A 136,913-nucleotide genomic window follows, 5' to 3' on the forward strand; every position below is an offset into this window, starting at 1 on the left:
TAGATTTTTTTAATTTAAAATTTCTCTAAAGCAAAACACACATTTGTTGGAGATAATTAAATTACCCTTTAAATAATGGTCAACTTCTAGGTGTCTAATTAATCTGTAAGTATCTTATGTAACCTATGATAATGTTGTGAAAAGTCAAGCAAAATGACACCTTTTATTGGCTAACTAAAAAGATTACAATATGCAAGCTTTCGAGGCAACTCAGGCCCTTTCTGCAGGTGAGATGTTGAAAGATTAGCAAGGAAATTTCATAAATGTATACATTTCAGTTAAAAAAAAAACAAAACAAGTTGGACAACTTAATATAATCACAATATGCAATGACATACTGTACATGTACAATGATTATCTTTAAACATTTACCCATAATTCCTACTTATTATATCCTCATGTATGCAAATTATGGAAAGTTTACTATCCAATTAATTCATAACTTCAGAGAGTTTCTTCCAGTAACAGATGGAAAATGGAGTACTTGTTATCATGCCAAGAGCAAATGTCATAGATGGTGGTTGTTTTAACCCACGTTTTAATGTACGCCCATTTCGAAGGTGATTACTAACTGAAATAAAGCAGCCTTTAGCAATGCATTCAAGAGCAGCATTCCTGTTTCTGTTTTGATTGCTTAATTTTATTTGCCATGTCTGTGTCTTCTTTGCTTACGCCAGTTTGAGGATTAACAGTATCATTATCGTTATCGTGATTGTTGTGGTTTGTGTTATTCTTGGATTATTTAATAAGTTGTAACTTCCCCAAACCCCCTGTCTTATGACAGTAAGGGGTCATGAAAACAAAATTAAAACTATGAACCAGCATCTGAAGAAAAGGAAGAAACATAAAGAAGCTGAGAACAGTGCATCTGGAATTTGGAAGACCACATGCAGCTCATAAAACGTTAAGACCAAATATCACTAGGATTCAAAAATAATATAAAACAATATAATCAGACTATTAATTCAGAGTGCTTGTACGATTTTGTTCTTTTCCCTTACATGTCATGACCAAGACGTGCAAACGGCAGATGATTTAGATAGTGGAGCATCCAAAAGGGAAGAGGTGAATTAAGACAAGTCTTTATGCCATTCTAAAAAGGGAAAATCACTGAGTGGTTCAGAGTTCTCAGAGTTTACCAGGCCCCTAAAAGACCCCTGTAACTGCAATATTGCCCAGGGGCCCTAAAACTTTTACCACAGTGTCTGAGTTCAGCTTCCAAGTCTCAGTTAGTTTAATTTTCACAAAGACCCTTCGATCTTTAGGCCGCAGCTCTTTGTCAGACAAGCCTATTTGGGGTTCCATGCCTGCCTGTGGGGATCTGAATAGCTTACATTGTTAACAAGAATCTGCGTTGGTGAGAACAACATGTGTTGAATAGTAAAGAAAAAAAAATATCCTTCTATATAAAAGCGGTCGGGATTGTCCTTATGTCCCGTGAGTGCTACGTAGGCGCAGAGTTTCACACACGCCCCGTCCATTTTGCAATGCACGATGGGATTTGTAGTTTTGTTTTTCCAGGTAAAAGATGATTTTCTACTCCAGACTGTGCGATATCTTCTTCTTCTTTCTTACTATAAAAAAGCGGTCGGGATTGTCCTTCCGTCCCGTGAGTGGAAAGCGTAGCGGTATTCCGCTTATCACAGACTTACTACTTGCAGCTTGCGGTACGAAGCGGCATGATGTGAGCAGAGTTCTGGTGCTCCCATCATTCCCTTGCTTTTGTGCGCGATGCGCTGAAAAAATAGACAAAATTGTGTCTCTGGAAAGAATTCATGTTGATGGAGTACAAATGCCACACTGCGTAGTAAATATCAGGGGGGGTTAAAAGGGCGACCTCAATATAGAAAAAAAGTTTAAATTTCATCACAAAAATAACAGAAACTATGAGTATTAAAGTAATACCGCTCAAATGCAATATAACCAAATCAATGAGTTTGTATAAAATACCAAAATGATCTACATATTGAATTGCCTTAAGAAGTGGTCAACTTAAAAGTCGGTCGCCTTAAAAGGCAGGTCAGCCTAGTATATTAATAATAAGTAATAATGTTTCAATCATCTGTTTAATAAGGACAATCTCAAGCTGCTCTCCAGAGATGAATTTCAGCTTGAACAAGCCTTGATAACCATCAAAGCATTTAGTTATGACAGCAGAAGGGAGTTTGCCTTGGATAGTTTTGTCACTGCCGTCTTCAAACTTATCAACACCTGAAACATCCAGCTGGACAACAAGAGCATGGACCAGAAAGACAGCTATAAGCATTTGGGAGATACCAAAAGCAGTGGTATTCAGTACACTAAGATGAAAGGGAAGATAAGAGAGACACACTATCAATGACTATGACTGGTCTGCCAGTGTGAGTTCAACTTGAAGAGCAAGATTTCACCCATCAACAGCAGTCCTCAGTACTGGAAGACATCTGAGATTGACAGGATGGACAACAAGATGAGGAGGATCCTGACCATGCATGCACTTTACCATACAAAACCAGGTAGTGAGTGACTCTATATCAAAAAACGGAATGGTGTACAACAGTCTCATCGCTGGCTTGAGCAACTATATCGAGTTCATTACAGGTAAGTCCAAGAAGCTCATGAAGATTAGGTTGGTAGAGCAAAAAAAAAAAAATTCATAGCAACAACTAAAGAAATCTAGAGCAAGTGCTTGTCAGCATAGCCTGTTGACCAACCTATGATGAAGCTGAAACTCAAGACCAATACTAAAGCCAAAAAGATCCAACTGCTGAGAAAAAAGCCACTGCAGACTGAAAATGGGGCATGACTGAAGAGCCTGAATCTCAACCTAAATCATTGCAGCTCATGACCAGGCACTCAACACCAGGTACCACCATTGGAACAACTTGAAGCAGCACGTTGACTCAGCTGCATGGCTGCAGCCATATCGTTGCCAAATACACAAAACTGACTTGTACTGAACACATGAACAAACACAACAAGGTTGTCAGCTATCTGCACTAGGTGGGCAAATGCCTGAGAAATTTAAACAGCACACGGTGTTGCCAGCCTCTGAGACACTAGTGTCATGTGGGTCATAGCATTGCAAAGTGACCATATACCATTTCAGCTACCCATTCTGATATGATAGACTGTTACAAGAATGAGAAGGATTGCCTGCTGATTGATGTAGTGGTGCCAGATGACAGCAACATCATGTTCAAAGAATGTGAATAGCAGAGCAGATATAAAGACCTGGCTATTAGTATCAGCAGGATGTGGGGCACCAAGATTAGAGTTGTGCCTGTAGTACTTGTGGCTCTTGGTATTATAAAGAAAGTAGTCAACAAGAAACTGCAGGAGCTGCCAGTACACCATACATCTGAAGAAGTACAGAAGATCGCACTGATGGGAACTTCTCAAATACTCTGCAAAGTGCTGGGTTAAACCTTAAGTCTTTAGTCAGGACATGGGCACCTCAGCATCTGCCCACAAATTGCCATAATACTTAGGAAACTAAACAGAGGCAGTATTGATGGCTATAACATTATTAGTAGCTCTACAGAATTATTTAGGTATACCTCACTGCCAGCAAAGCACTGGATGTTTAGAAGGCAGCTTTTGAGTATCAGCAGCTGTATGTTGCATGTCAGCAAAATCCTGCACCACACTGTTCATTTGGCTTCAGCAAGGACAGTCTGAGACTGCGTTCAAGCAAACCAGCTACTGTGATTTTGTGATTGCTTATAGAGAAGGAAGGCTGCCAAATGATGAATGTGTTATTTCACAATTTGTGCTATTACAGAACTTGTTGTCACAGGGTTTTGCTGTATTTGAGCTTTATTATTGAATGCAAAATAGGTTGATGCAAACAAGCTTTACATTTCTTGGAGTATCAATTTATTAATGAATTGAAGTTGGCGCACACATTTTTGGCTATTTTTAAGAAAGCTCACCAACGCCTCTACTTCCTCAGATGTGCAGAAAGATTGGATTTCTCCATCTGTTCTCACTAACTTCTACAAGTGAACAGTCAAGTTTGTCCTCACTCGTTGCAAGGCATTCTGGTATTAAAGCTCAAGATCATAAAGTACTGCAGAGAGTAGTGAAGGTGGCTCAGAAACAGAATATTACCAGATTCCAGTTGCCTTCTGTTCAGGATAAATATAAAAAAAAACTCCCTGCCCTAGAAAGACTATCATTATTATACTAGTATTGTATTAATAAAGGCGGCACGGTGGCGCAGTGGGAAGCACTGCTGCCTCGCAGTTAGGATACCTGGGTTCACTTCCCGGGGTCCTCCCTGCATGGAGTTTGCATGTTCTCCCTGTGTCTGCGTGGGTTTCCTCCCACAGTCCAAAGACATGCAGGTTAGGTGCATTGGCGATTCTAAATTGTGCTTGGTGTGTGTGTCTACCCTGTGGTTGGCTGGCGCCCTGCCCAGGGTTTGTTTCCAGCCTTGCACCCTGTGTTGGCTGGGATTGGCTCCAGCGTGACCCTGTGGTTAGGATTTAGTGAGTTGGATGGATGGATGTCATCACCCAATGCATGTGCATTGTCACTTTTCTCATTCCTCCTTTCTGGTAAACTGTACAAGACCATTGGCATTCACACCAGTAGATTCAAAGGTTGTAAGGTTAATGAGCATCCAGTCATAGAAACAAATACGTTGTGCATATGAACTCTATATATACTGTATATACATATAACATACATATGTATATATTGTCACAAATATCACACCGAGACATCAAGAAGGTTTGGGGCAGCCACCCGTATATTATCTCCTGGCTGCAAAAGGTTGAAAATAAATCACAGATCTTTACAGATCGGAGTCCACGACTAAACTGATTCTTGTCAGCAAAGATGACATCTTTATATGCCAGCATTGGAAGCGACGTCATCTGAGGCACTGGAGCTTGCAGAGGATTGAGAAAGAGAGTCAGTTTTCCCTGCAAGTTGAAGGACCTGCTTGTAGGGTGGCATGCAGATTAGCCATTTGCTAGTTATCTAAGTAATTATAAATGTTTGCCTATATATTAGTGCATAGTCTATGGGAGGTTCTTATAACCCCCACAAGTTGGATTAAATTGGAATATTCTAACCATTTCTTGTCCCTCTGACCATAAATTTGTCTCAGATAGTGACCTGCCTTATCGTAGGTAAGGCATGGAAGGCACATGGTTTCAAAGCGCGCCTTAACGTGCTAAGTTGTATGTGCAGAGCCGTATGTTTAGAACGTACTGAATGTGAAGTAAAGCATAAAGAAATAACTCCGCCTTAAGTATAGAAACAATTGAAGTTGAACAAGAAGAAACATTTTCCTGTTTTTTGCTTTTTATTCTACGTGTATAACAACTCTTCTCTACTTTTGTGTGGACTGTTTACTTGAATTTTCACTCAACCCTGTTTTAAACAAACCTTTTTGAACTGAGAGATTTCTTATGGCATGCATCTGACCCATGCTTGATCCTGCCTTACTTACCAGCAGCTACACCCAGGACAAAGCGATTGCAGGCTAAGGGCATTGCTCTAGGGCCCGATGGAGTAGTGAGCTTCTGGCAATCTCGGAATTCAAACCAGCAACCTTCAGATTGCCAGCTCAGTTCCCTAGCCTCAGAGCCTCCAGTCTGCTATACCACTCGGGGAACCACCCAAAAAATACAAGGAGCAGCATTGAATTAGCATAGACACATAGAATCTAAATACAGTAATACACAAAAACAATAATAACACATAATCACATAAATAATGTAAATAGCAATGTTAACATTAACAAAAGAACCAAACATAAACCAAAAAGACATAAAAAGGGAATCTGAACACAACATGGGGAGACCCTGGCTGAAACAAAGACAGAATGAGGCTGCCCTGCTATCAGGTCACATTACTTCACATTCCATTTTAAAAGACTGTCAGGAATTCTTCTACATAGTTAATAAGAATAGCGAACAGTTAGCTATAGAGACAGCTAGTGGAAATCACAGAGCCAATGGATGTGATCATATCTAGAAAAGGAAGTCAATGCACGGGTAGTTCCAAAACTCCATGTTGAGAAGACTGACACGCATTGTTAGTCAGTGGTCATTCATTTATCAGGATGAAATAGCACCACGTCATCACTTGAATCAGATATTTTTGTGTATCCAAGACCAGGAAGTGAAAGGCAACTATTACGCATCCTTAAATAACAAGGGGAAGACCGTGTGTTAAAACATGCATTGAGACATTCCACCACATCATCAGTGCTTGTGAAACAGTGGGCAAGATGTCTTATCTATAATGTCATCATGACTTTGTGAAATAAATCTGTTGAACTCTTCCTAAGGACATTCATTCTAATGTGCCAATGCAATGGTATCAGTAAATTTCAGGGGTAGCATAAATCCTGGAAAATGCTTCTAGTATACTCTGGGAATGTCATGTGCAAACTGATGTCACAGTTAAAGGGAGCCAACCACCCAGTCGCAAATTGTGCACATCTGCCTGCCAATAAAACTTAATATGTATCTTAATGCCATAAGTCATTAACATCGGTTGTGTAAAACTAAATAAATTAGAGCACCACAATCATCTCCAGAACCAAACTTTTAAACTGTTGAAATAATCCACAATAACTACTGTTGGGGTTATCGCTAAATCCATCAGATGAAAGCCTAAAAGAAGCTCAGGCCTAGCATTAACATAACTGTTCTGCAAAACCAAGTAGTGATATGCCTTATGTTTACTATCAGGAGGTTCTGCTGAATCTTTATGGGTAAATTAATGGAAGGAATTAATAATAGAATAGAATTGAATAGACTAGAATAGAATAATAGAAAACTGAGCAATCAGCATGGGCTCAGACACGGAAGGACATCCTTTGCTAATATGGTGGAATTGTTTGAGGAAGCAATAAAAGTATACAATCAAAAAATGATATTTTTTTTTTATTGATTTTCAGAAAGCTTTTTATAAGGTCCCATATGAAAGGTTGGGCATCAGACAAAAAAAGATGGAATTCTGGTTTCAGTGGGTAGATGGGTGAAGAACTGGCTTAAGGAAGCAGATGGTAATGATGAGAAGAACTTTATCAGAATTGGGTGATGTTAAGAGTGGTGTGGCTCAGGGGTCAATGCTGGATTGATACTCTTTTGAAAAGCACATAAACAATCTGAATAGGAATATAAATAAGAAGCTGATTAATTAAATGTAAAATATTAGCCAACAGGACATAGAAATATTTGAAATGAATACACAATGGGAAGTCTGGCATTTCAAAGTACACCTTATTTGGAGTCATAGTGGACTTGTCACTATCTAAATCCATACAGTGTTCAGAAGTCATTAAGAAGGCTAACAGAATGTCAGGTTATATAGCACGAAGTGTGCAGTACAAGTCCAAGGAGGTCATGCTTAGGCTTCTCAACACACTGGTGAGGCCTTGCCTCAAGTGTTGTATGGAGGTTTGGTCTCCATATTACCAAAAAGACATAAAAGCACTAGAGAAAGTCCAGAAACAAGCTAGTAGTCTGAGTGCAGGACTAAGAGATATGAGTTATGAAGAGAGTGTGGCGAGTGCCTGGGGGTGGTACCCAACCGGGACGCCCAAGAGGACCGGAGAAGGGCTTACGCCTCCTCCAGACCACGACGGTGTGGCCGCCCTGGTTGCTTTGGGTACCACGGGTTGGGAGCTTGGACCCTGTAGGGGCCCGTGGTCACTGCCAGGGGGTGCCCCAATGCCTACAGAGCCCTGGACCTCAGCACTTCCAAGTGCTGGGGGAAGAGGATCGGGGACACTCGGAGTGCTTCCGGGTGCGCAGCCGGCACTTCCACCACACTGGGGAGTGCCAGTGGAAGATTGCTGGGAAACACCTGGAGCACATCCGGGTAAATATAAAAGGGGCCTGCCTCCCTTCATTCAAGACTGGAGTCGGGAGTGCAGAGGAGGCAAGGAGGTGGCCTGAGGAGAAGTGAAGGCATTTTGTTGTGGCCAGGACTTTGGGGACTTTGGGGGTTTTGAGGTGCACTTTAACTTGTAAATATGTATATATGTCTGTGTCCGGGCCGGCTTCCACAAGAGATAGTTGCGGTTGAACCTTTTCAGTTTAAGCAAATGGAGAATTCAAAGGTGACATGATTAATATTTTTAAAACTATGAAGGAAATTATTGTTGCGGATCGAGGCTGTCAATTTGAAATGAGTTCTTTAACAAGAATACAGGGGCACAAGTGGAAACTTGTTAATGGTAAATATTTCATTAAAATGTTGGAAAGCTTTTCTTAAGAACGTACGAAATGTTACAAACAGGAGAAAACCATTCAGTCCATTAAGCTTGCTTGTTTAGTTAATGGCTAAGCTGTCCTAATATCTCATCCAGGTTCTTCTTAAAGGTTGTTAAGGATTCTGCTATAACTGCATGTCTCGGTAGTTTGTTCCAAATTCTATCAACTCTTTGCACAAAGTGCTTCCTGGCTTCAGTCTTAGACGCACTGCGACCACAGACATGTGAAATACATTTCCAAGTTGTGTGGTAGAAATAATAGGATTGTCAAAACTTGCTCTTATTTTGGATAAATTAATTGGAAATGTTTGGCAACTTTTGTTGGGCCGAATGGCCTGATCTTTCCTGTTTCTAATGTTCTCATTAGTGGTACTTTTTTGATCTAGTTCAACAGCACATAACCTTAATTAGACCTAAATAAAAGGTTTCAAATAACTCTACATTTCTTGAGAGTGTGTTAAGTCAATACCAGTTGAAAAAGCAGTGTAAGTCAAAGAACTGGAAAAAGTAATAACTACCTGAAGATGAATCACAACTTCAGAAGACTGAGTTTCAAAGTGTATCATGAAATTTACCCATTTGGCCCATGTGGATTGTTCTGCTGGGTTTTTGACTTTCACCAACATGTTAGGGATGTGAAGGTTATGTTGAGCAAGGAATTTAATTTGGCACATTAATATTATTTGAATGACAACTTTACCGACACATTGGGTTACAGGTCATTTGCTTGCCCAATTGAAGTGACTTGTTCAGGATAACACACTAACAGCAGTGGGATTTGAACCCACAACCTCAGGGTTTGAAGTCTAAAGCCTTAACCACGACACCACACTGCCTGCTGCTTTACATCTCCGTGTAAGAATCCCCTGTGGTGGACTGGTAGCCCATCTAGGCTTGGTTCCTGACTTGTGTCTGATTCTGTTGCAATAGACTTTGCCTCCATATAATTCTCAAACAGAATTACATGGGTCAGAAAATGGACAGATTAATAAGCATGTCTGTGACCAAGAACAGGCTGGACTCCTGCCCAGGGATGATTCCTTCCTTGTGTTTTATTCTGCCAAGATAAGCTTTGGCTCTCCACAACCCTGAAATTGGATTAAATAGTTTCATTAAATGAATGTCTAATAATAATAACAGTAAAAATAATAACACGTAAAAGCCCATTGTTATGTTTGTTACTAATTTGATGGTCCCTTGTGAATAACTTTAAGGAGGAGGGGATCTAACAAGGATAAAATATTTTAGTTTTCTTCCGCTGGCTCTGATTTAATAACTGAGATTCCACGCACACACATTCACGCGCCATATCCTGACGCCCTAGCCCAGATTTTGATGCCGCACTGGGACGCCAACTTGACAGAGATTTTGCTATTTTTACACAAGGATAAAGCACGGACTTTCATAAAAATAGTCAGTGCGTTTTCACACAACGGTGTCATTCGCATCTTGAAATATCCTTCTAACTAGGACTGCTTGCATCTGGCTTTTTATGTATCTCTAATAGAACAGAAGCTTATTTAAAACTGCTTGTGCTACAGTTCAACAAATAAAATATTCAATCCCTTTGAATGTGTTGTTGATGAAGAACTTGCTTAGATATTTCTGTGGGTCCTGGTTGGTAAAAAGACAAGTAAACTAGGTAAACAGAAACCCAAAGGTTTCTACTTTTTCAATTATCTTGGTGTGCATGACTGATTAATGTACAGTATAGGACCAGTTTCAAGCAAACTTTCTAAATATTAGTTTTAATGACCCAGTATACTGTAATTCAGTGTTACAAGGAGCATTGGGCACAGGCAGGAACTAAGTCCACAATGGACTCCAATTCATCACAAGATACATTTTCATATCCTCATCCTTCTTCTTCTTTTTCTTCTTTACTTCTATGTCGGTCGATGTGCCTGATCAACATTCTCCAGACAGCTCAGTCCTGCACCTCTTCCTCAGTCAGGCCCTTTTCTTTCAGATCTTCTTTTATTTTATCCATCCACTTTGTCTTCCCACACTTTCTCTTTCCCTGTATTTCCATTCCCATCACTCTTTTGCTCACACATTCATTGTCTCTCCTCATCACACGTCCATACTACTTCAACCTATGTCCCTGTCTTTTCTTATGTATCTCTCACATTTTTATTGTACCTCTGATTGTCTCATTCCTTATTCTGTATTTTTTTGTAACTCCACACATCCATCTGAATATTCTCATTTCTGCAACACCCAACATTTTCACCTGCTCTCGCTTTACTGCCCATATCTCAGCTCCATACATCATTACTGGTCTCACCGCTGTCTTAAAAAACATATCTTTAACCTTCACCTTGATTCTTTAATCACACAATACTCCTGATACCTTCTTCCGATTGTTCCATGAACATTGCGCTCTATGGGGTATCTGTGTATCTAATTCTCCATCTCTGCCTATCACTGATTCTAGATACTGTATTTTAATTTATTTACTCGTTTCAATAGCTCTCCCTGCAAACTAACTGAATCATACTTAAATCTAATATATTCTGTCTTCTTCCTAATTATATTCAACCCTCTCTCTTCCAAAGTCCTTTTCCATTCTTCCAACTTCCTTTCCACTTTCTCGTTTCTGGTGATACACTGATCACAATGTCATCAGCAAAAAGCCTGCACCAGAGTCTCATTCTCTCAGAGCTAATTTAGAGCCAATGATCAACCAATCCAGCACATAGATATTAGAAGGCAACTTGAGTACCTGGATAAAAAGCACACAAGCATGAGGAGAACATGCAAGCTTCACAAAGACAGTGACCAGGCTGAGTCTTGGACCCAATCCTGGAGCTGCAAGTCAGCAGCACTAGCCACTGTTCCACAGTGCTATCCTTCATCAGACTAACAAAACCGATAAACAGGACAAGTTGTGCAAATAGTTTAGTAAAATGATTTGATAAAGCTATGCTGTATTTGCAGTAAATGTAACAAACTCTAACAAACTCTGATTCTGAGCAGTTTGGAAAATTAAACCTACATCCAGGAGAAACATCCTGACTGTAAAACAGTGGTGCAACTCTATACCCTTGCATTGATATCTAAAGGGTCATGTGAACTTTCCCATCCTACCTACCTGTGTTTTATGGAATTAGACAAAAAGCTTATAACCTTATAGTATATTACAGAATATGCTAAAGATGTTCATTCCAAAAGAACCATTTAAATGAAGGATTCAGAAAGAACATTGTATTTAGATTTGTAACAGATTCTATTAATTACCATAAAATGGTGATAGTAAATTTGTGAAATACTAATGGATTCCTGATTTTAACTCTATTCAATAACACAGGCTCAGTTCAAATTTTCTCGATCTGTTTGTATTCTGCTAAGTAGTTTATTAAACACTAAAGATTCCTGCCCTGTTCCCATATTAAGACCCTTTTCAATCCTCAAAGAACCAATTTCATAAGCACAGAATCCTTCCAAGAAACTGTTCATTCTACCAGGAACAATACAACCCAGCAAAGTGCTACTGAAGAACCAAAGTTTTTAAGGGTGTGTAGGAAATCTGATCGGCCGCAATGTGCTATTCTTTCCCCATATTTCCACAGTTAAGTTGTTCACATACTTCGTATTAATTCACGTCCACCCAATATGGGTGTTGGACTCCACCAAACGTGGTTCTTGATTTTGTTTCACCTTCTTGATTCCTCTCATGCTTATGATTTCATCAAGGAACATGGCTTGGAGTGCATCCAGTTTGGAATTCTAAGGACGTGTCTGCTATTTGTAGATGACAACAAATTTTGATTTGTTGTTTTTTTGGCCCCATCAAAATTTGATCTCTGGTGCGCACTGGAACAATTTGCAGCTGTGTGTGATGTGGTTGTGCAGTGGTGATGAGAATCAGCACCTCTAAATCTGAGTTTGTGGTACACTGTTCTGTTCATGTAAGGGGTAAGGAGCTGTCTCTAGTGCCTCAGGATCTTGCTAACAAGTGAAGGTAAAGGAGACTGTGAGTTTGACCTACAAATTGGTATAACAGCAGCAGCTTTACAAAGGTTGTACCAGGCCATGAACATCAAATGGAATTTAAGCCCTCGGATGATACTTTCCATTTACCACTCATTGTATATCCACATCCTCACCTATGGTCATAAGCTATGGGTAATAATCAAAAGAATGACACTGCAAGTATAAGTAGCTGACATGAGCTTCTGTGAGGGATTCTTGAGCTTGTATTCTGTTACAGGATGAAGAGCTTGGCAATATGGGAGAACATATAAGTAACTCTGTTCATTCTTCAGATCAGCAAGACTCAGTTGAGTTGGCTTAGGCATCTAGGTAGAATATTGGCATATTGGTGCTCTGGGCACAGTAAACTGTAAGAAAACCTGTGGCAGACTAGAAAATGATGGAGGGATTGTATCTGTCAACAATCTTGGAAGTGTCTTAAAATTCTCTAGGAAGTGTTAGACGAAGATATTAAGAATGGGGAGGCCTGGTCAAACCAGCTCAGTATATAACTACTACTAACAACATCAGGAGAAGTGGAGTGAAGATGATGATGATGAAGATGATGTTGATGATAAGCCATTAAAGTTTTCCACACACATTTCTGAGCATGTCCTTTTCTGATTAAACAATGTTCCTAAAGATCTTGAGAAAAAAATAAATCTGGAAGTCATTACAAAACTCTTGAGAAAGCTCTGAAACTTCATGAAATTACAGATAGAACAAAATGGAGACGATTTGGGACAATTGTGGCCATCTGACCACAGCATTCTTTTTATGAAGCTAAGCATTTTGTTTCTCCTAAGTCATATTTAAATGAAAGACCTGTGTATGTGCGAATGGTGCTAATGACAAAGATGAGAGACACAACTTCGAAAGGAAGCAAATGCCGCAGCTCAACAATATGTAAGTGAAACACCTCAGCAACGAATGGCAAGGCTTGAAGTTTTACCTAAAAACATTGTCTGTCTGGAGGGATTTTCTTGAGACAAAGATTAATAGGACTCAGATAAAATATGATATTGCCAGTGTCTTCTCATGAAAGCCAGTGGGGCAGCAAGCACAGGTGGGTCCTCTGAACTGGGTAATTCTTAAGAGTTAGCTGACACTTCTCTAAGTTCACAAACATAGTAAAACTGCTAGGACATCTTTGAGTTGTTCTTTGTCCCAAAGATCACATGCAGCTAGTTTCTATTATGAATAACCTTTTATAAATAACTGTTGTTTAGGTTTTCACTTTGTTTTTGTATTTGTGAATAGTCCTTATTATAAAAAAAGCACTTAAGTTTTATTTATGAAAATACGCTATATAAACAAATGTTGTTGATGATGGTGTTGGTCCATGTTGGGCCCAGTGTGTCCCATAGTTGCTACTCTCCTCCCAGTAGCTCATTCCATCTTACTTTAAATTTAAATGTTGTTATTGTTGTTGTTAATTAAGATCTGCTGACTGGAGGCCCACTAGGATTTTTTGGAGCCTTGTGTTTTGGATTAATGTACATCCTACGGAAAAAGCTCACTTGGAGACAGGCCCACTGTTGTCATAAATGGGTGCACCTGACTGACATTGCTTTTCAAATAATGTGGGTCATAAAACACTTTCCACACCTTTACACCATTAATACCAACCTGCACTCGCCCAAATTAGAAAAGATCCCTGGACCTCATCCTGATGCTCAGGACAACATGATTAGTGTTCACCAGACCAGGCAGTGTATTTCCAGCAGTCCAACAAGCAGCACTTAAGTTCCCACAGCCCCATGCAGCCTCATGTTGAAAGGAATGGCTCTTGTTTGGTGTGTCAACTGTCACAGGTCATCTGTACTCAGCTGTCAGCTGACTGATTGTAGCCTGCCTGTTAACTCTGCACAAGTCACACCAGTCTCCATCTGACCCTTTCATCAATGGTTTCATCCATTGGTAGCAGCCTGGCTGCCTTAAATAGAATTGTTTGCACATGTGATGTGAAGCAATCACTTCCAAGGGGGGATTCTATTAGGGTGGTCATTCAGTGCATGTGGATTCAGTCACATGTTTAGACAGCGTAACATTATTTATAGTACCTTACTTGAACAATAGGTCAATTCACACAACAAAATAATTGATGGTGGTGTTAACATAACATTCATGTCTGAATTGAGCACAGGCCACTTAACAATAAATGACATGATATCAAATATTATATTGTCACTCATCTGTGTCAGTGGATCACACTCAGGGAGGCTCATCCAGGGTATGTGGCACCATGTGGTACGTGGGTGAGAGTGGACGCTGGCACTAATCATGTCCTCACCTATTCCCTCCACAGTACTGAGAAGATGGCCAGTGAGGGCACCTGACTACACCCCTCCTGGTCTCCTGCATATCACGGGGTTGACAGAATGAGACATTAAACTGTGAGCAGGGAACACCGCAAGATGAAGCTTCTGCATATCTCACGTTCCAGAAAGATATCCTCTTCTGAAGCCCAAATGTGGCTGTAGTTTGCTTTATGTTTGGTTTGTTTTGGTCAAGTAAATGGGGACCGCCGGGTTGCCACCCCAACTTTTGTGTTTTCCACCCTCAAACACAATATATATTGTACAGTATATGTTGCATGCTATGTATACTCTTTATTTTTTTTCTATTAATTTATTTATTTATATTTTCTATTTATTTTCTATTATGCATACCAGGAGAAGGTGGGAGCAGAGCATGCCATCATCTATATGCTACACCGATCCCTCTCCCACTTGGACAGAAGCAGTGGTGCTATAAGAATTATGTTTCTGGACTTCTCTAGCGCCTTCAACACCATCCAACCTCTGCTCCTTAGAGACAAGCTGGGAGTAGATTCATACCTGGTGGCATAGATCGTGGACTATCTTACAGACAGACCTCAGTATGTGCGTCTCGGGAACTGCAGGTCTGACATTGTGGTCAGCAACATAGGACCTCCGCAGGGGACTGTACTTTCATACATCGGACTTCCAATATGACTCAGAGTCCTGCCACGTGCAAAAGTTCACTGACAACACTGCTATCGTGGGCTGTATCAGGAGTGGGCAGGAGGAAAAGTATAGGAACCTTATCAAGGACTTTGTTAAATGGTGCGACTCAAACTACTTACACCTGAACACCAGCAAAACCAAGCAGCTGATGGTGGATTTTAGGAGGCCCAGGCCCCTCATGGACCCCGTGATCATCAGAGGTGACTGTGTGTAGAGGGTACAGACCTATAAATACCTGGGAGTGCAGCTGGATGATAAATTGGACTGGACTGCCAATCCTGATGCTCTGTGCAAGAGAGGACAGAGCCGACTATACTTCCTTAGAAGACTGGCGTCCTTCAACATCTGCAATAAGATGCTGTATATGTTCTATCAGAAGGTTGTGGCAAATGCCCTCTTCTACGCGGTGGTGTGCTGGGGAAGCAGCATAAAGAAGAGGGACGCCTCACGTCTGGACAAACTGGTGAGGAAGGCAGACTCTATTGTAGGCACAGAGCTGGACAGTTTGACATCCGTGGCAGAGCGACGGGCGCTGATCAGGCTCCTGTCAATCATGGAGAATCCACTGCAGCCACTGTACAGGATCATCTCCAGACAGAGGAGCAGCCATCTGTTGTATTTTTGTCAACTGTTCTATGAAAACAGACAATTAAGAATTTCATTGTACTGGGCACATGTGACAATAAACGTAACTTGACTTGAATTGCATTGTGTGCTTTGCTCACTGCAATAAAATGTTATCTTGATACTTCATTTTCTGTTTTTTTTCTTGCTATTTTAGTCTATTGCTTGACTGTCTGTGCTTCTCATAATGTATGACATTCATAATGTAATAAACCAGTCTTAAACTGATGAATCCAGTACAGGGTAATGGAGACTTGGAGCTTATCCTATCACCATTGAGCACAAGGTGGAGACCAAAATTGGATGTTGTGCCTCTCCATAATAGGGTACACTACACACTCAGGTATGACTGATTTAGTCACTAATTTACCTAACACTCATGTGGAAGGAAAACCAGAATACCAGAGAAAAGCCCATGCAGACATTGAAAGAACAAGTAAGCTCACAGGGGATGTCCTGGCTGGGATATGTCAAGTCAATAAGGGACTCTAAAGTGGGACTATATGTGTGAGTATACCCAGCAATGGACTTGCCATTCATCTAGGAATGGTTTCTGCACTTTGCTCTAACTTCCAGAGACTCTAACACTGACACAACATGTTTAAATAGATAGATGAATTCTAGCAGGTTTCACTCCTTCAGCCCAAACAAATCTCATTACAGTGGGTTGTTCAATAATGATGGAATCCCACAGCATGGATCATCCATGTTCATTTGACATTGATTTTAACTAGACTAATGGCAGAGTGCTGTGCTGTATGCGTTCAAACTACCTGTAAGCCATTGTCAACGTGTTATATTTTGTCAGCTTCTATCCATTAGTTACTGTGTAATTTTTAAACTGCTTTTACTTTTTGATTTATAGTTTTGTATATTTATATATATATATATATACTGTATATATAGAATATATAGTATATAGTATACAGTATATATATATATATATCCATCCATCCATTTTCCAACCCGCTGAATCCGAATACAGGGTCATGGGGGTCTGCTGGAGCCAATCCCAGCCAACACAGGGCACAAGGCAGGAACCAATCCTGGGCAGGGTGCCAACCCACTGCAGGACACACACAAACACACCCACACACCAAGCACACACTTGGGCCAATTTAGAATCGACAATCCACCTAACATGCATGTCTTTGGATTGTGGGAGGAAACTGGAGCACCGGAGGAAACCCACGAGACACGGGAGAACATGCAAACTCCACGCAGGGAGGACCCGGGAAGCGAATGCGGGTCTCCTAACTGCGAGGCAGCAGCACTACCACTGCGCCACAGTGCCGCCCTATATATATATATATAATATATATATAATATAAAAAACATCCTGGGACGAGATGAGACTTTTTATCCTGGAATAATTTCAAGTCCCACAAGAAAAGACTTTGTGCCAAGAGATTTAACCATGCCCAGGGCTGGAAATAAAAGACAAAGAGTAGACAACAAAGTATAATTTTGCAAAGAGGTTAAAAAATGTTGCCGCAAAACACATGCAGAGCAGGATAGAGTTTATGAAAGTACTAAAAAATCAAAAGTCTCAAAAAACTGGTGGTAATGATCACATTAGCGCAAACAAATTGAAATTATTACTCGGTGAAATAACAGAATAGCGAAAAGAGATTGAATATATGGACATAGGAGATATGACTGAAGTATATAGAAATTGTAAGGCTTTAAACTTTAAGTTGGAAACTTGTAGACCATCTAGTTAATGTTGCCATCAGGGAAAAGTAGTGTTTCTTCCCAATGAAGAGGCGTTTCCACGAGAAATAAAAGATTTGTTATTTGGTGAAAGTGAAATCCACAAACACTAAAGGCATAATATCTGAATCTACAATAATCTGTTCACGTTTGCATCAATCAATGCTCAAAATGTAGATTTACATAATTCAGGGCCATATGCTATGAGAATCTGTGGTCCCACAACAATTAAAGCTACTACAAGTTTAATTTCAAAGAAACCACAATTCAGTCAGGTTTATATTTATGATCACGGAGAAGTGATGCAACATCACATCAAAAGAGTTAAATGATCAGATGTAATTGAAATTCTAAAGCCAATAATGAATACAAATCCGTAGTCCAAAAGTATCGCACTTTACATGAAATTTATCTGAAAAACACGGACAAAGAAGTTTTTTTGAATTTCTATATGAATCTGAAAGATCACGCTCGCATATATAATAAACCAACATGTGACGAATTGTCAGCGATAATAGTTTCAAAAGATGGAGATATCAAAGACAGAGCTGATACTTGTGTTCATCCTAAAGCACAGCACAATTCATTGCAAGTGAAATAACTAGCGCATAGGTGGGTTGGTGAGCAAAGTGAGCAGGGGGCAGAGCCCCCTAGTATATACTGTGTATATATATATATATATATATATATATATATATATATATATATATATATATATATAGTGGCAGATTGCCCATGTTGAATTCTTACACAGCTGAGAGGCCAGGGTGAAGCAGCTTACTCATGCTGGTTCCTTCCCCAATACAACAGATGGGCATGCTCGGCACTGAAGTCCCAGGGGACAGCCTTGATGAGTTCCATGGGTCCATCAGAGGGAGCTGAGGGGTTATTGGAGGCCCTATTCTGTCGGGCTTCAAACTCATCCGGAAGTGCTTCAGACCCACAGCTTTATACTACCAGAAGCTCTCCCAGGGTGAGATAAAAGAAGCAGCCTCACTTCAGTCTGGAAGCCAGAGTTGGGAGGAGGTGAAGAAAGCCTGCTGGAGGACCGGAGTCGAGAAGGTGGAGAGATGACAGAGTAAGAAAGTCTGTGTACTGCTTAGTGGCACTGTAACAGTGGTTGTGGTGTGGGAAACCCTTGCCAGTAAAGAGTTTCCCATGAATAAAAACTCCACTTGTTTACTGCACTTGTGTCCAAGCCTGTGTGTATCCAGTGTTTAGGGAACTGGAGCGCCCCTGGTGCCCAATATATATAGCCTCTACTTTTTTTATTTACCCATACAGTATATTTAGGAAAGTGCAGGAATGACAGATCACAAACAACAGAGAATAGTTAGGACACCAACCAGGTTGCCTCATTTAATACAACTGTGCAACTGAAATAAACACCTTTCTGGCCACAATATGTAGCCCTTTTGGGGCAAAAACAAAAGAAACATTTGGCTCTTTGCTGATGGGTCCTTCATAGGAGCTCCATCCAGAGGTCTGCTTAGCTTGTAAAAGACGCCTCCATCTGGGCGGCCGGGCTTCTTATATTACACGGACCAGAAGAGGTTGGGCTAAGTGCCATCACTGGATAGTTTCTTGGAGCTGAGGGAGAACAGGAAAAGAAACCATTAGGAACAGAGCCCCCTCTTGCCCAAGGTAGCTTATCACATACTTTGAATGAGATCATGGTGATGTTTATGTGTGGGAAATATTTATATAGATGTTATTTTTTAATTATAATATTCTCTGTCTGTCTTTTCAGATTTTTGTTTATTTTTGACATTATTTATGTTTTGCTGGCTAAAGACCTCATTTTATTCCTCAGATCTCTTTGAGTCAGTTTGTTGTCTCTTTGTTTGTTTCTCAATCACACAAAAATGGTTGAATACATTCTCATGAAATTCTGCATGTATTTTGCAATAGCTCAAACTTGTCCATATCCTATTATGCAGTTGTGCATTTGAGCTTTTCCTTTCTTTTCCTGTTTTGGTTAGTTCCTGTTTGATGACTTCTCTCAAGATAATAATAGAGACCTTTGTTTAAAATCTTCAGTTCCTTGACAATCGGTCACATGGAATAAACTTCAATCTACAATGAAAAAAACAAAAAAAAAAAGAAAAGAACTTTGTAAAGTCAGTACCTTACAACTTAAGTGAACATAATAGCAGTTTCAGCAGTGCTAATACAACTGCAAAGGTTTCTTTAATAACCAATTCACATGTAAACATAATTAATAAAGAATAAACTGAGCTTTAGGACACTGAAGGAAAGGCTTCTGAAAATTGGGTTTTGCAGTTCTGTGTGAATAATAAATTAAAAATCAGTCATTTCAATTAGAAATAGCCATTACACTGGTATTATAAGGCGATGGACTGGTGAAATGCCCAGGGTTTGCTCCTGCCTTGTGCTCCACCCACCAAGTCCCTGTTTAGGACTAATTAGACAATGAGTGGCTTGTACTGTATATAGATATATATACAGTCAAAGTAAAAAGTATGTGAACCCTTTGGAATTATCTGGTTTACTTCATGAATTGGTTATAAAAAGTGATCTGATCTTCTTCTAAGTCACAGGTACTGATATACACAATGAGCTTAAGCCAATGACACACAAAAATTCTACTCTTCTATGTCTTTATTTTACAAACGCATTCAACGTTCACAGTGGTAATAGAAAAAGTAAGCGAACCTTGGGATTTAATAACTGGTTGACCCTCCTTTGCCAGCAATGACCTCAACCAGGCACTTCCTGTAACTGCAGATCAGACCTGCACATCGTACGGGGGGAATTTGAGCCCATTCTTCCCTGTAGACCTGCCTTAACTCTTCCATATTCTTTGGTTGTCTTCTGTGTATGGCCCTCTTCAAGTCATTCCACAGCATCTCAATAGGATTGAGGTCTGGGCTCTGACTGGGCCACTCCAAAAGGTGCAGTTTGTTCTTCTGAAGCCATTGTGCTTTGGATTTGTTGTGATGTTTAGGGTCTTTGTCCTGTTGCATACCCAGCCTCTTCTGAGCTTAAGTTGACGGACAGACACCCTCACATTATCCTGGAGAATTTGTCAATCAACTTGTGAATTCATTTTCCCCTCAATGATGGCAGGCTGTCCAGGCCCTGATGTAGCAAAGCAGGCCCAAATCCTGATGTTTCCTCCACTATACTTTACTGTAGGGATGATGTTTAGATGTTGATATGCAGTGCCCTTTTTACGCCAAATGAAGTTCTGCTTGTCCCTCCCAAATAGTTCAATTTTGGTTTCATCAATCCACAAAACATTTTCCCAGTACTATTGTGGAGTGTCCAAGTGCTCTTTCGCAAACTTCAGGCGTTCAGCCATGTTCTTTTTTGATAGCAGTGGCTTCCATCTTGGGGTCCTGCCATGGACTCATTTCTTGTTTAATGTTTTGAACAGAGATGTTAGCCAGTTCTAATGACTTCTTCAAGTTCTTTGTTGTCACTCTGAGGTTCTTCTTTATCTCATTGCTGACTTTGCGTTATGCTCTTGGGGTCACCCACTTCTAGGCAGAGTAGCCACAATACCAAATTGTCTCCATTTATAGACAACTTGCCTAACAGTAGACTGATGAATATCTAAAATCTTTGAGATGACTTTGTAACCCTTTCCAGCCTTATGTAGATTAACAAGTCTCCATCGTAGCTCTTCAGACAGCTCTTTTGTGTGAGGCATGATTACCATCTGGATGTACTTCTTGTCAAAAGCTCCAACTCAAACTTTATAGTGTTTTTGATCAATCAAAGTAATTCTAGGCCACACCTCTGAACTTGTTTCATTAAATGGACTCCAGGTGTGCTAAATTCTCACTGCAATGAGCTTTTTAAAAAGTCATTAGCTTAGGGTTCATTTACTTTTTCCAACCTTGAGTTTCGCAGTTTGGTTTTTTCAAACATTCTCTGTAAAACTGTGTATTTTTAATTATAGGCGACTGTGTTTGTTCATTATTGTGACTGACATGAAGATACGACCATGTTTTATATGGGAATTAGACATAAATATAGATAATTCCTGGGGGTTCACATACTTTTTACTTTGACTGTATTGTAACGTACCAGCCAGGTTGAAGGCCATCTGGAGTGGCTGTTGGGTCCGATTGAGGGAGGGCGGACTACAGCGCAGAGGACAGACAGCTGGGATATGATTGACGCGGAAAGGGGGCTTGTTGGAAAAGGGGCTATAGAAGGAAGGTGTTGTGGGGTTACGAAGTCGCCGTTTTTCTTATTCTGTTTTTATTTTCTTTTTAACGGCGTCGCTCATGGCCACAACTATGAAAGAAATACAGGAGATTGCGAATAGTTCAAAGACAAAGAAGTTCGTTTTTTTTTTTTTTGCTGTTACAATCCTTTTTTTTTTTTTTTTCTTCTTTACTATTCAAGTAAACTGTTTTGTGAGCCTTACTTCGTCCGTCTGTTTTGTTCTTCTTTTCGAACCTAACGCGGAGGTCGCTACAATATTCAAAGTGTCTTAGTACCTTGAGCCTTGATAAATTCGGTTGACTGAAATTTTGCTCAAATGATATTTTACTCCAAAGCACTGAAACTCAAAATTATTTATTTTTATTTTGCCATTTTAACCTAAAAAGAATAAAAATATTTTGAAGAGCCACCTCCACACGTAGGCCTACTTGCATTATCTAATCCAGCAAATATACCAACTAGTGCAAGAGTGCCAAGAAAAACTTTACGGGTTCCCAAAAGAATACATGCTTCTCCCTGTTGTTAAATTTGTCTTCAGGGTTGATGATCCAGTTTCCATCTGCGTGGGTTTCAGGGAAAGAATTTCAAAGGGGAGGAGCCTAAAACCAGCCCCTGAGCTACGCCATTAGCCACATTATTTCACACATACTACACAAGTGTCCAGCCCCCGCTGTCTCTGCATTCTTTCGATTTGTCAGCATCGTTATCAGCCCGGGGTCAGCCTCATGTTGGTCTGGGCAGAGCGCATGGGTTAACAGAGTCTTTGATCTCGGTATCCCTCGGGCCATACTAGATTCTAGTCTACTGCTTTTTAAATTCCTGTGCACAATGCGCTTTTCAGGATCTCGATGGATGGATGGCCTGTTGCTGCTGCTTTCTCCGTCGTGACTTATTTGTTCTTACGCACGGCGCCAGAGGTGCTCTGATGACAACGGCGTGTGTTGGGGCGGAGGGTATGCTGTTTACAACCAATTTTGCTGACATCCTGAGTGTTTTAAGTCATCTACACAACCATTATTGCAGCTGAGCAGAAGTTTCCCTTTTTTTACCTTTTGTGCATATCATCATAGCCGGTTCATGTGTCTTTCCAACTCATTCTGAATGACTCACACTCCTTCTGTGGTATTTTATTTTCGAACGTTGAGGCGGGGGAAATCAGGTGTTTCTGTCTGTTGTGGAGGTGTTGGATAATTAATCCCAAACTTGTGATTTCACTGAAAATTTAGCTGCAGTTCTGTATTGAATTTGCAATCGATACGGGTTGTCTGGTAAGAACAGTTAATGACGAGATCCACAAATAATTGTCAGTTAAAAATACACATCCAAGCTACTCGCAGGAGTAATTAAATTAACAGTTTCAAACGCCCGTGTATACACGAATTTAACTATGTCCATGTGGTTTCCTTTAGCAAAGCATAAAGAAAGGAAAGAAAACGTTAATTTAACAATACCAACACTAAGAACTATGTATAATAATATGGCAATAACAGAAAGCGCAAATTGCAATGGGTTCTTTGATTTTCTGGAAAAGTACAGAGGTGACGTTTCAAAAAGGGGTGTGGCTAATAATACGTGGGTTTTGTAACCTGAAGCGGGCACTCACGATGATAGAATAAGATAAGGTCTGATGATGACCTTTTGAACACTGTCTATCAATCTTATAGTGCCATTCATATCTATATCTATCTATCTATCTATCTATCTATCTATCTATCCTTCAATTTTACAACCTGTTGAACCCAAACACAGGGTCACGGAGTCTGCTGGAGCCAATCCCAGCCAACACAGGGCACAAAGCAGGAACCAATCCCGGGCAGGGCGCCAACCCACCGCAGGACAATCTATCTATCTATCTATCTATCTATCTATCTATCTATCTATCTATCTATCTATCTATCATATAGTGTCTTTCATAACTATTTAGTGCAATTCATATCTATCTATCTATTATATAGTTTCATCTATCTATCTATCTATCTATCAGTCTATCGATTTGGGGTGTAGTGCTGGTGCCTGATCTGAACTGTCAGATTTCCAAAGATTTAGCTTTAAGAATTTTGAGTCCTTGATGCTACCTGCATGGAGTTTGAATGTTCTCCCCATGTCTGAAAAGGTTTCCTCCGAATGTTTTCTTCTGTAGTCCAAAGGCATGTATGTTATGTTAATTAGAATTGATAAATTAGCCCCTGATGTGTGTGTGCTTACCCTGTGAGGGTCTGGCGCCCTGTGCTTACTGCAATAGGCCCCAGCTGCCTCACAACCCTACCCTGGTTAAGCAGGTTTATAAAAATGGATGGATGGATGGGTTCAGAAAATGGACGTTAGAATGGTTATTTTTTCTAGGACCCCAATTTCCCCTCAGGGATTAATAGAATGTAGCAAATATCTAATCCTTTGTTATGTTATGCCATGGTCTGATGAACAGAACAGAGACATTACTACATTTTCGGAAGATGTATTATGTTAATTTTACATAGTGACTTTCAAAGAAATAGTTGTTACAAGAGTACAGAGTGTATCTAAAAATATTGAAATAAACAGAATATCAGATTTAAACACAGGATCATTCTATTAAAACACTCACTAACAGGAAATGAATTCTGTGAAGGGCCTACAAAAATAGAACATGAAAAGAAGAGGCACCATTCCCCAGTGATCCAACACGTTTCATTTGCCAGTTTTCTCCGGATTTTTATGAATGAACGAATGAGCTAAAGATGACTAACAACAGATGAGGGAGTGAGAAGTGATGAAACAAAGACTCGCAAAACATTTCCTAACAATTTACAGCTCTTCTACAGAGCTTGAGGAAGCTGATTTCTTAACGATTTAGATGTTAAAATTAACATTTTGAGATGTTCCGCCTCTGTCGTAATAACAGTATTCCAGTGTCATGATATTTTGATTACATTTATAAACCCTATTGAAAATACTTCAGTAAAAGAGTGTCTTCTTGGATTTGAAAAGAGTCATTCATCCGGTGAGGAGTGTGAGAACAACGGGCACGGTTTGTGTCAGCACTCGACACTGAGTCATCCTCATAATTATGCCTGTGAGCGAGAGCGTTCAGTCCCGGGATAGTCCCGCTGCGGCAGGCGTATCAGTCAGCTCTTTGTGATCCAAAGTGGATACAGAAAACGGAAGTTACAATTTTTTCTAGGACCCCCTATGTCCAATAGGTCCTTTTTCCCAGACCCATAGGCCGGACTTTGTTCAGTGCTCTGCCACTTTAATCAATAAAACGATGTCGCTTATCCTACCTTTTTCTGTGATTGTCAGATAGAATTAAAGGTGTGTCGGTGGTGGTGACTGAGTCAGAGACACAGAGCAAGGCAGACATATGCCAAGGGTTTGGATAAAGTGGTCTTATAAAAATTGTCTTCAGTGTATAATGCATTAACTTTGTAAATTAGGGTTAATTCTTAGACACCATTTTTAACGCGTTACGCTCAGAGTGAGGTTAACTTGCAATCAGCGTAACATTAGCCTGTGGTTTGCGCAGCTTCAGAATTCGAGGTGTAAATCCCGACCACCTCACGATTTGAGCGCACGTTCTTCAGTTTACTTCTTGACAGTCACTTTATGCCACTTCTAGTCATTGAGTATATTAGATTTACTCGACTGCAATTGCTGATGTCGTCATTCCAGAATTAAAGGCATTCGTGTTTGAATAAGGAGGTCGGGAAAATTATTGAAGGTTTTAATACGCCACACTGCCACCTACTGTTCGCTTAAGAAAGAGCGGGGTTGATAGTATTTTTTCAGAGCAACGTCGATTTGTGTTAAACAAAATCACCACACTAACGTTCCATGGAAGAGAGGGAGAGGCTGGGAACCATGGAAAAGAAATAAATATGATAATACGTTACATTTATTGTGGTAAATCATGCCCTAATCAGGTCCTAATTGTGAACAAATGTCGTTTTCAACAACAGAAAGGGGGTTTTCAGATTGATTAATATCAATATTACATGTACTGTAGAAATGCTGTCTTGGAATATCTATCTATCTATCTATCTATCTATCTATCTATCTATCTATCTATCTATCTATCTATCTAAGTATCTATCTATCTATCTATCTATCTATCTATCTATCTATCTATCTGTCTGTCTGTCATTGAGTGCTCTTTTCCTATCTATCTATCTATTTTTGATTCAACATTTATTGTTGACAAGTTTCTGTCAGGTTTTAGAGCAAATCATTATATAGAAACTCAAACTGGTTAATGCATTTAATGATTTGCGGGTTAATGCTGACAGAGTCCACCTATCTGTTCTTGTACTCTTAGACTTGAGGTCAGCATTAGACCATAGACCACAGTATTCTTATTAATTGCCTTAGATAATAGGTCGGCCTTCTCAGAGCATCTTAACTTGGTTTCACTCTTACTTAACAGGTAGAAAATTATTTGTTAGTTGTGGTGATTGTACTTTGGAGACCCAAAATATTATATATGGTGTACCACAAGGATCTATTCTGGGTCCACTGCTCTTTACAGTCTACATGCTTCAGTCAGGTCAGATTATCCCAAAGCGCAAGGTGAGCTACCACAGCTATGCAGACGACATGCAGCTTTATTAATCGCTAGCACCCGATGATTATGAATTGTTCTGCTGCTCAGATTTCTAGAACTTTATGTTCTCCAAATGTAAAAATCACTGTTTACCTGGACAGGACAGAATTAGGGTTAAATCACCTGTGAGGTGTTTTGTTGTCCCTTGTTATGTGAGAGCTAATAAAAGGGGAATCAGTTTTTTTTTTTTTTTAAGCAGAAATAAATATTTTTTGTTGCCACCCTTTGGAATTTGAGTTCAGGGAAAGCTAATAGAGTACTGCCCTACCCACCAGAATCTAATAAAACAACAATGACATATTAAGTAAATGTTCCAGTTTTGTGTGCAATGGTGAACTTTAAGTATGTATTTTGTCTTAGTAAGTTATTAAGTAATCACTGCACATTTTGTTGTTGTGTCTTCCACTAAATTGTACAGTGTGTGATATTTATTTTCTGTTCTTTCATTAGTCCTATACCTAATTCAGGAAAAAAAACATTTCAATTTATCAGAATTGACCCAGGTTCAGGGCATTCATTGGTAGAATACTGGCTCTCAGATTGGTGATTACAAATTAATTTAGTTGTATTAAAGTTGAATTATTGTAATGTACTATTAAAGCACATTGGTTTAATTCTTATATGTGTGGGTAAATATTATTCTATAGAATCTGAATTGTCTGTAGGAGTGCATTAAAATTTGAATTTATATTATGAGACATCTAACTGGTATACATCTGGCCACGCTGAAGAGCTAATAGCATGCCAAGAGTTTATTTGGGGTTAATTCTACAGTTTATATGATTGCCTAAAGGTAAAAGTGCCTACCAAACTGAACACAGGGAACCACAGTTTCTTAAGATAATTCATATTAAAGATAAGCAGCAATTCTGAAATTGTTGTATTACTAATTGCTGTTTCAAAATCCGTCTTAACTTCAGTGAAGTAAAATAAAACTAATTTGTATTGATTTTCACTCAGTTTTTTGTATTGTGTATCTGTTTAAGAGATAACGTTTTTAGCTGTTCACTTACTTTTTTATTCTTATTTTTGTATTTTATTGTATTATTCCTCTCTCTGGACTAGAAGTGCCTCATCTGCTGCTGCCGGGTATTCCAGTTTGGGAGGCACACAGTTTAAGTCCTGTTCACACTCATGAGTACCACAGTTCACATCATCACCATGACATGGACTGAAGTTAGCTATTGAGGCAGGACTGCATGTACGTCATATATTATTCTGCAGTGCACTTCTGTAGAAAAAGTATTGTGTTCGTGTTGTTTAAGAATAAAATAAACGTATTCTGTTCACTAGACAAAGCCATGCACCTTCTCATAATCTTGAGAAGGAGAATCACAAAGTAAAGGCAACGTGTGCTCTAATACAGGTAACTGTGAGCAGAAATATGAACATAACAGTTTGATCACATCTCCACACAATTTACCTGCAGGTCGATGCTCTTCTTGTATCGTTACACTAACTCCTTCATGCCAATGGGAGAAGAAGTTTTTTAGTGGCTCCCAAATCCAAGTCTGCACTACTTCCTTAATCTCACCATCAGAGATGAACCTGCAACCGCACAGAGCCTCTTTAAGCCTCTTTGGTCACATGATGCTAGATCAGGGCTATAAGGGGGTGTGGAAGACATTGAAACCCAGCTGTTCCATTGCCTCCACCATTGCGGCAACTGCATGGAGATGTGCTTTGTCATGGAGCAGCAAGACTGTTTGTGACAGCATTCCTCTTCTTTTGCTGTGAAATGCAGGTTTCAGTTTATCTCTCAGCATGGCACAGTACATTGTACTGGTCACTGATTGCCCAAGTTCCTAAAAATGTGTGCTTGAATTGGATCCTTCATGTCCCAAAAGAAAATCATCATGATCTTCTTGGCAGAGGGCTGTCGTTTGAATTTCTTCTTTACTGGAGAAGACGGGGTTTTCCACTGCATGCTTTGTCTCTTGCCTTACAGCTCACAGAGATGTACCCATGTGTCATCTCTGTCCACTCCAAGACACTCAGATCTTCTTCATAATGTTTCAGGAATTCCACCCACTATTGGTTTGTGGGGATTTGTAAGCGGTTTGGGTACCCTTCTTTCACAAACTTTACAGAACCCAAAGTCATCATTCACTGTGGCACCTGCAGATCCATAGCTGATATCCAAATGTGCAGCAACAGCAGACAATATAATCCATCAGTCTTCTCTGATGAAGACATTCGCCATATCAATGTGGGCTTGTGTGCATGATATTGATGCTCGACCATATCGAGGTTCATTGGTAACACTTGTTCTTCAAACTTTAATCCTTTCTACCCATTCATAAACTTTTTATTGAGTCCTGCTGTCTTCACTTTCATACTGAGATATCATCCTTCAGTACATTTCAACTGATTTCACTCCTAGTGCCCAAGGAAATCTCACCAGGGTGCGTTGTTCAACAGGGGCACTCATTTGAGCTTGGCTTCAACTGTGGCTGTACATGTTCAAACTACCCATAAGCCATCGCAAATGTGTTTGATTGCATCAGCTTCTATTCGCAAATGGCCTTTACTTTTTGATTTATCCTCGTAACACATGCTTTTACTTTTGGTACTTAAGTACTTTTGAAATAAGATACTTTTTCACTGTTACTCAATTATTTTTTAACTTAAATACTTCTTATTTACTTCTACAATGAAGGTAAAAATCTGGTGAAGTACTTTCGGGACGTTAATTCTGGTAACATTACTGAGTTCTTTTTGCAACTCTTATCGTGAGTATCTTCCGGTTTAGATACTGCAGTGCTGAGACAACACACTGTGCTAGTCATGTGAAGTCACAGTCTGTACACTGGTCCTGTTCTTGTGTTACAGATAAGACGTGTGGATTTGGCCACTACAAGATAACGCAGTGTGTTGGCAAGCCGCACTGCAGCTCCAACAGGACCAATGTGTGTGCTTCAATGTCTGATGAATGGTTCGATGTGGTGAAGCAAATCATCAAACTTAAATGCTGAGATACTAGGGTGTTGTACCATGTTAGCCATTATGATTGTAGTGAGAAGTCAAGCAAGATGACACCTTTTATTGGCTAACTAAAAAGATTACAATATGCAAGCTTTCGAGGCAACTTGGGCCCCTTCTTACATCTTGCCTGAAGAAGGGGCCTGAGTTGCCTCGAAAGCTTTCATATTGTAATCTTTTTAGTTAGCCAATAAAAGGTGTCATTTTGCTTGACGTCTCACAACATGCTGAGATCCGAAAGTGTTCATGGTGCTTTTCTTCACCCATTTCTCGCATAAGCAATACAAGCGTTGCATATTCCCCAGCGTAATGACGCAATACATTTAAAGGTCTCCTATACAATATTCTGTACTGTTGTTGCCATCGTTTTTGGAACCTTCGCAACAGCATCTCGCACTGCCACCTGGTGAAATCCTCCAGATTTACATAAACAAAGCGTGCAAGTATAGTCAGTATACTGCTTGAAATGCAGGTGTGTCCGCAAATGTACACGTTGCATAGCGTCAAATGTATGCCAGCCCTAATACAACTAACACACAAGGGGAAAATACAAAATAAATGTGCAAATGGATTTTCGCCATTAAGCATCCTCACCAAACACTGCCGTGTGCCATCAGACCCATACTAGAAAGCCAATCTAAAATTAGAGGAGACACGCAAACCTCGTTTACAAGGTGACCTAGTTTAAATGTGAGCCTGACCCCAGCATGCTAATGGCTATGATGTGTTTTGACAATTACATAATCAAGATATATTTTTGTGAGGAAAAAAAAACAACTCTTCAAGCTTGTGCAAAAATACCCAGATTATCATGCAGAACGGAGGGGAAATTTCCATCTTCCTGCTGTACTGTCTGTGGCCTCTCAACAAGCTGTAATAATAGACATAAAATCACACATGAGCTCCAGCAGCTTTGCTGACACCCACAACACAGAAATGACTCATCCAGCCACACATGCTGCCAGCAGGTGACCATCTGGTGATATGGCATTCAAAGCACCCCAAAACCTCATTCTGGGGACTAGTCACAAGTTACTAAGACATTTTATTCACCCTGCATCATCTGATTAATACGAGGACACAACAATGAACATCAATAAAGCTGTCATGAGACAAGACAGCTTGAAACAAGAGATGCCTCTTAGACCCATCGTGGTTAATGAATTCATCAATCTTTTTTTCTGAACTTACTGGGACACTGGACCTTTGATAACCAGGCAGAAGGGAAGAACCAACCCTGGACATGACCCTAGTCTATTTCAAGGTACTTGCTCACATCCACGCCAGGACGCTTCAGACTTGCCAATAAACTAAACCCAAATGTCATTGGGAAGTCGACGTGAAATGGAGCACCAGGACAAAAGCATCGCAGACCCGGTTAGAATGTGACAGGACCATTAATCAAGCCTGTGTCCCTGAGGTGATGCACTATTTGTTAACTGTTGTGCCACTTTCAGGTACTAAAGCTCTACTGAATCCCAGCCTTCTTTATCCTGATTGCATAGGTACAGTAAAATTTCTGGAAATCATACAGATTTTATTTGTTTGATTTTTGTAGCACTTTTCCAATTTCTTATTTATATTAGCATATGAATTGTGCTAAGGAGTTCAGATTCACATTTTATGTTGTCTTTGTCCATTTTTGGTTCTGTTCTATTTTGTTACATGTGTGTGCATAAGGGGCAGCTTAAGGGCTCTCATGATTGTAATTCACTGCCACTCCAGGGATTGGCGCTGTGTTCTAATGCCTCTTGTCTTCCTCCCTCACCAAAACCAGAAGACTGACAGCTAAAACACTTCTGGTGTCCATCAATCTGGACCACCTCTTCCTGCCAGAAGGACTTCAGATTGGAAGATTCAATAGAGTCTAGCTGTGGACCTCCAATCAATCAATCAATCAACACTTATTTATATAGCACGTTTTCATACAAAAAAATGTAGCTCAAAGTGCTTTACAAAATGAATAGAAAAATAGAAGACACAATAGAAAATAAACATAGGTCAACATTAATTAACATAGAATAAGTAAGGTCCGATGGCCAGGGTGGACAGAAAAAACAAAAAAAAAAACTCCAAAAGCTGGAGAAAAAAAAAAAAACTGTAGGGGTTCCAGACCACGAGACCGCCCAGTCCCCTCTGGGCAATCTACCTAACATAAATCAAACAGTCCTCTTTGTATTTAGGGTTTTCATGGAAGGACCTGATGATGATGGTCACGTAGACTTCTGGCTTTCAGTCCATCAATGTTGGAGCATCATGATGCTTTGAGTAGGTGGTGGTGGCGCAGGCCGCCACCACAAAGAAACCGGAAAAAGAAACAGAAGAGAGAGTAGGGGTCAGTACGGATTTTAGAGCCACTGTGAATAGTTATTATGATGAATTGAACATACAGAGTATCAGGATTAAGTTAAAGTGAAGTTAGGAGAAGGCCATGTTAAAGTAATGTGTTTTCAGCTCCATAGAGCTGCTCCAGAGCTCCATTGAGAAGGATGTCACTTTATATTATATGTAAGTGATAACACCTGGTTGCACCATTTTTAACATGGGGGTGGAGATATACAATGCAATACAATGCAATTTATTTTGTATAGCCCAAAATCACACAAGAAGTGCCATAATGGGCTTTAACAGGCCCTGACTCTTGACAGCCCCCCAGCCTTGACTCTCTGATAAGACAAGGAAAAACTCCCCCCAAAAAAAACCTTGTAGGGAAAAATGGAAGAGACCTTGGGAAAGGCAGTACAAAGAGAGACCCCTTTCCAGGTAGGTTGGGTGTGTAGTGGGTGTCAAAAACAAGGGGGTCAATACAATACAATACACAGAACAGAACAAATCCTCAATACAGTATAAAAATAAAAATAAAAATTTTAGAACTACAGAGTAGAATTTAACAGTAGATGATATCCCATAATATGATTTGGATTTGTTTAGAGTCCTGGAGACCTCAGCCATCAAGCTGCCTCCCCTTATTGGCCATTCCATGGCTGAAACAGCACTGGGCCAGCCAATCCGATGAAAGGACCCCTCTTTCCCATGATTCCTGCGATCCTCCATCAGGGATGACTTTACCTTAGGCAGGCAAAACAACTTGGCAGGTGGGCCGTGGCACCAAGTGCCACATTTGAGTACCGAGAAGAGAAACAGAATAGGTGAGGGTTAGTATCCAATTATAACTGTCACGTTACTTATGTTTAAGTGCTAATGACTAACACTTGACTCAGGTCAAGTAAACCAAGTGACAGGAACCTGCAATCCAATTGGCTGTCCAGCGGAGCAACTGGATCACGGAGCTGCAGAGTTCTGCTGTTGGACCCATTTTGGAAGGTTGGTCACCCTAAAGCAGTTCAATTAAGAACTTGTACCTGGACAGACATCTATGCAAGTATGGCAGGTTTTCTTTGTTTTTTTTTTTAAACTTTAATTATATGGGGTAACCATGGTGGTGCCCCAACTCTTTATTATGGTCTGTCTGATATCTTACAGTGTTTACTTGCCATTGCTTGTGTTTAAATGTTTACATGATGGTCCTCCAGGGATCAAGGCTACCTGCCAATCACTACAAGGAACTGCCCCCCACCTCATAAACTAGAGGGTCTTTAATAGTTCTTGGTGGTTCATTTCAAGCACACTGGGGAGTTTTTTTGTAGTTTTCCTTTGCTTGTGCTCCAAGGAGTTTAACTGTGTGACAGATTATTTTTGTGAAAAATAAAACCTTTTTATTTTTACTTTCTCATATACGTAGCAGAAAAAATTTGACCTCAAGATTGTGATGAACCTCCACGTTTCGTGCGCGCCTGAACATGACCATTTTTGCAATTATGTCTGTGTGTGTGTAGAGAAACACAATAACTTGAGAACACTTTGTAGCTAAATAAATGTAATTTGGCATAAGCGTGTGTCACAAAAACCACAAAGAGCAATAGCAAGGTTTGGGGCAGCCACCCGTATAGTTTGTTTCCTGGCTGCAAATTGTAGTTTAAATGTGCTGTGCACAAAACCAAGTCCAAATCTGAACTGAGGGAATAGGGAAAAGGTGGAGGCTTTTAAAGGGGAAAACAGGAAGTGAGATCAAAGGGGCCGGAGCTGGCAAGGTCTCCTTCCATAGGCTCAGTCCTGGAAGTGACGTCAAGAGGACCAGGTGGAATATCCTGGAAATGGTCAGCAGGAAAGGGAGAAAAAGAGTCAGTGCACTGTGACACATCCCGGTATGACTCGGAACTGTCCTTACTCAAGCCCTTTAGCTGCCTCCCATGCACACGTGTGTGACAGGGTGTTATATCAAAATGTTAGTAACTATTGGGCAACATATTCAAACCAAAAGTGGTACTTAACCTGAATACATTTAAAAGAAATTTCAAATAAATTGGTACATAGTTTAAATAAACAGTTAATTAAAATTCTTTATAGTAGTTGTTCATGTGAAATTGCATTATAAGAAGAGAAAACTAATTGAATTTTGATATCGTCATTAGTTAGGGTAAGAAACGCATAGATAGAGAATCGCATAACCAGAAAAGATATCTTAACAGGTATCAGCACTATTACATATGCATTCCTGCCATTATATAAATAGAGATAAATAATTTCAATTTTGTATGATCATTACTTATCGTTAGATATAAAATTTGAACTTGATCAGGTGACTGGAACTGGCATATTACTGACCACAAAAAATAATCAGATTTGAAATTTCTGTTTGATCGGATTACCAGAAGTACTTCTTTGCCATATATACCTGCATTATAAACAAAGATAAGTGATTGAAATTCTGTTAGAAACACACAGATATGAAGTTTCATTATAATCAGACAACCAGAAGTGGTAACTAATTTACCTGAACAGGTATAAGGAAAATTGAGTGGAGAATAATGCTTCATATGTGGAGCTTTACCAAAGACTGGCAAATTGGCACTCATCAATGGCCTTAACAAAATAACTAACTAGAGTTAGTATACCGACCTTTGGTGTGGATCATTGTGACACATCTGATATAATAAAAGTTTATTTCCTCGTAGGACTGGAGTTTTTATGGACATCTAAATACTGTGTCTCCCTTTTTTACCCAGAACTGGGGATTTTCTAGAATTGACCCAGCAATCCGCCCCAAACACACTTTGACTGACTGACAACATTTCAATAAGCTTTCTTGACGGTCGATTTGGTGATATTGGTGAAGCAGGTTTATCTGTTAACAAATTATCACACAGCATTTCGACATTTGGGCACTTGTTACTGTCTTTCTTAAGGTGCGTTGTGTTCCACAATTGTTTTGAGTTTTGGTTTTTTGAAATTTACTTTTTACTTTTTTTGGTTTTGTGCTTAAAATACTGTACTTTAAGTGATTTAACAGTGTTTGTGAAATGTTCTTCATTGTGCTGGTTCTGAATTTCTACATAATGTTATTAATTCACTGGTGAAACTACACAACTTAATGTTAGTATTTGTGTTCAGTACTTACCAAGTATGATTGGCTACATATGAACATTAACGGCTGGTAAGCTTGTTTTTCATTATTACACTTTATTTTGTCAATGAAAGAAATTTGCTTTATCGATAATTACGGCGGTTGTTTGAACTAATTTAATAAATTATATTACGATCAAGGAATTCATTGCTTTATCATTTTTCTGGTAAGAGATCATTCTTGGGCGGCACGGTGGCGCAGTGGGTAGCGTGAAGTTTGCATGTTCTCCCCGTGTCTGCGTGGGTTTCCTCCCACAGTCCAAAGACATGCAGGTTAGGTGCATTGGCGATCCTAAATTGTCCCTATTGTGTGTGTTTGGTGTTTGTGTGTGTGTGTGTGTGCCCTGCAATGGACTGGCACCCTACCCAGGATTTGTTTCCTGCCTTGCGCCCTGTGTTGGCTGAGATTGACTCCAGCAGACCCCTGTGACCCTGTAGTTAGGAAATCACATTGGATAATGGATGGATGGAGATCATTCTTAATTAAAGTATAGATATTCTTTAAAATTTGAAATTTTAAAATTTACACACCATACCTTTCTGATTTGCGCTGCACATTTACTTCTTTGTCCTTATGTTTAATTCCACAAATTGTATTTCATATACTGTATATGTTTTGATTTTTCATCAGTTTTGTACTGTTTGTGAATTAATTGACATTTCTCCTCGTTTTCCATATTTTTTGGATTGCCTGAACTTTTTTTATTACCTACATCCATCCATCCATCCATTTTCTAACCCGCTGAATCCGAATAGGGTCACGGGGGTCTGCTGGAGCCAATCCCAGCCAACACAGGGCACAAGGCAGGAACCAATCCTGGGCAGGGTGCCAACCCACCGCAGTATTACCTACATTCAATTTTTAATTTGAAAATGAAGCAAACAGCATCACAAAGGCAGAAGAAAATCAATCAGTTGCATACACATTTATGCTCTTATTTTTCATATAAACAGAATGAAAGCGTTAAAGACAGGTCTGAAATAATATATAATTTTGGGAATATCTAATTATTCATCTTATTTAAGTTTACTAACTATGTTGCACATATTATTAATTTTTACCATTATTTATCTTAATAACAGTGTAAAGAAATGACCTTGTACAAACACAAAATAACACAGTAATTGGACATTTATTTAATCAGGTAAAAGAACTATCAAGTAAACTTGAAATCTGAACAGGTACATGTTTTGTTTCACAAACTAACATATTAATACAATTATTATATACTGTAATGTCTACATATACTAGAAAGTCAAGTGCGGAGCACTCCAGATTTTAATGAAATTTCTGTCTGCCCATGTACTGTATATTCCCCTCTAGTGGACATTATTGGAAGTGTTTTTACTACTTTTTGGAACTTACATGTCTTGGAACTCTTAGTTCACAACAGTACTTTAGTCTGCCCACATCATGGCAGTCAAAGCTGTAGACATGAATACACTTGACCAATTGTTGCATTTGTTCAATGACTGAACCCAACGTAAGCTCTTAAAAACGAAGGTGCCAGAGTGTTACTTCAGAGCGATGCCATATATGAACCGTTTTTGGTCCCTGAAAGACCCATTTGCATTAAGGCTCCGGAAAGAATCTTTTATGTATTTAGATCCACAACAGGCCCCAACCAGTAAATAACCATAAATAGATAGTAAAAAAGGATTGGCTCCAGCAGACCCCCGTGACCCTGTAGTTAGGATATTGCGGGTTGGATAATGGATGGATGGAAAATTCAGGTTTTTCAGGTCCATCTAACCTTCACATAAGGGGCAAACTCGAGACACCAGCTTGCACACTATGCTCCAAACATGGAACCTTGCAGCACATTTTGAGTAGTTACTTCAATGCATTAAGTGAAGGAAGATACCAGTGGCAGCACATTGAGGTTTTGAAGGCCATGACAGATGCCATCATGGAGAGGGATTAACTGCAGCTAGCAGGTTTCTCCTTCTAAAAAGGCCATCAGCTTCATTAGAGCTGCTGAGCTACCGAAATCCCCAAGTAAGACATCTGCAGGAATATGGGCCTCTGCAAGTGACTGGCAGCTAATGGTGGACCCGGAGAGACAGACGACGTTCCCCAGGTATATTGTAGTTACTATTTTGAGGCCAAATATAGTCCTCACTTCAGAAGCCACCAAACAATTTGTTCTGCTGGGGGTGATGGTCCCAAAACAAAGGGCCGGTCCGTGAATGCAGACAAGGTGCTTTTGAATGCCCTCGTCATGCAGTTGCTCAGTGTGTTCATTTGTCTTCATTGTGTACTGCTTGTTAGGCCACCATACTGACTGACACAAGTTGGCCCTTTCACATTCCAAAGAAAGTTTATGACACTCAGTGGAAACCCCAGACAGGTGACTTCTAAACCAAATTACCTGCACCAGTGATGATTTAGGTGTATCATATTAAAGGGAGTGAATACTTGTGCAAGCAACTATTTTGTCTTTTATATTTGTAATTAACTGCGGTGCCCGGGATTTGTTTCCTGCCTTGCGCCCTGTGTTGGCTGGGATTGGCTCCAGCAGACCCCCGTGACCCTGTAGTTGGGATATAGCAGGTTGGATAATGGATGGATATTTGTTAATTAATTTAGACCACTTTGCAGAGATTTGTTTCACTTTGTCCATTAAATCTTTTTCTTTATTGAGTCTTCTTTTTTGATCAGCACCAAAATAGCCAATTTAAATCCTCTGTGATTCCATGTTGTACAGTTGTGGCCAAAACTATTGGCACTGATGCAGTTTTTTCCAATAATGCTTCGATTCTTACAGAAAGTGTATGACATTGCAAAATGATTTATGTTAACATAAGAAAAAAGTAAAATCTAACCTCATTTTAATCACTACCCCAAAAATACTATTGACAAAAAGTTGTAAGAAATATATGGATTTCTGGTAGGTAATCCTGCTGTAATTGGTATTTCAAATCACAAGTGACAGGTGCTGCCAATAATACAGTCAATCAGATTAAACAGTATAACCACCAGGGGGTGCCAGGCCATGTCTTCCAGGAAGCACTTCCAGGCCATAAAGAAAGTAGGGAGGTTTCTTTATTTGATACCTGTCAGACACAAAGTCATTTTCTTGTCCCACCAGCCAATCCATTTGTCCTTCTGCTCTGGCCTCCCGTTTTGGGTATGAAATCATCCTCCTTCCTGGTTGGGATGCTTATGATCTTCCTATAATAGACAAAAGGCGGTTTGACTTGTGTTTTGTCTGCCTGCATGTACTACACTGTATGTTTACGAGACTTACCAGGAACGTTTATTGGGTTCATCGAAGCTCAGCCTTGAAGATTAACACACACACACACACACACACAGATACATACACATAGAAATCCTATCCAGACAAAGGCTGGAGTGATGCCAGTTGCCAGTCTCTCCACAATATTCTACACAGGACACAGCTACACTCACATACATATAGAAATCTGAGCAATACAAAGTCTTAGATGGTGCCATTTGCCAGCCACTCCTCAATATTTGACATAAGATTTGGAATATAGGGATTCACAATCATTAGCTCTAACAACCAATGCCGATGTCGTCACAACACACATAAAAGCACAACTCTTTTGGTTAAATGCTGCTTACTAACCAGATTATGTCTTACTTTTACTGCAGTTGTTCTATTTATTGAGAAGCAACAACAATAGACTTGATATGCCCTTGATAACACTTTGATAACACTTGGCACCCTTTTATTATTTCAGCCACTCTAGATATAAGGCAACGTATAGAAAATATAAAAGCAACAAGGTATTTATTACAGTGACATATAACAATACCAAAAAGAAGAAAATATAATAAAAAATAAAATAGTCTGGATGTACAGTAAACAGTCTTAGAAAAGCTTACTGAAATCAGACATGTCAAGGGGTGACATCCTAGGCAGCTTTTGATTTTTGAAAGGTTTACTTACCATTCATGTCTCTGGTGACTCTTCCTAGTCAGCAGACGGATTGGGAGAGCTTGGGGGGGTCATGAGGTCGCTGGAAAGGGGTGTGTGGCGCTCCTGATATCTATGCAAAAGGACGAAGGTCCAAGTCTGTAGAGTCCTGGTGTTTGCTGTCTTGCTTTACGGTTGCGAGACATGGACGCTATCCAGTGACCTGAGATGAAGACTGGACTCCTTCGGTACTGTGTCCCTTCAGAGAATCCTTGGGTACGGCTGGTTTGACTTTGTGTTGCTCATGGACTCCCGAATGACGCACATTACCTGAACTGTGAGGGAACATTAGTTATGGCACTACTGCCATGTGGCACGATTCCCCGAGGGTAAACCGGCTCATAAGATTCTCACTGTTGGGGACCCGAGTGGCTGGACCAGGCCAAGGGGTTGCCCATGTAACACCTGGCTGTGGCAGATAGAAGGTCATTTCCGGAGAGTGGGACTGGATTGCGTGTCTGCCTGGGGGTTACCAACTGGGATCCCAAGCTGTTTTGTCGTGTGGTGGGTGTAGCAATGCGCTGTACCAGTGCATGCTCCCCAACTTGACTTGACTTAACCTTTCATTTAGCAATCTATGTCATTCAAAGGTTACATTTTCTGACATCCGAATCAGATGGTTTCAAGTCTCTTGATCTCTGGCATTCGCTTCCTATCTCACTCTTCTGTCATTGTTTTCTTCTTCAACATTTTGGTCTTTTTAACAGCTGAATATCTTTTCCCAAAAACAGTTTTCTGAAAAGCACACAAAGCAATGGTTTCCCACATAAATCAACATAAAACATCTGTGCCTATGTACTGTGTCTGCTGTTTGCAAATGTTCGGCATCTCTGGTGGCAGTGGCTGTGTGGGGGCACCTCAGTGGTCAGCAGGAATGCACAGTGAGCCAGCTGCTTGGCTGTCTTCGCACAGCAGGTGGGTGGCGGTGGCGGTCTCAGTGTAACGTAATATGGTTTGTACCTCTGTCATCATAAGTGGTGCTCCTCCCAGGCAAATGCTGTTGTAGGTGCATCAGCTACACAAAAGTGTTCAGCCCCACGATCAGCTGCTGACCTATCAGATGATGCTGGTACCTCACTTTCGTTTTCGATATCCATCTCCAGATCACTTGCATCAAACTCGGAGTCCGACAAGTCAGAATCCTGTTCACCAAAATTACGTAAAACATTCATGGAGTATTTGGCTTTGCACATTTGCTTTGGTTTCTCACCAGATGTCGGTGCCATTTAAGAGGTTGTTTGCTTTTCGCTACTCAGGCACGTGTAGGGAATTGAAGTTCAATCAACAAAGCTGTGTAACTTTATTTCTAGCAAAGAGAGTCAAACTAAAATGTAACGGTGAGTTTCGTTGCAGTTTACAGCTGATTACCATCCTCTACTCCTGAATTTTGACAAAAGTCAACATCAGCCCTGAAAGAGTTAATCTGACAGCCACATTTATGTTAAAATGCACATGTGGGGTTTCAGGACATGTGATATTGCACACATTTAATTGGCTATCTTGTCCTGTTGATGAATGACTCTGATCAAAATGTTTCATCTTTTAAGTACCTCCGCACTCCTTCCTTTATCAAGGTTTAAAGTAATTTTGCATTTCCAAGCCCTACAGGACATAAATGAACTAAAATGGATTATGTGTCATCTGCGCTTATTTCCCATTCCCGTGTCATAATCTAATTGGAAAAGAAACTGACTGGAACAAATGCATCAATTACTACAATACAAAAGACCCGTAATTAAAGTCATGTAAATTCAGTTCATTCTGGTTCATTTGAGCAAATTAAATGAAAAATGTATTTTAAGCAGCAGTTCGAAAACTGAAGATTTTCCACACCAGGGGCCTCATGTATAAATGGTGAGTATACACAAAAATGTTGCGTAAGAACGTTTCCACGTTCAAATCGCGATTTATAAAACCTAAACTTGGCATAAAGCCATGTACATTTCCGTGGTACCTCATACCCTGGCGTACGCAAGTTCTGCGCTCGGTTTTGCAGACTGGTGGCACCGAGCGTCAAAGCAGTGCTACTGTTCCAGTGTGGTTTCTTTTTTAGATTCACATCCCTGACGCGGCTTTATAAATACACTAATATTAACCATTAGTTTAATGCACCTGATTGTAATTAACTTCTAACAATATAATGACCCACAGAATGGTCAAACTATTCTAAATATCATAACTGTACTCTCACTTCACCTTCTTCTTCTTCTTCTTCTTCTTCTTTCGGCCCCTCTGGTTAGGGGTTGCCACAGTGGATTATCTTTTTCCATATTACTCTCACTGCACCACTCGGAGTATTTATATCACTGTATCTGAGTGTGAAATCACAGCTCTACAGCTGCTGATCAGAAAGAGAATTATTGGTATACAGCATCAAGCACATGCTGCCTATTTGAACTGTTGTCACATGGCAAACGCTTCAGAGCCTTTCCTGTTCGGACCTCACGGTTCAGAAACAGTTTCATCCCAAGAACTATAAACGCACTCAATCAGTCCATCAAGTGCTCCTTGTAGAACTGTTTGTACTTATTAGTATAAGCACAAACTTGCGATTTTACAGTTATAACATTGTACAATCTGAGCCACTTTATAAAGTGCGTATTTACATATGATGATGATATCATTTTTAAGATGAAATGAAGCAAAATATGTTTATTATATTATACAGATAAAATTTTTATTTCATTTAAATAATCTATATTGTTAATATTTGGCACGGTGGCGCTGCTGCCTCATAGTTAGGAGACCTCCCTGCGTAGAGTTTGCATGTTCTCCCCGTGTCTGTGTGGGTTTCCTCCAACAGTCCAAAGACATGCAGGTTTGGTGGACTGGTGATTTTAAATTTCCCATAGTGTGTGGATGTGTGTGTCCTGCGGTGGGTTGGTGCCCTGCCCAGGATTGGTTCCTGCCTTGTGCCCTGTATTGGCTTGGATTGGCTCCAGCAGACCCCTGTGCTTGGATTCAACGGGTTGGAAAATGGATGGATGGATATTTTTAATAATTAAATATGTAAGGACACGGTGCCACAACGCTAGTGAGGCGTTGGTGCTCCGTTCACGGATTGTTCTTGCCTCTTGCTGAGGCTGGCGCGACACTGGAAGGATAGATGGATAGAGTAATTAAACATGTACTACAAAGATATTTCAATGTTCCTTAAAAGTTTTGAAGAATCGAATCGTTATAAATCGTTATAAGCTTACAGATGGCTTAACGTCTATTACAGAGCTGATGGTGTGGCGATTGGGTATTTGGAGAAAGAAAAGTAAGGACAGGAATTGGGGATTAGTACGTTTGAAAGAGACAGTACTGCTGCATTAAATTATTTCATCAAAGGTCGCGCATGGCACAGCAAGCATCTTACGTGAGACATGAACGATCACTGCGCCACTGTGTTCCCATGTTTAATAACATGCTTTAACGCCTATCATCATGAAAATATCAAATATACATCTCAGTATTTTAATTATTCAGAAAGTTGTAATATTACAAATGTAATGGATTCTGTGTCCTGTCGGAGGAAGAGAAAGCGGAAGCACGTAGTGATTCACACACATAGAGCAAAAGATCAAATACAAAACAAAGCACTTAACGTGCTACTTTAGTTACGATGTGATTTGAGAAACTAGTAAACTAAACGATTTTAAGATGAAGTTTATGATGTTCTACTTTAATGACAAAATAAACTACGTAATTAAAGTGGAAATTTAGAGATTAAAATTAACATTTTGTGCTTTTTTCTCACTGTGTCCCTATTTTTTTTTTCTCTGTACCCCAATAAGCTTTCATATGACACTCAGGACGGTGGGTTACGACTTGCCTTTTCACTGTGTAACTTTGTGAACTTGAGCTTTCGAGTTTCTTCAACACGCTATGTCACGCAATCAACTTCCTTTTGTTGTTTATCCCACTGTTTAAACCAACAAATTTATTTGCCTCCACTTGGTATTTGCTGAAATTCTTCTATTTTCCCTCGTGCTTTTGCCATTGTCTTTTCACAGAAGGCTGAGCTTAAGGGCTATTTATATTGATTTGCATATTCAAAGAGGCGTAATTCTGGGAGGAGACGGGGCGGGACAGCAGGTGTAAGCACGTGCTTTACTTTTTACGCTGACCGGGATTTGTGGAGCGAAAGAACGTGGAAGTTAGCGTTCACACAGATTTATGCATCTGGATTTTTTTGTGCGTAAGCACATTTCCGCTTTTGTCTGCATGCCATGTTACAGTGTAAATTCTACACACAGCGTTATGCATGAGGCCCCAGGACACTCACTCAGTGTAAGAGCCAATCTAAGAAAGTTAATGCTTTAAGGTACATTCATACTGTATGTTGTTTGCTTGATTCCTATAGAACATTAGTTTCTTATTGCTACCTAGAATTATGGTATAGCCTTTTACCCCCTGTAAGTTAGCATGAGATAGATTTTTCTTACTATATCTGTAATACAGTGTGTTAATTAAGTCCGTTTTGAAATAGGCACATTTCTAACATGGACATGCAGTTTGTAAATGAGCAAGCGTACAGTTTTCTGACTGTCTAGAAATGGTTCGACTGTATGAGCAAACTTAAAAGAATAAAACAAAATGTGTAAGTTTTAAACAGAACTTTTCTTAAATAAGAACTTTACTTTGCAGTACCAACTTTTTCTCTATTTTGTGTGAACTGTTTTACCTTGAATTTTTACTAAAACTTTTAAAAACAAAGATATTTTGTCTGTGGAATCATTTCAACAAGTCAAGCTAATGCCAGAATCCCATGAAGCTTATCTAAAGCTGCAGGTAAACGCAGCTACACTCAGCATGAAGAAAATGTCTGAAGAGGTAACAAACAAAATTGTACAAAAGCAAAAACAATTGCACAGCTACACGTTCGTCTCCAGAGACGTTCATGTTTCTGAGTCTACTGTATGCAACATTATCTACAGCAGGGGTCCCCAACTCCAGTCCTGGTGGCCCCCCAGGGGCTGCAGGTTTTCATTCTAACCATTTTCTTAATGAGTGACCTGTTGTTGCTGCTAATTAACTTCCTTTGAATTCATTTTATTTGACTTACTCTTAAAGACTCAGACCCCTTAATTGTTTTTTTTTCCTTAATTAGCAGCCAAACAATAATGAGATACAAAATGAGCCAAAACGTGACCAGCAAACTGTGTTCATCATACAATATCTGAAAATAAAGAAAGATGAAGGTCTCAGGAATTCTGATCTGCTCAGGTCCACAAAACATTTGACCAGAGCCCTTAGAAAAGAGAAAATCAATAATTTCAGAAATGTCTGCTATTGCACAATGAGAGCAGCAACAAGCCATGGAATTAAAGAACGAGTTTAATTAACAACAAGAATCAGCGCCTAATGAAGCAACTGGTTGGAGTGAAACTCATTGGAGTTTGAGGCCCTGACTTGGCTGGTCTTCTGTTGGTTCACTCACACTCACATTTCATTTCTGTTTGGGTGCCATTTAAGGAAAGAAATGAAGCAATTCAGAGGAACGATGAAGAAATTCAGGGGAACAAATCTTGAAGAACAAGTCAATTAAAATTAATTCAAAAGAAGTTAATTAGCAGGAAAAAATGGTCACCAATTAAGAAAAGGGTTAGAATGAAAACCTGCAGCCACTGGGGCCTTCCAGGACTACAGTTGGGAACCCCTCATCTACGGTAGAAGCTTAAGGCACTGTAGCCAACCTCCCTGGACGTGGACGAAAGTGAAACACTAATAAATGATTGCAAGGATGATGGAGGAGGAACCTCGATCAACTGCCAACCAGATCCAGGTTGACCTTCAAACACAAGGTACACCATTTTCTATTTGCACTGTCCATCATTGTCTCCATGAAAGGTGACTCTGTGGTAGGAAAATCCCACTTCTGACACAGCAGTATGAAAAAGCCACACTGGAGTTTGCCAAAACACACTTGAAGAGATTTTTGCTAAAGCATGTCATCTTTATGTTTACAGGAAAAAAATGAAGCCTTCAAAGGAAACAACAGTATCCCTGATGTGTTGGAGCCGTTTTGTGCATGGAATCATGAAATCCAAAGAAAGACATCCCCATATGGGCTCTTTGTGGATAAGTTTGGGCATACATGCCAGCGTGTGCACTGGCAGCCTGTCTAGGGTTTGTTCCTGCATTATGCTTAACCCTGCCAAGATTAGCTCAGGTCTCCACTGAAACCCTAAATTCAAACAAGTACTGTAAGTTAAAAATGCATCAATGTAGTTGCTCAGGTAACTATCATCCATTTTTCCATCATCCATCCTTCTAATGAGGAGAAGGAGGGGAGGTTGGAAGCATGCACTGATACAGCACGTTCTTGCATCCACCGCATGACGAACTACATCAGGATCTCAAATTAGGACCAAGTGCAGTTGTGCAATGGGTGGCACCTCAGCACCACACTATTTCGGATGAGACATATGTAAAACTGACCCTCTGTGCTCATAAAAGATCTCTGGGCATCTTCTGGGAAGAGCAGGCTGTCCTTGATGTTCTGGCCATACTGCCTACCATGTTCTGACATTCCCTGTCTCTTACAGTCCCTTACTTGACTGTCTTTCTCACCCTTTCACCACCTAATAGCTAATGTGTGGTGAATGTACTGACACAAGAACAGTTGCTAAGTCCAGGCGGATACTGCACATTGTTGGTGGGTGAAGTGGCTCCCCACTGTCTATGTAAAGTGCTTTAAGTAGCTAGAAAAGTGCTATTAAAATGTAATTAATTAATTAATTAATATCCACCTAACAAATTACTCGTAACTTTGATGAGCTTTTTCTGTAGGTCCATTTTGGCCTGATGCATTTACAAGTAAAAACTATTGCATATCCCAGTATATGTCCTAGATTGATGTTTGAAATATAATAAATTTATAGTATGAGAAACATCAATTCACCTATTTTCAAACCCACTTCTAATCTAATTTTGGATCTCTTAGGGCTGTCAGCAGTTGGTGCAAGGCAGCAACCTGACCCTGGACAGGTCACCAGCCCATATTTTCTGATCAGATGAAAGGAAATAATATCTGATCCTCTTAGTAACACAGTGCAAATCAAATCAGCATAAAAACCGAGTACCTTTTGAATATTTCTAGGATGTGTTTATTTGCTGGTTGACATTAAACTGTTCCAGCAAAAACATTGTGAGTCAAGTCAGCAGTACTTCCTACCCAAACTTCTTAATTATTCATAGAAAACTAACCTTATGAGTCACCGGAGGAAATGGAGGCACAGTCTGTTCAGTGATGCTGTACCCTCAAACCAAGGAAGGCAAATGAAAACACCAGCAGAAAAATAAGAAAGAAAAAGAAAGAAAGAAAGAAAGAAAGAAAGAAAGAAAGAAAGAAAGGTCTGCTGTAGTGTTTGTGCAGTTCGCCCTCTTGTGGCCTTGACAAATAAGTACAGGTCAGAGATGGTTAATGACAAACATCAGTATGAGTTTTCAGGTCTCACTGATTGCTGTGTTGCCAACTTCCATTCTGATTAAGTTATTAATCAGATTATATATTTACTGGGTCATTATTGTCAAATTTACAGAATACAGGTTGGCTGGCAACTCTAAATTTTGTCAGTGTGAGTGCCTTCAATGAACTACTGTCTCATCCACCCATCCACAGTGCAAATCCCATCCTCGTCACCAAATGAATTGCCATGGACTCTCACCACAAAACATCTCATTTCAAAGATTTGCACTGTGGATGGGTGGAGTGTACAGTAGTGGTGACATTATGCAGAAAAGGTCGAGGCCGTCACTGAGAGATCAGCTGATGTCACCAAGAAGTGCTCCGCTCACAGTGTTCAGAAATGGTCTCTGTTCTGTCAATGCATTGACTGATAAACGTTAGAGCACAAAAGAAAGATACAATTAAATAAATAAAAGGGTGGAGAACAAAATGAAACCGAAGTTTAAAATGAGAACTTAGAACTGAAGTCAAAGGAACAAAAGGGTATGAAAAAGTAAGGTAACCTGCGAGAAGGGTTTATTTAAACAAGGTCGTTATTTTCTTTTTTCTTTTATAGTTTTAGAATCCGCTGTAGTTTTCTGAGGGAATAACTGCCATGAAAGAAAGAGAATTTTTGGGGCACCAACCCGGACATCCCCATATACTTCTTAGTCTAAACAAAACAAACACATGATGACATAAAAGGAAACAAAACTATCACCATGAGAATAAAGTGGCTACAATCAGTTAGGTAGTCACAGAGCTCCTTAACTCTGTCATTCTGGGTACAAGTGAGGCCTCCTTCTGGGTAGCTAAATTTTTATAGCCTGATGGCAGAATCAGTTGCCCTCACTGGGCAGTTTCTTCATAGTGTGGAGAATGAAAGAGACAAGACAGTTATCAGCAGCACCCCCTTCCAGCTTGGGGTGGTATTACATACCTTGGAAGAACTTGGAGGGTGTTCCTCTGAAGCTGTGTGTGACACTGCAGATTGGACAAGAACATTAACTCAAAGTTATCCTTCATCACGTCGCATTCATAATCACAGGTCAAGATCTAAGAGGCCGTACATCTAGAACCGCGGGAAGCAGACATACAGTAACAACGAGAATTCAAAATGGTGACGATTAAGGACTCAAAAAGCCAAACAAAACAAAATGATAACAAGTAACATAATCATGACAGTCTCTGAACAGTTGACTAAAGGAAATTTCCATTTAGCTCACACTACAATGAGTCTGATTCAAAGCCTGACGGTGTAGGTTCTCGGCTAAACACCAGCAGTTCCCCATTTCGAACTGAGATTCTTTGTGATATGAATCCATAGCAATACACTTCATATGCAGATTTTTTAAATGTCGTACCAGATGTCATTACTGAACTTTTGATACTTACCTGTAATTAGCACAGCCATGATGAAAACACTGGCTATTAGGTCCCAGTCAGTCAGACTTTAATTCACACTGTGCTACTGTTTCGCTATTATACTTTATTTAGCAGGTGCCTTATAAAATAAACCTATAAAACATACAATATTGAGTAATTAAACCATACAAAGGTCATAAACAACAGAGAATAAAATTAAAATTACTGTACAGCACACAAGTAAGTCTCCAGAATATATATAAAACAAAAAAAATACTATATAAGAAAATCAATACTTTGCAGTTGCTTAGGTCAGCAGAGATGTGAAACGTCTAAGCAGTCCCAAGATGGCTTGCAGGTATGGTGCATTTTCAAGTGGCAAATATCCTCAGGTTAGACGCATTACGGCCAGCTGTGGGAAGTGTAATGAATAGTTTGGGAGTGACAACTAGAAAGCACATCGGGAGGAAGAAGGAAAGGTCAGGAGAAAGGCTGAAGCAGAACCTAGACATCTTGAAAGGGACACAAGGAGAGACTGGAGGTACTGAAGAGCAGAGTCCTGCAGGAATCTGTAAGCCAAGAGTTTTGAATTGGACCCTTCTGTTTGTTTTCTCTATGTCATTGCTAAATCATCGGACATTGCAATATATAAGAAATGTATCAATTGAATGTTTGAACGAGATTAGACAGGTACAAAAGTGAATGGACGGATTTACAGATCAGTGTCTCGCTGAGGGTGTCATCAAAGTAAGTGGTGTGCTTTCCTAATTGGTCATTGGTGTGTACCGCCATGTAGTGGTGTTTTTTCTGCTATGGGGGGCTAGAGTATCCTCCACCTCTTGTTGCTAGCAAAAAATAAGAATCATAAACTGACATGAATGTGAAAACTTATTTTTTATTAAATAAATACATTTTGAATGTTTTAAATTATGTTTAATGGTGTGTTTGTTAGATTTTAGCTTGTTTTGCAAAAAAGAATCCAAATTTATACATTAACGATGCAGTGAAAAATTGTAGAAGGTTATCTGTGCTACTGAGGCATCGGCTGACAGAGTCCTGTGGGCAGCCATTTTGTGTCACATGATTTTACTTCAGCCAATCAACAGCACAGAAAATGTTTAGGTTAAAGAGGAGGTGATGTGGCCAGAGGTTTGTATTAGTAGCAGTGGGAAAGTGGGCAAGCCAGCCCACCAGAATAAGCAGGATTACCTGAATCGATATAGCTAGGCCAAGGGCAGTAGCCAGGGTCTGTTTTCTGTTTGCTTTGTTATATTTTTCAGCTTCTGATCACTCTCCCTCATGCGTTTTCATTTAATAAACCTCTTATTTAATTAATACTTGGACTTTGCCATTCTGTGCTTCATGTAGACGAAACAAGTCAAATCATATATCAGTATTCACTTTTTTGTGAGATTTTCTTGTACCTTTATTTTAGTTCTTTATAAAAGCGTACAGCCTTCTGCACTCAGTGTGCTTATCAGTCCCTCATCCAATTCCAGTGCTGTATAGAAGGTGGACCTTTCTAGAGAATAATGAGCCACATTTGAGAACACATTGGAGATACGGTGACCCTAAAAAACGAATCATTCAGAAGTGCAATTAGAAATTAGAAAACTGCAACCCATTTGGTGCCGGCTCAAGTCTTCCTCCACTCTACAGAACAGCAGAAAGTTTGGGGCAATGTGTGCTGCACACCTCAGACTGAGGATGGAAATAGATTATAAAATTAAGTTATGCATTATATTACATTTTTGTTTATCATGGTGCCGGAACGTGTTTAATGTTGGTCAGACATGCTAGTAAGCATTTCACGTACACATTACAATACTACTATTACTGAAACTTTCCTTTACACCAGGGGTGTCAAACTCCGGTCTTGGTGGGCTAAAGTGGCTGCAGGTTTTCATTGTAACCATATTCTTAATTAGTGAGCTGTTTTTGCTGCTGATTAACTTGTTTTGCGTTAGTTTTAATTGACATAACTCAGACTCCTTAGTTGTTTCTTTTTCCTTTTTTTCCTTAATGAGCAGCCAAACAATAATGAGACATAAAACAAGTCGCTACATGACCAGCTAACCTGAAAATAAAGAAAGGTGAAGGTCTCAGTCATGTTTGTCTGCTCAGATCACCAAAACATCTTGGCGGTGGTCTTAGAAAAAACAGAAAATCAACAGTCTGCTGTGACAGAATGAGAGAAGCAACATGTCCTGCTATTCAATAATGGCTGCTCATTAAGAATCCGGTTGGAATGAAATTGGCTGGAGTTTGACATTCCAATTCCGCTGTTGGCTCGTTTCACAACTCATTTCTGAAACATTATCAATTCAGAGGATTGAATCCTTAAAACAGGGCTATTACAATGAAGGGAAAGGGAATTAATTAACAATGAAAACTGCTTGCTGATTATTAAAAGGGTCAGAATGAAAACCTGCAGCCACTGTGGCCCACCAGGACTGGAGGGAGACACCCTTGCTTTACACTAACTGCTCTATGTTGTGTGATAATAACTCTGGCCACTAGGGTGCAGCATTAGCTAAAATTGTAAGGATCAGCAGTGTACGAAACTGGCAGCCTTCTGCTGCCTGTTATACACAGTAATGGCTAAAATGTTCTGTGGAGATATGCTACAGAGGGACAGCCTGCCATAAGGGGCTTGGCTGTTCTGCAGAAACCTGGACAAAAGTTAACCAATGCATTGAAATGAATGTCTGGGGTATAGGCGTCACAGTATTATGGCAAGCCACCTGTATCTCTCCAATGTTGTCACACAGAATGTCCTCTCAAGATTTGAGACAATCATCCCTAGCTGCTGATACCAGTAAGACCACCTTATGAAGTGCAGTCCATTACTCACAGAATGGCCTCTAAATGCTGACTAAAGAGTTAGCAGGAGGTCACTTGAGGAAAGTGTCAATGCTTTGACCTATGGAGTGTGTTAGCCACATGAGCAGAGGTTCAAAGTTTTCTACTCATCTACTGCCCTAACCGCTTGATGCACTTGGTCTTCTTTTGCGTTTAAATTTTTCTGCTTTCTGGACAGAATTGGCACATGACCAGTCACTCCATCCCACTTACTCACAGGGGTTACAATCATTGCAGCAATGGGCACAATGCAGTTGACCTTTGTAGGGAACTCACACTCACAAACATGGGGCTAACAGGGATGTAACTGAAATTTGAGAGGAAACATACATACAGAGAAAACAAATAAACTCCACATAGGTGCTGGATTTAAAGCCAGGACCCTAATACACCAGTGCTGTTCACTGTGTAACCATGCGTTGCCTTCAAGAAAGCCAAAAGGAATAAAACAAAGATATAAAAGAGCATATTGGTGCTTCACACAGTTATAACTGACAGATAATTCGCATTCCACGTGAAGGTGGAAGTAACAAGGTTTGCCAGTTCAGCCCCACCAGTGACTCGTTGTGTGTCCAGATAAAATTTGCTGGTGCGTCAATTGCAGAAATATTGGGACAACAGTAGCACTATAATCTGGAAGTCACTCCACACTAAAGTGTCAGCAAAATAAATAAATGTGAAGAAATTGTAATTAAAGAGCAGAATTTAAGAGGGCCATGTAGAGTAAAGCACATAAAACAGCAAAACAAGTCTTTGATCCTGTGCACAAGCCACTGAAATGAACATTAGGTGGAAGCAAAGCCACAATTGCACAGAAGATCTGGCCACCAAACGGTACATGAGCTGGCTTCATCTTGCTGTCTCACTCGGACTTCTGAGGACGCCGTCACCGGCACTAGACATCCACCTAGCTTCCGGTTACTCTTGACTCACGTTAGATGCTGCTCCTCCTTTTGGTGCATGGAGAGGAAATTCTTCATACAAATCTGCTGTCTTCTGTTAAAATTTCAGAACATAATTGCGTCAGAGCATCACAAGAGGAAGTATGATCAAAGATAAAGAAATGGGGACTGAGAAGAAAGGCCTGCATTCTCAATTGGAGTCTCACAGGCATTAATGTTCTGAGATAACACAATATATCCCCAATGCAACTCCATAGTAAATGACATTAAAATACAAGTTAGACTGCAGGCCCTGCAGACAGGACTATTTTAAAAAAATTGTTTAATCCTTTATTTGCCAAATACAATTTCATGTAATAGGAATTTGTCATTTTTCACACACCCAAACTTACGCTCCAGAGACACACACAGAGTTTTCAGGTCAGAGTGCGTGGTCCGCTATTTGTACAATGCCCCTGGAGCAATTGCAGGTTAAGGGCCTTGCTTGAATTGGCAGCCTTCGAGTTACCAGCCCAGATCCTTTAGCTGTATTAAGGTGAGAGTCACAACTATGACCCTGAAATGCACTTCTGAATAGGAGTATTACAGATTTGGGGGGGAATTCTGTCCAATGGGCTGCAATTCAAGACTACTGTACTGTGCCTTTAGAAAGTTTTCCGACTCCTTCACTTTTATTACATTTTATTATACATTATATATTAACATAATATTATTATTATACATTATATAATTATTATATATTATTTTATTACATTTTATTATACCATACCATACCATATTTATTTGTTGAGCGCTTATAAACATAATTATGTTGAAGGCTTGTGCTAAAATTACTTCATTTTCCCTTGTACTCCAGAACGACAAAGCAAAAGCACGTTTTTAGAAATTTATGCAAGTTTACTAAAAACAAAAAAACTTAAATCTCACATTGACACAAGTATTCAGACCCTTTGCTGTGATAATTGAAACTTGTCTCAAGGGGCATCCCATTCTACTGATCATCGTTGAGATGTTCCTGCACCTTGTTTGGAGTCCACTTACTGTATATATGGTCAATTCAATTGATTGAACTGATTAGGAATGGCACACATCTGTCCTGCTGTTGAGCACAAACCAAGCCATGAAGTCAAAGGAGTTGCTTACAGATAATTGTGCTGAGACAACACATTTTAAAACATTTTTTTGTTGCTATATTGAAGATTCCCAAGAGCACAGTGGCCTCCATAATTCCTCTATATGGAAGAAGTTTAAAACAAACAAACATGGCTCTTCCTAGAGGTGGCTTCCAGGCCAAACAAAGCAATCAGGAAAAGGGTCCTAGTAAGAAAGGTGACCAAGAACTCAATGCTCTTTTTAGTTGAGCTCCTGAGAACCTTTATGGAAACTAAACAAACTTCCAAAAAGGACAACCACCACTGCAACGCTCAATGGCGTATCTTTGGGGGCCGAGGGGGCACATTTTTGGGGGCAGCATTATTGGCCACAAGGCTCAGTACAATTCGTGAGTAAGCAGCAGGGTTCGGAAAAATATCACTCATGTATGAAAAAAGGTGGTAGCCAAGAGTTAGGGGACCCGGTTCGCTTCCGGGTCCTCCCTGTGTGGAGTTTGCATGTTCTCCCCGTGTCTGCGTGGGTTTCCTCCGGGCGCTCCGGTTTCCTCCCACAATCCAAAGACATGCAGGTTAGGTGGATTGGTGACTCTAAATTGGCCCTAGTGTGTGCTTGGTGTTTGTGTGTGTCCTGCGGTGGGTTGGCACCCTGCCCAGGATTGGTTCCTGCCTTGTGCCCTGTGTTGGCTGGGATTGGCTCCAGCAGACCCCCGTGACCCTGTATTCGGATTCAGCGGGTTAGAAAATGGATTAATGGATGTATGAAAAAAGTCAAATTCTCTGATTTTTAACTACAAATGCTTGAAAAATAATGTTCAGACTGTCCTTCTGCATCAGACACAGCCGTTGAAATGTATGAGGCAATGACAAAAATAAACATAAACGTTACACTGATAATAATTTCTAGGAAGATAAACAACTAATTTACAATTTATAATTTCGTTTCATTATTAATCCAAATGCGTTCTTGCTCTGCGCAGAAAACATCCCCACCTATTACTTTGGTTCTGGTTTTCGTAGCGTAATTATATTAAACTAATAATTAGAACACGGCTTATCATTGCGTCTATACTATATTCTTGTCTAGTTGATGCTTATAAATGTATATAAAAAATTATTGCTGTTTCTTTATATATAAATAAATCTATGCAAAATGTATCTTAATTTTTCTCTATACGTCATTTTAATTTTCTATTTAAATAGTTTAACATATTCAGATATGTTGGAGGGTGGCAAATTGAAGCCCCGCCCCGCCCCGAGCGGCACGGACTCGAGCTACGCCACTGGCAACGCTCCAGTTTATTGCAGAGTGGCCAGACAAAACATGAAAGCCCACTTGGAGCCTGCAAAGGCACTATGAAAAACAAGAATGTGAGGAAACCAAGATTGATCTGTTTGGCCTCAGTTCTAAGCATCAAGTCTGAAGGAAACCAGCACCCCAGCACCTTTTCAGCAATGAAGTATGGAGGTAGCAGTATCATGTTGTGGGTCTGGGGCTGAAAGACTAGTCAGGGTCAAAGGCAAACTGAACAGAGCAAAGTAGAGAGATATTCTTAATGAAAACCTGCTCCAGAGCACTCTGGACATTAGACCGGGCCCAAAGGTTCAACCTACTGCAGGTCAATGATCCGAAGGACAAAACAAAAACAACACATTAGTGGTTTAGGGAATGTTCTAGACTGGCCCAGGCAGAGCCCAGATTTGAACCCAATCGAACATCTCTGGAGAAACCTGAAGACAGCCGTCCACTGATGGTCTCTATCCAACCTAACAGAGCTTGAGAGAAATAGCAGAGACGAATGACAGAAAATTCCAAAATCCAAGTGTGTGTGAAGCTTTTCATTCAGACCCAAGAAGACTCCAGGCTGCAATTACTGCCAAGAGGGGCTTCGACTAAGTGCTGAGTAAAGGGTCTGAATGTTTGTGTCAGTGGGATATGTAAGTTTTTTTTTATTTGCAATAAATTAGCAGAAATTCTAAAAATCCTGTTTTTGCTTTCTCGTTCTGGGGTATTCAGTGTTAAAATTAATTTTAACGATTTTAGCAAAAGGGTGCAACGTAAAGATGTATGAAAAGTGAAGGGGTCTGAATACCTTCTGAAGGCATTATATATTGGGGTCTCATTTGTATTAGTATGGCATTCAAGTACAAGACTATATTGAGGTCTTTAGAATATTACAGTGGGATTCAGTACTTGTAGTGCACTTTTATACAAGGGGTTCACAGCGTCAGAGAAGGATGTGCCCTCTTGTCCTGTGGGGTATCAGGTTTATTTGAGAAAGATTTGTCCCCTGAAACACAAACTATATTGGAGTCTCTGGTGTATTAGAGTGAGAGTCAGGTCTCTGGCCCTGCAGCACACTTCCATTCAGGGGTTTCACGGTGTCAGAGAAGGATCTGTCCTCTGGCCCTGCAGTGCAGGACTATATTGAGGTCTCAGGAGTATAAGAGTGCAAGTCAGGCCTCTGGCCTTGCAAATAAGCCCCACAGAAGTGTTGTATGGTGTCAGGTATCTATCCTCATGATGTAAAGGTAACCTAGATGGTAAATCAAGCCTTTGTGCTTTCAGAATATTTCTTTACTGAGGACCTTGGTACAAAAAAAAATGTCAGACTGGCCTCTTTACTACCAGTGCAAGTCAGTATTGGGGTCTTGGGTGCACCAGAATGTCAGTCATATCTCTGCCCTTTAACATCTTTTGTATACTAGCATTTCAAGTGCTGCCCATGATAGTCTGATTGAGTCAGTTAGAGATAGGGCATGATTAGGGGGCCAGAACGACTATGCCGTGGCGGGCAATTTAGCCAGGAGGACATTGAGATACACCCTACTCTTTATGAGGAATTCACAGGGATCTTTTATGAACACAGAGATTCAGGTCCTCGGTTTAACATCTTATCTGAAGGATGTTTATGTTTATTTCAGGTTCTTCCAGTAAACGTTATACCTATGGTACTTTTGTCATTGGCCATTTAGTTGTATGTGGGTTGCTATATGTTAGCTTTTTTGAAATGAAAAAGGTGAAAATAAGCATGACAACGGCAATAGCCGATGTACAATGCACACTTGCTGTGGTTGCTGCACAATTTTGGGAAATTTGATGGCAACATCAAAAAATCGACCTGTGAGACAGCTCACACCACACGACAGCCGATTGAGATGTGTGACATGGCAGAAATTCTTCTGATCATACAACCCCATTTCCAGAAAAGTTGGGATTTTGTTTTAAATGTAAATTGTAAACAAAAACAATTGGGGATCTCCGCTAGACTTTCTCGTATACTCTGATATGGGGATGGATATCTGTGGAGTAAACCGCAAGACAATGATTATATTTTTATATTATGTACATTAAAAAACCAACAACAAATCAAATCAAATTAATAATATATTGAAAAAGTAAAGTTGAATAAATCGGAAATAGCATAAAAGTTGACAGAAATCTACATTTTGTACCTAATATTTGTATGTAAAATTTGGTTCACCTAAGTGAAAGCATACTCAAGTTATCGTGTTTACACATACACACAGACAGACAGACACGCAGACATAATTCCAAAAATGGTATTTTTGAACTCAGGGGAGGCCTAAAATGTCGAGATCTATCAAAATCTCGAAAACTGAATTTTTGGAGGATTCATTACTTTCCCTGCACTTCGTATACGAGAATGTCAGGGAGGCCTAAAATGTTGAGATTCATCAAAATCTCAAAATTGAATTTTTGAACGATTACAATCCTTTCCCTACACTTCATGTATGAGAAAGTAAACAGAATAAAATGATTTATAAATCAGGTAAATCCTATATTTAATTGAAAGTAGTACAAAGGCAACATATCAAATGTTGAAAGTGAAAAATGTTATTGTTTTTTTGAAAAATATGTTTATTTTGAATTTGATGCCAGCAGCATGTTTTAAAAAAAGTTGGGACAGGGGCCTGCATTACAGTACCATTGTGTTGCATTACCTCTTCCTTTAACGACATTCTGTAAATGTCTGACTACTGAGCAGACCAGTAGTTATAGTTTTGAAAGTGAAATATTGTCCCATTTTTGCCTGACACAGGATTTCAGCTGCTCAACAGTTCAGAGTCTCTTTTGTCGGATTTTTCGTTTCATAATTCACCAAATGTTTTCATTGGGTTATAAATCTGGACTACAGGCAGGCCAGCTTAGCACCTGGACTCTTTTACTACAGAGCCATGCTCTTGTTAATATGTGCAGAATGTGGTTTGGCATTTTCTTGCTGAAATAAACAATGCCTTCCGTGAAAAAGACATCATCTGGATGGCAGCATATGTTTCTCTAAAACCTGTGTACTTGTATGTCGCTCTGCATTAATGGTGCCTTCCCATGCCATGTGCATTAATGCACCCCCATACGATTACGAATTCTAGCATGAATGACAGTTTTCACTTTGCCTCAGTCCATCTTAAATGAGCTAGGCCCAGGGAAGGCAGCAGTGTTTCTGAATCATGTTTATATATGGCTTCTTCCTTCCATGGTAGAGTTTTAACTTGCATTCATGGATGCAACAACAAACTGTGCTCATGGACAATGGAAGTGTTCTTAATTTCCACTACCAAATCATCTCTGTTATTAATGCAGTGCCCCGTGAGGGCCTGTGAAGATCATGACCATTCAATATCAGTCTTCAGTCTGGTCCCTTGTGTTTCTCCAGATTCTACAGTACTGAAAACTGTTTCTGTATTACATCTTGCCTGAAGAAGGGGCCTGAGTTGCCTCAAAAGCTTGCATATTGTAATCTTCTAAGTTAGCCAATAAAAGGTGTCATTTTGCTTGGCTTTTCTCTACATTGAGATTCTACATAATATTATGTACCACAGATGATTAAATTCGTTCCAATTTTACATCAAGGGACATTATTCTTAAATTTTTTGCACTACAGTATTTGTCCATGCAGCTTTTCACAGAGTGGTGGACCCGTCCCCATCTTTACTTCTGAAAGACTCTGCCTCTCTGGGATGCTCATTTTATACCCAATCATGCCACTCATCTGTTGCCAATTAACCTCATTAGGTGTTCCTCCAGGTGTTTCTTTTAGCATTACACAACTTTTCCAGACATTTGTTGCCTCGTCCCAACATTTTTTGAATATGTTGCTGGTGTCAAATTCAAAATGAGCATATATTTTTCATAAACACAATACAATTTCTCAGTTTCAACATTTGACATGTTGACTTCTATTTTCAATTAAATATGGAATTAAATGATTTGCAAATCATCACATTCTGTTTTTATTAACATAAAATGCGGCATCTCAACAGTTTTGGATGAATGTTGTAAGATGAAATCGGGCATCACAGCTCCTTCCCATACTGCACGTGAAACGACAGTCGATGAAATTCAAGCCAGCTCGGAAAAACCAGTCGACAGCTTCATATCAGGAACATATTGGCCCATGATGTTTCTGACACCTATGTACGTTTCTGTTTTTCTGTTAACACAGGGGCCCTGGCACATTACTTTTCCCAGGGGGCCCATGATGCTGGTAAGACGGCCCTGAGTTTTAGGGCCTGAATACTTTCTGAATCCACTGTACATAAACTGCAAATCGGGCAGCACTTGTGTCTTCAATGCCCACATGCTTAATAAATGTGATTAAATGGGTCTGAATGACAGATTTCAATTTTTAATTAAAAAAAAAATTAAAACCTTTTTGAAAATATGTTTTCACTTTGTTATTATGGGTTATTGAGTGTAGACCAGGGATGGGCAAAGTCATTCTTGCTTAATAAGAAGCACTTATTGCTCTAGAAACACTTCTGCTTCATTTTAGTTATCTCCCTCATTAAGATTTTGAACCCTTATTGCTTATTTAAGTCTTAAACAGCTGCATTCTCGGTTTTTAATTGCTCCTTATTAGCAATAAGATGCAAATGAGAAAAGAACCCAGCAGCTATCCATTTTGCATGTTACCCTTTACACCTGTGTGTATTTATCATGCACTATTTGGTTTGAATAAATACTTGGAAGGAAAGAGAAGAGAAAAAAGTGAAGGATTGAGAATTACCCATCCATTTTACACTTCAAAGTATTTGGATGATATCCTTAGAATGGAAAAAAATCTAGAATATGAGAATGACTTGACATAGCAGAGTTAAAGCACTAATAAGCCATGAAATGTAATTATTGGCAAGGATTGTTTTCTAATGAAGCAACTGGGTTGGAACAAAAAGCCACTGCGGCCCTCCAGGACTGACTTTGCCCACCCCTGGTGTAGACTGATGGGCATCACAGCTCCTCTCATACTGCACATGAAATGATGGTTGATGAACCTGAAATTCGAGCCAGCTCAGAAAACCAGTCGACAGCTTCATATCAGGCACCGTGTATGCATGGCATTAGTTAGTCTGTTTCAGTCTCCAGATGGCTCAGTTGCGCTTCACACAGCAACCATTTCAAGAGAACCAGAATGGACTCGTGGACACTTTCCAGTTGGCACAAACAATTATTTCCCCTGGAAAATCATCTTGGAGGGTCAACAACAGCTGCAATTTGTTCAGCAATAAGTAAGTTGTTTGTTCATCAAACACAGCTCTTGAACAGAAAGCCCATTATCTAATAACTAGAAGAGTACATAAAGTTGTACACTACTACTACTGTGCAGGCAATAGAAACAATGCGTTTCATCAAGGCGACTCATCAGAAGATGGCAAGCTCCGGTGAGAGTATCCAGTGGTGCACTTCAGTTTCGTTTAGATGGTAGATGTATCAGGTGAATTTCATTTCACTTTACAATGTTGAATATATTTACTCTTGAAGAGTGTAACTAGCTTATCTCGAAACAAATGTCTAGGCTTTTACGTATTTCTTAGTAAGTTAATTTTGGAATATTTTATTAAAACTTTCATTTTGCATTTACAAAGTAAATAGTCAAAGTTAAAGAACGCCCAATGTCTGCATCGTGACCAAAAAGTGACTGCATTGAAAGAATGCCCCCTCTGCGCATGTCACTTTCGTGGTGACATTTACTGGCACAACTCAGGGGACTGCTACTTGTTTCCTGCCACCTCTATATGTGGTCTGATGAATTTAAATCTCTAAATGTGGTTTGATCATAAAAGAAAGACAGACCCTGAGTCCTGAATCAGGGGTAGATGCTCTATTTGCTCAGCACTTGTGTGAGCTGCTTTATGCCATTTGTATGCACTGTACAACCACAATTTCAAAACAGTTGGTACGATACAAAAATGCTATTAAAAACAAAAAGTGATTTGTAAATTTAAATTGACCTGCATTCATACAGAAATAGTATAACGACGAGGAATTTCATGTTTAACTTAATAAACAGAATAGAGTTTTAAAGATATTCTTTTATTCTTAAACTGAAACCAGCAATACATTCGAAAAGTTGGCATGGGGTAGTTCAGGACTAATAACAAGGTAACTAGTTAAAATAAAAAGATGGGGTTAAACAAGTTAGACGATCACGTTCTAGTACATGAAGTGCCTGCCAAACAGGCCTAGTCCTTGAAGAACAAAGATGGGTCAAAATTCGCCAATTTGCCAAAAGATGTGTAAGCTTTTTGAGAACAACTTTGCCCAAACACAAATCAGTAGGATTGCCCTGCCTGGGGATTTGTTCCTGTATTGCGCCCTGTGTTGGCTGGGATTTTCTCCAGCAGACCCCCATGACCCTGTGTTAGGATGTGTCGGGTTAGATAATGACTGACTGACATATATATAAAAAAGCCAAAACTAGATCCAAACACGGAGTGACAGCATGCATGTCAAAATGATTTTGGAGTCAAGTAATGCAAGATAACGCTTTACCCTCTTACAGATTTATTGAGTGTACAGCTCAGTGTTTTGCTGTTAATAGTGCTGCACATATGAAAAGATTTTTACAGAGACAAATGATGTTAAGGGAGGAATTTGCAGCTTTTCTTGCCAACTACAATTCACATTCATGTGTAAGGTGAGAATAAAAGCTTGTTTTTAACTCAAAACATATTGAATGAAATGAGAATTGCACTTGTCGCATTATTTCCGTGCTCGGGCACGTTTAGCAATCACACTGTTCCCAAATGCTACTGAACCGTGCTCAAGCCCACCTCTTCCAAGAGGGGCAGTGCATGGTACAGTTGGTCCACCATGGGGCAATCACACTAGTCAATTGAATTAGACTACATGCAGACAAACTTGCTTGGGCACGGAATATTTTGCCAGTGTGAGTACACCCTTACTCTATACACAGATCTCAGGTTCACAAGTGTGGTGACAGGAATTTGCCACCGCTGTGCAGTTCTCTATGTGATTCAACCACCATATTATGAGGTAAACCTCAACTACTCTTCAGAAGTGATTGCAGGTCCTCTGCCAAGTCTACTGTACATAATATTGCTGAAGACAAGATGGCTCCACTTACCTCCTCTACTCTGTTTTTTCCTGCAATAAAGAAAGCACATTGATTTTATAATCAAATTAGAATTTCCAAATTGCATGCTATTTATGGCTAGCACTCAACTGTCAAAGCGTGGAGCTTCCTGACCACAAGGAAATACAGTCTGACACACTATGTGTCTGTTGCACATATACTGCTCACTGGTAACATCAACATTTTGACCTTTTCAACACTAAAGGCTACATACATAACCAACACTTTTATAGCGTCATCTGGACATACAAATTTTTCATTCTTGTGACTTTCATGCTGCCTTTTACTAGGACTGCTTCATCCTACTGAAAGGTGTTTACATCTGACCAGTTTTTTTTCCTCACCATGGACAGCAAATGTCTATATCAGCAAATGAGGATTATTTGTGCAAATTTTGTACACATAAAATAGATCAACATGATACTCACTGCTTGTCCAGATTGTGACAGTGAATGTGACAACCAGCATAATAGACATGAGGATCCAGCGCAGAATATCCCAGATGTTTCCTGTAAAAAGACAATAAAACAGCCTAGTCACTATTTGAAGGAAAAAAATGCAGGAGTCATCTACAAAAGAAAGCAAAAGATATGGTGTCCGTAGTGGGCTTTATTTCATTAAGGGTATCTGCCATTCATTGGTCATCTTACTTATTATACAGTTCCTCATCACCACCAAAGATTTGTTAATGACAGCTCTGAATGGCTTGTCCATCCTCACATATCTGAGGTACAGAATTTGCAGCCTTCATGCTGGGCCTCAGCACAGCTTCTGCATTTGCTCTCTTTTCCTTGCCTTTGCTGTTTTTGGTAGCTATGTAAAGAAAATTAGCTGTAAGTGGTTTAAGCTATCAAACAGAACATTGCATGTGTCGGAGGGGGTGTTCATGTGGATGATGTCCAGAAGATCAGGAGAAAAGATTAAAGTTTATGTAGAGAATCAAGGGGAGGATACAGAATTTCCATCAAGACATATACATTAGTATGCCTAGGAACTGCACTGTAGCTGAAAAAAGTCACACATGCAAAAAAATAAATAAAAAACAAGTGCTAAGCAACATGAAATATCTGCATTGGCGGACAGGTTGGTGACGTAGGTTGGGTGACAAAATTGTGCTTTTCACAGTTTGTAAATGTAATATTTCAAGATCACTGGTTTACAAGGTTTTTGTTTCCTTCAGATAGATTTTGTGATACTGATCAAAAAAATAACAAATATGATGCTATTGTTATTTCTGACCATGCACCTATGATCTTGGAGCTAAAATTACTAAGCCCCATACACTCACCCTGCAGATAGCGCCTCGACCCGCTTCTATTAGCTGACGAGAATTGTACTGAATTTATATCCAAACAAATCAAATTCTTTCTAGAGACAAATACATCCGCCGAGATCTCTGCAGGAATACTCTGGGAAACTCTTAAGGCCTTCTTAAGAGGACAGATTATCTCATATCTTTCCCACAGAAATAAATCCGAGGCCAAGAAAGTAGCAGAGATAAAAAGCGAAATTATAGACTATTAAAATAAACATAGGAGAAGGCAGGCTTTACATTCGGAATTAAACCTCTTGACAAATAAAGAAACTGAACATCTAATCTACAAATCCAGACATCATTGTTATTAACATGGGGAGAAAGCTAATAAGCTTTTAGCTCAACAAATTCACAAGCAAGAAGTGCGAACGCAATCTCGGTAATCACTAGCACGAACAGAGATAAAATCGAACACAAAAATATAATGCACACTTTCAGAGACTACTATAAATCCCTATATACTACTGAGTTTAAGGAAGACAATACACAATCTAATGCATTTCTGGATACATTACAGATACCACAAATAGACGCTTCTAGTGTGGAGGAACTTGATAAACCTCTGGCGTTATCAGAATTACTAGATGCTATAAAGTCACTCCAAGGTGGAAAGCAGCAGGCCCTGATGGCTACCCTGCAGAGTTTTACAAGAAATTCTCCGCTCAGCTAGCTCCCTCCTATTAGCAACATTTACAGAAGCCAGAGATAACCAATCTCTTCCACAAACCTTTCGCCAAGCACTAATCACTGTCTTTCCAAAACAAAATAAGGACTTATTACAATGTGCATCATACAGACCAATTTCACTTCTGAATAACGACGTTAAAATACTCTCTAAAATCATAGCTAGAAGGATGGAGAAAGTGCTCCCCTTGGTAATATCACAAGACCAAACTGGATTTATTAGGGGCCGCACTTATCTTCAAATCTTCGACGCCTGTTTAATGTAATATACTCACCAACTAAATCAAACACCCCAGAAATATTATTATCATTGGATGCAGAAAAGCATTCACATGATTGAATGGAAATACCTTTTACTACATTGGAGAAGTTTGGGTTTGGCCCAACATTTGTGCATGGATTAAATTACTGTATACTAACCCAGAAGCTTCAGTTTGCATCAACAACATTTGCTCAGACTACTTTAAACTAGAACGTGGCACTAGACAAGGATGCCCTTTGTCACCGCTGCTGTTTGTGATTGCCATTGAACCACTGGCAATACATTGTCGAAATACTGATCAGATAAAGGGGATTAGCAGAGAAGGACTGGAACAGAAAATCTCATTATATGCAGATGACATGGTACTGTATATATCGGACCCAGAAAATTCTGTGCCTGCAGTCTTAGCAGCACTCACAGAATTTCAAAAGCTCTCTGGTCTCAGAATTAATCTGAATAAAAGTGTACTCTTTCCAGTGAATTCTCAAGCATATAATATTAGATTAGACACCCTACCTTTTATCATTGCAGAACAGTTTAAATACCTCGGGGTAAACATCACAAGTAAACATAAAGCTCTTTATCAACAAAATTTCACTGTCTGCATGGAAAAAATTAAACAAGACTTGCATAGATGGTCAACCCTTCATCTCACACTAGCTGGAAGAATTAACACTGTTAAGATGAATATTCTTCCTAAGCTCCTTTTTATTTCAAAACATCCCAATATACATTAATAAATCATTCTTTAAGCAATTAGATTCAACAATAACCTCATTTATTTGGAATTCAAAACATCCACGCATCAAAAGAGCGACCCTACAAAGACAAAAGGCAGAAGGCGGCATGGCTCTACCTAACTTCCAGTTTTATTACTGGGCAGCAAATATACAGGCGATAAGAACCTGGACACAAATAGAAGAACATACACAGGCATGGACCGCAATAGAAGTAAAATCCTGCAGTACTTCTTTGTATTCCTTGCTCTGTGCTCCAATAAACACACGCTATCGGCAATACACTAATAACCCAATTGTGCTCCACTCACTTAGAATCTGGAACCAATGTAGAAAGCATTTTAAGACGTAGAGAAGCTTCTATCTGTGGCACCCTGCAAGAGAACCACCTCTTTCAACCTTCACAAACATATGCAGTTTTAATATCTGGAAAAATTTGGAATTAACTTGCTTAGAGATCTTTATATAGACAACGTCTTTGCATCCTATGAACAATTACATTCCAAATTTAACATTCCAGCTACACATTTCTTTCACTATCTTCAAATCAGGAACTTTGTTAAACAGAACCTTCCAGATTTTCCTCATCTTGCACCCTCATCCATGCTGGGAAAAATATTGCTCAATCTCAAGGACTTAGACTCCATCTCTACAATATATAAAATCATTTTACAATCCCTCCTTTCAAAGATCCAAGAGGACACTGGGAAAAGATCTCTCAATTAATATATCAGAAAAGGAGTGGAAAGTAGCAATGCAGAGAATTCACTCGAGCTCCATATGTGCAAAGCATACAATTATACAACTCAAAATTATATATCGAGCACATCTGTCTGACTAAAACTCTCAAAATGTTTCCAGGGCATGATCCAACCTGCGAACGTTGCAACCAAGCCCCAGCCTCACTAGGTCACATGTTCTGGGCCTGCACCAAATTAACATTATTCTGGACAAAAATTTTAATTACCTTCAGACAGCCTTGGACTCACAATCCCTCCTAACCCATTAACAGCTGTGTTTGGGGTTCTTCCAGAGGGGTTTAAAGAGGAGAAAGACAAACAAATTGTGATTGCATTCACTACACTCTTGGCATGCAGACTTATTCTGATAAACTGGAAGAACCCAAACTCTCCTCTTTAAGTCAGTGGGAAACCATGTGTTATATTATTTGAAATTGGAAAAATCAAATACTCAGTTAGAGGATCCGTACAGACTTTTTCAAAACATGGCAGGATCTAATCAGTAATATTTTAAAATAAGTTCATAAAGCACAGAGAATTTATTAATCTAGGTATGCTTAGAAGCCTTAAATTTAACGCTGTTTGGCTTGCTCTCTCTCTCAGGGTGGGGTTTGATCTGTCCTTAACTTAATTTTTCTTTTTGTAAAAACTTGATTGCTTTGTATGGATTGTAATAAAATTAATAAAAAAAAAAAAATATTAAAACTTTCCCATGATACAAGGGTTTTGATAAATGGCTAATTTTGTAATATGAAGGAAATATGAGAACATGCAGTTGCTGCTGAAACACATTCAGCACTCGAGGTGCAGCTGGAATATATATTGCAATCTGAAAGTGACTGCAGTTTAATTCCATCTGCAGCTTGGATACACCAAGTACTGTTGTTTTCTTTGCGAGTTGGAGAGCCGAGCAAGAGATTCACAATACGTGATAAAGGACTGGCCACTTCGCAGGAAATTGATTGCAGGAAGAATGTTGCACATTAATCCAAAGAACACTTTTCTTCCATATTTGCACATCAAACCTGAACTAATGAAAAACTTTGTTAAGGTTATGAACAAGCAAAGTGTAGCCTTTACATACTTGCGATATAAGATTCCAATTATCAGTGATGCCAAGATAAACGAAGGTGTTTTTATTAGCCCAAAGATCCGAAAGGTGATGAAGGATAGTCATGTTGATGGCCTTCTGCAGGGCATGGAATGTGTCGCATGGACCGCCTTCAAGAATGTCGTAACTTTCTGGGCAACTACAAGGGAACAAACTACGTCAAACAGGTTGAAAGTCTGCTTCAGGCATACAAGTCAATGAACTGCAACATTTCACTAAAGATACATTTTCTCCATTCCCACTTGAACTTCTTTCCAGTCAACTTTGGTACCATCAGTGACGAACATGGTGAAAGGTTTTATCAAGAGATTGCCAACATGGTGAAATGCTACCGGGGAAAGTGGTAGACTATTGTTGGACACTGATATGCAAAGCATTGGACAGTGACTATAAACAAAAATCTGCAGTAAAACATTTCTAGGTTTCCCTCATGCTGCTTACGTTGCAATATCTTAGCATAAGCCTATGCCACTGGAGACATTACAATGTTAAAGTGTTCACTTGCAGTTTTCTTTTGAACCCTACGTGATACAGAAATTACAAATACATGCAGTATTTCTGCTAGGTATGTAAAAATCTGTTGCATTCACAAAACATTGCAGAATAAATAACATTTTCCATAAAATTTGTTGGCCAGTGTAATACATCTAATAATTAATTTGTGTGAATATCACAATTAATATAGAAATTTTTAGATAAGATTCAGCATTAAGTGAATAACCTGGGAAGTCTTAAATTATTTTTGATAGTGTATATTTAAACAGGAGTTTAGCAGGCAGGTGTCCTTTTTGACAGAAGACAACACATGACAATGATATAAGTGGTCGAGTAGGGTAATGTAAGCCCCACAGATAAATGTTGTGGCACCAACGAAAAAGGCCGCTATGCACACCAGTATTAAAAAAAATGGAAAGCCATAAGGCTAGAATAATGAAAATTTTATTTCTCTCTCTCTCTCTCATTTCTCTCTCATCCTATGGTGCAGTTTGTTCACAACTGACCACCACCTTCCGGCAGTAGTGGGCTTTACAGATGAGGAACTGGAAGTGGCAAAGTTACTTGCCCTCACTGGGCATCTCCGTGGTACTATAGAGAGAAATAAAAGAGGATAAGGTTAGTGTGAGTGCCCCCTCTAAATCCGAGATTGTAGTACCTGCTTTACCTGGAGGGTGGTTCACAGATGCACATGCATGACAGACTCATAAGGTGCCTTTCAGGAGAGAGAGAGAGCATACTGGGATGTCAAGTCAAGTCAAGTTGTGAAGCATGCACTGGTACATTGTGTTGCCACACTCACCACATGACGAAACAGGTCGGGATCCCGGTTGGCAACCCCCCAGGCAGACACGCGGTCCAGTACCACCCACCGGAAACGACCTTCTATCTGCCACAGCCAGGTGTTAAGCGAGTGACCCCTTGGCCTGGCCCAGCTACTGGAGTTCCTAAAAATGAGGATCCTGTGAGCTAGATCACCCTCTGGGAATCGCGCCACAGGGCCATAGTGCCATAACTCACCCTCCCTCAAGCCAGCGCTATTGACTGGCGTTAAAAAGCCCAGAGGGAGGACCTTCTCTTCATTCTATGCTCTCACTTTAGGGAGGAGTGATGACTCTGAGGCGGAGGATCTGTGTTGGTATCTAAAAGGTTGACAGATCAAATCCCATTACAGCCAAAAGAGATCCTACTCCACTGGCTCCTTGAGAAAGGCCCTTAAACTAAAAATTGCTCCAGGGGTGTTGTACAATCGCTGATCCTGCACTATCACCTCCAAAGGTCATGCAAAAAGATTTTCCCTTCTGGATTGATACAATGTCCTGAACAAAAGCAAAGAAGTCCAGTAAAGGGTCTGTGTTAAATTTACATCAGACTACTACTGCCTTAGTAAGTAAGCAAAGCAGACTGGTTCATACTTAATCAATCCATCCATCCATTATCCAACCCGCAATATCCTAACTACAGGGTCACGGGGGTCTGCTAGAGCCAATCCCAGCCAACACAGGGCGCAAGGCAGGAAACAAACCCTAGGGCAGGGCACCAGCCCATCACAGTCATACTTTGTGCTTAATCCTTCCAGTTTACATGTGTGATCAAGTTTCATTTCACATCTGAAAACATATAGCACATAAAATTCTCAAACACTCTTAGTCCAATTCAGGATAATGGAGACCAGTCTATGTTCTGAAAACAGTAAGTGCAATTCAGGAAACAACCCGAATGGGGTGCTGCTTCATTACAGAGGCAATTCTTGCCAGTTATGATCTCCAGCATGTCTTTGAAGATATGACAGGACAAGTGGAGTATTTGGAGAAAAACCCAACAGATGTGGAGGGAACAAGCAAATTCCAAACTGGCAAAAAGTGGAATTTGGGTTCAAACCCAGGACGCTGGATCAGATCAATTCTACTGCTAAACACATCACCATCCACTTTAAAAAAAAATTCTAGTTCTCAACCAAATTTAAAATGCTACCTACTAGCTTCCAACTTTTATCCATCCACTTGTTCTTTTACATGATTATCAATACTTACTACTTTAGACTATAGAAGGATCTTCAACACAATAATGAGCTTAGGAGTTTTACTGACATTGATGCTCGCCAATATTTGGTCTGAGAAAAAAGTCTCTTCTCACAAGACTCTGTTGTCAGTGACCAGTGCGTAAACTGTGGTAAGAAGTGATTTGCATACAGTTCCATAAAACAGATGCTAAAATTAATTCTGAAGATGATTTCACAACACAAAACTTACAAGTTTTGTGAAGTTTTAAGAGTTTTTTTGGGAGGTGGACACACTTCTTTTTTTATTTCTGCAGCCATGCAATGTATGTAATTTGTTACACAGCAGTAAAATCAATTTGATTTATGCCTCTTGTTTATGTCAAGGAGGAGTATAGTGCATTGGTGGATATAGATAACAATACAATTTATTTTTGTATTGCCCACAATCACACAAGTAGTGCTGCAATGGGCTTTAATAGGATGCCCTAACCCCCAATAAACCCACACTGACTCTCTATAAGACAAGAAAAAACTTGCAAACAGACCTTAGTAGGGAAAAAATGGAAACAATCTTGGAATAGGTAATTCAGAGAGATGCCCCTTTCCAGATAGGTTGGGTGTGCAATGGGTATCAAAAAATGGGATAAATACAATATAATACACAGAACAGAATACAAGTAATCCTCAGTATGATACAATAGTACAATAGTAATAATTAGGGCCCACGATTTACAGCGGCAAGAAATGGTAAATTCCGCGGCGTGTTTGTTTAAATTCTATGTGACAGAAAAGGCAAATGCAGTACCATAACTCCATAAGACTAATTCGTAACAGAAGCAAAATACATGCAATTTTTCTTATTCTTAATCCTTAATAATAATCAATCATAATTCCTAATACTACTCAAATAGGTATATCAAAGCGTTCACATCCGCACATTTTAATCCAACAGATTTGCTTTAGGCAAACAATCCTGAAACATATGTAGGCACAATATTATTCTCAACAAACTATCGAATAATGTTTCTAAAGTTATTGTTTATTTATTATTGAAGAAAACAGCACTGTAAGCTTGTAGGTTTTCTTGTGACAGAGAATATCGCAGTGGTGACAACACCAACCCATATTTTGAGAACGAACGTTCCACATCAACAGAAAGAGATCGGCAACGCAATGTAGGCCTAAACTTTAACAAGAGCTGCTAAACGAGGCAGTCTGTCCTCTAAGGCACGCCAAAAAGCAGTGATATCAGCTGGAATTACTTCACGAGATGTTATGTCCAGATAAGTTTGCCATTCATCTGCTGCAGCCATCATTGTTGGCACTAATTGTGCATGATCAGCAAAATTCTTCGATAAGAGTGGTAGCTGTCGTGGATCAAATATTCTCACAGATCTGAATAGGTCTATTGCCGGCTGTTTGGTTCCCACAAACTATTCTTCAAGTTTAGCAGCAGCATTGTGCTTTGCATCTTCACAGCTGCTGGTTGCAATTGGAAATCCAGACGATTTTAGACAAGACAGTAAGTCAGACACTTTGTTGTAGACATCGACAGCCATGAATGACTGTGCCTCAAAAGAAGTCAGAGTGTGCATAATTGGCTGGCAGTGAACAGATACAAATTCATGTTCAGCTCTCAGCTCGTTACGTTTATCAGTAGGCTTACTTTGCAGCAACGTCGACAGCTTCTTTAACTGGACTGTAGCTCCATTGTGTTCGATTTCAGTAGCAACGAACGAGATATTAATGTGATGATGCAATAGGCTAATCAAAACTAATCTTACTAATATCAATATGCCTCAAATGGTGAGATTTCATTCAGATTTGGTATTTTCTACGGCAGTTAGGTTAATTCCCCGGCGTGGCGTTTTACCACTGCAAAACCCTAAATTCCGCGGCGTGGCGTTAAATCCCGCGGGCTGCGGTAAATTGTGGGCCCTAGTAATAGTACAAGTACAGAGCAAATTGCAAGAGTAGATGATATCACATAACAGGACTCAGATTTGTTCAGAGTCCAGGAGACCTCGGCCAACAAGCCGCCTCACACTACTGGCCATTCCAGGGCTGCGTCAGTGTTGGGCCAGCCATTCTGATGAAAGGACCCTTCTACCAGATGATTCCAGTGCTCCTCTATCTGAGATGATTTTTTTGTTAGTCGGGCAAACAACTTGGCATTAGGGCAGTAGCACCAAATGCCATATTTGAGTTCCAAGAAGAGAAACAGAATAGGTGAGGGTTAGTAATAAATTATAAATATGCTATTACTTATGTTTTAGTACTAATGACTAACAACAGAGATGCAATATGCACAGTTAATCAGCAGCTCTAGTCTGGGTATACTAAACTGAATTAGTGCATCTTCAGCCGGTATTTGAAAGTGGAGACTGAAGGGGCATTTCTTATAGTAGCAGGCAGACCATTCCACAGTTTAGGGGCCCTGTAACTAAAAGCTCGACCTCCCACTGTTATTTTATTAATCCTTGGAATCATAAGCAGAACAGCATCTTGAGATCTTAATGTACACTCTGGTTTGTAAGTCATGATAAGTTCATATAAGTAAGCCAGACCTCGGCCATTTAAGGCTTTAATATGTTAAAAGTAGGATTATGAAGTCTGCCCTAAACTTAACCAGGAGACAGTGTAAGGATTTATGAACTGGAGTTATGTGTTTATATTTTCTTGTTCTTGTAATATTTCTTGCAGCAGCATTTTGGATTACCTGGAGGCTGTATCGAGAACAGTTTGAACATCACCGCATTGCAGTAGTCAATCCTACTAGAAATAAATGCATGAACTAATTTCTCAATATCCTGTATATTTAGAAAACACCTTAATTTCCCAACATTTATAAGATGGAACAAGCATGTTTTGGGCAATTTTATAATCTGCACTTTAAATGAAATGCTAGAGTCAAAGATAACACCTAGACTGTGGCCTGATTCAGTAAAACTATGGTGATTCCAAATGAGTTAAATGATGATAAAATATTGTAGTGATCAGAATCACCCCTTAATTATTTAACATCTCTGCTCTATCTGTTTTTAAAGACACATAGTTCTCATCTATCAATTCCTTAAATTAACTAACACATCTAATGTAGCCAAGAAAAAGCCATGAAAAGCCAAGCAAAATGACACATTTTATTGGCTAACTAGTTAGCCATTTAGCCAATAAAAGGTGTCATTTTGCTTGGCTTTTCTCTACATTCATAATGGCTAACACGATACAACACCCTAGTACTACTAACACATCTAACTAAAGACAAAATCGAAGAAACTTCATTTGGTTTAGCTGAAATGTATAACTGGGTGTCATTTGCTCACAAGTGAACATTAATGTTATGTTTTCTAATGATAGATCCCAGTGTAAGCATGTAAAGTGAAAACACTAAAGGTCCCAGTACTGAGCGCTGCGGGACGCCATATCTCACTTCTGTGTATAATGATGGAGTACTGTCAGCACATTTCTGTACGTACTGGAATCGATTTGATAAAAAAGAACTAAACCAGGCAAGGACATTTCCTATGAGCCCAATGTCATTTTCCAGCCTTTGTAGTAAAATAGAATGGTCGATGGTGTCAAATGCTGCACTTCAGTCTAACAACATAATTATAATGGAGTTTCCTTCATCAGAGGATATCAGAATGTCATTTCTGTACTATGACCGGTGTGGAAGCCAGACTGGAATCTCTCAAATAAATTATGATGCATAAGGTGTGACTGAAGCCGATTGGCGACTGCTTTTTTAGATAGACAGATAGACAGATAGATAGATAGATAGATAGATAGATAGATAGATAGATAGATAGATAGATAGATAGATAGATAGATAGATAGATAGATAGATAGATAGATAGATAGATATTGTGTTTTTCTAGATAATCATAGCATTTTACATAGACAACAGGGAGCCACTTCAACCACCACCAATGCACAGCATCCACCTGGAGGATAAGACAGCAGCCATTTATGCGCCAGTACAGTCACTACGCATTAGCTATTAGGTAGTGAAAGGGTGAGAGAGACATTAAGCCAATTAAAGTTGAGATGATTAAGTTGGCAGAATAGGGATCTTTTATAACCACATAGAGCCATGCCGCTGCCTTGAATTTAGTAGAATGCATTTTGTAACACTTAGCAGGGTAAACTGTTAATTTTCTGGACTGATCATGTTTAATGTAAGGGGGGATGATTACCAAAATTGTATGAATAAAGCAGTTATCCTTGCAGTTACACAAAAGGTTGAGGTCGAGTAGCAAACAAGGACCGAGTCTCTACATTGTCAGTATCCAGAGTGGGAACTGTGGTAACAACTGATTTGCATACAGTCCAAATTTATGAAGAAATCTTGGGGTGCCAGCCAGGTTATCCTGTTTAATACTGTCGTAACTAAGGAATAAAACAAGCATAAAATGGTGCAGAAAATTAAAACAAAATGTAAGAACAGTCATCCAGGGTCTGTGGGAATAGCTCAGTCAGGCTTGGTGGAGCTCTGTCTTGCAGTCATCTCACAACCTCCTTCTGTAGCAGCCCGGGCTTTATGGGGCACTGACCGGAAGGGGCCGGGTCAGTTGCCCTCACTAGGCATCTTCTCAGTGTTGTGGAGGAGGAGGATGGAGGCGATACCATTAGTGACAGTGCCCCCTCTCATCCCGGAGTGATATTACATACCTCTGATTAGCCTCCTACAAGTTTTAGACAAGGATGAATGTCACAGTTTGATTTTTGCTTAAAGATACAAGGAACATTGACCAGCAGTAGCCAAGTAACACATTTCTTTTGCTGGAACAGTTTCTGAGACCAATTAATTATTTGGACAATGCACTTAAATCATTCATGATGGCAGATTTCCACAAACTAGATTAGATTTTAAACTGAGAAATTACTGAGGTAATTTTCTCTGGATATTAAACTCAGGTTTTATTCACACATGCCCATAATCTGTTCAGAGTTAAATTCCAGTGACAAACACCAGTGGTGTTTCTTCATTATGGGCCAGTTGGTCATTGCTCTACCTGATGTTCTGCAAAATAAGTAATGTGCGTCCCTCATTAATTAAAATGTTTATAACAACCCTCAGCTCTGTCTTGTTAAGAATATTTATCTAATCTTCTCTTCTATGCTCAATGTCGTTTCTTATTGCTTCTTGTAATATCTGAAGATGACTTCTTCCTGGGTGCTACAAACCTGTTTCCAGCTGTGGGACTGGACCAATTGGTCCTGCAGTGTCCTCTATACCCTTGAGTGTGTGGCTTGAAGGTCTTCATCTGAATTAAAATGAGGACTGTTTGTTTGTTTGCTTAATTTATCATTCAATAATTTATCAGTCAAGACCACACCAGTGAAGAGTTACAAAAAGTCCAGTACCATTTCCTCCCTTAAACGTAGCCATAATTTGAAAAAAAGAAAGGAGATCAATGTCAGGAATGCATTGTTCATAAGATGTTCACAGATATTTTCATCCACCACTAAGAAGGACTTTGATAAACTTGAAAAGGCCATTTTTGTGATAAAATGTGGTAGCAGTGTGGTGGTCCTTTTTATAGAAGCACAGAATCCTGGTGTAGATAAAGTTAGGTGTTTAGGTTGAAAACCATTTTGTCAGTTGTTTTCTGGCCTTGTGCTGACCAGCAAATATCTGACTGCAAAATATTTAGCACTGCTACCTGATGTGCAGTGACTGTGTGTTCTTTCCATGTAGTGGTGGTTGTCTTATTAACCTCAAAGCCTTTGGATTCTAAACTTGAGGTGGTTGCAAAGCTCTCACATCACTTAGTGCTTAAATTTTGATGGCTATTGTGTGGAATTTTCTTTAAATAAACGTAAAATGATGTCACCCTGGAATGGGTTCAGTATATATACTGTATATATATTGTGATGGATGTCCAGCAAGAGTTGCCGGCCCTCACCCCCAGGCCGCCAAGAGGAGCTCTCCTGACAGCATGGACGTGCCCCAAGTTCCAGCAGGGCCTCATGGACTTTGTAGTTTTTATACACAGTCCTGCTGGATACCTTGGGGACCACAAGGAGTCGCTGTAGCGAGGCTCGTAGACTCTTATGTGCCCTATAACCTGGAAGTGCGTCCTGGTCACGTGAACGGGAGGAATGACGTACTTCCAGGTTGAAGAGAGAGACTTTTAGCCTGACCCGGAAGTGGTAAGGACTTGTGGACTGTGGGGCAGGAACACCTCCGGGTCATAGGGTACTCTCTCACTACTCATGGGGGACTCTGGGAAAGCCCAGACACGGAGCTGAGTTGGGAGGCAGGGTGGCTAAGCGTCTGGAGGATTGGTTATTGTGATTATTGTTTATTGAGAATTGTGGAGAGGTGTGTGCTTTGTGCACTTATTTCTAATAATAAATCAATTATTTGGACTTTTATCTGGTGTCTGACGTGTGGTCTGAGGGTACAAGGGGTGAGAGAAGCCATAATCTGTCACTATATATATATATATATATATATATATATATATATATAGTGACAGATTATGGCTTCTCTTTATATAATTATAAAATATACATTATATTAATATATAGTATATAGCATGTATTATATTAAACTGCATATCAAAATCATCTCATTCTTAATACAGCATATTCAGAAAGAAACTTCAGTTTTTAATTTTTAATAAATTGGCAAAACTTTCTGAAAACAGGTTTTCACTTTGTCATTATGGGTTACTGAGTATAGACTAATGGGCAAAACTGGCAAATGTATCCATTTCAAATTAAATCTACAGCACAATATAGTTTGTAGAAAGTGAAAGAGCCCGAGTCCTTTCTGAATCCATTGTAATTTATATTTGTTTCTTATATTAATCCATTCAATGTAAAAACCAGCTTATTTAGTACATTAAATTAAAATGTTCCTTACTATTCATGCAAATGTGTCCTTTTGGAAGCACTGTCATACATATTTATTCTTTCTACAGTATAATTTTCAGCACTAATGTTACCATTCTTGCATTCCTCAATTCAAGGTTGCGAGCTATGGGTGGAAGCACAGGGTATAAGGCAGGGGCCATTATTGGAGTGGTGCCAGTCCACATCTCCATACTTACTTGTATGAGGATAACCTAGAGATGCATATCCAAGAATTCCCATTGACTCATTATTTGGTGCTAGGTATGTCATTTAACCTGTCCATTTTCCAACTGACTATTACTGACACAACTGTAATATGTACAGTGGGGGAAAGAAGTATGCAACATGTTAACATTTTTCTCATTATACATAGTTCCAAAGCAGCTATGCACATGACATTTTGATCAGACGTGTTATTTGTTTGAGTTAATACCAACAGCCAAAGAAATTGCAACCTTCCAATCCATAAAAAGTGATGTGCAATAAAGTGGAATGTCACAGTAAAAAAAGAAGAATCAAACACAGTAAGTTAGTTGTCTTACTTGTGCTAATAAAAATCCGCTGGATTAGTGCATGTCGGTCAATTATCACTTTACCTCTGTGAAAAGGATTGCTCACCTGTGGATGCAAGTTAACAAATCATTTTTGACCAAGCTATCACACAAGAAACATGATGGGTAGAGGCAAAGATCACTCCCAAGACTTTCACAACAAGATTGTTTAGCAACATAGCAATGACACATGTTACAGACGGATTTCTCCACTCCTAAATGTTACTATAAGCACCACTGGGGTCATTATCGGCAAATGAATGGAACATCTCTTAACCATCATCAGTAAACACAAAGAAACTCCTCATAAGATTTCTCACCAGGCAGTCAGACATTTAGTCAGAAGCATATCGCAAGAGCCAAGGACTACTTGAGAAGAGCTCCAGAAAGAACTAGAAGCATCAGGGACAGTCATCACACATAAAATAATGGGCAGCATTCTTTACCACCATTGTCTCCCTGCACCATCACCCCAGAAGATTCCATCATTGAAAAAGCAATATGTTTAAAGCACCTTTTGAAGTTTGCTACATAGCATTAGGAGAAACCTGTACATTAATGTAGCATGGTCGGTTGAGACAAAAAAATCGAACATTTCAGCAACAATACAAAACGCTATGTTTGGAGGAGAAGTGACTCTGCCTGTAACCCTAAAAAACATTCCTACAGTGAAGTTCAGAAGTGAAAGCATCATGGTATGGGGCTGTTTCTCTTTTCATGGTACCAATGAATTCCAATTTATCAAAAGGAAGATGAATGAAGCCGTATACTGGGGAATTCTTGAGAAGAATCAATTGCCATCCACCAGAACAAAGAGGATTGTCAAGTATTGAACACATTTCTGGTAGCATGTAAGTTCTCATTTCCTGTGTCGTTCTTTATAGCACATAACTTTATACTTTCTTGTATATGAAGTATAGGGAAAGTATTGTAATCGTCCATAAATTCAATATCGAGATTTTTTGAAGACCTCCTGACTTTCTTGTACAGTATTTAGAATCCTCCAAAAATTCATTTCAAGATTTTGATAAATCTCGATATTTTAGTCCTCCCTAACTCGTATGCAAAGTATTGGGAAAGTATTGGAATCCTCCAAAAATTCCATTTCGACATTTTGATTAATCTCGATGTTTTAGACCTCCCTGAGTCCGAAAATACCATTTTTGGATTTACGTCTGTGTGTCTGTCTGTGTGTCTGTCTGTGTGTATGTAGACGTGGTAACCTAAATACGTTTTCACTTACGTCAACCAAAGTTTGCATACAAATGTTAGGTACAAAATGTAGATTTTGATTAACTTTTGGGCTATTTCCACTAAACAGAAGTGGTACTTTACCTTTTATTCATGCAGCTGCAGAGTCTGATTTATTCAACTTTACTATTATAATAATTGTTCAATATATTATTAATTTGATTTGATTTGTTGTTGATTCTTTATTGTACATAATATTAAAATATAATCATTGTCTTGTGGTTTACTCCTCAAATATCCATCCCCATATCTGAGTATATGAGATAATCTAGGGGAGACTACTCCCGATTTTTTATGAATTGGAATGCTACGATTTCTTTGGCCATATCATTTTATTGAGTCATTACTAATGTCTAGTCTAAATTTCATGTTCATAGCTGCATTAAAAGTAAGCTTAATGAGAAAAAATGCTGACGATTTGAATATTTATTTCCTTCACTGTTATCTGTAAGCCAATATATATTCTTTAATGTCATAGCATTACATTAGATAAAATCTCCTGAAAATATTAAATTAAAAACTCACTTGGTGGTTTTGTGCTGATTGTAAATTCAGACAACTTCTCTATGACTTGGTCGTTTTCTAGTACTCCACACCAGTAGATGCCTTCATCCTCCGTGGCCATCGTTTTCACTGTCACGCTGAACTTTTTCAAGTCTTTCTGATCGTGCAGGATCCACTGGCCCCTATTCAGCTCAGCTACACTTATGTTTTCAACAGCATAGCCATCACAGCAGTCATTGTCGTTAGCATTCTGCTTGCACCACACTTTTACTTTGCTATTGTGCTCTTCTTTATAATTACACTCAAAGACTTGGGGGAAGATGGCATGCAGCCCTGGAGAGATAAATAATAAAATATTTTAAATTCTGCACAAAAAAAAACTTAAAGACTTAAAGAAATTGAAAGGTAAGTCAATGAGAGAATAAGGTCAGCAAAGACATGGCCAGTAAGCTTAAGATCTCACAGCTGTTTCTGAGTTTGATAAGCATCAGAACACACACATGCAGCACAGTTACTATGACCGCAAACGTCCCAGCAGTATTTCAGTAGTTTAGTTACTGATAAGCCACAACTTGTTGTTCTTTAGATGTTTTTTAAAGTTTAAAATAACAGTTCATCCTTGACAGCAGAGTTCACTATGATTCAATGTTGATTTCTCTGCTGTGCTCAAGAGTGCTAGATACTCATCTAAGTGCATGGTTAACCCATGTGTGTCACGCATAGGTTTTTCATGTGATATTCAGCAACTTGTTTGTCTATGACTTTGTGTTCAAATAAAGATCTCAAATGGAAAAAAGGGGCAAAACACTGTATTTCATTCTTATGTATTTTGCTGATGTGTGTCATGAGGTTCCAGTACTCTGGCAAACATGGTTGACTGCACTCCTGAAGAAGCAATAATGACAGAGGCAACGCTGCATACCTCCATTAGCAAAGAATGTGCACATATGTTTCACCACATATAAGAATATCACAAATTTGACAAACGAGAGGAGAACAGGCAGTCCTTCAAGGTTGTTTGTTTAACTAATAGTTAAGCTGTCTTAATATCACATCCAGATCCTTCTTAAAGGTTGTCAAGGTTTCTTCTCCAACTGCATTTCTCTGTAGTTTATTCAAGACCCTCATAACTCTTTACGTAAAGAAATTCTTCCTGGCTTCAATCCTAAATGTGCCTCCTCTTAATTTCCACTGATGTACTAAAGTATGTGATTCATGCTTAAGCTGAAAGAATTCTTCTGTATCTGGTTTATCAATGCCTTTGAGGATTTTGAAGACCTAGATGAGGTCACCACGCAATCGCCTCTTCTCAAGACTAAACAGGTTTAACTCTCTGAGTGTGTCATAGTAGGATATGTCCTTAAGTTCTGGGATGCACCTAGCTGCTCTCCTCTCTGCACAGCTTTGAGTGCGGCTGTGGTGACCAGAACTGCACACAATACTCCAGATGCCACCTCACCAGTTCATTATGTAGTCTAAGCATAACATCCCTTCAATTGTATTTAACAGTTTTTGTGATAAACATTTTATTTGACTTTTCAAATGTTTCTGTACATTGATTAAATGTCTGAAAATGATGTGCCAATGTAAACCCACAAAATACTTTCTAGAGGTTGACTCTTTTAAGAAAGAATCTTCAATCTTGTAATTAAAATTGATGGCCCAGCACATCAAGTCATAGAAAAATCACACTGGCCACCATAGACTTATATAGCATATAAAGGATGTCATTGCAGTCACCTAAGACAAAACAGCCTGCTCTGGCCTTTCTTATATGGTTTTTCTCTGTTACGAGACCAGTCCAGCCTGTCATTGTTGTGGACCACCAAGTAATTATAGCAGGCCACCATCTCCACATCCCGAACAATTGTTGGTTTTACATTCAGATTTCACGGAGTGCAAGGCTGGCCAGCTGCAGTCATGGAGGGCTAACACGATTGCTGGTTTTCATTCTAACCATTTCTTTAATCAGTGACCAATTTCTGCTCTTACTTGACTTCTTTTCCCATCATGTTAATTATCTTGTTTTTTAAGACTCAGTCCACTGATTTGCTTCTTTCTTCCATAAATGGAAGCCAAACAGAAATGAGATGTGAAGTGGGCCAAAAGATGAGCAGCTAATTTGTGGCCTCAAACTCCCACCAATTTCATTCCAACCAGTTTCTTCATTAAAACCAATTTTTGTTGTTAATTACACCTTTTATTTCATCCCATGGCTTGTTGATGCTCTTATTCTGCTGCATCACACATTTCCAAAACTGTAAGACCACCATTAAAATGTTTTGTGGGCCTGAGCAGAACAAACATTACTTAGGCCTTCACCTTTCTTTATGTTCAGATATTGTATGATTGGCTAGCTGGTCATGTGTTTGCTTATTTTTTTATCTCTGTATAGGGTGGTCCAGATCTGATTATACAATTTTCATTACGCTATAACGTATTAAGTTTATTACATTGAAAATTAACCAAAAAATCCCGGACCATTGAGAAGTGTGCGAACTGACGACATGAAGAATTGTCTTCATGGCAAACTGGAATCGTTCCCGCATAAATCAAAGTCATCCAGACGATCTGGATCTGCACAGTTAGATCTGGACCACCCTGTATTGTTTAGCTGCTAACTGAGGAAGAAAGAAACAATAAAGGGGTTTGAGTCTTAAGTAGCAAGTCAATTATAATTAAAGCAAAAGGAGTTAATTAACAATAAAAACAGATTAAGAAAAGGATAAAATGACGATCTGCAAACACTGTGGTCCTTTAGGATCAGAGTATGAATAAACATGGAGTAATGCTTGGCTGACTACGTATGCCTTGCTGGTTGGGTGGTGTTAGATGTCTGATGGACAGGAGTAGCTAATGAGGCAGAAGAAGAAACAATAGCTATAAATAAAGCCAGCAGTTCAGCTGGGTCACAGTGTAGTCAAGCCCAACTTCTTTTTTCACCTTAAAAACTTCTTTAATACAAATAAAAACTGACAAAAAATGATCATAACACACTAAAAACAAAATGGTAAGCAAAACTGCAGTCGTGAATAGATCACTAAGAATTCTTTAACCATAAATCAATCACAAACACCAACAAAAATCTGTTGTCAATAATTTTGGATGCTAGAAGATCTGTTGCATTGGTTTATAACATGACTTGCAGGACCATGCTCCTTAGTAAAGGAAATTACATCCTAATGATCAGACCACCAAAATGGCAGTGCCCATAAACAAAACAAAATGGCACCATGGAAGTATAGTAATAACAAAATATAAATTTAAGGAGTACCAAAACAATACTCCATACATCCAGAAATGATTCCCAACATTCTCAAATCCTCAAAACAACAAAGAAGAAGCCCAGAAAAAATTATTAACCATATAATAAATCTTTAAACGTGTCTCAATCGTAACAGCAAGGGACAATAAATGACTTATTCAGTCCAGGGAGGTGAGTGCAGGAAGAATGAAGAGGGGCTTCAGCAGAACACACAGGTATAACAATGAAGGAATTAATCAATGGTGATTTTATGGTTTTGAGCAGGCATGGTGGCACAGTGGGCAGCGCTGCTGCTTCGCCATTAGGAGACCTGAGTTCAATTCCTGGGTCCTCCCTACATGGAGTTTGCATGTTCTCCCTATGTCCCAGTCCAAAGACATGCAGGTTAGGTGCATTGGCGATTCTAAATTGGCCCTAGTGTGTGCTTGGTGTATGCACGCCCTGCGGTGGGCTGGCACCCTGCCCTCCGTTGCACCCTGTGTTAGCTGGAATTGGCTCCAGCAGACCTCCATGACCCTGTAGTTAGTATATAGTGGAATGGATGGATGGATGGCTTTTATGGTTTCAGAGAAAACTAATCCTCTACACATCAACTAATGCAACCCATGGAATACATCACAGTAGGATTCAGAACAAATTGGACAACAGGAGTGGCTTTGCTTGACGTCTCTAAGGCTTTGACAAGGCGTGACTTGACAGTGTCATTTACAAGAAAAAAATCCTCAATGGCTTTTCCCCATATTTGGTCTGTCTAATTAAATCTTTACTTACAGCAGAACTCCTTGACTTAAACTTCATAACATTTATTCAACTGAAAAAAAACATATTGGTAGTTGTACCACAAGATTCCACCTTATAACCTTTGTTGTTTAATTTTTATGTGATTGATACACCAAAAGCAGGCAGAACCACGTTTATTCAATACTCTGATGACACAACTGTACTGAGCAAATCCAAACGTCCCAATCACGATACGGTTGTGTAATATACCCGTACTACAGAAGTACCGTAAAACCCAAATTTTAAAATGCTATGGTGCTAGCATTTCTTGATTTTAGGTACCACAAGAAAACATTAGATTTCCTCTCAATTCCCTAATCCCCCTTTCCCTCCACACTCGTTATTGTACTTGTGGAATAATGTCTGTTTTATAGACTTCATTTCAAAATAACTACATGCTTCGATGGTATTGGAGTTTCACCGTAACCTCCCTTCCTCCATTGCTTCAATGCAACAATCAGGACTTCACAGGGGACCATACCAACCCCATTATGGCTTCAGTGTGAGCGGAAGTTGAGAAGAAACCCCCACATTAGTTCTTCTGTATAACTGTAACTTTTGGTTCATCCCTTTATTTCTTTAGCACGATTAAGATTTTACAGTTATCAAGAGGGAAGTGGTATGCAGTATGGCGTGATGGTGTGACAAGAGGAATGAAAGAATTTGTGCAGCATACCAGGGAGGCTGGAGTTATCCATTATTTGCTTCAGAACTGTTTTGGTACCCGAATTTCCAAAAGCTAGCATCAATAGCAAAGTCAAAATTTTATTACCGATCCAACACTAGCCCAGAACTGGCTTATACAGATTAATGCAAGGAAGAGCTCAGCAATTTTGACGTGCTGAAGACATCTACGAGGTGTGGCAGAAAAGTAATGAGACTGGCAACACTGCAAGCGATCTGGCAACGCTGCGCTGTTGTCCTTGATAGAGCACGTGTATCAGTACCCTCCCACAGCTCAGTGCGAGTTTCAACTCCTTCCGTTAACTACGTGATTTTTGTGACTGCTATTAGCGAAGTTGTGTTTTTGGTTGTGCGTCATGCAACATGGAATAGCGGAATTTGGAGCAACGTTGTGCCATTAAACGGCAAGTGTGACGTTTGAAAAGTTAAAACAGGCCTATGGGGAACATTCTTTATCCCGAGCTCAAGTTTTTCGCTGGCACTAACCATTTTTGAAAGGCAGAAAACACGTTGAAGACGAACACTGTTCAGGGAGGACTTCAACTTCGAAAACCAATGAAAACATCGAACGTGTGAACACTCTTGTGAGATCAGACCGTCGCTTAACGTTAAGAATGTTGAGTGAACAATTAAATTTGAACAGATTTACCGTTCATCAAATTTTGACTGAACATTTGCACATGCGAAAGGCCTGTGCCAAAATGGTGCCGAAAAACTGCCCTCTCCATAACAGAATTTTTGACCTCATAAGGCATTCCTGTGGTTCCCCAGACCCCTTATTCACCTGACCTCGGTCCGTGTGACTTTTTCCTTTTTCCTAAACTGAAAAATGTCCTCAGAGGACGTCATTTCGGGACTTTAGAAAACATCCAAAAGAGTGTAACGGACATGCTGAAGACCATACCGGTTGAAGACTTTCAGCGCTGCTACCAACAGTGGGAACAACGTCTCCATCGGTGTGTAGCTGCCCAAGGAACTACTTTGAAGGGGATAACATTGATGTTTGAAAAAAATAAAAACTTTGGTAAATAAAAAATCAGTCTCATTACTTTTCTGCCACACCTCGTAGCCCATGTTTTAAAATATCAACGTACTCAACAAGAACATTCTATAACTAGACATCTTAAACATCTTGGAGTTATAATGGCCAATCATCTCACATAGAAAAAAACAAATTGAGGCAAACACAATGCATGTTAAAAGATTCCTCAATTAGTTATATCCACTGCTTAAAAAGAAATGGCTCTGAGTATAAAGAATAAACTTTGGTACAGAAAGACAATTAGTTCTCAAATAATTTACACTGCACTAGTGTGGGGATGCGTAGCTAATAGTCACATACTAACTTTCCAAAGATTACAAAATAAAGTCCTTTGCTTGTGACAAATGAACTTACACTGAGATAAACTCTCAGCCACTGAGACCACTCATCACAGCTCAACTGCCAAGCTAATCTCACAGTTCAGTAATCATCCAACAGAAGATATCATAACCATGATTAAATCACACTACAAAAGTGTAAAAGATTCAGAGAAGATTATACAATTAAAGCAAAATTTATACCGAGAAAAGTGTCTGATGCCAAACGTGTACAATGACAAATGTACTCAATAATGTTTCAATATTTAAGTTAGGGTGAACCCCCATTGATAATCAAAAAATGAAGGCTTCTCTACTATATATACAGTACACATATTAACCTATTTCAGTTGTGATATGTAAGCTTCTCCTGAACTGCAATGTTATCACTCAAAGAATGCATTACAAAAATATTTTATATAAAAGTAATAAAATAAAATGTCCATCCATCCATTTTCTAACCCGCTGAATCCGAACACAGGGTCATGGGGGTCTGCTGGAGCCAATCCCAGCCAACACAGGGCAGGAACCAATCCTGGGCAGGGTGCCAACCCACCACAGGACACACACAAACACACCCACACACCAAGCACACACTAGGGCCAATTTAGAATCACCAATCCACCTAACCTGCACGTCTTTGGACTGTGGGAGGAAACCCACGCAGACACGGGGAGAACAATACAAGGAGAAACATTACATACAGAAAGAAAACACAAAAATATGCAAATGAAACAGCAACTGTACTTTGCAGGTTTTAGAACTCCATTATGTGCAACATCTTGCATAAAGTCGAAATACAGAACCCGTTCATAGGCCGGTATAAACTGTTACAGACAGGAGTTAGTCTACGGTATACAGTATCTTGATTTGGAGAGAAAGTATCTACAAGCTCCTCAAAAGCAAAAAGCACATAATGACTTGATACAAAACTTGTTTTAAATTAAGATAAGCCTTTTCATTTTTTTTTTAAAGTCCACTAAATGAAATTCTGGAACTTTTCTCCACAATGGCTGTCAGTGAGGGAAAAAAGCAACTCGCAAGTTGTGCCGCTGGGAAGACAGTTGTGCAGGCATTCTGGTGAATACGAATTGTGAATACTGACAGAAAAGATGAGGTGATACCTTATGTTGTGATTCATTTCTTTGTGTCATTTTTCAAGCACTTTCCTGTAATGTTTGGTTCAGGTTTTTACAATTTAAAAGGTTTTAATGAAAGAAGGATTTAGTTTTGACATTTATTTTATGAATTGTTTCTTCTTGAGAATGTAACTTATTTTTACTGTTATGCAGCAACGGCTGTGATGGGCTGGCACCCTGCCCAGGGTTTGTTTCCTGCCTTGTGCCCTGTGTTGGCTGGGATTGGCTTCAGCAGACCCCGTGACCCTGTAGTTAGGATATAGAGGGTTGGATAATGGATGGATGGATGGATTTATTTTATGATCCGTTTCTTTTTGAGAATGTAACTTATTTTTACTGCTATGCAGCAATGGCTGCGGTGGGCTGGCACCCTGCCCGGGGTTTGTTTCCTGCCTTGTGCCCTGTGTTGGCTGGGATTGGCTTCAGCAGACCCCCGTGACCCTGTAGTTAGGATATAGCAGGTTAAATAATGGATGGATGGATGGAACAATGGCATTTTGTTTTTCTTGTTGGTATCACCATATTCTGGCAACAACATTGATGGTTGCCTGGGTGATGGGTCACGGAATTCTCTGGAACTATACCACATGTGGCATCATCAATGAATGAAAACACAGATTTTATTTTTTTCTCCAGCCTTTGGAGTTTTTTTTGTTTTTTCTGTCCACCCTGGCCATCGGACCTTACTCTTATTCTATGTTAATTAATGTTGACTTATGTTTATTTTTTATTGTGTCTTCTATTTCTCTGTTCATTTTGTAAAGCACTTTGAGCTACATTTTTTTGTATGAATATGTGCTATATAAATAAATGTTGATTGATTGATTGATTGAATTCAATAAAATATGGAGTGTCCGTTATGATTTATAAGAGATTGGAGAAACTCTCCAATATTTGTGATCATTTCTTAGTGCTTATCTGGTGTAAGACTTTTTTTTTTAAACCCTCAACTACGAGTGTTTCACCCTTGTTTTGATGAGAGATTTGTTTGATTCCTGCTTTTCATTCCTTGTGCACCGCTGGTTTTATGGCTTTCTTTTGGTCATTTACCAAAAAAAAATCCCCTACACATTGTACATGAGCGCATTTGTCACCATACACTTCTGACGTACCCTCAGAACAACCTTGGATGAATGACACACTGGAACACTGGAAGAAGAATTCATTATGCAAGGCCATCCAGCCCTACTACTAAAATCCAGAAATCACCATAAGCAAGCAATGGTTCAGGTCACAAAGACAGAAGAATGGCAGAATATATGGTTCAGGCAGAGCAGAGCTTTTCAGGGAGGGCATGGAGTCTGTCCGTTTTGGAGACAGCAGCAAGTCAGATAGTGTTAGTGGTTCCATTTAGTCTCTCCGTTCTTGCTCTCATCAAAGGACACTACAATACCGACTCCATCCAATTTTATGGACTGTGGGAGCCCAGATGCCTGTCCCAGCAGCACTGGGCACAAACCATAAAGCAGCACTGGGATGTCCATCATAAAACCACTATATCAGTAAAATGTATTATCATTGTAGGTGGAGTGGTGGCTCTGAGGCTAGGGATCTACGCTGGAAATCAGAAGGTTGCCGGTTCAATTCCCATAAATGCAAAAAGGGACTGCAATTGCTGAACGCTTTGAGTAGTGAGCTATATAAATGCAAAGGATTATTATTAAATTTAACTTTGCACTGAACTGGTAGCTAGCAAACAAATTAACAAGTGGAAGTGTTATACTAGCAAGTATCAGCAGGAAGGAAGAAAATAATCAGAAGATGAAAGGTAGTCAAGAAACAAAGATAACAGAAACCATTGAAAGGGATCAAAATATCAAAACCAAACAGTTAAACAAAAATTGTGAAAAGTTTTAATACTAGGGAGATATTTTTGGAAAACAATTTGTTCACAAAGTTTTGTGTAATCTGCAATCTCAAGATTAATCCTTTGCTTTGTAACATCAATGTCACAATCCGAGGACATGGCACCCAGAAACTGAGAGTTGAGTCCTTACGACGAGTGCTTAAAAAGGCACTACATAATACCAAAACAAAATTATGTTAGGAACAATACAAAATAAAATAGTTAAACTCTAAATACTTGAATTCAAGGCTAACTAAAACAATAAATGAAAAACTGAACCCTAATTAGAAATGAAACAAACAACTCCACACATTATCATCTTAACGAAAGAATAAGTGTTTGTGTGTATGTGTATCTGTGTGATCATCCAGTTTCTATGTCTCTGTCATTCCAACAGTTGGCACATAACAAACATTAACATCACTTTTGTGAATCTCATAGCAAATGGCATATAACAGAGGCATATCCATTGCATTTGTTATTTAAACAGATGGTACAATGCATTTTATTACTACAAATGATTGTGATGCACCATGTGTTGGAATAACAAATGCAATGTATTATATTACTACATGCAGTACAAAATACATTTCAATAAATTGTGCATTACAAATGTAAACACTAAGGTTTACATTGATTACTTAAATTTTAACCCATCTTAGACAGATAGCACTGCTAGTCCTTAAGTTAAAAAATGAAACAAAAAATATTCAAAGTTGACAATTGTAGTTAAATATACTAAAGCCAAGTCTCAGTAAACAGTGATTAGACAGAAGACAAGGCCAATTAAGAAATCAAACACATAAACAAAAGGCTGCTACAAAACTCTTAAACAAACGACCTAAACAAAGAACATTCTCAATAATTAAATTGCAGACAAATAAGCTCAAGCATCCATCCATCCTATATACTAACTACAGGGTCACGGGGTCTGCTGGAGCCAATCCCAGCCAACACAGGGCACAAACCCCAGGCAGGGCGCACACACACATACACACACACCAAACACACACTAGGGACAATTTAGGTTCGCCAATCCACCTAACCAGCATGTCTTAGGACAGTGGGAGGAAACTGGAGTGCCCGGAGGAAACCCACGCAGACATGGGGAGAACATGCATACTCCACGCAGGGAGGACCAGGAAAGCAAACCCGGGATTCGTAACTGCGAAGCAGTAGGGCTACCCTCTGTGCCACCGTGCCACCCTTAAGCTCAAGCATTGCTTTTAAAATCAGATACTAAAATCTGAAAATCTTGGTGAGCAGAGCTAAAGACAGAATGTGAAACCCAAGACATATGAATGGGGTTTCTGAATGCATTAAATAGAGGCAGCTCACAAACAATAGTTAGGCAACAATTGACAAAAGAGAAGATAATTATTAGAAAAATAATTAAATACTTAAAGAAACAACACAAATGTTTTATTAAAAAAATAATGTTTTCATAGAAAATAACACAAATAAATAACAAGCTAAAGACAGGACCCCTGTGAGAACCTGCCAAAGCTTTCCAAATAACATGCTGTCATAATTGTCTTCCTGTTTTCTGAATGATCGTACACTAAAAGATCTTTCTTTTTTTATGAAATTCAGAGACAAATTATTTTGCTTTATACACTGTTTCACCTCACTGCACTTTTCTAACAATCTAATGAGGAGTCAAGGAAAATGACACATTTTATTGGCTAACTAAAAAGCTTTCGTGGCAATTGAGGCCCTGTCTTAGCCAATAAAGGGTGTCATTTTGCTTGACTTCTCACTACGTTCATAATGGCTAACATGGTACAACACCCTAGTACTACTAACAATAAAACGGAAGAAGAATCACTCAGATTTATTCTAACTACAGCTGTGTGTCATTGGAATGCTAATACAAATGTTGGCTGTTTGCAAATGACCTCTAATTACAAAGCAAAATGGCAAAAAAGCCCTGGACCATTAGTAACAATATGATGTAATTACAGTTAAGAATATTGCAGCCATCAGACAACGATTCGACACGCCAACCATCTAAGGACATGTCCTGACAGTTTAAACAAATTTTGAAGTCTGTGCAGTAGAATGCCAGAGAGAAGTGTCACAAAAGCTCATCACATGCACAGAGTATTCTATCTTGTACGTATGTGCTAATTAACATCTAACACATCGCCACCTCTGGCACTGTGATCAGTAAGCTTTACTGGCTTACCAGTTATATTGCATTTCACACCTCATGAAGTTATACTTACATAACATGTATTTACTTAGTAGATGCTTTTATCCAAAGCAAATTACAAAAGCGGTCAACACAATCAAGTAAACTTCACTCTGGATGACTGTTTGGGAACAAGTGTTACAGGAGTAAGTAACAAAATTGATCACCACAAGTGAAGAGCTCAGAATAAAAAACAAGCGAGTTATAATTCCTAGGTTAATAAAAACCTAACAGCAGTTAGACAGAAATTCAACAAGCAAGACAGTCTTCAAACACTTTTTAAACACACTGAGGAGGAGATGGAAGGTGGGCAGCTCATTCCACCAGCTAGGAGCTACACATGAAAAGAATCTGGAGTGAGATTTGATGCCATGCAGAGATGGGGGCCAGCCATCACTACTAAGGGACCCAGAATCGGGAGGAGGTTGACAAAGCTTGCCAGGAGGAGTGGAGGCAGAAGGATTAAGTGAGTAAGAGAAGAGAAAGAAGAACAGAACTGTGTTTTGGTGCTGATTTTGTATTGCGTTGCTGCACTTCCCAATAGAAATAAAGTATGTTATTTGGTGCTTATACAGTGCAGGAACTTGAGTTGCTGCCTGTCTGCGTCGGGGCAGCTGGAGCATCCTGGTGGTCTACTATATATATATATATATAATATCAATTATGCACTTGCATGTATTCTCTGTGAAGGACAATTGCCTTTAGTTAGTGTTCTCTTTAATTGCACTATGTTTCTTAATGCACTAGCTATCGTGGTCAGGTTTAAAATGAAATGCCACCTTCTGGGAGTGTCTCCCTCTTATTGTATAAAAGGTGGACTGGAAGGGGCAGAGCTTACTTGACTTTGTTACTGGCTGTGAGAAAAAAGGAGACAAGACTATTAGCAACATCGGCCCCTTTCGTCCTGGGGTGGTACCCCATACCTTAGGCGACCCCAGAAGGCAAACCTCTATACACATACATACACATTATATAAGTACACACACACACACACACATTATATATATATATATATATATATATGCACACACACATTATATATTTCCAAAAGTATTGGGACCCCCCTTCAAATCACTGAATTCAGGTGTTCCAATCATTAAATATAAAATCAAGCACCTAGGCATACAGACGGTTTCTACCAACATTTGTGAAAGAGTGGGTCGCTCTCAGGGGCTCAGTGAATTCAAGTGTGGTACCGTGATAGGTTGCCACCTGTGCAATAAGTCCATTTGTGAAATGTCCTCGCTATTAAATATTCCATAGTCAGCTGTTAGTGGTATTATAACAAAGTGGAAGCAATTGGGAACAACAGCAAGTCAGCCATGAAGTGGTAGGACACATACAATCACAGAATGGAGACAACGCATGCTGAGGTGCACAGTGTGCAGAAATCGACAACTTTCAGAGTCAATAGCTACAGATCTCCAAAAGCTCAAGAGCAGTGCAGCATTGAGAGGGAGCTTCATGGAATGGGTTTCCATGGCTGAGCAGCTGCAGCCAAGCCTTATATCGCCAAGTTCAATGCAAAGCGTCAGATGCGGTGGCGTACAGCACACCGCCACTAGACTGTAAAGCAGTGGAGAAGTGTCCTCTGGAGTAACAAATAGCGCTTCTCTGTCTGGAAATCTGATGGACGATTCTGGGTTTGGTGGTTGCCAGGAGGAGGGTACTTGCCTGACGGCACTGTGCCAAGTGTAAAGTTTGGTGGAGGGGGGATTATGGTGTGGGGTTGTTTTTCAGGGGTTGGGCTTGGCCCCTTAGTTCCAGTGAAAGGAATTCTTAAAGCTTCAGCATACTTTCAGCATTTTTTGTTTTAAAGATTTTAGTGAAATTTAAAGCAAACAGTTCATACAAAAAAGGAGGGCAAAAGGGAAACCTATGGCATTCTGCTTGAGGATTTAGTTATCTACAGTAGGTTACATTTCTTAAGGTTTCTATATGTTATGTCATTCACCACATCAACGTACATAATGTACATATGTACATAATGGTCAGAAAATGAAATGTCTTCTCTGTCTAACGGTTCCTGTTTCTTTCTAGTGCATTGTCGGGCAACCAGTGCGCCGCGGAATTTTCTAGGGGCGCCGCAAAAATTTTTGTAAAATATTTAAAACTAGCAAAATACCCGCACTTCGCAGTGGAGAAGTAGTGTGTTAAAGAAGTTATGAAAAAGAAAAGGAAACATTTTAAAAATAACGTAACATGATTGTCAATGTAATTGTGTTGTCACTGTTATGAGTGTTGCTGTCATATATATCTACAGTGGGTACGGAAAGTATTCAGACCCCCTTCAATTTTTCACTCTTTGTTATAGTGCAGCCATTTGCTAAAATCATTTAAATTAATTTTTTTCCTCATTAATGTACACACAGCACTCCATATTGACAGACAAAAAAAAGAATTTTTGAAATTGTTGCAGATTTATTAAAAAAGAAAAACTGAAATATCACATGGTCCTAAGTATTCAGACCCTTTGCTCAGTATTTAGTAGAAGCACCCTTTTGAGTTAATACAGTCATGAGTCTTCTTGGGAAAGATGCAACAAGTTTTTCACACCTGGATTTGGGGATCCTCTGCCATTCCTCCTTGCAGATCCTCTCCAGTTCTGTCAGGTTGGATGGTAAACGTTGGTGGACAGCCATTTTTAGGTCTCTCCAGAGATGCTCAATTGGGTTTAAGTCAGGGCTCTGGCTGGGCCATTCAAGAACAGTCACAGAGTTGTTGTGAAGCCACTCCTTCGTTATTTTAGCTGTGTGCTTAGGGTCATTGTCTTGTTGGAAGGTAAACCTTCGGCCCAGTCTGAGGTCCTTAGCACTCTGGAGAAGGTTTTTGTCCAGGATATCCCTGTACTTGGCCGCATTCATCTTTCCCTCGATTGCAACCAGTCATCCTGTCCACGCAGCTGAAAAACACCCCCACAGCATGATGCTGCCACCGCAATGCTTCACTGTGGGGACTGTATTGGACAAGTGATGAGCAGTGCCTGGTTGTCTCCACACACTGAGGAGAGGCAAGACACATGACAGCCCGCATGGAGTTTGCTAAAAGACACCTGAAAGGCTGAGATGGTGAGAAATAAGATTCTCTGGTCTGATGAGACCAAGATAGAACTTTTTGGCCTTAATTCTAAGCGGTATGTGTCTGTCAATATGGGGTGCTGTGTGTACATTAATGAGGAAAAAAATTAATTTAAATGATTTTAGCAAATGGCTGGAGTATAACAAAGAGTGAATAATTGAAGGGGGTCTGAATACTTTCCGTACCCACTGTATATACACACACACACACACACACACAGACACACACACATATAAACATATCTACATATACACATATCAACATATATACACACATACAGATACATATATATACAGTATATATATATACACATACATACGTACATACACACACATATATATATATATATATACACACACAGACACATATATACATATATATACAGATCTACATATATATACATATCTACATATATATACACATATATATATATATATATATCCACATATATACAGGGAGTGCAGAATTATTAGGCAAGTTGTATTTTTGAGGATTAATTTTAATATGGAACAAACACAGTGCTATCAGTCAATCCAAAATGTTAATAAACCTGAAACCTGAATGTTTCACAACGGAAATGTGAGTGTGAACATCATCAGGGAATACATATGTGCGCACAATTATTAGGCAACTATTAATTAGTGTGCAGATTTATTATGCAACTAAAGGAAAAATGAAAATTTTCCCATCTCACTTGTTTATTTTCATCTGTTATAGTGAGAATAATAAACAAACACCTCAAAATTTACAAATAAACATCTCTGACATTTCAAAAAAAATAAATCAATCAATCAATGACCAATATAGCCACCCTTCTTTCCAATAACAGTCATAAGCCTTTCCATTCATGGAGTCTGTCAGTTTCTTGATCTGTTGACGATCAGCTTTTTGTGGAGCAGTGACTACAGCCTCCCAGACACTCTTCAGAGAGGTGTATTGTTTTTCTCCCCGTAAATCTAGCGTTTAAGAAGTGCCCACAAGTTCTCGATAGGGTTTAGGTCAGATGAGGAAGGGGGGCCATGTCATTATTCCTTCATCTTTAAGGCCTTTACTGGCTGGCCACGCAGTGGAGAACTTCGATGCAAGTGATGGAGCATTGGCCTGCATAAAAATCATGGTCTTTTCCTGTATCACTGTTTGAAGAAAGTGTCTTGAAAAACTGGCAGTAGGTTTGGGAGTTGATTTTGAGTTCATCTTCAATGCAAAAAGGTCCAACTAGCTCATCTTTAAAAATACCAGCTCATACCAGTACCCCACCTCCACATTGGAGTGGAGTTCTGTGCCCATTACTGATCCACAGGTCCATCCATCTGGTCCATCAAGAGTCACTCTCATCTCATCGGTCCATAAAACCTTTGAAAAAAATCTGTCTTCAGATATTTCTTGGCCCAGTTTTGACGTTTCAACTTATGGTTCTTGTTCAGTGGTGGTTGGGTTTCAGCCCTCCTTACCTTGGCCATGTCTTTGAGCACTGAACACCTTGTACTTCTGGGCACTCCAGGTAGGTTGCAGCTCTGGAATATGAAAGTACTGGAGGATAATGGGTTCCTGGTAGCTTCACGTTTGATTCTTCTCAAATCTTTGGCAGCTAATTTGCGTCTTTTGTTCTCAACACGTTTCTTGCGACCCTGTTGACTATTTGCAACATAATGTTTGATGGTTCTGTGATCACACACCAATATCTTAGCAATTCCAAAAGTGCTGCATCCCTCTGAAAGACTTTTTACAATTTTTGACTTTTCAGAGTCAGTTAAATCTCTTTTTTGGCCCATTTTGCCCGAGTAAAACTAGCTGCCTAATAATTCTGCACACCTTGATATAGGGTGTTGATCTCCTTAGGCCACACCCTCCCTCATTACACAAATACACATCACCTGACGTGCTTAAATCCAATAAGCATTCAAGTTAATACAGCTTGGAGTTGGAATATACGCATTAAAAATGATGATATGGTCAAAATACTCACTTTCATAATAATTGTGCACACAGTGTATATAAATACACATATATATACATATCTACATATATATATATACACACATACATACATACATATATATCTACATATATATATACTGTATATAGCAAAATCCCCGAGCTTCGCAGCGACGAAGAACTGCTTTTAAATATTTATTAAGAAGAAAAGAAAACCTTTTTAAACTGAGGGAAAATATACCAATAACTATCTGTTAAGGATCTCTTTGTATACCACGTTGTCAGTTCAGCAGTCCGGTTGTAATATGACCAAGCTGTGCACTGAGATTACTTTTGAGAATGCAACGTATAGTTTTGTCCAGGAGAAAAGCAATGTTGCCTCAAATCAATGGCAGCCTTTTGTAGGGTGTGTCCCTGAGACTTATTAATTGTCATCGCGAAGCAGAGCCTTACTGGAAATTTGAGGCATTTCAATTGAAATGGGAGATCAGAGAGTATAACGGTGATGCCAGGAATACATTCAGGGTGTGGCGCTCTGCTGTTTTTTTGTGTAGCTGCCTTCACACAGCTTCTCCGCTGCTTTATAAACGAACGCCATATAAGGCCATCGTTTCTCCTTGCTTCGTGGTTCTGTACTGTTTTATTGTTCGTTTATTACGGTTGTTATAGTAATTGTGTAGCTATTCGAGACTTACTTTACTGTTCAGGTACCCATTTCCTTTATTTAATCTGTGGCTTATACGCAATTTTTTGTTCGTTTATTACGATTATAAATATTTATTGATTCCCTTCTTTAGCTGACTGCCTGCTCATATAAGACACTCCGCTGGTTTTTTGTGAAGCAGCCTTTACACAGCTTCTCCGCTGTTTTATAAACGAGCGACATATAAAGCCATCCTTTTTCCTTGCTTTGCCAAGGAAGCTGCCTTTTTATTTAATCCACGGGTTCTCCGCTGTTTTATTGTTCGTTTATTACGATTATTATAGTTTTCTTTATATATCACGTTGTCAGTTCAGCACTCTGGTTGTAATTTGACGAAGCTGCGCAAGCTCACTTTTGAGAATGCAACGTATAGTTGTCCAGGAGAAAAGCAATCTTGCCTGAAATCAATGGCATCGTTTTGTAGGGTCTGTCCCTGAGACTTATTACTTGTCATCTCGCAGCAGAGCCTTACTGGAAATTGGAGGCATCTGAATTGAAATGGGAGATCAGAGGGTATAAAGGGGATGCGAGGAATACATTGAGTGTGGAGAAACTCTAGAGACAGCGTGTGTATTAACTTGTGGATTTTTCTGTGAGTATTTGGTGGCAGCGTGACGAAGTTGCTTCCGCAAGAACGCGTTAGCTGTGGAGCTCAACTCGGAGCATATTCTTTTCCTACCTTGTCAATTGTGTAATGCTTTTTTTGAACAGGTTTGATGCATGGAAGTGATCACTCGTACTGTGTTCAGTCAGTTCACGTGAGCTGCTCTCTTGTGTGATGTTGCGATGTCCACGGCTTTATTTAATGTTAGGTAAGACTCTGCACTTAAAAGTTTCTCGCTACAGCAATTTTAACTCCGTTACAAAGTGATCCAAAGTCTCGTTTATACCTCGTGTCTTCTCATTAAACTTGTATCTCGCGAATAAAGTATTTGGCATTTTACTTCAGCGCTCTTTGGGAGCTCTTCCTTCTTTTCTACGTACTGCAGTCACAGTCAGTTCACGTGATTACGTGTGAGGCGTGATGATGTCACACGCAGCTCCGCCCCCCACGGCCATCGAGCTAACATCCATTACAGTATGTGGAGAAAAATAGGTTCCAGTTATGACCATTACGCGTAGAATTTCAAAATTAAACCTGCCCAACTTTTGTAAGTAAGCCATAAGGAATGAGCCTGCCAAATTTCAGCCTTCTACCTACATGGGAAGTTGGAGAATTAGTGATGAGTGAGTGAGTGAGTGAGTGAGTGAGGGCTTTGCCTTTTATTAGTATAGATTGCTAGTGTTTTTGAACTTTTGGTTGATTAAAAAGATAATGTTTAAAAAAATATACTTTATGTTGGAAAAACAGATAACGGAACGCTTACGGAAATGAAGTCTAAGAAACGCGAGAGACTTCAAATGATCAACATGGAAATGTGCGTCTGTCTTTCGAAAATTGATCCTTGCATCAATCTCATATGTGCTAAAAAACAATCTCAACGTTCATTTTTTTTCCAAACCGCTGAATCCGAACACAGTGTCACGGGGGTCTGCTGGAGCCAATCCCAGCCAACATAGGGCACAAGGCAGGAACCAATCCTGGGCAGGGTGCCAACCCACCGCAGGACACACAAACACACACCAAGCACACACTAGGGCCAATTTAGAGTCGCCAATCCACCTAACCTGCATGTCTTTGGACTGTGGGAGAAAACCGGAGCGCCCGGAGGAAACCCACGCAGACACAGGGAGAACATGCAAACTCCACGCAGGAAGGACCTGGGAAGCGAACCTGGGTCTCCTAACTGCGAGGCAGCAGTGCTACCACTGCGCCACCGTGCCGCCCATCTCAACGTTCACATTAATTAAATTTAAGATTTACTCGAGCTCCATATGCGCAAAGCATACAATTATACAACTCAAAATTATATATCGAGCACATCTGTCTCGACTAAAACTCTCCAAAATGTTTCCAGGGCATGATCCAACCTGCGAACGTTGCAACCAAGCCCCAGCCTCACTGGGTCACATGTTCTGGGCCTGCACCAAATTAACATTATTCTGGACAAAAATTTTTAATTACCTCTCAGACAGTCTTGGACTTACAATCCCTCCTAACCCATTAACAGCTGTGTTTGGGGTTCTTCCAGAGGGGCTTAAAGTGGAGAAGGACAAACAAATTGTGATTGCATTCACTACACTCTTGGCACGCAGACTTATTCTGATAAACTGGAAGAACCCAAACTCTCCTCTTTAAGTCAGTGGGAAACCGATGTGTTATACTATTTAAAATTGGAAAAAATCAAATACTCAGTTAGAGGATCTGTACTGACTTTTTTCAAAACATGGCAGGATCTAATCAGTAATATTTTAAAATAAGTTTATAAAGCACAGAGAATTTATTAATTTAGGTATTTTACAAGCCTTAAATTTTACACCGTTTGGCTTGCTCTCTCTCTCAGGGGTGGGGATCGATCTGTTCTTAACATAATTCTTTTTTTTGTAAAAACTTGATTGCTATGTATTGATTGTAATAAAATTAATAAATAGAAATTTTAAAAAAAATTTAAGATTTATCCTTTGATTCCTTTATTAATAAAATGTCTTTCAAACTTGTAAAATTAACTGTTTTTATTGGCAATTGTCCATAGATTGTGTCGTCACGACTTGGCAGTGCCTCAGCTGCACCGCAAAAGAAAATTTTTGGACTTAGTGCCTTTCACTGTTCTAGTGGTTTAACTTCAGTCCAAGGGCTATTCTGCTGTCACACAGAGCTGACATTATAAACATTATATTTTCTTTACCTTATAGGAGATTAAACTGAATTTTTCATTATCCGTGTTAAGATACATTATATTCAAGTTCAAAACTAAGCAAACTAAGGTACATTTACCATTAACATTAGCTTAAAGGATTTGGCTCTTACAGGAAGCATGCCGAGACTATAGCAGCACAAAAAGCAATGAATGCTGACATAGTCTGAGACACTGATGGAAATAGGACTTTACAAGATTTTTACACAATAACTGGAAACAAATCCTTCACTGAAAACATTCTCTCAGATTTTGTGCCAGACAAGGGCTAATTTGCTTCAGAATTGTGCATGTCTGTTTCTAAACTTGCACTGTGAAAACTCTGACCTGGAGTCGTCTCTATTTCAAGCACTTCCTCCACTTGGCCATCTGCTTTTGACTACTGCATGTCAATGGCTTGTAGGCTCCTGCACTACAGAGTTTGCATTTATCAAGCAGCTTTAGCGCTGCCTTCCTGTCATGACACTCGAAGGGATATCATTGCTCTGTGGGCACTCTTGTTTCATATACTTTGCCACATTCGTTTGCGGTCTTATTTTACTTAGTTGGGGGAATCTTAACCCATCTAATATTAGACACTGCAACTGTAAAGAGCCATGATGCTATAAAATATACATTAAGTTCATTCAATGAGAACCAATTCAGAAATGATTCAATATCTACATATCATCCTCAGCCTTAAAGAAAGGTTGACTCCTCGAGGTAAGGAAGTGGGTGACACTCAACTGGAGGCAGAAGGAGAGAAAAGAGGTTCATTGTTTCATTTGAATATTGATTGCGACCATTGTAAAAAGTGCTTGGGGGATTAATAATCCATTGTTTGAACCCATGACTGTGTGGGCCTTTTTGGCGCTGGGGTGTGGGATTTGGTGGTGCTCCATACTATTTATATATACTAGCAGTATGGAAATATATACTTGAGGTATATTTGATAGCACAGTCACCATGAAACTACATACTGTATAGGAAAGGAAAAAAACTGAGTGATATTTTTAGATTTGCAACTATATAAACGAACAGAGGCAAGTCAAACATATGAGTTAATTAAACCAGAAACCACAACGCCACTGACTTGCAGTCAGACTAACTGTGTGATTCTGCAAACTCTCACAGCCTGGTGCTCTAAGGTGGTGCTTTCTGACTAAAACAGTTGAAATATCCTCACAGTTTTCTAAGATGTTTTCATGGTTAAATTAACTTTTCACTGAAATTGGCTTTTCATGTGCATCAGGGCCATAAGATTAATGCATTAGCGTTTTTTTTTTCTTTTTCTTGTCCGTTAGTCAGACGGTCAGGTACATGCCTATATACTGTATGTTCTCTATCTGTAAAGAAAAGAAATTGCGGGAAGGTTAAAAATTGGTTTCAGCGGTGCACCAATCACTAGCCTAAGGTGATACGGCCAAACTGTTTTGTCTCAAATCAGATGTTTGAATTATTATTTCCATGTCAAAATAAGCTTCACCTTTTATTAGGTGTATTCCCATATACTACAATTCGTATGTATGTCTGCCCTACTGAAGCAACTTGGCTCCCACTGGACCGATTTCTTTCGAATTTGGCTCACTTATTCTTGCCAGGAAAGTTCTATTATCGCTGAGATATCTCAAAGCAGGAAAGCCTGCACCATCACTGGACGAACCCTGGACATGCTGGAAGCTGCTGTAAAAACAAAGAGGATGGGGGCAAAATCAGATGCCATGAAGAAAAATCCTCTCCATCCCCTCCAGGAGGCGCTCTCTTGGAGCACACTTAGCCAAAGGTTCACTCCACCACGGTGTGCTAATGGCGCTTTTCCACTGCATAGTACGGCACAGCACGGTTCAGTACAGCTCACCTTGGTTCGGCTCAGTTCGGCTCGGTTTGCATTTCGACTGCAGTTTAGTACCGCTTTAGAGTGGGCGGGATTAGTCACGTGTCGTTATAGTTGCGCCGCCTCTACTGCCGTGACATCATTGTAAACGCGCCACAAATACTCCTGTAGTCGCTCTTCATTTTTTTTAACTTGTCCCTACACTGTTTGTAAGTCCGATGGTAGCCGTGTGCGCCCAAGAGCTTAGCGACCGCCTGAAAAACTTTTTCATTCCCTGCCGCCCATCCAGCTCTCGCTGGATCCGCCTCGGCTACCAACGAGAGGAACGTCTGTACTTCCTCAATAGACCACGAAACAGCCATTTTTGGTTAAAACAAAATGGTGCGTCCGAACCTTCGCTGGCTGTGCTAAAAATCTAGCGGGTCTGTTGTGTCTCGTGTCACAAGTTCAGTGACGCAGTAATGACGATTTTCTCTGGCCAATCAGTGACCAGCAGAGTTTACACGTCATGTTTTGGTAACGGTTCGGCGCGCTTGGAACCTCGGCTGAGGAGTTACTAAAAAAAAGGACCAGGTACCAGGTACTGTTCCCAGTGGAAAACCCCCCAAAAGTGAGCTGAACTGAACCGTGTCGTGCCGTACTATGCAGTGGAAAAGCGCCATAAGAAGTGCTACTTGGGGGTCTTTTCTACACAGTGCTATCAACCATATCAATGTTTCATCAGGGACACTTGTTAAGTTTATTTTGAAATATCATTTTAAAATATCTGAACAATAAACGTTTATTTTTATTTATTTATTGTTATTTACTTATCGATTGATTGGTTGTCTTACTTGTCCTGTAAGTCTGTATCCTTGTTTTTATGTTTCAACTGTTGTATGCATGTGAATATCCCCTTGGAATTAATGAAGTTTATCTAATCTACAGTATACTAATACAGTATGCTGGACAAATATCTGCCGACTTTTCCACACACCCCCTCCACACCCTAATTTAAAAGTATAGGTGAATTTGCAAACTTGTCTATTTTAAAACAAAGAAACATTCTGTACAACTGTAATATTGCTGGGGGGACACTAAATTGCCTCGGATGGCACAGACGCTGCCAGGCCTTTTTGACCTAATCTTGGATTGCCCAAATTCATGTGAGGTCCACAGTAATATGAACTCTGAGGCACCTCAAGCTTCTCACCCTTTCCACTGCAGTCCTATTGATATAGTTTGGTGTGAAGGACCACTGCTAATTCCTGCTCAGATCCACAACCAGCTCCTTAGATTTGCTGACATTCAATTATGGGTTAGTCTACTGTTTCAAATTTAGCGAGGTCACTTCAACTTGTACATTTCGTCTGTTAGCCGCTCTTACGACAAAACTGATCCCCAATACAAGTTAATAAAAAAAAAGTCAAAAAGTCCCTTGTCTAGAAATAAAAATGTAGCAGAAATGAATTATGTAAGCATTGTAAACACAGACTGAACAAATTTGTACTGTATGTTAGGCCACGGGTTCTCAAACTCAGTCCTGGGGACCCCCTGTGGCTGGCTGCTGGCATCTGTTCCAACCAGATTCAGAATCAGTGATAATAACAGATCTCATTTAAGTAGCTGATCTTTTTTCTCTTCTCTTATTCTACATTCAGAAAAACACAATAGTATGATTTTTACATTTATAAAATATTTAGAAGTATTTCAATTGCTTTGCGCCCTCCCCCACCATAACCTATCATCAATGGTTGAGGGGAAAAAGCTTTACATTCATCAAAAATTTTGATCTCCGGTTTTCGATGGATCTCAACGTTTTAGGGTCCTCCTGATACCGAAAACATCAATACAGTATGTCGATGATGTGTGTGTATATCTATCTGTGTGTCACAGTTTATTGAGGATGGTCTAGAGCTAAAATGGCTGGATGGAAAAATACCAAACTCGAAACTTAAGCCTTTTATGAGATGTCGATGTGCCGATTAGTTTTTGAGCCAAATTGTGCAAGAGAAAGAGGCAAACTAAAGGAACCCTCAAATACCACAATTCTGCAATTAATTATGAATTCTTCTCATCAATTGCTATCGTAATGAGCTGTTTTATGATGAGATTGATCAGCATCAGAGCGGTAAATAATTATTGGAATTTTATAGAGTAGTTCGGGTAACTTGGTTCCTAGGGTGCCAGGGCTACATCCACATATTTTTTTCAATATCTTCAAATGCGTAACTTGTTTCTTTTTCTATTATTTTGACCTTTTCCGTGTAATTTACTTCTTTTGTTGTATCCTAATAATGACAATTAAAAAGAAGCCCAGCAGACATCTCATTTTTACATTTACTCCAAAACACAGAAACTGGGTAATAGCGGATCACTTCATTAGGCTAGCGGTCCAATTAAAGACAAAAGTTGGTTGGTACAAAAACCTGCAGCCACAGTGGGTCCTCAGGATCAAGATTGAGAATTCCTGTGTTAGGCAATACCTGACCTCAAGGCTGCCTATCTGCACATTATCATGATTCAACATTACTTTGACAGCAAAATTTATCTGTAGTAGTAGAGTTATGTGCCATGTTAGCCATTTCTGAATGCAACGAGAAGTGGAGCAAAAGGACACATTTTATTAGCTAAATAAATAAATTACAGTATACAGGCTTTCTAGGCACCTCAGGCCCCGTCATCAGGTAAGGAGTAATTCAAAGGCTGGCATATTGTCACCTACTCAGTTAGCCAACAAAAGGTAGCATGATTTAGTGGCAAAGTTCCAACCCTACTATCATGCTGCAAAACATCCAACAATAAATTGAGACAAATTTTAATTCTCCATTGGATTCTTCTTTCAAAAATGTTACATTTACAAAATGTGAACTACAACTAGATACAGACACTCCACAGCTAACAACAACAGTCAATGCCATTTTCACATCATTTGAATTGGACTCTGCTGTGTACGAACACTATTGAGCTACACAACCTGTTCTCTTTGTGTGTTTTAACAAATCTGCATTTATATGTGGACCAGTAAATATTTAGTAAATAGTATAGTCTATACTTGTATTTTAAAAGAGAATTGCTCTGTGTCTGCACTCAGTGAAGAGTGCTATACAAAAAATAAGACGTACGGTTGAAGTCAGACGTTTACATACATTTAGGGTGAATTCTTTCAAAACTTAATTTATAACAGCTCCATAGATTTTATACTAATGATAGATAGATAGATAGATAGATAGATAGATAGATAGATAGATAGATAGATAGATAGATAGATAGATAGATAGATAGATAGATAGATAGATAGATAGATAGATAGATAGATAGATAGATAGATAGATAGATAGATAGTGCCTAGTAGATCAAGAACATCAGTAAATAATGTTACAAATTATTAAGAAAGGCAAAGAGAACAAAACATAGATAAACAATGCAAAGTTCAAATGGTCAATTGTTACAGTGTCGGAAGGTAGAGTGGTGACCAGATCAGGAATCACTCATGTTGACAACAGGGCTATAAAATCTCACAGCAGTAGGAACAAATGATCTAAAATGTTCTGTTCTACAGCAGTAAGGGAAGACGACTGCTATGTTCATTCCTCTGACCTGCCAAAATGTTGTGGAGAGGGTGACTGTTATTGTCAAGGATGGACTACACCTTTCCACCACAATTTCCAATGAGTCCACTGTTCTACCCAGCACTGAGCCAGCCTTCTTCACCAACTTGTCCTGCCTCTTTATGTTCGAAGAGGACAATGGCAACTACTCTCCTACAGAAAACAAACAGCATTTTGCTAGATACATTGAATAATCCAAGTCTTCTGAGGAAAAAATTTGGCATATCGTTTAAGACATCTACTTTGCGTGAGTATTTTCACTTTATGTATGTTATGGCCTACCATCAAACTCACTGCCTCTTTGATTGATATAATGGGAAAAATCAAAAGAAATCAGCCAAGATCTCCACAAGTGTGGTTCATCCTTGAGAGCAAACACCTGTATGTTCCACTTCATCTGTACAAACAATAATACGCAAACAGAAACACCATGGGACCACAGAGCCATCAAGGAATGAGATGCATTCAGTCTCCTAGAGAACATATTTTAACACAAAAAGTGCAGATCAACAAGAAAGAACCTTGTGAAGACGCTGGGTGAAACAGGCAGACAAGTATATATATCCATAGTACGAGTCCTGTATCGACAGAACCTGAAAGGCTACCCAGAAAGGAAGAAGCCACTGCTTCAATGTTGCCCTATAAAAGCCAGACTGCAGTTTGCAAAGGCACGTGGGAACAAAGATCTTACCTTCTCTCAGTTGGAAATAGGTCTTCCAAATGGACCATGACCCCAAGCAAACACTCCAAATTGTCACACAATGGATAACAAGGTCAAGGTATTAGAGTGGCCATCACAAAGCCCTGACTTCAATCTGTTTGAAAACATGTGGGTAGAACTGAAAAAGCGTGTGCCAGCAAGGAGGCCTACAAACCTGGTCAAGTTACACCAGTTCTGTCTGGAGGAATAGGCCAAAATTCCAGCAACTTATTGTAAGAAGTTTGTTGAAGGTGACCCAAAGTTAAACAATTTAAAGGCAATGTGACCAAATATTAACAAGGTGCATGTAAACTTGCGACCAACTGGAAGTGTGATATAGTCATTAAAAAGTGAAATGCACTGAGATCTGTGAACATGGTTGGAAAAAAATTAGTTTTGCCCTGCACAAAGCAGATATCTTTAATGATATGTCAAATTCATAGTTTGTTTGTATAAAATCTGTGGAGGGGTTATAAAGTGAGTTTTAAAGAATTCACCCTAAACATATGGAAACTTTTGACTTCAACTGTATTGTGTATTGTATTGTTTAACCCAGCCTCCATTTTGGAGCTGACCCCAAATCTGGAAAAACTAGAAGGGTTGGCATCTGGAAAGATGTCCGGCTGAAAAACCATCGTGAAACCTCTACTGGAGAAATCTATCCATCCATCCATTTTCCAACCCGCTGAATCTGAACACAGGGTCACGGGGGTCTGCTGGAACAGAGGGCACAAGGCAGGAACCAATCCTGGGCAGGGTGCCAACCCACCGCAGTGGAGAAATCTAGTCATAAAAAAATAGAGACCCCCATGTAAAAATGGGAATAGCAACTAAAGAAGAAGAAAAAGAAGACTGTGCTGTATTGTGTATTTGGGCTAGGTTTTTAATTATATGGCATTGGTACTTTTAATTACGTATCACAGTTACAAAAATATTTAATAAACAAAAATATGCTGACTCTTTGATGAAGTACTGTAACTAAAACATTGTAAAACCTCAAAATTTCAAATCATTTAACTAAGTCCTCAAATGCACCAGAATGTTACATCACTTGCACATTTTCTAATGTGTTTTCTTTTTGCAGATGTAGACAGAGGTGCCCTTCACCAGCTATATAGGGTGTGACGGACAACTGGGGTTCTGGACCAGTCTGGACGCCTGGATGAGGGAAGGTCCCGGTGAGAGACGATACCTTCCCCAAAACACAAGAGGACAGCCTCCCTGGTTTACACCGGGGCCTCAAGACTGGAGCTTGGATGCTCAACCCTTCTGGGGTTCGTGGCCACCACCAGGGGGCAGTTGGTCCATCCCAGAACACTGGACGGCAGCACTTCCACCACACCAGGAAGTGCTGCAGGAAAATCATGGTGCATTATAAAAGGGGCTACCTCACTCCATTCAAGGAGTCAGAGTCGGGAGGCAGAGGACACAGCTTTCGAGGAGAAGAGTGGAGGGGAAAGAATAATAAGGAGAAGTGAAAGAAAGAAAGACAGGACTGAGCCTAATTGGGGTGATCTGTGCACTGTACTACTGTGTGTGCTAAAGAAAATAAAATTAAAAGTGTGTGTTCTGGACATCATGGGTCTGTGTCTTAGTCTTTAGCTGGGCTGATCTTTCCACAACAAATATAGGAGTCTGTGCATACACACACATAAATATATACTCCACGTGTATATTAGTGCATGGCTGCCTCACAGCTGTATGGATTTAATCTCATTAACTGTCATTGTGAAACCTTCATTTGTCAGCATAGATTTTTCTCTAGGTACACTAATATATATATATAAATGTGTATTTTACATTAGTAAATGATCCTAAATTTACCTTGAAAAATAAGACTGTATTGCTCCATAAAGGACTAATGGCTCCATCCAAAACTTCATCCTAAAACTTATAGATTTATGTTTGAACGGCCTTTGTCTTCTAAACTTGAATCCAAACTCTAAGTTGCTTTCTACGTAGAGAATCACACTTTTTCTGTGCTCTTTTGGGTTTCATTGATAATTCCATTTTAGCTTAAGCTGCTCATTGTGCTGTTGCCATTCAGAGCTGATTTTATGACAGACTGGCAGTCAGTTATTACTTTTACTGTTTGATATATAAAAGGAGGATAATGCAGCAGCCTGGTGGAGACACATACGCGGTGCATATCATGCCATATGAAATACACATTGGCTGCCAATAATACTGCATTTTACAGCAATAACATAACATAATATGCATAAGACCACATAATTTGATGGATACTTGGATGGGTCTAAAGCACATCAACAAGAACCGACCCTGGACAGGGCACCAGACCCCTTTAGGCAGAGTCACCACTTTCTTTATGAACAACAGTCAGTGCACGAGGAGCCCGTGAAAAGGGCTGATTAGGGAGCCACCGTCCTCCGCACCTCTGCGAGTCTGCATGGAGCTCTCACTGGGAAGCCAATTGGATTGCACGTTTTTGTCACTTGATTTACTTGACTTAAGGTCACTCGCACATCTCTATACAGTAAGCTTATAACCATAGTGTAACCGGGCGGGCGTAGATTGGACAGCTTGAGGAATGCAGCTTGACTCTATTGGGGTCTTTAGTGTTTCATGAACTGTCAAACTAAAGTCATTAGCAGTCACCTGTAGTGATAATTTTCCATTCACAAGCAGAGGTCAGGGGTGCAGAAAAGAAAGAAAGAAAGAAAGAAAGAAAGAAAGAAAAAAGAAAGAAAGAAAGAAAGAAAGAGAAAGAAAGAAAGAAAGAAAGAAAGATTGTGCTGCACTTGTAATGTAAAATGTAAAAATGTAAATTTATCCAACTTCCAGTAAGCCGGCTAGTGTTACATTAGTTGTCACACCAACTAGAATAATGATGTAGCGTTGTGTAGAATAGTTTGGTTTCGAGGGTATAATAGATATTGTATTATCTGATGGCACAGTGCCTAGCTAACACATGGCTGTGGATTATTTATTACCGCCATGTAGACTTCGGGACATTCACACATTCTTAAAGGATGCCAATGTTAGTCGACATATTAAGTATTGTGGCAGTGAAGACATGTTTGGAAATTTCACCAACACACACTTATTTGTTAGTTATTGGCTGAGTCCTGGAAACACACAAAGTGAAATCACCTCAGATAAACCTCTACTTTTGGTTCATTTCATTGGTAGCTATATTATCGATTTAGCTGATGCCTTATTGCGATCTGCAGTCTTTGGTAGGATAAAATGAAGTTTAGATAAATTCATAAATGTAGGTGAAATATTCAAATGTTCATTTTTTTTAATCTAAATTTTCAGTTTAATTTTAACCTACATTTCCTGTATTAAGTACTGTAAGTTATTTAAACACATTCAGTAACAATATTAGTAGTTTGTATTTTACTGTTAGTATTATTAGTAGTAGCATTTTACATATTATTATTATTAGTACTAGTTATTATTAGTAGTAGTAGTAGTAGTTATTATTATTAGTAGTAGTAGTAGTAGTTATTATTATTATTAGTAGTAGTAGTAGTTTTAAAATTGTTGTTTTTGTTGTTGTATCACATGTCACAAGTCACTGTTGGCTACATTAAGTAAAAAAAATAGTAAAAGCACATTAACACTCCGGACCATTATTATTATTATTATTATTATTATTATTATTATTATTAATAGTAGTTTCTATTATTATTAGTAGTAGTACTGGTAGTAATAGCAATTATTATTATTATTATTATTAGTAGTAGTAGTTTTAAAATTGTTTTTGTTGTCGTATCACATGTCACAAGTCACTGTTAGCTGCATCAAGTAAAAAAATAGTAAAAGCACATTAACACTCTGGACCATTATTATTATTATTATTATTACCACCTAATTTGGCTTTTATTTTAAAGGAAACAAACCAATTGGTATATCTTTTGCATTAAATACCAAATCTATGGTTTGCCCTCCAGACTACAGCATTCCTCCCAGTTACAGTTGTCTATGCTGAGTGAAGCTTTTCAAAACTTACTATCATTATACTTGAGGTCATCCGTGGCACAAGAAATTATGAACATCGTGGCTATAATCAGCATCAACTCAGACCTCGTACAGAAACTGTCCTGTGATGACCTCATAGATTCCTTCAGAAAATGCAGACATCAGCTGTTGTGATATGCAAAAAAGACACTGAAGAAACCCCTAAACGTTCACTTTCAGGTTTTGATTATTTAATTATTTTTTTTTTTACTATAAGTTATAGTCAAGTGATGTGTGCTTCTTTGTTTATTTATGTATGAATTATTTCAAATTAAAGCTATTATAAAATACCCTAATGTAGTGGATGCAGGGATGGATGGGCTGGAGAGTTTGAGGGGCGCAAGAAGAAAGTTCCGCTTAGGTCCGTAGTTTGGCTGAGACCATGCAGCACTGCCTATCGAAATCAATCAATCACACACAAATTGGACCAGTTTAGAATTTCCTGATTAATAAACACCCGTTTTGCCAAAATACTGACAGATCATGAAATTCTGAACGTAGTCTGTGTATGTAGCAATAGTTATTTTAAGATGATGAACCGACAGGTACTTCACAGATCCATTCATGGTTTTTTCCGAACGTCTTACGCATCAATCATTCGTGTGAATGGTTCATCGGGGTGCAAGAAAGGTTCCCTTAAGGCACCTTTCTGAAGAACCACTTTGGCAATGTCATTTTTAACAGCGGAATCTGAGCGTGCAATTTTCTAGTTGGCTAAAGTTCCCTTGAAGACGCGGTGACCAACTCAGATGCGAGCGGCAGTTTTTGTCGCCCAGGACGGTCTTTGGGTTTGGGTAGGAATATTAGTTATGAAATTGGCAAATAATTACGGAGTGCAGTATCTCAATGATGACCCAATCTATATATATATATATATATATATATATATATATATATACACACTTCTTCCCTCGCCTTGTTCGTAAAACATAACCGCTCTCTTTTGTTCGCCTCATCTTGAGATTGAGAGAATAATAAAGTGTTATAAGTGACGGAGAGAGTCTGAGAACTGGTCAAGATTCGCATCTGTAAAGTGTAACTTTCCAACATATGTACTTGTTTTGAAACATTAAAAAATGTGTAATTTTGACACATATAACACACAAATTGTCAAAACAGTCTAAAAAGTCGAATACTTTACTAAAGTTTAGTAAAAAGTGCCGCCCCTAAAAAAGTGTTGCCCGAGATGGACCGCCCCCTCCGCCCCTCAGCTACGCCAAGGCGACTGGACGAGCTAAACCCGAGCTAAATCTTCCTCGCAGACATTCAAACCAACCTCCGTCTATTTCTGACCCGCACTGAGTCGCCGGCCGCCCGGGTCTTACCGAGTGGAAGCGCGACAGTCAGCAGGACTCCGAGGACCGCCATACCACCTTGTCTAGTCGACTTCACTGAAAACTTCGCAAGGATGAGTAGCAAGAGCTGCAAGCGGTGGGCGGTTCTGTTAGCGCAACCAGAAGTGATTTCCTTTATTTTAACTTTTTTTTTTTCTTTTTTTTAAGCGGTTACAACCGCACGCGCGGTTATATATATACAGGCGAAGTAAAAAGTATGTGAACCCCTAGGAATAATGTATATTTATATCTAATTCCCATATAAAAATGGTTGTATCTTCATGTCAGTCACAATGAACAAAAACAGTCTCCTATAACTAAAGATACACAGATTTTCAGAGAATGTTTGTCCATATTGAATAAGTCATTCAAACTGTAAAACTGAAAGTTGGAAAAAGCAAATGAACCCTAAGCTAATGACTTTTTAAAAAGCGCATTGCAGTGAGAATTTAGCACACCTGGAGTCCATTTAATGAAACAAGTTCAGAGGTGTGGCCTAGAATTACTTTGATTGATCAAAAACACTATAAAGTTTGAGTTGGAGCTTTTGACAAGAAGTATATCCAGATGGGAATCATGCCTCACACAAAAGAGCTGTCTGAAGAGCTACGATGGAGACTTGTTAATCTACATAAGGCTGGAAAGGGTTACAAAGTCATCTCAAAGATTTTACATATTCATCAGTCTACTGTTAGGCAAGTTGTCTATAAATGGAGACAATTTGGTATTGTGGCTACTCTGCCTAGAAGTGGGCGCCCTGCCAAGATGACCCCAAGAGCATAACGCAAAGTCAGCAATGAGATAAAGAAGAACCCTAGAGTGACATCAAAGGACTTGAAGAAGTCATTAGAACTGGCTAACATCCCTGTTTATGAGTCAACTATACGCAAAACATTGAACAAGAAAGGAGTCCATGGCAGGACCCCAAGAAGGAAGCCACTGCTATCAAAAAAGAACATGGCTGAACGCCTGAAGTTTGCGAAAGAGCACTTGGACACTCCACAACGGTACTGGGAAAATGTTTGAGGAGCGATGAAACCAAAATTGAACTATTTGGGAGGAAAAAGCAGAACTCCATTTGGCGTAAAAAGGGCACTGCATATCAACATCAAAACATCATCCCTACAGTAAAGTATGGTGGAGGGAACATCGGGATTTGGGCCTGCTTTGCTGCATCAGGGCCTGGACAGCTTGTCATCATTAAGGAGAAAATGAATTCACAAGTTGATCGACAAATTCTCCAGGATAATGTGAGGTGTCTGTCCACTGACAGACTAAAGAGATCGTTCCTCCCCCACACTATGCGACTCTTCAATTCCACCCGGGGGAGTAAATGCTAACATTAATTTTATTTAAATTTTTTTCATTTTATTTTTTTTATTTTTATTACTCTTTAATTTAATATTGTTTGTTTGTATCAGTATACTGCTGCTGGATTATGTGAATTTCCCCTTGGGATTAATAAAGTATCTATCTATATCTATCTATCTATCTATCTATCTATCTATCTATCTATCTATCTATCTATCTATCTATCTATCTATCTATCAACTTAAGCTCAGAAGAGGCTGGGTATGCAACAGGACAATGACCCTAAACATCACAGCAAATCCAAAGCACATTGGCTTTAGAAGAACAAACTGCACCTTTTGGAGTGGCCCAGTTAGAGCCCAGACCTCAATCCTATTGAGATGCTGTGGAATGACTTGAAGAGGGCCATACACAGAAGACAACCAAAGAATATGGAAGAGTTAAGGCAGGTCTACAGGGAAGAATGGGCTCAAATCCAAACCCCCAACACCCCCAACATACGATGTGCAGGTCTGATCTGCAGTTACAGGAAGTGCCTGGTTGAGGTCATTGCTGGCAAAGGAGGGTCAACCAGTTATTAAATCCCAAGGTTTGCTTACTTTTTCTATTACCACTGTGAACGTTGAATGCGTTTGTAAAATAAAGACATAGAAGAGTAGAATTTTTGTGTGTCATTGGCTTAAGCTCATTGTGCATATCAGTATCTGTAACTTAGATGAAGATCAGATCACTTTTTATAACCAATTAATGAAGTAAACTAGATAATTCCAAAGGGTTCACATACTTTTTACTTTGACTGTATATAAGTCAGTGAAACTTCGGGGCTATTGATCTGGTCAGTTAAGTAGCAGAGGGGGTTCTTAATTAGTTTCAGCTGCTTTGGTGTTAATGAAAATAACAATAGGTGTACTAGTGGGGTAACAATGAGATGATGCTCACTGATGCCCTGGTCCAGATCTGGGAGGAGATCCCCCAGGACACCAGCTTGTCCCGACATTGTCAGGCATGCATACAAACACAAGGGGGGCATACAGACTACTGAGTATGATTTGGAGTAGCTGCAATGACATTTCAGCAAAATGGTCTAGCTTGCCTTCCGCATCATTTTTTCACTTTGATTTTCGGGGTGTCTTTGAAATCAGCCCTCTGTAGGTTGATCATTTTCATTTCCATCAAACGATGTGGCATTCTTTTGTTCCTAACATATTACCCAGTCCATATCTAGAAGGATTTTTTTTCCATTGAGACCTGATGTGTTATCAAAATGTTCCTTTAATATTTTTGAGCAGTTTATATATATATATATATATATATATATATATATATATATATATATATATATATATTATATAGTGGTATATGGCCGGCCGTTCATCACGGACAATACCCCCAGGTTGCCAGATGGAGCCCTCCCTGCAGCATGGAGGTGCCCCGAATCCCAGCAGGGAATCATGTACAATTGAGTCTTTATTCACAGCCCTGCTGGATACTATGGGGACTGCCAGAAAATGCCGCAGCAGAGCCGGCCTTAGGGCGAAGCGAACGAAGTGACCACTTCGGGCCCAAAGCTGGAGGGGGCCCACTCCGCCCAAGGTTTTTTTTTTCCTGTGATGCAACGCTGCTGCGGAGGGCCCAATGGAGCAATAGACTCCTTCACTCCAACCTCTATTACTAATTTTTTTATATATATAATTCACGGGCAACATATTCCATCACCTAATTACTCCACGTGGACATCTCCACTTGGCACTCCAATCTTCATTACGCTTCACTCAGGCCCGCACGCCTGTTGCCACCTACACAGCTCATCTGTGCCTCTGTCCTCAGTAGGCGGCCACTTTTACGCTTCAGTCAGGGCCGTTCCGCCGCACTGCATTCTCGACAGAGCATAAAAGGGGCCCTTCTCTTCGTAAAGCCATCACATTCCTTCATATCAACATATTTCCATTTTGTTAGAAAGAACATCTTGTAGATGGTAGTTAGGCCTTGCCGAATTTCCACAGTTTGAAATTATTGTATTTCAAACGTCTTCAGTTCCACCGCCAAAGAAATATAAATCAGGTGCTCAAAAACATAAATAAAAAGCAGCAAAAGATGAATTCTTCGCTACCCAAAAAGGCGCTTTGCAACACTTCCTAACGAAAACGGTTAGCTCTAGCAGCAGCAGCAGCACTAGCACCAGGAGCTGCTGTAAGTGTGTTACGGTTACGGTTGTCAGTGTCAAACGGAAATTGTCAAAAAGTGATGGTTGTAGATGCCGGGAAAATGCATTTCTGCAGCTCAGAATGCAGGAAATCGCTTGGTGGACGGAGCTCTGCCCTGGACCCCCTAGCTGCAGTGGTCGGGCCCCGTGTTTGCTTCGGGCCCGAAATTGTCTAGGGCCGGCTCTGGGCCATGTAGGTTTGGATTTTTTTTCTCCCTAAATAATAATAACCATCATTTAAAAACTGAATTTTGTGTTTACTTGTGTCATATTTGACTAATGGTTAAATGTGTTTGATGATCAGAAACATTTTGTGTGACAAACATGCAAAAGAATAAGAAATCAGAAAGGGGGCAAATAGTTTTTCACACCACTGTATAAGTAGGAGTATGTCATTTTCAAACCCGCTTAATCCAGTTTAGGGTTGCAGGGTAGGATGAAGTTTATCCCAGCAAGCCCAGGGCACAAGGCAGGAACAAACTCCATTTACAAAGAAATGTAAGCAGAACCAAACGAGAACACGATAAATTATGTCATAAATCAGTCTATTTAATTAAAGTGTTTCTGCACACCACACAGTGTTGCTCCGCAGGCAGGTAATGAGTCATGAACTCACACAGACATGTTAAGTGGGTGGGAGCTTAGAAGACTTATTTCAAATGAAAGTGGAGAGAAACTAACTTCACTTCATTAAGTTAACAAAACATAATTTGTGTTATTTACCAATGAAGTAATGGCTTGGAGTTCAAATAATTTACAACAGAAAGTTAAAGTAACTGCTATTATTATTGTGTCAGCAGGTGTTAGTGGTAGCACTGCTGCCTTGCAGTAAAGAGACCAGGATTCACATTTTGGGTCCTCCCTGCATGGAGTTTGCATGTTCCTCCTGTGTTTCGGTGGGTTTTCTCCCACAGTTCAAAGACATGCAGGTGAGATGGATTGCAAATGCTAAATTGGCCCTAGTGGGTATGTATGTGATTGTGAATATGTTCACCTCCAGGGATTGTTCCTGCCTTGTGCTCTGTGTTGGTTAGGATGGGCTCCAGCCCCCAATGACCCTGCTCAGGAGTAAGTGGGATCTGAAAATGTTATAGCATGATATGGCACCTTGCAACCACGCATTTATTTAAGTACTGGCTAAAAGTCCCCTGAAATATTATTTAGAGTGTAGGTCTTGGCATGTATTCATTGGTTGTATTAGTATATTATTAAGAAATAATGCTGAATGCTATATTGTTATGTCCATCCATCCATCCATTTTCTAACCCGCTGAATCCGAATACAGGGTCACGGGGGTCTGCCGGAGCCAATCCCAGCCAACACAGGGCACAAGGCAGGAACCAATCCTGGGCAGGGTGCCAACCCACCACAGATATTGTTATGTATGAATTATTATTATTATTATTATTATTATTATTATTATTATTATTATTATTATTTATAAGGAATTATACAAAAGATTTTTATAAATTGGATGGAGTGGTGGCCCTGAAGCTGGGGCCTTGCACCAGCAATCAGAAGATTGCTGGTTCAAATCCCGTAAATGCCAGCAGTGATTCCACTCCATTGGGCCCTTGAGTAAGGCCCTTAACCTGCAATTGTTCTGTCCTGGGTATGATGTTAACCTGCAATCAACCCTGCAAGTGGGTCCTCCAACTTGGAGGGAGAACTCAGGGGTTGGTGGCAGGACTACCACTCCAGCCACTGTAAAAAACAACACACATAATACAGTGTCACTCGTTGTACAGCTGCACTCATGTCCTATTTTGGGATCCAGAAGTGGTTCATCGTGTGGCAGTTGTGGCAACACACTATCAGTGCATGCTTTCAGCCTATCTGTCTTTTGATAAAATGCAAAAAAAGAAGGACCAATACAAAATGAAATTTCACAAAAATAGGGAATGTGCGTTAATTACATCCAAAGTTAATGAATTTAAAATCTGATGTCATTTGCTAATCCAGGCCAGGGTCATGAGGTCCAGTCCCACCTGGCATAAGGCATAAGGCCGAAACAAACTCTAGACAGGCAGCCAGTACTTGCAGGGCAAGAACACACACACCAAACACACACTAGGTCTTTGGATTGTGGGAGGAAACCAGAACACCCAAAGGAAACCTACAAAGACAGAGGGAGAACATGCAAACTCCAAATAAGAAGGATCCAGGATGTGAACCATGGTCTCCTTAATGCAAGGCAGCAATGCACTGCACCACCCATTAAAAACTGCATGTAACCTGTTGCAGATAGCTGGGAGTCCTGCCTGGCCGGGACTCCACCTGGATAGAAGGACCGGGGAAAAGAGCGTGTTAACTGTATTATCTCCCCAGGGACAGTAGAGGGCAGCACCCCTGGGTTGCTGTGGGACCATAGATTCCTGCAGGACATGCTGAGAGTTGGAGTTCGCTGCAACCTTGTTGGGTCCTGTGGGTGCTGCCAAGGGGAACTGCGGAGGCTGCAGAGCCCTATTATCTCAGGCTTAGGTCTCACCTGAGTGTACGTCAAGAGTACAACATGCTAGTGGGCCACCTGGGGTGCTCCTGGGTGCAACTTTAAAGGAACCGTCTGCCATTACTCTGGGAGCCAGAATCGGGAGGGAGAGGACAACGCTTGCCTAAGGAGGAGTGGACAACAACAACAACATTTATTTATACAGTATAGCACATTTTCATACAAATAATGTAGCTCAAAGTGCTTTACACGATGAAGAATAAGAAATAAAGAAAAAGACAAGGTAAGAATTAAAATAAGAGATCACTAATTAACATAGAATAAAAGTAAGGTCTGATGGCCAGGGAGGACAGAAAAAACAAAAAAATACTCCAGACAGCTGGAGAAAAAATAAACTGCAGGGGTTCCAGGCCATGAGACCAGCCAGCTCCCTCTAGGCATTCAACTTAACATAAATGAAGACAGTCTTCATTGTATTCAGGGTTTTCATGGAAGGACTTGATGATGACGGTCACGTGGACTTCTGGCCTTTAATCCATCAATGTAGGGACATCATGGTGCTTTGATTAGGTGGTGGTGGCGTAGATCACCACCACAGAAAATGGAAAAAAGTACAAAAGAGAGAGTAGGGGTTATTACGGATTTTGGAGCAAACACTATGAATAGTAATGATAATTAATTGAATATGCAGAGCATCAGGATTAAATTAAAATGAAGTTATGAGAAAGCCATGTTAAAGTAATGTGTTTTTAGCAGTTTTTTAAAGTGCTCCACCGGATCAGACTGGCGAATTTCTATCGGTCAGCTATTCCAGATTTTAGGCGCCTAACAGCAGAAGGCCGCCCGCCCGCCTCACCACTTCTTTTAAGTTTAGCTCTTGGAATTCTAAGCAGACACTCATTTGAAGATCTAAGGTTACGATTTGGAATATAACGTGTCAGACATTCCGATATATAAGATGGGGCGAGATTATTTAAGGCTTTGTAAACCATAAGCAGGATTTTAAAGTCAATTCTGAATGACACAGGTAACCAGTGTAGTGACATCAAAACTGGAGAAATGTGTTCGGATTTTCTTTTCCTAGTTAGGATTCTAGCAGCTGCATTCTGCACTCGTTGCAATCTTTTTTGGGACGTCCTGAGAGGAGTGCGTTACAGTAATCTAGTCGACTGAAAACTAGAGAGTGGAGGTGGAAGAGAGAAGGAAAAGGAAGAAGAAAAGTGTTGTTTGTGATTCTGTACTGTGCTTGGTGCTGGTGAGAAACTGGGAAAACGTTTCCCCCTGAATAAAAGCTTTGTGTGCTGCTGGACTTGTGCCCATGTCTGTTGTGTCTGGTGTTTGGGGAGCAGGAGCGCACTGGTGGTCACAAACCAAATTATAGTATATAAACAGTTGCTTTGCTTTCACATTTTTAAAAATCTTTATTCATTTTAAATAATATTAAAACTTAAAATTAAATTTGCTTTAAGAGTGTGTTCTTAGACCATTTTGGTTTATAAATATAAGAGTGTTCCCCAAAATAATGAATACTAAATATTTTTTTCCATGTTTTCTCTTATGCAATACAGTAAAATCTTTCATTTTAAGATATCCTTTTAAGTCATTAAAATAAAAACCTGGCAAATCAGATCAAAATAATTGTAAAAACATACAGCAAACTAAAATATGAAATGCAGATTTATGAAGCCATCACTGGTTCTTCACTGCAGTGCCATAAGGGAGCCATTTTTGGTCCCTGTCAGAAACCACCACAAGAAGGTTCCAGAAAGAAACTGTGTTTAGGTCCCTAACAGATTCCACAAATAGCAAGGAATAGACCAGAACAGATAGGTAAACTTTCAATAGGTTCCTGATTTTAAAAGCACTCTTGCTGCATACAAAAGGTGATATATAAAAAAAATCTACTATTGTTATTATTTATTATTAATTATTAGTATCCTGCTAGCTAGCCTACTATAAATTAAAGATTTCTGTCTTGTTCATCAATTAGGAACATTTTCAAAACCCCAAGAACCAATTTCATATGAAAGAACCCTTCCCAGAATGAAATAGTCAAGCAATAATTCTGTAAGGAACCACACAAATTGGTAAAGGGCCATTCAAGAAACAGTATTATTTTTAAGAAAGTAGGTTGGCTTGTTTTCTGTGGAGAGTTACTATGAAGTTCTTCAAGTGAGTATATGTACTGAATGTACATCAGTGTGCAGCTGCCTTTGAAGAACAGCAAACTGTTCAGTTATGTGTGACACTCCAGTCTCCAAGCAGAGAAAGCCAGGACCAATACTGGATGAGCCCAGTAATTTTTGTTCTGAATGAAAGTAAGAAAAAAAATATTTGAGGAAGCTGTGTGGCCTGTCTCATTACTGGTAACAAATTTGTCGAGTTATTTTCTTCCTGGAGACAAAGAGTAAGGTCATCTTAGCAATAAATTGCTAGCCAGCTCATTAATTCACATTGGCAGTAGTTTGGGTAATACGTATGGCTATAACTTACTCACTTTGACCAAGAAGGTCTACATAGCCTTCAGAAAGTGAAGAACACTCCAGATATTGGACCTCTTGAATCTGCCCTTGTAGATCAATATCCAGAGCTTAACATCCCTGGAGGGGGTGCTAGAGGGCATACCTTCTGGGGACTCCCTCGTACTGCTGGGAGACTTCAATGCTCATGTGGGCAATGACAGTGAGACCTGGAAGGGCGTGATTGGGAGGAATGGCCGCCCCAATCTGAACCCAAGTGGTGTTTTGTTATTGGACTTCTGTGCTCGTCACGGATTGTCCATAACAAACACCATGTTCAAGCATAGGGGTGTTCATATGTGCATTTCAATGTTTGATTATCGACTTTGTGTTTGTGTCGTCCGACTTGCGGCCACATGTCTTGGACACTTGGGTGAAGAGAGGGGTGGAGCTGTTAAATGAGTTGGCTTCGATGGTGGGGGAGGATGCCGGTCAGGCCTGGTAGGCCCAAACGTATTATGAGGGTCTGCTGAGAATGTCTTGCAGAGTCCCCTATCAGAAGTAGCCTCAACTGCCACCTCCGGCAGAACTTCGACCTCGAGGGAGGTGGGGGACATTGAGTCCGAATGGACCATTTTCTATGCCTCTATTGTTGAGGCAGCTCACCGGAGCTGTGGCCGTAAGGTGGTTGGTGCCTGTCGTGACGGCAATCCCCGAACCCGTTGGTGGACACCGGCGGTGAGGGATGCTGTCAAGCTGAAGAAGGAGTCCTACTGGACCCTTCTGTGCTGTGGGACACTGGAGGCAGCTAATAGGTACCGACAGGCCAAGCGGAATGCGGCTTCAGTGGTTGCTGAGGCAAAAACTCGGGGATGGGAGGAGTTTGGGAAGGCCATGGAGAACAACTTTCGGGCGACTTCGAGGAGATTCTGGTCCACCATCCTGCGTCTTAGGAGGGGGAAGCAGTGCAGTGTCAACACCGTATATGGTGGGGATGTTGCGTTGCTGACCTCGACTCAGGACGTTGTGGGTCGGTGGGGGGAGTACTTCGAAGGCCTCCTCAATCCCACTAACGTGCCTTCCAATGAGGAAGCAGAGCCTGGGGACTCAGAGGTGGGCTCCCCCATCTCTGGGGCTGAGGACACCGAGGTGGTCAAAAAACTCCTTGGTGGCAGGGCCCCGGGGGTGGATGAGATATGCCCGAAGTTCCTCAAGGCTCTGGATGTTGTAGGACAGTCTTGGTTGACACGTCTCTGCAACATCGCATGGACATCGGGGACAGTGCCTCTGGATTGGCAGACCGGGGTGGTGGTCCCTCTCTTTAAAAAGGGGGACTGGAGGGTGTGTTCCAGCTACAGAGGGATCACACTCCTCAGCCTCCCTGGAAAAGTCTATTCGTTGGTTCTGGAGAGGAGGGTCCATCAGATAGTCAAACCTCAGATTCAGGAGGAACAGTGTGGTTTTCGTCCTGGTTGCGGATCAGTGGACCAGCTCTACACCCTTAGCAGAGTCCTGGAGGGTGCATGGGAGTTTGCCCAACCAGTCTACATGTGTTTTGTGGACTTGGAAAAGGCATTTGACCGTGTCCCTCAGGGAATCCTGTGGGGGGTGCTCCGGGAGTATGGGGTACTGGACCCCCTGATAAGAGCTGTTTGGTCCCTGTACAACCGGTGTCAGAGCTTGGTCGGCATTGCCGGCAGTAAGTCAAACCCGTTTCCGGTGCGAGTTGCACTCTGCCAGGGCTGCCCTTTGTCACCGATTCTGTTCATAACTTTTATGGACAGAATTTCTAGGCGCAGCCAGGGTGTTGAGGGGGTTGAGGAGTCCGGTTTGGTGGACTCAGGATTGGGTCACTGCTTTTTGCAGATGATGTTGTCCTGTTTACTTCATCAGGCCGTGATCTTCAGCCCTCTCTGAATCGGTTCACAGCTGAGTGTGAAGCGGCTGGGATGGGAATCAGCACCTCCAAATCCGAGACCATGGTCCTCAGCTGGAAAAGGGTGGAGTGCCCTCTCAGAGTTGGGAGGGAGATCCTGCCCCAAGTGGAGGAGTTCAATTATCTCGGGGTCTTGTTCACGACTGAAGGAAGAATGGAGCATGAGATCGACAGGCGGATCAGTGCGGCATCCGCAGTGATGCGGGCTCTGCATCGGTCTGTCGTGGTGAAAAAGGAGCTGAGCCATAAGGCAAAGCTCGCAATTTACCAGTCGATCTACATTCCTGCCCTCACCTATGGTCATGAGCTGTTGGTAGTGACCGAAAGAATGAGATCGCGAATACAAGAGGCTGAAATGAGTTTCCTTCACAGGGTGTCTGGGCTTTCCCTTAAAGATAGGGTGAGAAGCTCAGTCATCCAGGAGGGGCTCAAAGTAGAGCCCCTGCTCCTCCGCATCGAGAGGAGTCAGATTAGGTGGCTCGGGCATGTGATCAGGATGCCTCCTGGACACCTCTCTGGTGAGGTGTTCCAGGCACATCCAAGTGGCAGGAGGCCCCGGGTAAGATCCAGGACACACTGGAGGGACTATGTCTCCCAGCTGGCCTGGGAACGCCTTGTGATTCTACCGGAAGACCTAGAAGAAGTGGCCGGGGAGAGGGAAGTCTGGGCCTCTCTGCTCAAACTGCTGCCTCCGCAACCCGACCTCGGATAAGCGGATGAGGATGGATGGATGGATGAACATCAATGAACGTGCATTGCACTTTCATGTGTAATATGCATTCAGATAAACTACTGAAGCAGCAGAGGAAATTGGAACACTTACACTAATAGTAATGGACTTGCACAAATTGTTTTATCAGATCTAGTCAGATTGCTACAACATCTGCTGAAGATGAGAGAACAATACATTACTGATTTCAGGAGATTAGGGACATGGGCGCAAGCCAACATAGCACAAGACAGACTAAAAGAGGTTGGACGTTTTCAGGTCCATGAAGAAAATCTTCATCATTTGAACAAAAGAACTGCATGGCAGCAATTCATTGCTAGAAGAGATGTTCGTAGGCACAGCTTTGGATCCTTTCTTTAGAAAAGAAAAGCAAAAGAACACAACTGCACCCACACATACATTGACGACTTGTAATTATATTGGTTTTCAAGAAATTTGAGTGACTAGCAACTGTTGAATTGAAATCTTTCAAAGGTTTATAAATACAAATTTGGATTTATTTTGAAGCCAGAGTACAGTCTGCTCAATATGTATCAGGGAGTGTGGAATCAAGGTTAAAATCAGTGTTGGGGTAACAGATTAGATCCCAGGTAGAGTAGATCTGCACTTGGGATCTCCTTCCAAGACCTTACCTTTCTGATCTGATTATGGACATATTGAATCAAGGAATAAAAGACCAATCATCCTGTCACAGGCTTTTTTGCTAATGACATTGTGTTTTGCAACACCAGAAAGGAGGAAGTGGAGAAGAAATTGAAAGAATGGGGAAGGGTTTTACAAGCCAGAGGGTTTCAAGATAAATAGGAAGAAGACAGAATATATGATGGTGGTCAAGATACAGACATTAGCCTGCAGGGACAGCCATTGAAAAAGGTGAATAAATTTAAATCTCTAGGATCAGTAGTAGCCCAAGATGAAAAACTTGATGCAGAGATAACCTAAAGATTGCAGTGTGAATTGAAATAATGGAAGAAGGTATCAGGAATATTGTGTGATGGAAGAATTAAGGCAAAGAAAAAAGGTAAGGTTTTTAAGACACTGGTGAGACCAGCAGTGATGTATGGAGTTGAGACATGGGCAGTAAAGGGAAAGCAGGAAAAGAAGTTAGATGTGGCGGAAATGAGAAGGTTGAAATGGATGTGTGGAGTTACAAAAAAGGACAGAATAAGAAATGAGACAATCAGAGGTGCAACAAAAGTGGCAGAGACACTCAATAGAAGTGGTATGGACATGTAATAACAACAACAACAACAACATTTATTTATATAGCACATTTTCATACAAACAGTAGCTCAAAGTGCTTTACATATTAAAGAATAGAAAAATGAAAGACACAATAATAAAACAAAATAAATCAACATTAATTAACATCAAATAAGAGTAAGGTTCAATGGCCAGGGGGAACAGAAAAAACAAAAACTCCAGACGGCTGGAGAAAAAATAAAATCTGTAGGGATTCCAGACCATGAGACCGCCCAGTCCCCTCTGGGCATTCTACCTAACATAAATGAAACAGTCCTCTTTGGATTTAGGATTCTCCCGGAAGGGCTTGATGATGATGACGGTCACGTAGACTTCTGCCTTTTAATCCGTCCATCATTGTTTGAGCATCATGAAGCTTTGAGTAGGTGGTGGTGGCCGGAAAAAGAAACAGAAAAGAGAGTAGAGGTCAGTACCGATTTTAGAGCCACCATGAATAGTTATTTTGAGGAGATTGAACATACAGAGTATCAGGATTAAGTTAAATTACGATTAAAATGAATGTAATGAGGAGAGACAATGAATACGTGGGCAAAAGACTGATAGGAATGGAAGTACAGGGGACGAGAAAGTAAGGGACACCAAAGTAGAGGAGGATGGATAAAGTAAAAGAAGATTTGAAAGAAAAGGGCTTAATTGGCAAGGAGGTGCAGGACCGAGCTGTATGGAGAAGGTGGATCAAGCACATCGACCCCATTGAGTGGAGTGGGAAAAGAAGAAGAGGAAGTACAGCCTGCTCAATTCATTTTGAAAGGTTGTCTGATGCTTCAAGAGTTTGTGATTATTGCAGTTAGTTACAATACTGTTGGAACACACACACAATAAATATCAAGAAGGAAAATTGCTGCGTGTTGTCACTCTTAAATGTGAAATAAGGTTTACATCTTTGTTTGCAGGCTAAGAATTTCAGTGCCATTTTAGTCATTTGTTCTGATATTTTTCAGGCAAGACAGAAGGTGTACACACAACAGTAATGACCTTATAAAGTTATATATTGGTGTGTAACACTATTTACTACCTTAATAAATGACTTGATAAATATTTCATATTATTCATGCTTGGATCTCAGTTACCACACACATACTATACAAGTTTACAACCTGAGTGTTTTTATTCTGCATATAATGGTGTTGATCACTCTGCTTCTTTTATGTTTTCTTTTTCAGTTTCCTGCTGTTTGACCATAACATCTGAGGACACAATCACCTCTGCATAGCTCACATCCTGACTGTCCACGAGAAAGGCTGAGGTTTTATCTGCGTTCAGAAAGTGTGTGGTTGTATGCATCAGCTTTTGGACCATATTAAAAAATTAAATCCGTCAAAGTAAAATTCTCGAGATTTCCAGATGTAAAGGTTTGGAAGCTTCTGAAGAGCCTTTCACCCATGTGACTGAAACTTTTGCCAGTCAAGGAAGTGACACATAAAAGTCAGAAACCACAATGCAAATTCTAACAAAAAATGTTATGTTTAGAAAGCTAGGAGCTGGACTGCAAAATAACTTATAAACAGGGTAGTAATTTAACAATATCTTAATTGAAAATTATTTAGCGTGCATTAGCTAATTGTTGTAAAAATACATACAGGAGAAAATGCACAATGCATACTAACACTTAAGGTCTGCAGTATATACAAAATGGCACTATATCTATCAGAAAAGAAAACATTGCAAAAGCTGAAGTGGTGATACTTGCTGACAACACAAATTTTAGACTCACAGCAGACTGAGGCCATAATCCAGAAAAGTTCACAGTAAGTATAATAGAAGTGGGCATGTGGAACATTTTAAGAATATTTGGATCAAATCATTTCTATTTTAGTTATGGATTCTTAGAAGGTTATTGCTTTTTTCTTGTATTTCAATGTGACCCATATGGAGAAGTGGAATTTCCTTAAAATATGCCGGGCAGTCCCTAAGGCCAAAATCGTCTTACTTTACTTTATCACACCTCCAATCTCCAGCTTCATAATCATTACTCTGTCTGACACTCTTTTCACCTCAAACACTCTTGACATACTGTTCTTTCAGAATAACCCCTACCCCATTTCTCCTCCCATCCACACCATGATAGAACAATTTGAATCCAACTCCAATCCACCCGGCCTTCCATTTAGTCTTCTGCACAAACAATATATCAACCTTCCTTCTCTCCATCATATCTGCTAACTCTCTCCCCTTACCAGCCATACTGCCAACATTCAAAGTTCCTACCCTCAGTTCCACTCTCTTTACCTTCGTCCTCTCCTCCTGCCTCTGGACACATCTCCCCACTCTTCTTCTTCGGCTAACAGTAGCCCAATTTCTGCCAGCACCCTGTTGGCTAACAGTACTGGTGGCGGTTGTTGTTAACCCGGGGCTGGGCCGATCCGGTATCGAAATTTGTATTGTTGTCCACCTATTGATTTGGCAAAATTTTACACCGGATGTCCTTCCTAACGTAACCCTCCCCATTTATCCGAGCTTGGGACTCGCACAAAGAAACACACTGGTTTGTGCATCCCCTGTGGCTGGGTTTAATTATGACAGGTTCCTAATTTTAGGCAATTTCAGTTTTCATGTATACTGTCAGTGTGACCATAAAGCAAGACAATTTATTAACTTGCTGCACTGTTTTGATCTTAGGCAGCATGTCAGCCATTCTACACATAACTAAAACCTGATTTGTGGATATCAATATCTCCAACCATTTATGCAGTGTATTGGTACAAAATGTTATTTTGATGCATCTGCAGCTTCTAGGTTTGCTTATATTCTGGGTAATAAGAATTATTATACATAGATATTAAAGAAACAGTTTTGAAAATACAGAAACATGAAACAAAATCATTCAAAAACAACAGAAAATAAATACAAACCAGAGAATAAACCCTGGCTGTAATATAAGTGAATCTTGTGACAGTGTGTTCTGTGAAAAGAGTTATGAAAAATAAAACCTGATCGACATATAAATTATTCTAACACCGGACCAGTCTCTTGCTTGCTAGTGCTATAAGGACTCCTAGGGTGAAAGGTAGAGGGGTAAAATTCAGTTCCCAGATGTCCACAGTGTCTACAGGTTTTTGATCAAGCTAATTTTTAAATCAGAAGCTAACATCCATCCGTCCAGTTTCAAAACTGCTGATCCTGAGCAGGGTCAGAGGTAAGCTGGAGCCTAACCCAAAAAGCAGCAGTAGCAGACACAAGGTAGTAACACATTCTGCACAAAGTACCAGTTCTGTGCCAGTTCATTGTAGGGTGAACACACAGACACACACATCACCATCCAATTTAGCATCACTGGCCTACCTAACCTGCATGTCTTTGGGCTGTGGAAGGAAACTTTAATACTTGTAGGAAAACCACAAAGATAGAGGGAGACCATTCAAACTCCATGTAGAGACCAACTTGAACCCTGGTCACCTCATGTGGGAGGCAGCAACCAGTACTTAGATGGGAGACCAACCAGGAAAAGAGTTGCTGCTGGAAGAAGTGTTGGTGAGACCAGTAAGGGGTTCTTACCCTGTGGCCTGTGTGTTAATCCCAATGCCCCAGTGCAGTGACAAGGACACTCAAATCAAGTCAAGTTAAGTTGGGGAGCATGCACTGGTACAGTACGTTGCCACACCCACTACACGACGAAACAACTTGGGATCCCGGAAATGACCCCCTATCTGCCACAGCCAGGTGTTACATGGGTGACCCCTTGGGCTGGTCCAGCCACTCCGGTCCCCAACAATGAGGATCTTACGAGCCGGATCACCCTCAAGGAAATGCATCACATGGCCGTAGTGCCGTAACTGACGCTCCCTCACAATGCAGGTAATGTGCCTCATTCGGGACTCCATGATCAACCGCTCATTCGACACAAAATCAAACCAATGGTACCCAAGGATTTTCCGGAGAGACACAGTACCAAAGGAGTCTAGTCTTCATCTCAGGTCACTGGATAGCGTCCATGTCTCGCAAAAATATAACAAGACAGGAAGGACCAGGACTCTAAAGACTTGGACCTTCGTCCTTTTGCATAGATATCGGGAGCACCACACACCCTTTTCCAGCGACCTCATGACCCCCCATGCCCTCCCAATCCGTCTACTGATTCCATAGGAAGAGTCACCAGAGACGTGAATGTCACTGCCAAGGTATGTAAACCTCTCGACAAGGTCAATGCTCTCTCTGCAGACAGGTACACTGCTGATGGCTGTGCCCAAGAGGTCATTAAAGGCTTGGATCTTGGTTTTTATCCAGGACACTCGCAAGCCCAGACACTCAGACTCCTCACTCAGTCTCTCGAGCGCACTGATCAGAGCTTCCATTGTCTCCGCGAAGATAACAGCATCGTCAGCAAAGTCAAGATCCCTGAATCTTTCTTCACCAACAGATGTCCCACAGCCACTGGACCCCACAACCTTGCCCAACACCCAATCCATACAAGCATTGACTCGGTAATGTACAAATAGTGCTGTCCTTTGGATGAGACGTAAAACTGAGGCCCTGACTCTCTTTAGTCATTAAAGGTCTTGGGACATCATTCATGAAAAGTAAGATGTATCCTAGTGCCTTACTAAATTGCCCACCACTGCCTAGTCATTCTGGCACTCTAATTATCCCCTGTCTCTAAATGGCTAACTATCTCTCATCCCTTCACCACCTAACAGCACAAAATAGCTGATGTCACATCATCCAACTGGATGCTACACATTACTAGTAGTTGTAGTGGCTACCCCACTCTCTATGTAAAGCACTTAGAGAGACGTTTGGAGCATGCACTGACCACCACCCAACAAACCACCTGGATTGTGACCTGAGTATAGCAGGTGACACCTCAGCACTACACTGTGAAGCGCTTAGAGTAGTGAGAATAGTGATTGTGGCCACTAGGGGGTGTGCAAGTACCCCAAAACCACTGGACACAATTGCACCATAACAGTCCCGGTTCAATTAAAGTGCTTTTAAATTAAACAGTACCTTCATATGGACTTCTTTGATACACAATGCATCACAACTCTTTCTCTTATTTTCTTCCTTTCCTTCTTCTCCACCTCCACTCTGTCTATCCACACCCGATTCCAACTTTCCTGCATCAAGTGAATATGGATGTCTCTCTTTTAACTCCAGGCCTGGAAGTACTTCTGATGCTAATTCTATTGCCCTCAGGAAGCACTTCCAGGTCAAGCAGGACTACCACGGTCCATGTAACATCAGTATCCAATAGCTCCCCCTGGTGGCCCCCACAGAACTCGAAATATCAGGCCTATAGGACCACAACTCCCATGCTGTCCTGCGGGCGTCCATACTGGAGCTTGTCAGATGGGATGCTGCCACCTACTGTATGAGAGGACGCTCTATCCATAGCAGGCAGGCGACCACTGTGTGGACCTTACAGGTTCCTGAGTCCATCCCGGATGCTTCTCAGTGGTTGTAAGGATGCTACTCCTGATGTAGTGGCTGCATCATCCTTCGACCTATGCGTCCTGGCATTGAAAGGAGATATCACTCTCTCTCTGACCTTCCGTTATCAAGACCTCCAGGCCAGGTGAGGTAGCAATGTCCATACCGGCTGGGATGCCAGTTTGTTCACCTGCTATATAAATGTAAAGAAATACTATTTTATTATGATTACTACTGCATCACCATGCTGGCCCGTACAAAAATATGCATCCTTTTGTTTGTGAGCACTTTCATTCTGCCACATCAGCCATTTCTATTGCAAACTTTCCTTTACTGAGAACATCAGAAATTTTTGTGGACAGAAGCAGACTACTACTTCCCAGACATTCTGTTTTTTTCTTCTTGGGTTTTATTCAGAAACATAGCACTGAAACTGATCATTTCAGGTGAACAGGCATCGATGCAAATATAGAAGAAATTTGTTTTTGGCTTTTTTTTGGATGTTTGTGTCTCATTCTTAATTAGTGAAAACAAAAGAAGTGAGAGGAAAGATTTCAAGATTAATGACAGGGAGGGGACACTGGCACACACATCTTGCTGTCGCTCATCCCTGTTTAACTTTTTGTTAAAATTTGTGTTAAATTTACACGTCTTACACCTCTTTTGCTTTTTTGTTGTATGTATAATTTAGGCACTTTGAGCATGGGAAAGCCACTGTATAAATACAATTGTTATTAAATGCAGCCTTTTAAATTTTTACAAACAAACATGCAAACTAATATTAACAAATATGCAAACTAATATTAACAAAAATGCAAACTAATATTAAGCCAAAATAATATATTGCCCTGGCAGCAATAATTGACAGGTAATGTCGCTCCATTGTCGTCTTTTGACACATAATTATATTTATTTATTGTAACGATGCATGTGCACTTGGTATAAGCAACACACTGCATGCACTATCTCAGATTATTCCCAGAAGGCTTTCAGTTGTGACCTCTGAGTTCCATTTACTTTACTGATAACTGTATGTAAAGTTTAGCTTCTGCTTTTTAGACATTTGTATTGTATGCTGCTACAAGCATAAAACTGGTTTTAATGACATGAGTGTGAATATACTGTATGTGTAAAATATATGTGTCTGCTTAGAATTCCAAGAGCTAAACTTATAAGAAGTGGTGAGGCAGCCTTCTGTTGTTATCCATCCATCCATCCAATCCATTATCCAACGCGCTATATCCTAACTACAGGGTCATGGGGGTCTGCTGGAGCCAATCTTCTGCTGTTATGCACCTAAAATCTGGAATAGCTTACCGATAGAAACTTGCCAGGCTAATACGGTGGAACACTTTAAAAAACTGCTAAAAATCCATTAATTTAATGTGGATTTCTTATAGCTTCATTATAGTGTAACCCTGATATTCTGTATATACATTTAATTATTGTTTTTATCATGTCTCCACAATCCGTACTAACCCCTACTTTCTCTGCTGTTCATCTTCTGGTTTTCTGTGTTGACGATCTGTGCCACCACCACCCGATCAAAGCACCGTTCAGTCCCTACATTGATGGATTAAAGGCCAGAGGTCCACATGACCATCATCATCTAATTCTTCTACGTGAAGCCTGAAAACCATGAGGACTAATTGAGATCATTGATGTTAGGTAGAATGCCTAGTGGGAGCCGGGTGGTCTCGTGCCCTTGGAACCCTTGCAGATTTTGTTTTTTTACTTCAACCCTCTGGATTTTTTTTCTCTTTCCTCCTGGCCATCAGACCTTACTTTATTCTTTGTTAATTACTACTGCCTAATCTTATTTTTATGTTTTTTCTTTTTTTTTTTCTTTCTTTGAGCTACATCATTTGAATACAAACATGCAGTAGAAATAAATGTTGTTGTTGTTGTAATAAATGTGCCAAAAATTGCAATAATAGGAGAGAACTGTATCATTAGAAAGAGAATGCAAGAATCTTCAAAGTAGAGAGTGTTAAAGTCATGAGAGAAGCCCACAATTATTGTGAGAACATGTGTGTCCACAAGTCCAAGGAATTGACAGGGGAGTGAGAAAAGAAGACAAAACCGGTTAAAGGCAAAATGGAAACCTGATGTAAGATCCTTAAAGGACAACCCAAAAGCATAGATCAAAAACCAAAGGAAGTCAGCACTAATAAAGCCCTGAAGCTAACCTGTTGGAAACTAACTAATATGAAGACTTAACAGAGAGTTATCCACTGTGGTCCCCAGACGGGGCTGGAGCCCGGCCAGGACGCCCAGGAGGACCGGAGGAGGACTTGTGCCTCCTCCAGACCATGAGGGGGCGTCCGTCCTGGTTATGTAGGGGGCCTTGGGTAAAGGGCTTGGAAGCTCAGCCCTGTAGAGACCCGTGGCCACTGCCAGGCGGCGCCCCGATGCCGGAGTATCCCGTGTGGGACCCGGTCGGGGCTGGAGCCCGGCCGGACGCCAGGAGGACGGAGGAGGGCTTGTGCCTCCTCCAGACCGCAAGGGGGCGATCGCCCTGGTTGTATTGGGGGCCACGGGTAGAGGGCTTGGAAGCCCAACCCTGTTGGGGCCCGTGGCCACTGCCAGGCGGCGCCCAGGTGCCTGAGGAACCCTGGAGCCCAGCACTTTCACCACACCAGGAAGTGCTGGGGGGAAGAGAACAGGGGACACCCGGACGATCTTCCGGGTGCACAGCCGGCACTTCCGCCACACTGGGGTGTGGCCATTAATGATTGCCGGGAAGCAGCTGGAGCCCATCCGGGTTCCCATATAAGGGGCCGCCTCCCTTCAGTCAGCAGTGGATGTCGGGTGGAAGAGGACAGAGCTGGAGAGAGGACGGGAGGCGGTCGAGAGAGAGGCACAGTGACTGAGAGTATGGCCTGGACTTTGGGGAATCAGTGCAAGAGGCACTGGGGTTTGTGAGCACGAATTTGTACATATTACTGTAAATAGTGTGTGGTGGAACTATGTTGTCCGCCTGCCTGTGTCCGGGTCCCAGTTCACAGCACCAAGACATACCAAACATGACAACTACAGACATTTTTAATCCAGAAAGTGGCTGACGTAATGAACTGTGGCAATCGTGATCATGTGAACCACCAGGAAAAGCAAAGGGCAAAGAAAATGGCATTGTGGTGAATATAAATAAAACAATATATTCAAGTAAACAAGTCAAAATCACTTTGAAACTGCAAAATGAACGTGGCATCTGTTGTGCTAGAATATAAACATAGCCTGGAAAAAGAAAAAGGATTAGAAGAAGTGACATACTCAGCAAAGTAGGAAGAAATCCTTAATGAAAGGTCAAAATAAATTAACACCAAAACCAAACAGACATAAGGCAAAATGGAGTCAAAAAGAAAACTTGTGAAAAACACAGCAAGAATCTAAGGCTGTTATCTGTAATCCTGGATCAAGATGTGACTTCAATGACACACAGCTGTTACCAAGGCAACCCATAAACAAATAGGAGGCACATGCCATATATCAAAACACAACTTAATAAATACAGAAACAACAATGACAATTTATTTCTGGTAGCCAAAAAGCACACAATTGGCTTTAACATGCGTGTGTACATCATGAAGTATCCATTCAAACAAAATGTGTTGGAAAGAAATGGAAGAGAAAATGTGAACAACTGAGTTTCACTAATCTGCTCCAGGTCACCAGTCACTTGGATGATATCAATGGAAAGAAAGTTTGTACAATCACAGAGTAACGTGATATAGCCATAGAATTAAATAACAAGTTTCTGTTGTCAGCCATGATTGGCTTCTAATTAAGAAATTAGGTTGGAGCAAAAAAACTGAAGCCACTGAAGGTCTTCAGGACTCAACTTGAGGGTCTCTGGAGTAGAATATTCACTTCATTTAGATCATCTGGTTATCTAGCTAGACTTTGTATCTTAACCAAAAGTTTATCCAAGTGTCAAGGTTTCTGTTCCATCTACAATAATCTCTACTTTGCTTAACATTCCTGAGACCCTTTGTGTAAAGAACTGCTTCCTTGTTTTTATGTTGAATACACTTCCTCTAAATTTCCACTCAGTGTCCCTGAGCATGTGAACTGAACAGATTCTTCTATGAGATCATGTTTCTTGATGCCTTTCAGAATTCTGGGTAACTGAGTTATATGGTGTTTTATTACCAGTTCCCAATTCTCTGTTCATCATTAAACAAGTTCATTAGTATGGTGGCCACAAAGTATAAGAGGCAGCAATTCAAAAACCCTTAAACCCCTTTCTGAGTTTGCTTCCTGTAGGTGAACATCACCAGTTTGTTCTTTATAGAGAAAGAAAGAAAGAAAGAGAGATAGAGAGAGAGAGAGAGAGGTTAGGAGCACGCACTGATACAGCGCATTGCCGCACCCACCACATGACAAATCAACTCAGGGTCCCCAGATTAGGACCCAAGTGCAGCTATTGCAATGGGTGACACCTCAGCACCACACTAGTTCAGATGGCATAGAGCAGTGTGAGGTTTTTTTGGTGGCTGGAGTGCCAATTCTGTCACCAACCACCAGGTTTTTCCATGCAGGTTGGAGGGCCTACATGCAGGGCTGGATGCAGATTAACGTCATACCCAGGACGGAGCAATTGCAGGTTAAGGGCCTTGCTCAGGGGCCCAACAGAGTAGAATCATAGTTTAATGATTATTTTTACTGTATTTAGCACTCTGTTTACATTAAATTGCATTATCTCTTTCAATGGTTCTAATACCTTGTCCACTGCCAGCTTGAAGGTCATGCACACATTACATACATCTTCTGGCCATTTTTGAATCTGTGCAATAGGTATTACTTTGAAAAAAATGAACATGTTGAAGAACTCCGTCATCAAAAGGGCTGAAACCAGAATGGTCTTTGTCCATGGGTTTAAAGCTGGAAGTGACATCATCGGGCCTGGAAACAGAAAGTAACGCCATGAGGCCTGGAACTGAAAGTGACGTCATCAAGGTCAGGTGGAATTTACCGTAAATGGTCAGAAGGAAAGCGAGAAAAAGAGTTAGTGCACTCCGCCACCCTCTGGTCTGGCGTGGAATTACTTTTGTTCAGGCCCTTCAGCTGTCTCCCAAGTGCACGTGTGTGACAAATGGCATATCATTTCTTCTACTTATTGCGTGTTTGTGGCCATTTGTTATAATTTATCTGTGGTTGTTTTCCTTCTGCTTCTTTTGTTTTCTGATACTGCTGCCTCAGAGGTCAAATCAATTTTTTGGCCACAATAATTGGTCCAGTATAGTTGGGAAATACTTCCTTTGCCCTCAGGAACACTTAAAAGACAATTTCACCATTATAATCCACTTAAAACTAGTTTAAGTCCTCCTTCCCAATTAACATAAATGCATGAGTTGGGTCAAGTTCCAAAACATTTCCTTGATTTCACCAAACTCACAGTGATGAGAACTCCACTGGGTTTGCTAATCACAATTGATCATCAACAATGATGACACAGCTTACAGAGAAGAGGTCTGACTCTGGTGCCAGAACACCAGTCTCACCTGTAATATTAGCAGAACCAAGCAGCTGACCATAAATGTGATGCTTTGGAAAAAATTAGTAGCTTTAATTTTTTGCAGTGACCATAACTGACAAATTGAAGTGGGCACAACACATTCTGGTTCTTGTCAAAAGGCTCACCACAAATATCACTACTTCCTCAAACATCTTAGGATGGCTTGAATTCTTTATCTGCTGTCACAAACTTCTACAAATGCAAAGTCAAATCCATAGTCCCTGGCAGCATAATATCCTGGTATCGCAGCTGCTCAGCTCAAGAACATAAACCACTGCAGATCATGGCGAAGGTGGCAATAGACACATACAATACTCGGTGCTTTAGAAAGACAGTTAGGGCAATTAAAGAGCTTAGCCATCCTGCACAGTTGCTTTTCCCACTCCTTCTTTCTGGCAAATGGTACCATTGGCACAAGGAGATTTAGAGATAGCTTTAACCCAAATGCTGTACGGTTGATAAACACTCAGTTATTAGAGCAAATATTGTACAGTGGTGCCTCATTCTTCGTACTTAATTCATTTCAGGAGGCTGTTTGAACTGTGAATTGTTAGAAATCTGAATCAATTTCCCCCATTAAAAATAATGGAAAATGAATTCATCCATTCCCAGACCCTAAACAATAACCTTAAACAGCAAATTAAATGGCCCAAATAATAAACATGAAAACAATAAAAAAATATGTAAACACTACAATAAATTGAAAATTGCATTTACTGTACCTTCTTGCTTCACGATAATTTCCTTTTTCACAACCTTCTTCTTAGGCTTCGTTGCTTCCACACTCTTCTTGAATGCCATGGTTAAAAGACAGGGTTTATATATATAACACCAAACACCAAAATAAAGTGAAAACAGCACTGAAAACACACAAGCATAAGGCAAAAGTTACTTTCACAGTGAGAGAGAAAGACGATTTGGGAGCACAACAGATGACGTTTATACTAACTGCAAGCGCCATCTGTTGCTGTATTTTTTCACTGCACTTGCAGTTCAAACGTAGAAACATCGGTTGAACTCCAGATCAAATTTCTATCGAATATAGCATTCGAACTCTGGAACGTTCGAAGTTAGAATTGTTCAAAGTACAAGCAGCCATTTTATATGTGTACTACAGCCAGTTCACAGAGTGAATTGATGCAGGCTGTATGTTCAGTTATTCCAATATATTAAGAACTTTATTATTGATTTTACAAAAGGTGTGGTGGGTTGCCAGCATTTTACTCCAGCCCTCACCCCCAGGCCGCCAGGAGGAGCTCTCCCGAGAGCATATACGGGCCCCAAATTCCAGCAGGGCCTCATGGACTATGTAGTTTTTATACACAGCCCTGCTGGATACCTTGGGGGCCACTGGGAGTCGCTGTCGGGAAGCCAATGGACTCATTTGTGCACCATGACCCGGAAGTTCGTCACAGGAAGAGCGACGGGCTTCCGGGGTGAAGAAAAGTACTGTTTACCCTGACCCGGAAGGAATAAGGACTTGTGGAACTGTTGGGCAGAAACACTTCCGGGTCAGGAGGAATAAAAGGACTCTGGGAACTCCCAGACAACGAGCTGAGCTGGGTGGTAGGAGGGCAACGCGTCTGGGAGTGGAGGATTGTGATTATTATTGGTTTATTATTGATTATTGTGATTTATGAATATAGTGGAGTGGAGGGTACTTGGTGCACATTATTATAATAAATATAATTATTGTGGCAATTTTACCAGGTGTTTTGCGTGGTACCTGAGGGTTCAAGGGAGCGCTAGTACCCCCTACTGTGACAAAGGATAAACTCATTTTTCTGAGTAAATGTCAATGTTGCAATGCTAGTTTCTTCATTTAATGTACAGCATTCAAACATCTTTGAATTGGCATTGTACTGATGTCCTCAGGCTGTCCATATATCTGGGCTATTTTGTGCCGTACTGTACCTGCCATGGCAATGCTTCAAACCATTGTTGGACCCTACAGCAGTGTGCATGGGAGGCAGCTAAAGGGCTCATTAAAAGTATAATTCTACGCCGGACCAAAGGGTGGCAGAGTGCACTGATCCTCTTCTCTTTTTCCTCTGCAGACCAACCTTGCGATTCTGGGCCCAATGACGTCACTTCCGGTTTCAGCCCAGAATGCATCACTTCTGGTTCCTGCCTGGATGGCGTCATTTCCCCTGCCCACCTTTAAAACCGCCATGTTCTGTCTGCGTCACCAGTTCTGTTAACTGAAGTCTGTTAAGACCTTTTTTTGAATAAATCTTCGCTTTTGGCAGCCTATATCAAGTATACGGGAGGCTGCCCCCAAACGTTTATCCTGTGTTGTTTGAATTATTTCACATTATCCACTAAGGCAAGTGACATTACACATAAGCATTAGTTGTTATTACCAACATTGATGCCCTCTGAATTGAGAAAACATGTAGATTACTGGCGCTATAATTAGTTCAAAAACCTCAGAATGTTTCTGACATGTCATGCGCAATGAAATTAGATTTTCTGGTCACTTCATTGCCCTGCTACCTACATTCACTTAAACAACAACACCAAAAAATCTGCATAGGACTTACAGATGGTTTGCTGTATCTTTAAGCCAAGTTAATGTTTTATAAATCCCGACTTTTTGCATAAGAAAGGGTTGTACACTTTTTCTCCAAGCGTAAGCAAGTTTAATACATGCGACCCCACAACATTAACATTATTGTTCTGAGTCCATTCATGTGTAGATTTGGCTTTATGCTTGGAGTTATTGTCTTGTTGGGAAACTAATCTTCTCCCAAGGCACAGGTTTCTTGCATACTGCATCAGGTTTTCCTCCAGGATTTCCCTTCATTTGTTTTATTCTCTCACAAGCCTTCCAGGTCCTGCTGCAGAGAAGTGTTTCCACAGCATGATGCTGTTACTACCATGCTTTACGGTGGCAGTGGTGTGCTTTTGATAATGTGCTGTGCTTTTTAGGCCAAACGCGGTGTTTAGTTATGCCCAAATAGCCCATTATTGGTCTTATCAGACCATAGAACTTTCTTCCAGTTGACGTCAGAGTCTCCTATGAGCCTTCTGGCAAACTCCAGCTGAGATGCCATGTGCAGTTTTTTTGTTTTTTATTTTCCTCCATTAAAGCTGTAACTGGTGAAGCTCTTAGGCAGAGTTGTTATCTGCACATTCTCTGTAATCCACTAGCTTGTAACTTCTTTAGAGTTCTCTTAGATCTCTTGGTGACCTCCCTTATTCATCTTTTTAGTCACAATTACTCAGTTTTTGTGGACAGCCTGCCCTCTGCAGATTTACAGCTCTGCAATTCTCTTTCTTTTGCTTATCTTGACTCAGAGGGATGTTCAGTGACTTGGATATTTTCTTATCGCCATCTCCTGACTTGTGCCTTTCAGTAATCTTTAAATGGAGTTGCTCTGAGTGTTCTTTTATGTCTTCATTGTGAAGGTAAGGCCTCCATACTGACTCACCACAAGCTGACCCCTCCAAATATGGGGGCATTTATTCAACAACTAATTGAAACTCTACAGATGTGGTCTCCATTGTACAGAGTGGTCCAGATCTAATTATGCAGATCCAGATCGTCTGCATGACTTTGATTCATGCGGGGACGATTCCAGTTCGGCGCAAAGGCGATTCTTCATGTCGTCAGTTTGCACACTTCTCGATGGTCCGGGATTTTTCGGGTGGTTTTCTATGTAATAAACTTAATAAGTTATAGCGTAATGAAAATTGCAAAATTAGATCTGGACCACCCTATACTGATTCTGTGACGTCTCGATCTGCACTGGCAATCAGAAGGTTGCCGATATGAATCCCGTAAAAAAAGGGACTCTGCCCTGTTGGGCCCTTGAGCAAGGCCCTTAACCTGCAATTGCTAAGTGCTTTGAGTAGTGAGAAAAGCGCTATATAAATGCAAAGAATTTTTATTATTATTATTGGTTGCACCAGTGATGATTCAGGTCCGTCATGTTAACAGGACTGAAGAAGTATGTGATAAACTATTTTGTGTTTTATATTTGTCACCAGTAACGGCGCACTGCACGATAACGTTCAGTGAATACACGTGACTTGAGCATTCCTACTTTTAATCCTCTTTCTCTGTACGTTTACCATTCGTTTGCTCAGAGGTTGATGTGCTTGCTGCTCCCTGAGCAGCTCTTTTTTCTCCACCCACTCCACTTTTTACGTAAAAACTGATTAAATTCGTTTTTGAGTTGCAATTACTTAGTACGTTTTCTTTAATTTTTCACTTAAGCTGGCACTTAAGTGTTCAATCTGCCTTAAGAATGATTTAAGATAAACAGAGGTAGGGGAAGTGATGGCAAAAGTGGTAGGGATGAGAACGGCGTCCATACGCATGCGCTGCACGGCCACCCTGCTGGCCACTGCCTTGAGTTGATTCTACAATAAAATAAAATAAATAATAAAAACAGGAATAACCTTGGAGATCAATCATCACCCTGGACGCCGATAGTAGACGTCACGTAGTATATGTGAACCAAATTTCAGGTCAAGCGGTTTGGGAGCTACAGGTGATTTAAAATCCTGGACAGACAAACGAACAGCCATGGTAGTTATATACAATCTGCTTTCACTTTAACTTTAAAGACTCTTTTTTTTGTTGATCAGTATAAAAAATCATTCTAACTCCACTTTGAGTAAATGTTATGTAAGAAGAAAATGTGAAAATGTACCTGTTATAGGCACTGCATCTGGTGTCTGCAGCTACACTGTGCAGTTAATTTCATTGTGGACAAAAAAAGCCTGATGGTATTTAGTTATCCTCTTTGTAAATACATCTGCATGTTTAAGACATGCTAGCCTACGCAACAGTCCATCAGCACCTAGTCAGCACCAGAGTCACGCTCTGAGCATCTTTGGTGGCTTCATTGGCTTTACACATCTGAGAGATGAAAGGCTGAGCCTACTTTTAGGTTTCTCTGCAGCTTCAACACCTGTCTTTGCTTTCAAATGCTCTTTTTAGCAAATACCCAAACCACCAAAGTTGGTTGAAGCTTTTTTAAAGCTCTAAAATTCAGCTTTCTATAAGGGTAGAGGAAAGGGGGTATACGGCATATAGCATAAAAAATAATCCACGTGAAGATTTTAATGTTCAAAATCACAAGAATGAATTAAGTAGTTTACAATTCAAAACTGAATCTTGGCCTAGATGGAATATCATGAAGCTAACATCGATCAAAATGCAACAATAAGAACGCCTGCGTAAAC

The 136,913-nt window shown here is 40.1% G+C and overlaps 1 protein-coding gene across 1 annotated transcript; it reads right to left on the minus strand.

Moving 5' to 3' along the window:
• Nucleotides 1-49,621: 49,621 nt before the first annotated feature.
• Nucleotides 49,622-108,589, minus strand: si:ch211-102c2.4 (uncharacterized protein LOC568178 homolog). The gene is made up of 5 exons (XM_039749269.1): nucleotides 108,473-108,589; nucleotides 77,301-77,612; nucleotides 61,192-61,272; nucleotides 60,755-60,774; nucleotides 49,622-51,349 (listed from the first exon to the last, which is right to left on the minus strand). Exons 1-5 carry the CDS (start codon nucleotides 108,513-108,515, stop codon nucleotides 51,272-51,274), a joined length of 534 nt encoding a protein of 177 aa, XP_039605203.1. The 5' UTR covers nucleotides 108,516-108,589; the 3' UTR covers nucleotides 49,622-51,271.
• Nucleotides 108,590-136,913: the final 28,324 nt, after the last annotated feature.

The sequence above is a fragment of the Polypterus senegalus genome, chromosome 3, assembly GCF_016835505.1.
Source record: "Polypterus senegalus isolate Bchr_013 chromosome 3, ASM1683550v1, whole genome shotgun sequence".
NCBI lineage: Eukaryota > Metazoa > Chordata > Cladistia > Polypteriformes > Polypteridae > Polypterus > Polypterus senegalus.

Excerpts from the sequence above, each read along its gene's own strand:
- si:ch211-102c2.4 (XM_039749269.1), bottom strand. The coding sequence starts at position 108,515 with ATGGCGGTCCTCGGAGTCCTGCTGACTGTCGCGCTTCCACTCG. Across the intron at positions 77,613-108,472 it reads GACTGTCGCGCTTCCACTCG|GGCTGCATGCCATCTTCCCC; the intron begins GTAAGACCCGGG and ends TTATCTCTCCAG. Across the intron at positions 61,273-77,300 it reads AATCAGCACAAAACCACCAA|GAAACATCTGGGATATTCTG; the intron begins GTGAGTTTTTAA and ends GTCTTTTTACAG.